General features: G+C 37.8%; 1 protein-coding gene across 2 annotated transcripts; it reads left to right on the forward strand.

Moving 5' to 3' along the window:
- The first annotated feature begins 24,652 nt into the window (after positions 1–24,652).
- cttnbp2nl (CTTNBP2 N-terminal like) lies at positions 24,653–87,648 on the forward strand. Of its 2 annotated transcripts, XM_004910727.4 has the most exons (6): positions 24,653–25,118; positions 51,716–51,828; positions 55,687–55,795; positions 80,168–80,398; positions 82,583–82,690; positions 85,423–87,648. In XM_004910727.4, the coding sequence occupies exons 3-6, from the start codon at positions 55,697–55,699 to the stop codon at positions 86,887–86,889; spliced, it is 1,905 nt and encodes a 634-aa protein (XP_004910784.1). In that variant the 5' UTR covers positions 24,653–25,118; positions 51,716–51,828; positions 55,687–55,696; the 3' UTR covers positions 86,890–87,648. The 2 variants fall into 2 exon arrangements, with proteins under 2 accessions (XP_004910784.1, XP_002932174.1); XM_002932128.5 differs by lacking the exon at positions 51,716–51,828.
- Positions 87,649–144,179: the final 56,531 nt, after the last annotated feature.

Below are 144,179 nucleotides of genomic sequence, written 5' to 3' on the forward strand. Positions count from 1 at the left end.
CATGTTACTATGTTACTAGTTAAGTAGCCACACATTCTATACACTTGATAAGTTTAATAAGCCCCAGAACAAGTAAATTACAATCCAGGTTACATATTATTAATATTAATGTTGTTTTTTTTCTTTATTTATATAGAGTGTGTTATTCTAAACTGCTTTACAGACAATTATACATCATTTACATCTGCCTTGTCCCAGTAGAGCTTACAGTCTAAAGGTGACCATACACCTTCAGATTTTAGTCTTGTTCTGAAGAACGTTCAGATATCGATCATACATTTAAATGCAATGATCTAAAACTAACATTCAGACTGAAATAGAAAAAAGCCCTAAAAATAACAAATCGTAGGATGTTCTGAACAAGTAAGTGACTTCTTGGGAATGCATTGTAGGTCCCCCACGGATATTGTCAGATATACAATACCAATACATGCGCAAATTTTATTGTTATCCCACTGAAATTTTGTAACCTTTCTGATTGACTAAACAGTCAATTGCCATGGTACAAAAATTATTGGGACGATAATTCGTAACCCACCCATGGCCCGAAAGTCATACGAATTGGGTCCTTGTTTCGCGAAACCTCAGTGGAATTTAGGTGCTAAAATTCATGGTTGCGTTAAAAAATACACATGTAAATGTTTCCAGTTTTGAGAATTTTTTGCCGAAGCGAAATGGACACACAGACAGATTTGTTTATCACTAGTCCCTACTAATATAAAAAACACACGTACAACAGTCAGTTTTGCCAGAAGGTGGTTAACCTGCCTGTTTTTAAAAAGTGAAAGGAAGACATGGGGGGCATACATTCTGTTCTTCTGGTGGCTTCTTCAGTTATTCTGAGCAAATATTCGCTCATCTCTAAGATGGCTATAGGGCTCATATACGTCTGCAAGTGCAGTTACAATCCCCACACTTTCCCTGCAGTCAGTTACACACAAAGCAATTTTATTAAAAAGTACGTGCTCCAAATTGCACTCCTTGCATTTCCCAAAGATGCGTTCAGCACAAGTCCTTCCTGCCTTGTATTTCAAATTGAGTGCTGCTGCCCCTGACACAGAGGAAGCCTGGAGGAACCACTCCAGACCGGACAGTAGCTCCTGGGTTCCCTCAACACCTTGTGTCAATAGTTGCATTATGCCTGCATTAATAGAAGAGGGTGTACAGGTCACTCGCACATTGCACACTGGAACTGAATATTTTCAAAGTCTGTCTGGGTAATTTCCAGTGTGCAATGTGCGAGTGACCTGTACAGTACACCCTCTTCTATCAATGCAGACGTGATGTGTCTATTGACACACGGCACCAAGGTAACCCTGGATCTACTGCGCATACACCTCACTGCAGAGGGGTAGAATTGTGTTGAATATTTTCAAAGTCTGTCTGATCCAGGGTTCTCTTGGTGCCGTGTGTCAATCACCGCAGTTCAGTTACACTGAATAAACAGGGTGCATACTGAACACCAGAAATGACACCAGTCAATAACACTGGAATTCCGGGAAAAATGCTGCATATTGGGAAGAAACATGGCAATAGCACTCAAAATTGCACTTTGCTCTCAGAACTTGCATAGTTATGTCTGCCCTTGTATTAACAGCTAATGGGCTTACTTTAAAGAAGCTGATAACAGAAAGTAATGACAATCCCTGATTTTTACAAAAAATCCTGTATTTTATATCTCAAAGTGAGAATCTTTCCTCTTGCTGATAATTTCTTGTCATTGCTTGAGCTACGGAAATTACATGGATTTCAAAAATGCTTAGCCTGGCTTATTTCAAAGGTATTTTCAAGGAGCAATTACCCCACAGCCCCTGGGCTACATTGAGTGATTTTTGTGTAAAACTATTCTGTGCCGGCTACTTGAAAAAAGTTCAGACCGAAACAAATGATATATAAATACACACAGTGGATGTCTGTGTGAAAGTACATGCCTGAGGGCATTGCAGAAATGCACTGGAAATGTTCTTTTAAGTGGTAACCTGTTTGCCAAAACGAAAAAAAAAAACATAATCACCCCTGAGCTGAGCATAAGTATACTGCTTGCCTCGTACAAATAATTAAATATTAACTGTAACCCTTTATATACCACAGCTCTGTGAGTGTGACTTAAAAGTACTTGAAGTGGCAGCAACCTACTTTAAGTTTCCCCCTCATCAGTGGCTCTGACTATGGTCATTTAAATTGTTTTAAGCCCCTCCACAATGAGACAGGGGCTGGGATTGTTGCCTTCTGTGACGATCATCACAGCAGCCAACAAGTAGATGAGTGTCATGTATCAGCAGTTTAGACATTTAACACTGCAAACTGCTTCTCCTAATCCTGTATTTTGGTCTGGTGCCACCCTAGGCACAAGACCTTAGCACCCCACCCTCTGCAGTCGGTGCATACACACAGGCCTGGATTTGTGGCGAGGCCACAAAGACCCGGGCCTAGGGCGGCAGAAATTGTGAAAATTGTGCCCGTATTCCGAGCAATGGGGAGAGGATGCGCAGAAACTTTAGTGCTTCCTCTCCCCAATGCTTCATCTAATGTTTAGTGACGTGCATGTGCGGGGGTGGGGGTTGAGGGTGCGCGCATGGGTGGTCGAGGTGGGTGGGTGGCCAAAGGGGCGCCCCAATGAGAAATCCGGCCCTGCATGCACAGAAGTAAGTGATGTGCTGTGAATGTACAAATTGCAGATGTCCAGGTCACCCCCAGCACTGCCAATGGATTTAGCTGGCTAGTATACAGCTGTGGTGGCAAAGATTTTTTTCATCCTACAAAACGTAATATACCATATAGGCACCCAGTGGTCACCCCCTAAAACTGCTTCCCTAAGCACAAATCTTTAAGTGCCTATATGGTAAATACTTTAAAGATCATTCCCAGTTTTTATTAAACAGTGTGACTAGTGGATCAGGCATCTTGACCAGTAATAGCAATGTCTAATTGTTTTTGTGTTTGATGTATGTGAAAATATGCTGCAGATAAAAATGCAGTGCAAGGTCAGAGTGAAGTGCTTGTGGCCTCAAGGCCAATGTCCTTAGTACCTGCCAAATAACAGGTGGTAAGTACAGTACTCAATTGTGAGCTTTGCCCTGAGTGATACACCTACATTCTGCCACCCCCTCCCAACTTGCTCCTGATAATTTTAGTGCTTCTAAATGTTTTGCAGCATACATACCTGTTGCAAATTCATGTCACAAAGTGCAGAGTGTAAGGGGATTGTTTCTGTTTTTTACATTTTAAACCCTGTGTCATATTTGAGCCCTGGTGTGCTTTCAGAAACTAAAGCAGCAGCTACGAAATCTTAAATGCACTATATACATTTCTACATATGCATATATGGTATCTAAGTATTTAGAAGACTTGATATGCACACTTATAATATTTAGTGTTATCAAAGAGAAATCACAGAATTATCTTATTTTGCAATATAAATTGTAATGCACTATTTTTATATTGGGGTTTCAATCCATTTTTCTTTTGTTCTCTATCATTTTATTGAATATTTTTTTCAGAAAAAGGCAGGCATTCATATTTGTAACTGTTTTTATGCACAACAATAATATTTCAGCTTTTAAGTTCTCAAAGTGTTGTTAAAAATGTTCTAAAACATTTACAGTTAGGAAAAAAAATCTGTTGCATCTTTGTATATTATTGTAGAATTATTATAGTAGTGTATAGAAACTGACAGAAGAAAATAGCATGTTTTCCACAGCAGCCTTCCTTCCTGCCTCCAGTAGAAATTCTATTATTGTATAATTCCCTAACAACAGGGGTTTCCAGATTTTTGGACAAAGGTTTGTTCTACACCCCCAAAGCAGTGTCATGCATGGCTTTCTATAGGTTAAACAGAATAAAAATCTTCTCAGTGTTCCAACCCACTGTTTTGGGACACCCCCCAAAGGATATGACACAGTTACAATATAGTGGCCAGGGGTATGGCATGGTGACACAGGAGGTGCAACCTTATATCAGTGCTGTATCCAGCCATAGAGTTAGCATCTCCCTAAATGTTCCCTATTTTAAGATAAACTCACCAGCAATTTTTTATATATATATATATATATATATATATATCAGTCCATAGAAAGCACTCACGGCATCTATAAAGCAAGTCCTTTATTCAGGCACAATATCAATATTGATATTGTGCCTGAATAAAGGACTTGCTTTATAGATACTCATGCCGTGAGTGCTTTCTATGGACTGGATGTAATTTGTGGGTTAGCAACCGGCCGTTGCTTTTGGACTGTTGAGTGCCAATGTTGGGAAATTATATATATATATATATATATAGAGAGAGAGAGAGAGAGAGAGAGAGAGAGAGTGCACTTTTCATGTTGCACTTGGGCTCGCAGCAAATGAGCTCTAATACTATCATAGCAGTAACAGTGGTACAGATAAACCTAGCAAAGAAATGATTTGAAATAGCAAAGTGTGGAACTTGTTTGCTGCAACCATCCTTATCTATTTTATCTACTCGCAAAGCCCCTGTGTCATTGGCATTTTAATTAAAGACTTCTAACAAGTGTTTTCACGCTAACATTTCCATTTTCTTTAGATTGATTTAAGGACTGAATCTGTGTGACAACTGCATTCCCAGATTCCTAGTGCAACATTCTGTTCTTTGCTTTAAATCAGTCCCTATGACAAAAGAATCTCATTTAAAGTGAGCAAAGAAAATTTATATATTTTTTAACCTTTGTTGCTTCTGACAGAAACATAGATTTATATTTTTTTCAATTACTCCCTTTATCACACTATATGATATAGCTATGGGATATATAATATATATATATATATATATATATATATACTGTCCCAAAATCGGCACTCACCAAAGCAGCATATTGAAACCGGGTGCTAACCATAAACTTGCATATTCTCCCTCTGAAAGCACTCATGGTATATAATAAAAAAAGAATTTTATTTACACAAAAATGTCCATGACATTTCTTTTTTTATTATATACCGTGAGTCCTTTCAGAGGGAGAATATATATATATATATATATATATATATATATATATATATATATATATATATATAAATATATTCCAACATTGCAAAGAAGATCCGTACTAATTTGGGAGACTAAGATTTCGAGTTCCCCAGCCTTTGTCACACTGGCAATCCAGACACACAAAATGTGCCAAAAATACTCATGGGTGGAAAAAGTAGCCTGGGTGACATCATTATGAAATCACTCATGAAACACCAAGAACCAAAATGTAAACAATGACTTTAGATGTATTTCCATCTTAGTATGGAAATACAGTATGATCACAATTAGGTTGTTTGGATATCCAGCAGAATGGCACAATTTGTAATCCACTGGAGTAAAGAGTTACATATACTGTTAGCAGTATTTCTCCATGGAATAGAGGTGGTCGGTATTCATATTAAAGCATCCTTTTCCATAAGTTTCTTAAATAACATTTAAATAACATTTGGCACTTCATATCCTATAACCGAACAGAAGTAATGCTTGCAAGGTAAATAATTAGATTACCAGTATAAAACCCCCTCACTTCACCCTTTGGAGTAGCTTCAGTTTCCCTGTTTGCCCTGTTTAACTTAAGAAATAATTAAAACCATAGACTTTTTCTGTGATTAATCCAATAGGCATTTGTTCACTGATGTTTTAAACTATAAACCTTATTTAACTTCATAAACATGTGCCTTTGAATATAATTCTGTGCACTTTTAGACAAAAAATCAGTCTTGTTTTCCACATAACGTATGGAGCCCTACCAGTTGTTTCCTGTATTCCACAATAGAATCTTTTATTTCTGTTAGGTGAAAGAATATATGCTATGTTGCAAGCTTTTATTTCATATAGACATCACACAATACATTAGTGAGGAAGTACAGACAATTCAAACTTTGTTCACATTGAAAATGAGAAACAGGATGACTGAAATATAAGGCAGAAATATAAAGCAGTTGTGCTGCTTTACATGAGAGGTTTACATTCTCATAATAAAATGTAGCAGCAAGTTAAAAAGGGCCTCAAACTGTATAATGTAAAAGGAACCTGGTCTGCACTGCAGACATTTTTCATTTCAAACACGTTAAGGTTTTGTCAAATACAGGAAAGAATATGATTTAAAAGAAGAGGAAATAGTGGTACAAGAAGTATATGTTAAAGAATGATAATCTTTTTCTGAGCTTGGAAGAGTATCTTCACAGGACTGGCCTCAGTATTGTATAGTACTTCAGTAGTACATGTAAGGAAAATGAGAAGACTAATGGCAAATATTTTTTTTCATACATAAAAAATGCATTTCTCCCATCTCAAATATGGTAATACATCTTGACATGAGCAACGTCGGATCTTGACCCGCCCTTCTCCCAACCAAAAACCCCCTTTTACCTCTTTTACTTACCATCCCCAATGAACACACGGACACCAATTCTTGGGATGAAAATGGCCGCAGAACATTTATTTAATAACAATCAAAGTTTTAATTTAAAACATATCATAGAGAACAAATAGGATACAAAACATCTCATAAACATAAACAAATGTTTGTATAACAAACAAACCAACTTTTAAAGAACCATACCGTAACAAGCCAATAACTGCGCAGCGCAACTGGCGCCGCCAGCTGCCCTTCTAGCCCGGAACCACCTACCCAACAAAACTCACCTCCTGATCCACTTTCTTACCCCTGAGGTTCCAGGCATGCCAGCCCCAATTAACTATTAAACTCCCTTCCTAACCTAACCATTGTTTTTCCAAAACTCAGTCACCCCGCCAACAACCCTTCAGTACCTCCACCTCTGTAGGAAGGGAGGGTGGGCGTTTTACTATACTGCCTAAAATGGATTGAGAAGCAGGAACGGTTTTACTGTACTTATACCCCTGCTTACGTTATCCCTGCATCTATGAATCCACCAATCTCCTTCAACTGGGAGTAGCTACGTCAGCCCTACAGCTCTGTCATGCCCCTGCTTCCCTAAGTTTTACTACGGGTCATTGGGCTACTTTCTTTCTTGATGATAGCAGATGTGCTTGTTTACTGGTGTGTAGTAGCACTAAAATATAAACATTATTTTATAAACGTGTATTTTTATACAGTAGTCTGGATTTCTTGATCATGTAATAAATACACATTCTCTACGTTTATATCATTTAGGAGTGGAACTCTGGCCATAAACTGGAATGATCAAAGCTAGATATCCTGAAAAGAATCTAAATGCAGAAGCAACAGTGGTTTAACCGCTATTAAAATGCTGGTCAATAGTATCGATTCCATAACAGACTCAAAAGGCTACTTTTCCACAGTGTTACCTGGGCACTTTTTCTTCATAGCAACTTGGTGCTCACCGGAAGGGGTATCACTGCCATCCCAATAGCAGTTGCTTAATAAAGGTAAAAATATTGAGTGTATTGCAAACAAGTCAAAAGACCATTTACATTTATCTTTACAATGTTTTATTTTATAATGTTTGGGGGATAAGATGCTGTAAAGTGCAAGCTTTAAATATTAAATAATTTTCTTTAATGGAAAAACATGACATTTAGGGGCACATTTACTAAATCATGAAAAACTTGTGCAATTTTAACAAACTTTTCACATACATTCCGAAATGATCTATAAGTTAGAAAAAAGTTAGAAAACATGTGAAATTATCTCAAAATTGTTTAGTAAATGGGCCCCTAGGTATTAGAGTCCTATATCTTCTTATAGAAATAGTTCTTTGCTAAAAATTCAGGCAAATTAAAATGGTTAGGTAGTTCTGAAAAAAAAAACAATCTATAGCTTTCCTAAGTAAATATGTTCAGTAGCTCCCCATCTTTTCTGCTGATTTACTGCACATGTTCTGTGCTGCTGTCACTTACCTGAGCTTAGGGACCAACAAACAATATACTGGATATATAGAATATAATTCCCACAATATCAGACTGATTAGTAATTAATTCACATTCTTATTACATGGCAGCTTTGAATCCAGTGCAATTGGCATCAGAATTTAATAAGCTTAGCTTCTTAAAAGCTACTTAGAGCACCCTGACTCTCCTAACAGAATCCAAGATGGCGAGCTCCTGTGACAATGTTGAAGGCCTGGATCATTACTACTAGAGGTGCTGAACCTTTACATTGCTGCAACAAGTTTAGTATATAAAATATTAGATCTCTAACCATATTCATTTTTAGGGTATAGTTTTCCTTTAAACTTAAGTAAGACTATTGCTGAGCTGGAGGAGCACATTCATTACCATAAAATTCCATATTGCATCAGATATTCTCTCTCTGCAGGATATTCTCTTTAGACCTGGGATGCCTGTTAGCCAGTAGCTTGAAAATACTGTTTCTCTTTTGATTACAAGAAAGAACACTTTATATTGACAATGACTTCCTGACTTCCATTCTTTTGCTTGCAACAATGGGCTGCAGTAGCACTATTCTGTTATGAGGAGTCCTCCCATGCCATTGAAGATATGGACCCAGACTGTTATATGAAAATATATTTTTTCTTTACTTAATTTTACTTTATAGTATATGTTTTATTTATTAATATTATATGGGACATTCTGGAAGTAAAACCCAGTGGAATTACTGAAATATCCTAGTTTGTGCATAGGCTACCATGTTTTGAAGTATGAATGAATGACTTTTGCAGGGCTCCTAACTGATGGAAGTTTTTGCACACGGATGTACCAGAGTTCCTCTGTTATTGCTGTTTTAGTTGCCCAAGCTGAGGGGTTAATTACCAAGAATCACTCCTATAATTACATTGTGTGCTATTGCCATTAAAAAGCCTTTCAGAACTGGCTGTTTGCCAGAATGAAAATAGAAATCACTGTATCATCCATACAAAGTTGAACAAATTAATATTTCCAGAAGTAAAAAAAACTTTACATAACATTCTTGAACTGGGGAATTGATATTACTTCCTTGGGTTACAGTATACTAAGGGCTGGTTTTTTTTTTATTTAAGATTGGGATTTTGCCGTAATTCACAAAAACCAGGGCTGGAAATCACAATCAAGACTTTTCTCAAAAAGTTGCACTGATAAAACTGCAACAAAAACACAATACCTTTTAAACCACAATTGTATAACAGCTAAAAAAAAACTCACCACCTGTCTAGATACTATAAAAGTCTTGAAGTATAGAAGTGTATTTTCAGCATTTATGAAGTTTTGTTTTAATTTTTCATTTGCCTTTTTTAAAATAACCCATCCAGAATATTATAACTCTGAAAAACATAACATGACATAATCAAGAAATATCAGTGTATTAATGCAGATGTAAACCTATGAGGCTTTATAGATAATTAAAAATTATATATATTTTTTCATGTACAGTACATACCAGCAGTGCGGGTATGGCCACATTTTAAGCTGTTGCATGATGTATGAATAAAGAAGTTCTTTTTAAATTAATTATTAAAGGAGAAGGAAACAAAGTCGGCTTTATCAGAAAGGTCTATGTAAATACAGCCAAAAGTTCTCTTTCAAAAGAAACAGGATGTTGTTTCTTTGTTTTCCTCTGCCAGAGACACGCAGCTCTCTCCTCTCCCTCAATCAGCAGGAAGCTTCCTCATAGTCTTATAAACTGAGCATGTACACTGGTTTTGGTCTTGGTGCAGGAAATTTCTTTACAGAGCTCAGCGTTTGTTTTTCCTATGAGGCTTCTGATCATCTGAACGGGAGAAATATGGGGAGACTTAAGGGCACTATTGAGAGAACTGAAGGTATGGCTGCAGCTTGAGATTAACTCTTTATTAGCCTTTCCTTCTCCTTTAAGTAGCCGAGTTATGAATTTTAATTACATTTATTTTCATTTAATTTTAAAATATTTTTATAAATAATAAAAATAATTAATGTGCTAATAAGTCACGATTCTAATTGGAGGGGTCAATGGAATTTATACCTAAAAAATTTAAGTGAGTTGTTGCATAAGTTATGTCATTTGTGTAGCGTAGGGGCTCAAAGATGTTTCTGTGGGGCCCAATAACCAGTCATTCCCTGCTGGAAAGTTCATGTAGGAGACAATGATATAATTTAGTAAATGGATCCCAATATAAACAGCTGATGTTACTCTATAATAAGCAGTATATATAAATAGTTAAAATGAATAATCAAGTGCTAATAAGCCAGTCAGTTCATTGGGGAATTTACCTTAAGTTTTTTATTTCATTGGGGGTCGGTGGAGTTACGTAAATTGCGTAACCTTTGCAACGCTACCGGGCCCCCCTAAGGAAGAAGATTTCACAGGGCCCGGTACAGTTGTACCCCCTCTACCCCCCTGATGGGGGCCTTGCCTACCCTAGCAAATGAAGATAATAATTTAAATATGTGAGCTGGCCTTGCCTGCTCTTGTGCTGTATACAGACACAGATAAGTCCAAGTAAAAATGAATAAAAGCAAGGGGGTTGTTTTAAGAAGTGCATAGGGGCACAATCTATATTTTTATTTTCCCTTTCTATGCCAAGGTTATTGCGCGTTATGGCAACCGGTGAGAGCAAGGGACCACGGGCTAGGGGTAGGCAGGAGAGGGTGCTCCCTGGCTCCCCCCCCCCCAATCATTGCGCCCTAGGCTGGTGCCTCTTCTGCCTACCCCTAGTTCCAACCCTGCCCAGCAGGCCCCAGGTCCCGAGCATTCTGGATAACAGATCCCATACCTGTACTTCCATAGTTCAGGTGTCATGCAGATACATTTTGTAATATATTGTGTAAATTCTTCTGGACCTGGGGCCTTATTAGAAGGCATGGAGTTGTAAATGGTTAATGAAGTCCTGTTTATGCTAACTAATAAATGAGGATCACATTTTATAAAATATAAAAATAAACATATCCTTTATACTTTGTTTGCACATCTCTCTTGATTAAAGATTGATATCATTTAGACTAGGAATTTTCATGATACAGCACATCACTGTCTGGATTTGACCTACTTAAAATGTGGGAATGTTTTCAAGGTTCTTTTTCAATATGAAGAGAAAACCAGATCTGACATTTTCCTTCTACCGACTTAAACTGCTGCCAGTGACTTGGTCCAAGCCATTTTTAGATGTCTTAACAAAGCAAATTCAGCAGCCTTAAAGGACAAAAATCAGAAACAGATTTCTCCTAAAGTGACATTTTGTCCTTAGACTCTTTTCACATCAAATTAAATAGATTGTCCTTACAATAAGACTCCTCTAAAAATGAGCAACCACACAATTCATATACCCATATAACGGTTAATATCAGTTTCAGTCTCAGCTGTGTTTCTTAATTTACAGTAACACATAGCTGAAGACTGTCAATTATTTTGCTTTTTTATTAAAAGTTTTATTTATTTAAATGTCTAAGGTATTTTGGTCCACAGAAATTAAAGGGAAAATGTGGTCAGATTATTGGCAATACATAAAGAATGCATCAGTACCTGATTAAACAGTGGGATGCCATAATCTCTATAACAGTGGGATATATATATAGCACCTTCCACACAAAATGTTAGGGACAACCAAAGCATTGCTAACAAATTCAGTAATTGTTAAAAATATAGGAAATTCTGCAGCCACTTGACTCCAGCTCTAAGGGCAGTGACACGGGGAGACTAGTCGCCGGGCAACAAATATTCATTGTCACGGGCGACTAATCTCCCTGCAATGCCATCCCACCAGCTAGAATGTAAATTGCCGGTGGGATGGCATACGCAGCGCCGCGATTTGCCAAAGAGTTGCCTTGAGAGGAAACTTCGGGCGACTTCGGCAAATCGCAGCGCCGCGTATGCCATCCCACCGGCGATTTACATTCTAGCTGGTGAGATGGCATTATGGGGAGATTAATCTCCCCGTGTGTCACTGCCCTTAAAGGAACCTTAAACCCATTGTGCAACCTGTACTCTGCTTCAACGCTCTAAATACTATTGAATACTATTGAAACTATATGTTTCAATGCAGAATGTATATCAGCACCTTGAAAAGTACAGTGTCATAATTTTAGTTATTGTGATAAAAGTTCAGTAAACCTACTCTAAGGTATGAAAATCCAAATTACAGAAAGATCCAATATTCGGAAAACCCCAGGTCCTGAGCATTCTAAATAACAGGTCCCAAACCTGTATATATTAGGTATATCATTTATACATACTGTATCACACTTCAAGGAAAATAAATTAACCCATGAAAAGTGTTCAGATATATAATTTTGTGAAAACCAGGCATAACTAGTAACAGTAACTGCTACGAGTTAATAAGAAGTGTATTTGAAATTAAACATTTAAGACATTTAACTGGATCATATGAAAATCCCACACAGAGACAATGAGAATGAGTTGTATTTGTTTGTCAAAGATCTGAGTATAGTGACCAAAATATGCTGCATTTGTTTATTTTTCAGGAGAGGTGAGCTACAGTTGCTTTCCTTATTAAAGTTGGAGCCATACCATACCATTCCATTACAAAGAATGGCCACCAGGTGGCACAATAAATTGTGCTAGATTCAGTTTGAGAAAGATTTAAATTGCAGATTTCCTTCCAAAGTACAATATAATTCCTTTATGTTATTTTTTTTCTTATGTAGTTGAATTTGGATGGCTATTTTTGAAAGCTGCCTGTCTGACAATCTGCTCCAACTGGGCTCAGATACACATGGTAGAAGCAAAGAATGAGCCCTCTATGTCTCATGTTTTTATTGACAACTGGAAAGTTTATGGTTTTTAGACTGACTTGTCTGCCAGCTTGAGCAACATGCAGTAATATTATCAGAATGCTACAATGTAACTCACACTGGTTCCATGTCCTTTTTTATACTGTTGTAAGCCAGTGTCCCAGGTCTTTTATACCCCTGCTAGATTTTAAATGGTAGAGTGAATTATTTGTTAAACAGTTTAATTTAGAAATAAAAAATATACCACAAAAATCATAACAGAATCTTTTTAAGTTTGACATAAAGGCAGGTCTGGACTGGGATTCAAAATGGGCCACATTGGCCCAAACAGCCCTCACTAGCCTAATAAATAGTGACTGTCCATGGCATCTTACAGCAGCCCCTCTGGCATTTGCCAGAATCCACAGACTGCCAGCCAAGGCTGCATAAAGGACTAGGTATTTATATAGGGCATTTTGCATCCTGTGGGAAATGCCTATGTGTTTTTGATCCTGTCTGGGTAATAGCGTGTTAACTCTTTGCCACCGTTCATTCTAATTACAAGGGTTATTTTCTAAGAAGGAATAGGGAATGATTTGATGAAATTTTAGGGTAGGGTCAGGTTCTCAAATTAAAGTTTAGGATTTAAAAGTCTGAACACGAGAAAATACAATAAACAATGAAACATCTTAAGATTGTATGCTGCAGAATTAGTCAGCGGCAGTCAAAATACATTATAGCCAATGATATTTTGTGAAGCACCAGGGTTTTACTTTGAGATCCTGGGAAGTTGTGCAAGAGTGACAGTGTAATGGGGGCTTTCGGTGTGGGGGAATTTCTGTTTAATTGTTGGTACAGTTGAAGATTTGATTGGCTAAAGTAAATGTGTTTTTTCACAACCTTTATAAAAGGAGAAAGGTAATTCTTATATTCTTTATATATTTATATTCTTTAACTAATTATAGAATATAGGCTGATTCTCTACAGAGGTGTAGGCACAATGCATCACTAAGTTTATTCAATTAGAATCTTGTTGGGAATACCGCAGGTGCTGTTTTTTAAGTAACATTCATTGAGAGGGTCTGCATTCCGCCTAGGAAAAATATGAAATGCTACCTTAGAATGGGGTTCCCCAACCTTTTTTTTACCTGTGAGCCACATTCAAATCTAAGAAGAGTTGGGGAGCAACACAAGCATGAAAAAAATCCTGGGGGTGCTAAAAATAGGGCTGTGATTGGTTATTCGGGATCTCAATGTATTGCCAGCTTAACTCAAGGCAGTGACAATCTTCATGGGTGCAGCCAGTGGTCCACTACAGAGAGTAAATGGGAGTCCCTTGATATACTGAGGTCATCAATATGGAAACTGAATTCATCCAAAAGCAGAGAGGGCCAGTTCAATGAGAGAAAGCACATGAACCAAAGTAAAAACCCAGTGAGAGAAAGCACATGAGCCAAAGTCAAAAAGGAAATTAGTTTATAAGAATGCGGGTGAGTTTTTACAGGATGTACTTTAAAGTAAATTATGAATTTAGAGGAGGTTAAAAAAGTAGAGAAAGGCCAGCTCCTACACTCCTATACTCAATGTTTAGAATGTGTGTGTAGAAGAAAGACCACCCATAAGGTATGGGAGCTTCTATCAAGTGCATAGTCAGATGGATATAGCCAGGTTTCTACAATAGCAAGCAGATTAATGGAGCAGAAGAGAAAGATAGCATAGTCAATAGTTATTTTATTAGTGAGTGGGCATTAGGAAGGGAGATGAGGGATTAATTTACTGAGGTGGACATGGAAGAAAACAGGGATAAATTGATCAGCCTATAAAAAAGGGCTTTGTCACCCAGAAACCACATTAAGACTGGTGAGCTTCTACTTTAATATACACTATGAAATTTGTTCTTGAATTCATAATTGAGATTGATATTCCCTGAAACTAGAAGCAGGAGTAAGGTGAGCTAATATAGGCAAAAATAATTTTTACAGCTGTTTTCAGTCTTGAGGTATTTGTTAGATATTGAGGCCAGAGACTGTAGATATGCAAGTCTGAGTTTTAGGACAGTAGGGATGGCGAGATTTAAGGCTAATGCCAGACGAGGCGTAGGGCGGAATAACGCTTGCTGAAAATTCCGCCCTACGCCTCCTACATGTGCCTGCACCCAAATGAATGAGATACGCTTGGGTGCAGGCACATGTTACCAAAATACCCATAAAAACGCAAGACTTTCAAACTAACATAGTAACACTCACGTTTTTATGCGTATTTCCGCTACATGTGCCTGCACCTGAGCATATTCCATTCATTTGGGTGCAGGCACATGTAGGAGGCATAGGGCGGAATTTTCGGTAAGCGTTTTTCCGCTTGCTGAAAATATCTGCCCTACGCCTCGTCTGACATCAACCTAACAGAGGAATCATGGTAAGGAAGGCTGCATAAGGTAGTAGTGATTCTGTCCATCCCAGTGATGCATATGGTTAGTGTGACGAATACATGAAAAAGAGATACAAACATAGTAGCTGGAAAAAAACAACATCATAACAGGGTAAAGTTGCAGAGCAGATAATTAAAGGTACAGTTGAAGTCTTATGTGTGCATGTTAGGTTTACTCTGAAGAAAAAGAAGTTCAAGCTGTGGGTTTCAGATTCCAACTCCAATTCCAACTTTACATTTAAGGTCAGTGGCACACGGGGAGATTAGTTGCCTGCGATAAATCTTTGCTATTGCGGGCGACTAATCTCCCTGACATGCAATTCCACTGGCAAGAATGTACCGTATTTTCCGGCGTACAAGACGACTGGGCGTATAAGACGACCCCCAACTTTTGCAGTTAAAATATCCTCAATCTCCCCCCCGCAGCGTCCTAAAGCTCGTCCTCCCCAACATCATCCAGCTCCCCCTAGCGTCCTCCCCAACATGCTCCAGCTCCCCCCAACATCCTCCCCCACATATTTCATCTCCCCCCAACATCCTCCCCCACATCCTCCCCCACAAACTCCGGCTCCCCCACATCCTCCCCCACATACTTCAGCTCCCCCACATACTTCAGCTCCCCCAAGTGTCCTCCACCACCCCTGCTTCATCCGACTTTGAAGGAACGGCTTTATCCACCACCCCTCACGCTCGTCTGGTGCTTCCTCCGGCTGCTTAGGTTGCGCCCCGTGTGCGCTGACGTGACGCGTATGCACAGGGCGCAACCAATAAAATTAACCGCTGACCCCTTTAAAGTGTTACAGGCTCATTGGTGGTCAGCGGTTAATTTTATTGGTTGCGCCCTGTGCATACGCGTCACGTCAGCGCGTACAGGGCGCAACCTAAGCAGCCGGAGGAAGCAGCAGGCGAGCGGGAGGGGTGGTGGATAAAGCCGCTCCTTTAAAGCCGGATGAATCAGGCGAGCGGGAGGGGTGGTGGAGGACGCTGGGGGGCCCTGCAAGCAAGTACCCGGCGTATAAGACGACCCCCGACTTTAACACAGATTTTTCTGGGTTAAAAAGTCGTCTTATACGCCGGAAAATACGGTAATCGCCGGTGGGATGGCATAAGCGTCGTTTCAGGTGTCTTCACCTTTAAGCCTTAGAATTTAATATGAAGCTTAGGTGGAAAGCTTAGGGTGAAGACACACAGAGCTACTTAGCAGCAGCTACTTGTCACAGCTACTAAAGTAGCCCAATGACCCGTAGTAAAACGTAGGGAAGCAGGGGCATGACAGATACGTTGGACAGACTTAGCCACTCCCAGTTGCAGGTGATTGGTTAATTCGTAAGGGGTATAAAATGCTGGTAACTGTTCCCGCTTCTCAATCCATTTTAGTCAGCATAGTAAAACGCCCACCCTCCCTCCCTATAGAAGTGGAGGTAGCGGAGTGTCGTTGGCGGGGTGATTAAGTTGGGGGAAAACAATGGTTGGGTTAGGAGGGGAGTTTTATAGTTAATTGGGGCTGGCATGCTTGGAACCTCAGGGGTAAGAAAGTGGATTAGGAGGTGAGTTTTGTTGGGTAGTTGGTTCCGGGCTAGAAGGGCAGCGCCAGTTGCGCTGCGCAGTTATTGGATTGTTACAGTGTTTGGTTATTTAAAAGTTGGTTTGTTTGTTATACAAACATTTGTGTTATGTTGAGATGTTGTTTCACATTTTTTAATTTATGTTATGTTTTAAATTAAAACTTTGATTGTTGTTAATAAATTTTCTGCGGCCATTTTTATCCCAAGAATTGGTGTCTGTGTGTTTATTGGGGATGGTAAGTAAAGAGGTAAAAGGGGGGTGTTGGTTGGGAGAAGGGCGGGTCAAGATCCGACGTTACTCATGTCAAGGCCAGAACATACCCTGCCATAGACAATACTGAAAGTTGCCTCTGCTAAAACACACATAGAGACAATTATCAGTAAATGATCAGTATTGTCTATTTTTGTAGACACTACTATTTTTGTACCTGCTACTAGTAGCTCCATTTGTCTCCACCCTAAGCTTTCCACCTTGCAAACCACCACCAGCATTTGTCTAGATTCAGCTAAATTTGGTAATTTTGTTAACACCCATCACCATCAATAGTATATACAGGAGGTGGTAATTAAAAGAAATACAAACTGAAAGGTACCAGTAAAAAGGGTGTGGGGGATGAAATGCATGAATGTAATGACCAAGAAATATTATGGAGATGGATTTAAATGGGGCTGCAGAAGATGGCACAGGAGAGCATCAGATGCATAAGCGGCAAGTAGAACAATGAAAGCAAACATCTGATTGGATGCCACGAGTTACTGCACAAGATTAAATTTGCCCAGTGTTTATAAATAACCCCCACTGTGAAATAACCCTGCTTGCATCTGTATGAAAGGATAGCATCTGCTTTCACTCCCCCTCCCTGTGACAAAGTAAGCTAAGCTACAATAGTAGAGGGAGGGGTTCTAACTCCTTCACTGAAAGAACAAGCAGCTGTAACTGATACACTAAGAAGAGCCAGAAGGCCAGATTTGTGCCTAGCAGGCAATATCAGAAGAAAGCTCTCAAATCTTAATTTGCTTCTTAAGGTCTGTCTTTGTCTGTATTTTATTTATTTATTTATTTATTTATATGGCTCTTTACACAATTTTATTAAGAGCCAATAATGTTTGTGAGAGAGGTTATGATTAAGTGTAAGAGAAAACCAGAGCACACAGAGCAAATCCATGCAAGCATGGGGAGAAAATACAAACACCTTACAGATGCCCTGGCTGGAATCAGACTTAGAACTCCAGATCTGCGTGGTTAGCAGTGCCTGCCACCAGGCTGCCAATCAAGTATAAATTACTCCTACTGACATTCATAAGTTGAGAAGTTACTGATGAGTCCTGCAAACAAATAACTTGTATGTACAATTTCTAACACCAGCTCCCACCTTGAGGGATAATAAGACCTTTTGCAATAAAATATCAACATTGTATATCTCTATCCCTCTTTCGTCATCTTAGACGTTGAGATGTATAGTCATAACAACAAGGAGAACAAAGGCTTATAAAATTTGAGAAAGGGACTTAAACAGAGCACAAAAAACTTTTTCTTGCCTGTTTCCAGGTATCCCCAGCACTTATTGAACCTGGGTGTGTCATGTTACAAAAACTGCCAGTAAAGTTTTCAAGAAAACTACAAGAAAAGGCTTTGAAAAGGGCAAGAATATGGCAGCCATGCACTTTGCAGAATACCCTGGGCTGCTTTTTTTTTTTTTTTTTTTTAAATAAATGGAACGCTGACTGGCGGTAGTAGGTTAGTAATTAGAATCACTAGGGGATGCCTAACAAGTTTTCAATTGAATTTCAAGTGAATTTCACTTGTCTTCCTGTAGTTGGAAGAATCCCCTTTCTGGTTATTTTTTCCCTACCACCAGTGCATGGCCTTCCCAGCCCTCTCTCCTTAATCAAAAGTTATTAAAGAAGGTCTTGCCCACCTTAGCTTTTGTTTTTGGCAAGTCCAGAACTGCATCTTTGGCTCCATTAGCTTTGCGAGCTGGCAGTGGAAGCTGACCCATGGTCTTGGTCCAATGTTCACGCTCCTGCTCATCAAAGACAAAAATGAAAGCACTGCACAGCTTGCAGTTCTGTACGAACAACAGAAAAACAGCTTGGTTGGGAAACTGACCATTTTGGGAAGGTGACCAGGGTTGTCAGTACTGATGCTAAAATAAAAAATTAGGCTGGGAGGGTTATTGTCACCTTTAACTGTTCTGAAACAGGAGATTATTATTGTCCCCAGCACTGCCAAAGGCTTCAATTACTTTTTGTATAAATCATGGTTTTTAAAGGTTGCACATCACATCACCTGGTATCGAGGGAAATTGACCTCCTACATAAGATAAATGGACTATGCGGTTCAGAAACATTGACACTAATTTGCACACTGGTTTCTTTAATAGCTTTAGATAAACATGAACCTGTAGTTAACATTTTCAACTATTTGCATGATGACAAAAGCAAGGGAGTTTTGATTTGTGATTTCTAGGAAAATTCTTCTAGTTCCCCTTTAATTAAGATACTATACAACAGATATCACAGCAAAAGGAGGAAATAAAGTATTTAGCCGAGTGTGCTGACAATTACACGCTAGCATGTATCCGCATTCCTTGGGCATTCTGCAGACAACACAGGGAGGAAGCAAATAAATTTCTCAAGCTAATAAGGAAACTTTCCCCAAATGTTGTCACACGTCTATGCAGAAGCCGCTGCCAAGGAGGTGAGGAGATGGTAGCTGCTAGTTTCTAGACATCACTCTCATGTGACATGCAATGTCATATATTTTACATTTAAACTATAAGCGGGAACAGAGTGGCTGAGTAGTAGGACACAGCTTGCATCAGTAGAAACAGTGACCTGCATATGTGATGCCCTATATATTTACTTTGTGAGCTGTGTGGTCCCTTAGATTTTTTTTTATTTGTTGTTTTTGTGAGACGGGGGCAGTTGGATTGTGTGTCAACCCTCAGATTTTTAGGCCATAGCTATGTGGGGCTGATTCTTGGCCTCTGGATAAAAGCAGACGGAGGATCAGCCCCACCACATGTGCATGCAGGCAGAGTCACTGTGTTGGCCCTGGTGCAGGCACATGAAGCAGATTGAAATGCATACTCACAAGTTGTGGTAGTGAAATCTGCTTCCAGGTAAGACTGGGCCCAGATCCGACCCTTGCCAGCACTCCCCCGGCCGACGGTGTTCCTCCTCTGATGCGTTAAACTTACACATGAAAAGGATGTGAAGCTTAAGCCTTTCCACTGGCGATTCACTTTCTTGCTGGTGGGAAGGCATTTCAGAGAAATTAGTCGACCGTGGTAGCCAAAATTAACCATGGGCATCTAATCTCCCTGTGGGCCATCACCCTAAATCTTGGTCTGCATTTATCTGCAGGCCTAAGTATGCAAATAGTTGTGGATGATTATGGCAGTGCGTGCTTATGAAAGTTAATGGCTATAAGTAGGTATGGAGCAGTTTATGGAGCTGCTAGGTATGTGTATGGTTGTGGAGGGGTGGGGGCAGGGACCTTATGTAGTGTCACCTTAGGGGTGTTTCGGGCAGTGTGTAGGGTCCCTTGTTATATGTATGATGATGGGGGGGGGTTGGGCAATGTGTAGGGGCCTATAGGTATGTGTATGGCTGTGTAGGGACCCATAGGAATTAAGCTCCCTATGGCTTTAGCCCTACACTATGTTATCTGCTGTTACTGAGCAGAATGTAATGTTGCTACTTTATCTATATGTCACTATGCACTTATTGGCCCTTAGTTAGGATGACCACTTCCTGCACACTGTAATATAGTGTTTTGCAGGGTGTGGGCACTTCTTCTTTGGCATTCCTATCATCCAGAGCAGGTTGCACATTGAGCCTGGGACCCAACTAGGCCCAGAAGTCTGTGCCCTAGAGGAAGCCAATCCATCTAGTGATTCTAAGTCGGGGATCAGGGACCCCGTGAATGAGGTGTAGTCATTTGCAGGTTAGACTGTTATAGCACGCTTTAGGAGTGTGACTTAGTTCAGGGCTATTTAGTATGAGCAGCTGTACGCTCCCACATAGGCGACTATAGAGGGTTTAGTACACCCAAGGCTCTGCTGCCTTACTGTAGGGACCACAGTGTCAGACATAGGTTTCAGGCTGTTATTAACCCCTGAACCACCGTTGCTGTAGGGATCCGGTCCAGAAAAGGCAGACACCCTTGGGACTCCTGGCTATCCCCTACATCCATCTCCACAGTGGTGTCAAACTGTTTCTGCTACCTGCAACTGCATTTGACATTTGTGCTATTCTTCCTCAATACTGTGAGTATTAACCCGGCATATGCTGTGTACCATCAATAAACCAAGTTCAAGTTCAATGCAAAAGAACCACTGGGTCCATAATTACTTATATACACGTTGTGGCAGTGGAGAGTTGTAGTTTCGCAACACCTCTCAAGTGTAATTCTTCCGTTTTGCGAAGGCCCAGCCTGTGTGTTGGAGTCACATGTGCCCATGCTCATACCTGCTAGCCGGTACTGGCAAAAACTAGCCAGAATAGGGTTACAGCTGGAAGGGAGGGTTGAAGCGAGCAGTGTGTAAGGAGACCATAGGAATGTGTATGCCCCAGGAGGGATTGTGGGAGAACTTGTAGCCTCTAGATACGTGTGCAGTTGGGGGTTTACAGCAGTGTGGGCCTATGTAATTTTATAGCCATGGGGGCTGGGGTAGTGTGTAGGAGCCCTTCTAGTTATGTGTATGAAGTAGAGGGAGTTGGGACAGTGAGCCATGATCATGCTAGTGTGTTGTGTTCCTTGGTATGTGTATGTCCATGGGGGGGGGCACTATATAGATTTATGGCCAGTGGGAGTTGGGGAACTATGTGTATTGCTGTGGGTGTTGGGGCAGTGTGTGAGGCTCAGCTGTATGTGTATGGCTGTGGGGTGGCTTAGGGCAGTGTTTGGGAGTTTCCTTAAGTATGTAAAAGGCTGTGAGGGGTTAGGGCAGTGTGTGAGGTCCCTAGATATATTTGTGTATATTACAGTGTGGGGGGGGTTGGGCAGTAGATGAGGACCCTATGCAGGCTCATGTCCATGGGGGGGAGATGTTGGGGCAGTGTAGGACCCCTAGGTAGTGTGTATGACCCCATTATGACCATAAAAATATCTCACACTGCCCAAACCTTCCCTATGGTCATACATACTATAGGCCCCACAGTTTTGCCCTAGCACTATTACAGTCAAACACATACTAGGGTCCCAGCACACTGGCTCAATCCTGCATTGCCACCATCCATAAAGATATCTGGGGTGCCCACATGGGCCCAACTTCCCATATGGTCATACATATATTTATTACCCTAAATACTGCCCTAAATACTGCCACCTACCTAGTGTTCCAGCACACAATTTCAACCCACGCCCATAAACATACCAAGGGGGCTCACACAGCCCAATGCTTCCCTATGGCAATACACCTACCTATTGTCCCTAAATACTGCACCACACCCTTGGCCAGAAACTTACATTGGGGCCCTTCACATTGCCAAAAAGCATGGGCATACACATGCCTATGGGTTTACACAGCCCCAACCACAAACTGGCTACAAACTTACATAGCAAATCCACAAACTACCCCCAAATCACCACACTGTCCTAACCCTCTATAGCCATGAAATTACATAAGGTTCACACACTGCCACAACCCCATAGGGTTCCCACAGGCCTGGACAAGTTGCCTTTGCACTTCAAGTTTGCAGAGGTAAATCCCCCAGAGACCCACTAAATAGTGACTGGCATCTCCCAACACAGCCACATACTATACCTAGTGGCCCCACAGTGAGACATAATGTGGCAAATTCTGTGGAGGTCACAGGCTTTTATTAATTGAAACCATAAAAATTATATATAGGTACACCCTGACCACAGCTGCGGCTCTTATTTCCAAACACAAAAACTATTGTGTCTCCAAAAAACCAACGTGGGCGCAATGCCTCAGTGATCTTCATGTGTTCCTTCAGCAAAACAATCTGTTGACATGCAACCCCTGTGTGCTCAGATGCCCAGAAAATAAAAGAATGCCCCAATATCAAAATGTTGCAAGCCGTTGCACCTCCTACTGCGACAAAAAACAAACAAAAAACTTTGGTTAAGACTTCTCACTTGTGTTATTTACAGGCCTTATATACTTCTTGTATACCCTCGACTTCCATCTACCCAATGCTTTTATCTTGTCACTTCTACCACCCCCCATTGCAGCTTCAGTTGCTGCGCAGATTCTAAAAGAGTGGGTTCCAAACTTCTTTGGGGCCCAACCATTATCGATCACCGCCTTCTTCAGAACTTGCCTAAACTGAAAGGCTGAAAGAGGGGAACCATCTTTATGCAACAACAATAGCTGCCCCCCCTCCGGACGCATCGCCATGTATTCCCTTAACAGCTTTACTGGGTATGATACTTCCCCTGTTCCCTGTATACTTACCCATTTTCCTTTACCCATTTGATCTGTCTTCAACCTACTAATATAAATCAACAATTTATTCTTTTGTAATGATACATTCTTGTATTGCAATCCTTTTTCTATTGCCTTCTCCCGATGTGGTCTGATCGCTACCCACATCCCTAACTCCACCCCTTGCGACCCTTTCGTGGTTTGCGTTGGTGACAGTGGCAGCCTTCTTCCGGCCTTTTCCCCAGCACCGGACGTTTGGAGTTCCTCTCCTCCTGCAAAAGATACCTCACCTTCCTCTTCCGCGTGGTTCCTAACAACAACTCCCCCTGCTCCCCTCCATCCCGGAACCTTTTTGGCCGAAGGATCTTCCTCCTGGGCAATTCCACTCCTGCACCAATGGCGTCCATTATCATACCTCCCAACATTTGAAAATCAGAAGGAGGGACAAAAATGTCTGCCACGGCAAAATTTTTTAGGTCATGCCCACTTTATGGCCACGCCCCCCCCCCCAAACAGGCCCATTTTACAAAACCACACCTGAAAAGCATAACATATACAAAGTGCACCAGAAGACAGACACGGTGGCCCCAATCATTTTATGACATATTGTGGCCCTAAGGATTTCATTATGCACTGTGGCACCTGTATTTAATGACAGACTCATGACAGACATTGGTAGCCAGGTGTTATGTTTTGCATTGGCGCTAGAGCAGGGACCCCCTAAAACATTGCTGGTCCTCCCCCAGTGTCCCCCTACTATGGGCTGCTCCCCACTGCAGAATCCACCCAACATCCTCCAGCTCCCCCCAGCATCCTCCCCAACATCCTTCAGCTCCCCCCAACATCCTTCAGCCCCCCCAACATCCTTCATTTCCCCCCAACATCCTTCAGCTCCCCCAACATCCTCCCCAACATCCTTCAGTTTCCCCCAACATCCTTCAGTTCCCCCCAACATCCTTCAGCTCCCCAACATCCTCCCCAACATACTTCAGCCCCCCCAACATCCTCCAGCTCCCCCCAACATCCTCCCCAATATCCTTCAGCTCCCCCCAACATCCTTCAGCCCCCCCAACATCCTCCCCAACATCCTCCAGCTGCCCCTTACCTTCCTCCAGTGTCCTCCCCAGCATCCCCCTGCTCCTACCACCAGCTTCCTCGGCTGCGCCCCAGGGCTCTTCTTCTCATCCTTGTGACGTCACACGCACGTCTCCCCTTAGCGCCGCAGCTTCTGCACTGTGAATGGCTTTTTGTTAAAACTGAAGTGAGCGGTGCAGAAGCTGCGGCGCTAAGGGGAGACATGCGTGTGACGTCACGGGAGCGGAGACCTTTAAAAAGCGGGACAGATCCGCGCCTATCCGGGACAGTGGGACAGGGTGGCAAAATCGGGACTGTCCCGCGTAAAACGGGACAGTTGGGAGGTCTGCATTATTCAAGCGAAAATCACTTCTGCTGACTGATGCCTGCTGCTGATCCAGACTCTGCCAAATCCTCCACGGGCACCGATCCTGAAACAAGAAACAAGTAAGAATGTGGCCTTAACAAACATACATCCCATTACATACCTTGCTCTGCCTAAGTCCCCTCCCCTAGCCCACCCCTCTCTTTCCCTCCACTGCTCATCCTTCTATTGTTCTACCTGGAGCTGGCCGGGGGAGGGAGCAGGCCCTGCCTGAATGACCATATGGCTAAAGGGGGAAGGGGTCCCAGCCTAACTTCATTTCAGCCCTATTTGGGCTTCATTCACACTATTAACCATAATACTATCTGCGGTATAGCGTAAACATTCGCTATTTTTCTTCCAACTAGTTCATCGACTTAAAAGGTATACAGTTCCTTTATACATTAGGAACTAGCTGCCGCAGGGAGGACACATTAGTTTTAGTCACACTGTTCCTCTCCCCTGCCAGTAGCCTCTTTCCAGCCCACAGTCTGGCAGAGACTGTACCGAGCAAGGCTTGGCTGAGTGCAATGAACGCAGCCTATCCCATCAGCAGCCCAATCCCTAAGGGTGACCAGGAGAACCAATCCGCTGCCTGTTTACATGGTGCTCTGAAAAGGAGAGGGCTGTCCTCAATGAATAGAGTTGGGAGGAAACCTTCCTTGCAGTCTGCCTGATTGTGTCCTGTTCTGCAACAAAGGAGGAGAAGTGTAAGTGACAAAATCTTATTTCCACGAGTGTCGGGACGCTTTTGAGTGGGGTTTGGGTGGGCCCGTGGAGTACTAACTGGTTGGAAGGCATCAGGCAGCGTTTTTGTTCCAAGGGGGCCTCTCAAGGCTGCTCTGTACAGCTGTGCTTCAATACCGTGCTGCTGGATGGTGGTGCTCAGACACTGCACATCCTTACACTCTGCATTGGAACTGCTGCTGCTACTTTGTCTTTGTGCTGCTTGTGAGCCTGACTGGGTAGATGAATTTAAAACCAAAACAAAGATGTATTGTTACAAAAATGCAAGTTGGTTTAATTCTTATTTTTCTGATTGGACCGCTGGTGCTTTAAAGCAGAGATTGCTGTTCTATATTGTCATGTTAGGTGCCTGTAACAACTAGCCAACCTGGCCCTCCAACTTGGACTACAGTTCCCAGCAGGCTCATTGAAATCATACTGCATACAATATAGGGCTGCAAACTGCTTTAATACTCAGATGTGTTTGTAAAAATTACTGGATTACATATTATTCTAATGCGTTCGTTCAGAATTATTATTATTTTATTTTACCAAATATTTCCACTGTTTAATGACTTTTCAGAAGTTTGGAGTAAATTACAATGACTTTAAAGTATAGCACCCTCTATAATACATTTTTCTGTCTTAATGTAAATATCAGAAAATGTATCTGCCTGGGCACTAGCTCAAGTTTGCATGCTCTCCCCATGTCTGAGTGAGTTTCTTTGGGTAATCAGATTTCCTGTTACGCTCCAAAATTATACAAGCAGGTTAATGTCAGTTGCATGAGGAGCCAATTAGACTACCTTTATGTATTTAAACTGAGAGAAATCCCACATAGACATGGGATGAACAAAAAGCCTTGAAATCGAATCCTGGACCCCAGCAGGGCAAATATGCAGTATTACCCACTGCAACACCACAGGGCTGATTCACTAAAGTGCGATAAATTTTATCGCACTTTTTTTGCGTTAAAATAGACGCGAAAATTAGCGCGCGATTTACTACAGTATTACCATGTGCGTTAAGTCGCGTATCGCATGCGTTATTTTTTGCGCAACCGCATGCGTTAAATAGCGCGCTGAAAAGAATACAAACGCATGATTCACAATCACTTAGGCGCGCTAAATATCGCATTAGGCTATGCGAAAAATAACACCTACTGGAGGCAGGCGATAATTATAGAAAAGTACAGTAAATGAGCTTTTGGCAATAAAATATGGACTTTGCAATGCTATTTATTCAAGTATGTGTTGGCCCTAGAGTGACGCAGCCTCCAGTTTGCAGGGAAATGGTCATTTTTAATACAGTAATTTTACGAAAGTATTGGCATGTATGGCTAACATGGCGTGCGTTTCTTCACGCGACTATTTATATGCGGCTACAATTGATGAAATGTTTCGCCAGGCGAATTTTTGGACGTGCGACAATTTTTTTCGCGGCAAATTTTTTCATGCGTTTTGCCATTGGCGGATTGTTTTGCGAAACGCATGAAAAAATTCCCCGTGGAAAAATTCGCCGCACGTCCAAAAATTCGCCACGAATCCATGCCTGGCGAAACATTTCATCAATTGTAGCCGCATATAAATAGTCGCGGGCAACAATTTTTTTGCCCGCACGACATTGCAAATTTTTCGCTAAAGATAAGCGGAACAGAGCAGTTACTATTTATAAGCAGCTACTAATTATATGCTACCATTTATATGTGGCGACAATTCATATGCGGCTACTATCTATTTGTGGCGACTATACGCGGGTGTTAATTAGCGCATGTACCGTCAAATACCGAACGAAATTAGTCTTTGCGAGTTAAATAACGCATGCAATATCGCGCGTAAATTAGCGCAAGTATGCTTATAGTGAATCGTGCGATAAGTCGCGAAAATTTAGACGTGATAAAATTTTTAACGCACGCTATAAATAGCGCACGTTTTATCGCACTTTAGTGAATCAGCCCTCATGTGTCAGATGTGATTTCAGAGTGTGCATTTGCATATTTTATGTGCATACTAAACCTTTTTTTATGTAATCTCACACCCAGAAATTGCAATGAACTTTAATAGAAGTCAGTGGCTGTGATTTCTGTTTATGTGTATGAAGTCAGATCTGATTTTCAAGTCTTGTGAAAAACAAAAGTTTTGCCTTTTCATTCATATATGTGAGGTTTCAAACAGCTTTGGACATATGTTAAACTAAATTTAACTGTTAAAGGGATATTGACACTTTTCCACATTTACTAGAAGTGTTCATTTATCCTTTTAATAAACTATCCAGCTGCCTCCCACAAACCCCTGTACCCTTCTTCCTCACTGCGCAACCCATTAGAGACATGTATTGGTCACTGACACAGCTTCTGTCCATGATGCCATAGCAATTGACACTGCACTTGGAGTGCATTGGAAAGCCCTGATAGGCTGAGGCATTGTTTATATTTATACATGTAATGAGGTTCAGTGTGGACAAGTGCAAAGTTATGCAATAGAAATAATATAAACGCAAGCTATCTACTAAATGGCAGTTTGTTGGGGGTATCCTTAATTCCAGCAGAGCTCCAAAAGAGCATTGACTCAAGGGATGAAAACATAATTTTGCCTCTTTATAGGTCCCTGGTAAGGCCTCACCTTGAGTATGCAGTGCAGTTTTGGGCTCAAGTTCTTAAAAAGAGAGTGCAGAGATGTGCAACTAAACTGGTAATGGGGATGGAAGATTTAAACTGTGAGGTTAGACTGTTAAGGTTGGGGTTGTTTCCTCTGGAAAAAAGGGGCACCAGAGGTCACCCATTTAGATTAGAGGAACGGAGCTTCCATTTGATGCAGCGTAGGTGGTTTTTCACGGTGAGGGCAGTGAGGTTGTGGAATGCCCTTCCTAGTGATGTTGTGATGGCAGATTCTGTTAATGCTTTTAAGAGGGGCCTGAATGAGTTCTTGAACAAGCATAGTATCCAAGGCTATTGTGATACTAATATGTACAGTTAGCATTGATGTTTGCATATATAGTTTATGTATGTGAGTGTATAGATAGGCTAGTGTGTGCTGGGTGTACTTAGAAGGGTTGAACTTGATGGACTCTCTTTTCAACCCTATGTAACTATTTATCCTCATCCTATCAAGAATTTGGCCGATCCTGCAAGCGCAACATTGTCTGCTGAGAAATAATGGGCAGAAGTTGAGTGCAAAATTGAATTAAAGAAAGCTTAATATGCACAAAATGAAATTACAAAGGCAGGTGTCCCTGGGTACTGGAGCTGCAGCATGGGTCCGTAATGGGGAACCAGAGGGGCACTAAAAAAAAGGATAAAGTTATATTGACACATTTAATACATGTTTTGTTTATGGGAAATGTATTCCACACAGTGATTAAACAGCCATTGCTGGCCGCAGCCACTTGAATGGCAAACATGTTGCTTATAATAGACACTGGTACTGAAGTGGCAGCACTAGAGCCTGCCATAGACAAGGTGTTTCTCCATGAAAGGACTATGGTAGTCAAAAAAAGTCCTTGTGTCATTAGCCTTACACCTTCACTATTAGGTGGTCAGCTTTGAACATTTTGTTGTGCTTATAAAAATACCCTGAATAATCTCTTCTAGACCTTGAGCCATTGTACAACCACTTTTATGCTGTCTTGTTGACTCTCAAGTATTTGTGTAGAACTGGCATGTGTGATACAGAGAGAATTTGTTGGGAACCTCTAAAATTTACAGTAGATGTACATGTAGTAATTCATGGATATTGTATGCAAAAGTAAACTATTTATTAACATTCTCTTCGCCTATCTTCCTGTAGTGAAGCCCAGAACAAGTGGCTTTTGATTGTCACATGCACCGAGAAAACACTAAAATTATGCCTCAGATTTTTGGAACTGTCTAACCACAAAATAAACATTTCGGAATAAATTTGTTGTATTTTACAGTTTTAGATTTTTGAATTTTTAGGGTGTTCATACATGCCCAGGTTACAACTGTGGTTTCACTGCACAGCGTTGGTGAGTGCATTGTGCATCCACAGATGAGGAAGTAAAGAGGAACAGCAGATCCTCTACACTTCCTGCAGTTCTGAACAATACAATGAGGCAATTCACATGTATGGCTAGTTGTAGGTTCGTGGTCAGCATGCCACGAAAGCATAGCCAGTGAATGGGCATTTACTACTCTTATTCCTTTCTTATAATTGCATGGTTTGTGCTGATATTGTCAAAGACCAAAAGATTATCGGCTACAAAATAGAATTAATGAGTTAAGTAAAATGCAGATTTCCAATCTGTTCAGAAACAGCATAGTTCAGAATCAAATCTTTTCTGATTGATTGATGCTGAGGCATTATGTAACTCATTTTCAAACTGCATGGCTGGCAGGATGTGGTGGTCTAGCATGGTCACATTAGAAAGAGATTTAGGCTGCTTTCTCGAAGGATTATGTGCACTTGTGCTTCCCCTTTTTTAATTTAGCTGCTCAGTGCTTCAAATGGACATTGGCCTAGTTAGCATGGCTTATCTCTATCTGTTCAGGTATCAAACTTGTGTGGCGCCCACGCTGTCTTCCTATTGCTTTAAAAATAAATCCTGTGGCACCTCAATGGCTACAGTGCCATGAGCAGCTAAATAATGTGGTGTGCCCACAATACACATAATAGTACCTTACCAGTAATTGTTGTGGTAGTGTTTGTATATATATATACAATACAACCTTGTGACCAAGGTGGTGGGGTGGCTGACCAAATGTTGAAATGTGAAGGAGAGGGTTTGTGTAGAAGCTAAAAAAAAATAGAGCAATGGGAGAGCAACAACACAAGGCATAGGGGCCCTGAGTGATCACAGAAACGCATATAGGAATGAAAAATAAATGGCAGGTCTGGTGTTTGTTAACACAAAACAAAGGAGGTTTTATGAAAACAGATGCAAAAAAATGCAAGCATTTTGTTGGTTACCATGATGTACTGCATGTGGGCAAACTTTATGCCTTTTATTTCATATTGAGGTAAGCATCTTGTTCCACTATGAGCCAGAACAAACAGCACTTTTCATGTAACAGACCCTCCAGCAAAGAACAGTTAGTGGGTATTTTATGAGCACTGGCAACTAAATTTATCACTTACTACTAGTTCAACATTCCATTTTTTTTTAAACTTATTGGATACTAACTAATTGTTTCCTTTATTGGGCACAAGGCTGTGTGACTGGTCTGAATGGGGAGAAATTTTATTTGCAGAGCACATTAACTCATTGGATCCCAATACTGACCTGGGGACTGATCATTAGCTACCATTTAATATGACAGGCAACTTTTGCTAGAGGGGTTTAACATTGCTTGCATTTTACAATAAAAAGAGGCTGCAAAGAAAATATATTAAATGGTTATCTTACTACAAGTAAGAAATAAGGAAGATGTCACAAATCCATCCACCAAATGCAGAAAATGTCACAAATCTGTTGCCAAATGCAGTCTTATAGGCGCATCCACCAATAGCAGAAGGTGTCACAAATTAATCTGCTAAATGCACAGTGTCACAATTACATTTTATTTGCCATTATTTTGAATAATTCCATTCTATTTTTTGTATGGTAATGTAGAGAATCTGCTAAAAATTAGTAAGAGTGAAGGAGAAAAAAACCCAGGTATAGTGACATTATTTCAGTAAAATCAAACTAAGTTGACTGTCTTTCAGCACTGGGGTCCTAGGTTCAATTCCAGCTAGGGCATTATCTACACAGTTTTATTTACATTTTTTCAGAGTCTGGGTTTTGTCCAGGTACTCCAGTTTCCTCTTATACTCCAGAAAAGCACAGTGACATAGATTGGCTCCTAATAAAATTGAATATAGCTGTATAAGAGAAAGGGGTTGATTGTGTATATTTGTCAGTGCTGTGAAAAAAAAGATAATATGTATTTATTCTAAAATAAATAATAATACAATGGAAAATATCCATGCAGCTAGAAGAGCCAGTTAGGCCTTGCTTGTGCTTTTAAATCACTCAGCACCATTAGCTACAAGTCATAATCTTTCAGGAATGACATGTATAAAATGATGACAGATCCCATAATGATCTCAGATGTTTACTCACATAAGAGCAACAACAGCAGCTAGAATAGCCAATTAGCTATAATCATTGCAGCAATCACTTCTCTATAAATACTGCATTCCATATGGATCGTAAAGGAGGCTTATATTTAAACACTGGGTACATTTAAATATGGGCAGTAATTAATGTGACCTAATCACATTGTTGCTTTTATTATGCTACCTGCAGGTGAAATAAAAAAGGTTCTTACTGACTAGTTGCTATGGTTATTTGCCCAGAGTCTATAAATGAGCTTAACAGTTAATATTCTCTGCATATTGAATCTGTCTAAAATATGTAATATTTGTTTTTTATGTGAAGGGGGGTATTATTATATAAATATTTAAATGCATTATCTATTACAAAACTTATCTATTATGAAGTATAATGTGCCCCTAACTAAATTTATGACTGGATTGCCTTATAGTCCTCCACAAGTTGCTAACTGCAATTACAATTATTCGGTGACATGCAAAGTTACAGTAGTTACATCACGTATTTATTAACAGTACCAAAAACTCCCAAGTAAAATGGCTAACCATATAAGGCAAGTGATCACCAAACTGGAGTCTGCAAGGTAGTAGCAAAATAAAACTCCTACCAAAATGTGGTTGTTAAATTTAGGAATACAATTTACTATAACTTGTGTCAAATAAAATATGTAACCCAACTAAAATGTGACAGGTACTCCAACCCATAATGCTCTTGCTATTCTTGGACTACATTCTTCAAAGAGTGGCATGGAATTCAAAGTTGTAGTTCAAGTATTGTTTTGGGCCCTGTGTGACCTCTGAATGCAGTGATTTGAAACTTCAAATTGGCTAGTTTTACTAATGATATATTCAGTTTCTTTATTTTAAGTTTCTGCACAAATGAAAATCTGAAGTCTGAAAGAGGAGCTTTATAAAGACAGAAGTAAATACACATACCGCACACATGGGCATTAAACTTTCTCAGTTAAGCCACAGAAAATGTGATATAAACAAAGAAGGTCTGCCAAAGGTCTGCATGAATACACACATAATAAATTACTAGAAAATATGCATAAACTAAAAGTCACAGCTAAACTCAAGAGTGCCTTAATCATAAGCAAAGTGACTACTAAAAGATTGTGTGCGGGTGCTAAAGTGCACTACTGCAGTTGCCTGTAATAACCAATAAGAGCTTTACTTTCATTAGCTTACTTGTAAGTGGATGAGAATTAATTGTTGATTGGTTGCTAATGGTTCTGGTGCAATTTAGCAGCTGTGTTACTATATTAGCCTCTTGATGTCCAAGCATGAGAAAACTGTAAAAATAAATCACAGCCCAAATTAAGTAAATTTTTAAAGAATGAATACAATTATGTAGATTCATTAATGTGAGTTAGTATATGTATAGACATATGTACACTTATATATATATATATATACACTTTATCGTGCTCTGTGCATATAGATGTACAGATGTTTCTCTGTAAACAAGGATGATTTCATCTACACCAAAAAAATTGCTGTCACCTGTGTCTCTGCCTTCTAAATATTTATAAAGGGGGGTGCAGAATCTGTCAGTATCATGAGATGTGGACACCTGGTGCTATTATTGCTGTGAAAGCCATGATGAACCTGTTATAGACAGGCGACATGAAGCTGTATCAACGGGAACAGTGTATTCTGAGTCACAGCTATTTTTAGCGGCCTGCTTACTGATGGTTTCAAATATTCCTATACATCACAGTGACACATACGAAGCAGTTGCAGTTTTCTTCTCCATTAGTACTCGCCTGGTTTTATTTATTTTTTTAATTTCTAACAATTGTTAACTGTTCAGTATTTCACCTTTCCACTATCTGTGAATGTGAGTACAGAAGAATAGGATAGTTCCCTCCTTGGCCACATACATAGATTACAATTCTAGAATGTTTTGATCCATTAAGCCCCAGAAGTAGACTTACCGCTATAAACTATTTAATGTGGTCCTGTTTTGGTTAGAGGATGAACCAATGATAAATGGACCAGTTGCCTACTAGTTTAATCAAATATTCCTAAACTCTGTGGCCTGATTTGCGTCACCATGCATGTCACCATCCTAAAACTGGCATTTAAAGAATTTATGAAAGAATGAACATTGCTGTTTAAAAAGGTGCCATAATATCCTATAATTGTATGCTATGTGATATGCTTTTTTACGTAATTTTGGCAACTATACATATTTCTGGATGCCATTTAATGAAAAAAATTAATCCAGCAATGCAATGTTCTGTACATTTTTATACATTGTTTTAAATGTAAAAGTGGCTCAAGGACATGCATGACATAAATACATGTGGCTGTCAGAGAAGTGGGGCATGTTTTTTTTCCACTAGCTTTTAGATAAGTTGAGCAGAAAGGTCTCACCTGTTGACACACCATCCACTCACTGTGCATGGTCATTTTAAATTTGGACCTCCCAGCCAAAGTCCAGTAGCACTGCAAAATACTGTTGAATTTTCCCACCCCAGAGTGATAAAATTACTCAAATGCTTGGGTAGTGTTATTGATGAGACTGTAATACGACACACAGTAATTACGTTAAGTGGCTGTTGCCTGGAAATATTAAAGTCAATATTGCCCATTTATCCAAATGGAATGGTGGCAACAGTAGGGAAGTACTTTTTAAACACCACAGTCCTCTCTGAGAGGACAGCAGAGATCACAGTTGTCATATAAGGCTTTAACGACAGAAGGTAAATCTCCAAGGGACTGTTTAGAGACATCATTTACATTTTTAACAAAATAATACTTGTCCTGGGGCCTTTTGCTTTTGTAGGTTATTCAGTGGCTTCTGTTATATTAATAAATCACAGGAGGTACTTTTTAACATAATTGTTTTTGTATTTAATATGGAATATTGTCCACCCTGTTGTAAAATATAAGGATATTAAGGTAAACATAAACCTTACAATTACCATCTTTTCTGCGACCATTGCAGGAAAGATTAATCCCACCCTTCACTGACATTCAGGGCTAAATCATCAGATATGGAGGTAGAAACAATAGGGATTCTACCTCTACCTGATGAATCATCCCTAAACATGGATTTGGTGCTTTTTGTCCCTCCCGATGGTCGAATGACCGATATCCAAAGCTTTTGTGATACCGGTCGTCTCGTCGATCTGACATACATGCACCGAATATCGTACGAAAATTTCGTACAATAATGTTGGTGCATGTATGGCCAACTTTAGAAGTGATTAAGGAGTTCCAACACTATAGTCCATGACTATAGCCATTTTCGGCACTGTATATAGGAATATAGGGGGCAGGGTTTACCCAAAAATAGGAGAGTCTTGGGTAGATTTGGTATGTAGTAGGCTTGCCACCTTTTTATAAAATCTATATATTGGCAGGGCAGAGTTGTCATGTCAAAGGCACCACAGAGCCAGACTGGCAATGAATTAAACAATAAAAAATTAGGTAAGTATAAGAGCAAAAAGGGGCAGATTGGATGCTTGCTGGGGGACAGATTGACAAGGTATTGACAAGTACATTGCCGGTAAATTTGTAAAACCAGCCCCTGCTAGGCCAGTAAAATACCATGCAGGTGTCAACCCTATATGTAAACATCATGGTGTTAACCTCTAAAATATTGGCAGCAATGGTTATTTGTGTATTATAATCAATTTATTGTGCAATGAAACTAAACTCTTGCTAGAATCATACTACTGTATATCACCTTTTCTAAGCAACAATGTGTCACTTAGAACAGGCTATATACCTGTATATTCTGTTACAGTTACTGGAGCTCCTGCTGAGAATCTTCTGCACAGTTTGCAACATGTCCATAAATTTGTCTGCCATGGCTAACAGGGATTATCATTCTGACATTAAAGGGCAAAGCTTGTTTATGATATACTATATAAAATTCATGCGGTTGACAAGTCTGTCCCCAGTCCTGGAAGTGCCTAAAAGTTTAAATAAGGTCAAAGGTCATAAACCATTTAGGACAATCACTAAGACGGATAAGCATGCCTTATCTTCTGTGAAATAATAGGATTGCTTGTTTAACTGCTTCTTTACCACAAATCCATAACTTTCCTGGATACCTAGTGGAATGTCCATAAATCCCTTCTCCATAGTCATGGTGTATGTTTCCAGTTCTAGTGAATTTGTGGACAGTTTTGGACATTTGATTGTAACCATATGTCTTCATGCTAAATATTGATCTGAATGGCTTTCTGAATGTTTATTTTTCTTGAATTCCTCAATGACCAAAAGTCTAGATTTTTCCATTATGTATACAAATCCTTCATGCAGTCTCTCATCAGGGGGAGTCTTTTCATCCCTGGATTCCTTATTTTATCATTCTGTAGAAGTGACATGCCAGGGACAGTTCTTTTTGAACCCATTTACCTAAATCTAAGTTATTTTTAGATGAAATTTACTGCATAAGCATGGTTAAATTGATATGAAAAATATTCCTAAAGGCAGATTTTTTTCTTACTCAATGAGAAACCATTCTACCATAGGTAAATAAAACCCAGAAAACAGTCAGTTGCTTGTAATGAAAATGTTATCATCAAACCCTAAATTCCATATTCTGTCAATAATCATTAATAAAGTAGCTAAATGTCCTATACAAGTATTTGAAAGAGATACTGTCATCACATAATTTCCCTCTTAAAGGGGAATGAAACCCTAAAAGTGAATATGGCTAGAAATGCAGTATTTTATATAGTGAACTTACAGCAACAACCTAAAAGTTCAGCATATTTATAACAGTAATGGTCCAGGCCTACAAAGTATGTACAGCAGCTTACCATATTGGATTTTGTTAAAGGGATTGTTCAAGTTAACATTTAGTATTTTATAGAATGGGGGGTGGGGGACGGCACTGGTACAGCAGGCCATGAACTATTGCTCTGTGAGGGTACAATTTTGTTGTTATTGTCATTTTTATCTTTCTATTTGGGCTCTCTCCTATCCATATTTTAGTATCACTTTCAAGCCACTGCCCTAGCAACCAAAGCTGCTAAAATGAAGTGAAGAGCTGCTGAAAAAAAACGAAATTATTAAAAAAACACAAATACTAAAAAAATATGCAGGCCTGTTGCAAATTGTTTCAGAATATCACCCTCTACATCATACTAAAAGTTAATTCAAAGGTGACAAACCCCTTTAAGAGTGTAATTGACAGTCATATGTTCAGTGTGATCTCTGCAGCTTTTTCAAGCAGAAAATAAGGTTTGCCTGTCACAGAAGCTGCAATGGTTCCTGAGCTGCCATTCAATGAGCATCTAAATGAATTACAGGTATAGGATCCATTATCCAGAATGCTCGGGACCAAGGGTATTCCACATAAGGGGTCTTTCCGTAATTTGGATTTCCATACCTTAAGTCTACTAAAAAAATCAATAAAACATTAATTAAACCCAGTAGGATTGTTTTGCATCCAATAAGGATTACTTATATTTTAGTTGGGATTAATCACAAGGTACTGTTTTATTTCTACAGAGAAAAAGGAAATCCGTTTCAAAATTCTGAATTATTTGATTAAAATGGAGTCTATGGGAGACAGGCTTTCCGTAATTCGGAGCTTTCTGGATAATGGATTTCCGGATAAGGGATCCTATACCTGTACTATGTACAGTATTTTGTGTTGACCCCTAAACTCAGGTAACTGAAAGCAGCACAGAGCATGTACAATAAAACAGCAGAAAAGATGTTAGGAAACTACTGGGGCCATCTTCAGAGGCATAGATCTTCACTACTTAAGGGTGAGAATGCAGCGGGACCGGGTAAATTACCTTGGGGGGCCGGATTTAAAAGTTTCGGATTTAAAAGTTGAAATCTCCAGCTCCTTTTCTCTTCCTGATAGTGTGAAGCCCCGCCCCCTCTTCCTGTTCCACTCTCCTCATCTCTTTGACTACAGGGTAGTCAAAGAGGAGAGCCTTCTGTGCATGCCTGACAGAGAAGAAGCTTTCTAGGAATGCAGAAGCCAGTGTGCAGCAGCTATTTTTCTGTGCCCTTTGCATTTACATGGTGAAGGAGAAGGAAGACAAAGAATAAAGGGGGGAGATAAATGGCACATTGTGGTAACCAGGGACTTTAATTATTTAAAAAAATGTAAATGATCCATGTTTAATACATTAATGTATTTAGGAAACTGCTTCTTTTGCAAAATCTTACCAAATGGTGGGGCATCCTCTTTAAAGGTAAAGTTTCTTTTTAAATAGGAACCATTTCAAAAATGATGTATGTATGTATTCAAATATTGGCTGCCTAGTAGAATGAATTTATTAAACATATTTTGTTCATATAAATTTATAGGGGTTTGGTTTTAAAGGTATATGTTGGACCCCTAAAATGCTGTAGTATTTTATTTGTATTACATGCTTTGCCATTGGGCACTGAGAAAATATTTAACCTTAAATACATAGAAAAACTGGTGCCACTGGGATTAAGTCCCACATTGCTGACCTACTAGATTCATTTTATGTGTGTTCATTCTCTGGGCTTGTTATGCATGAGTGGCTTATAGCTTGTAGAACATTTTTATTGTTTTCTGCGATGCAAGCCGCATGGTCTATAAATTGTATAAAGGAAACAATAGATTCATTGAGCCTACTAGAGTAGTAATTTACTGTAAAATACACAATAGACAGTTCACATTTGTACGTTCATTGTTTTTATGCACCTGTGTGGTATGCGGCTGAACTGCTCAGTCATACAGAGGTGTTATACTTTGAAATCAATTTGCAATTTTATTAATTTTCTATATTTATCGGTTTCTGGCATATTTTCAGCTTCTACAGCAAATAAAGTACTGTCTTGCATAAAGAGGGCATTAACTTATGGATAATAACATAATTTTGTCTATTTATTGGTCCCTGGTAAGGCCTCACCTTGAGTATGCAGTGCAATTTTGGGCTCTAGTTCTTAAGAAGGATATTAATGAGCTAGAAAGAGTGATGTGCAACCAAAATGGTAAAAGGGATGGAAGAATTAAACAATGAGGGTAGACTGTCAAGGTTGGGGTTGTTTTCTCTGGAAAAAAGAATCTTGCAAGGACATGTTTTCACATGATTACTTGTTAAAGTACATTAGAGGGGACAAATAGCATGTAATTTATCCCATAAAAATGATCAACATGCCAGAGGCCTCCCATTAAATTAGAGGAACAGAAATTTCATTTGAAGCAATGTAGGTAGTTCTTGGCGGTGAGGGGAGTGAGGTTGTGGTATGCCTTTCCAAATTATGTTGTCATGGCAGATTCTAGAAATGCCTGTAAGAGCCATTTGGTAATTGTGATTATGGTTGCCACCCAGCTGGGATTTAACCGGCCTAACTAGGGCCGGTGCCAGTATTCCTGCCAGTAAATTTGTAAGGCTGGAAATCCTACCAATAAATCCCTCCCTTTCCTGACTATGGCTGTGCGCATCTGCCCTGCCCATCTCCCTGCCCCATGATGGCATTACCCACCCACAAGAAGGCTGGTATTCTAAAGAAGAAATCCCTAAACCCTAAAATTTACAATTAATATAGACATTGGTCTATATAGTTTATGTATGCGAGGGTATAGAGATCTGTATAAGTATGTTTATATATGTGCATTGATGTTGATTTGGAGGGGTTGATTGATTTTGGTCTTTCATTTTAGGCTGCTAGTATCAGACTTTGGGCTCATCAGCTCTTAATTGGATCTGCGTTGTCTCTAACAGACAGTTCTCTTTTGTATATGCTTTATATTTTAAAGCGGTGCTGACACTGCTTTCTCTAACTCGGCACAGCTCTATAAATCAACAGTGGCAAAGCATCAGGTCCTGTCAATGATCTGACATGGAACCTTTGTGCTGACTCAAGAAGTTAATGCAGATACTGAGAAAACGGTCATCTGTTGGAGAGGATGCCTGTGGTGTCAGTTAACCTTATGGGCATTGGCACAACAGAGGTGAGTTAGGGGTATATTTATCATGCTGTGTAAAAAGTGGAGTGAATCATAACTGGTGATGTTGCCCAGGGCAACCATTCAGCAATTAGCAAAGCATTTGATTGGCTGCTATAAGCAACATCACTGATAATGTTATACTCCACTTTTTACACAACATGATAAATATATGATTAAAACTGCTAATATCTCAGAAACCACTGACTATTTACATTGATATTACTGGGAGTCCTAAATTACAAAAATCTAAGGAGTTTACATAGGGGGCTCTCTCTTCAAAAAAAGTTCTAAGCAACTTTCCAAAATATCCAATATACGTTGATTTTCAATGGTTTTAAAATTATTTATAAATGCAATTGCATTTCAAAGCAGTATTAGTGTATTAATTTCTTTTCACTTGTTCTGAGTCTTGAAATAATGTGGTATATGTTATTTCTCTTCTAGATTTGTTAATCTGCTGGCATATGCTACATTGTTTTAAAAGTCAAAACCAGTTTTGCAGAGAAACTACGACTTTGCCAACAAATGAAAACCCATTTCTTGGGTTCAGATGCCTTTTAATTTCTTGAACATATGCTGTGCTCCACTATTGCTCATAACCACCAGGGCTTAATACCATTTGAAAGGGTAGAAACTAGAGTAATGCAGAAGAGGCACGTGCCCAGGACGCAGGGGGGGCACTAGGAATGTGCTGCTTCTACTGTAGGGGAAAGACCATGCTCACTGCTGGCAGTTAAACAGGTAGCTAAAGAGGATTGGGTGCTGCCAGTACAAGTAGTGATCACCAACATTTTTGCACGCACAAAGGCAACATTAAATTAAGTGGGGGACTGATCAAGGGCAGCTTGCCTTGGGAACTCTGGCAGGTTGGCCAGGCACTGGTATCTGCGATGTCCAAAAATGTTTACAAGCATATAGAGGAGTAGCTGTAGAGGTTGGGCCGTAGTGGCCCACACAATTTTCCTGTGTTCAGATTCCACATGCAGATGTTGAGTTATATAAAAGTGGTTAGTTTAAATAATAGGTAAGCCTTTTATTTTAAAAACAGACTCCAGAATAATATACCTTTCTCTCTGCCTGCATTCAGTCTCATGTGGTTTCTAAATCAAAAGTGGCACAAGTGCAGCTCATTCATCTACTTCCTAGTAGGCATGATGCCTCGCCTCCTTTTTTTCTGAGCTTTCCTTCTCTCTTTGATTGTGATGATCAAAGAGGTGTCTACTGCGTGTGCTTGTCACTCCTGCTTCAATAGGAATCAATCAGGCATGCACAGTATGCATCTTTTTGACCATCTTCACAGTCAGAAGGAAAAGATGGGGGAAATCATACTAGATGAAGAAGTAGCTGTTGAGCTGCTTGTAATTTTGAAATGAAATGAGACTTAATGCGGGGAAAAAAGGTATGTTATTTTGGGCACTATTTAGAGTAATGTTTTTGAGAGGGAAAAAAAACAGGGGTGCTAAAGAGAGGGACACACCTGCACAGAATTCTACAAAGGAGCCCATAGGCTGTTGTTAGACCACTGTTGTATAGTTTATTTTTACAATAGTTTGTTCTGAACAGTGATGTTTATTTTCCCATAGGTACTTAATAGGTGTTACTTAAGTAAGCAACATCTAATAGGAAGGCTGTATGTAGAATGATATAATGCTTGCTTCGCTTTACCAAGCAGAACATTATATCTCTTTACAGAGATTGTATATCATTTACATTAGTCCCTTCTCCAGAAATATCTGGAGGTATTCTGGTTTTGCTGAAAGGCCAAATACCTTTCTGAATTTATAATTGTCTATTGTACAGTCTCTTTTAAGAGACACACTTTTTAAGACTGTCTAGCCTATTTTTGTATTAATTCCAAGCCTCAGTGGTGAGGCAGGTGTTACCTTAGTGATTCAGAACAGTGTGGGTGGAGGTGTGGAGAGTTGGCATTGCTTTCCTTGTAAAAGTCCTGACCAATGATGCAATCATATGTTTCTACCTCGGAACTGAAACTTCAGATCTGGAATGGAGCCAGGTCTGAGGGCGGATGTCAGTGACGAGAAACAGGGTGCGACACATATGGTTCATTGCTTCTCAATCTCTGTCACCATAGCAATAAACATATTTGTATTGTGAATGTATCCATACTAGCCGTGTGAAAAATGGGAAGTACAGCGTTTGTTATTTTGACTCATTTGTCTTTTTAGTGTGATAGCTTTAAAATCTGACAACCCCTTTAAAAAAGACCTTTGGGCTTTGTCAGATGCTGATCCGATTCCTTCTGTACCCAAAGTCTTAGAATCTTCCTGTTAGTGCACAGATAGGCAAGTTTTGGTGTGAAAACACATACATTCCATGTCACCAACAAAATTTACCTTATCTGTGCTCAGTGCCTTTGGGCACAGGAGGAAGCCAGTTGGCATTTTCTTTGCCAGCATTGTCTGTTATTACCCTTAAAGTTATTCTTTAATCTTTTCATTGGGCACCACCAATTTTGATGCTGGTATATAATTATATTAAGACTAAGAAAAACCTAAAACCAGAGCAGTTACAAGCCCATCCATTATCTCATTTGCTTTAGAGGTGGACAAATTCTTATTATTCTTTCCCATCCTGATGCTCACAGGCATTGCTTGCTACAACTCTAGGGTACTGCTACCATATGGCAAGGTGAGAACATTGCCTCAGGTGGCAAACACCAATACTAATGTGTGGGGGGCGGCATTGTGAAGGCAGCCTCAGAGTGGCCTGGGGCACAAAAATACCCCTGGTAACACAAGAGAGCATAAGTGGCTTGCTTATTTTTAAATCTCAGCAGCACATATACCAACATTGAATGTTTTCTGCCACTTAGCTGCCCAGATAGTAGTTTATACAGATTTTCTAATAAAGATGATACAACCTGAATGGATTAGTTGGCCTGCATAGTTTTGTGTCATTGGAAAACACAGATAAGTTACTTACCCTCCCCCTAATAATTACTGAACAGGTTACATTACATGATTAAGCAGAACTTATAACTGACGGTAGTACTAAGTACCCTTTATAATGATATCCTTGCTTTTTCAAAGGGTTGCCACATTTTGTAGAAAATAATACAGGTATGGGACTTGTTATCCAGAATGCACGGTACCTGTAATTTGGATCTCCATAACTTAAGTCTGCTAAAAATCATTTCAATATTGAATAAACCCAACAGGCTTGTTTTGCCTCCAATAAGGATTAATTATATCTTAGCTGGGATCAAGTACAAGCTACTGTTTTATTATTACAGAGAAAAAGGAAATTATTTTTAAAAATTAGAATTATTTGCTTATAATGGAGTCTATGGGAGATGGACTTTCCATAATTCGGAACTTTCTGGATAACGGGTTTCAGGATAAGACATCCCATACCTGTACTGCTTCCATATATCTTTTATCTTTCATATCTATTAATAATATTGCTAACAGAAATAATTTTCACCATCTCGGTGGCAACCAAAATTAATTTTTGGATTTGTGTGTATATGGGTATAATCACTTATGATTCTGTTTCCCTTTAGATAGACAATCCTGACATCCATAGACCCAACGTAACCCTTGCAAGGTCATTTATAATAGCTTTTTTTTCAGCCAGCTGCAGGTAGAACAAGGAAAGTAAAAATGTGATTGTTCAATACAAATAACCTGGAGAGTACACATGTTCTTCAGTGCAACAGTGTAATTTATTGAGATATCACTGCAAGTAAAAATGATTGTTGCCATAGGTTACCAGCAAGGCACACATTTACCTAGTATTGATAATTGAGCCCCAGTGTAAAAGAAAGTTGCAAAAAGTGCAACAGTTTAGTCTTTGTTTAGTGAACACATAAGATAGTTATGTGAGATTTTTATAATAGTTATAATGTGTTTTTTTTTTTTTTTTTTTTTTTTTAAACTATGTAGCAGTTAGGACATTACCTATGTTTGATAAGAAATTATGTATCCTAAATAAAAGTTGTGATGACCATAAATGATGATGGAGCGGATAGCGGCATGAAAATGCATACATTTGGGGTTCTTGTAGCTCCACACAGGCCAACACTGAGCCTTTCAACGAAGCTACAGGGGTGTGTGAAGATGTGGATGTGCTTTCCTTTGTGTCTATAAAAAACACCTGCAAAGGAAAGCAGTCAGTCTGCTTAGTGTGCCTGTTATTCTTGAAAGCTCTGAATTACAGGAAGGCCATCTCCTGTAGCCATTTTAAAATTTGAGAGTAACTAAGCTCCATGAATCATTGTGGCAAAACAATCCTGTTGGGTTTTTTCAATGACTTTTTGCAGACTTGAGGTGTGGTGGTCTAAATTATGGAAATCTGCCATGTCCTGAAAACCACAGGTCTTAAACATTCTGTGCAATAGATTCCATACCTGTAAAATAATTAATTTCAGTAAAGATTATCATGTTAGACAGTGATAGGTCTGGTAGTGGTAGTTAAGCCACTGCTACATCTGCATTTCCCAGCTTATTTGCACAACAAGGGTTGGAAAGATAAACTTTCTTTTGTGCTTTCATGAGGTGAACTTTTTATGCATTCCACCACACTGGAGCACAAGTACAAATGCCCATTTATCAAAACTCCTTTCTCCTGTAGAACTTCTCTGAGACCTCTGTTATACAGGTACTTAAAATTCATCTTTAAAGGAGACATATTGGATAAATGGAAAAAACCCTAATTTTGTAGGCAGATATGAATAATATATGGTGCTGGTTTCAGTTTGGGCTAAATATTAATCCTATGTGTAAAATTGGCCCCTTTATTGGAAGTCCCTATATATCCTATCAGTTCTCTGTCCGTGTTTCAAATGAAGGGTTGGGCGTGTCCTAACAGTCTTTGCCAGAAGCACAGCAGGAGGTGGATAGCCAATCACAGCCTTGCACTCACACAAGCAAAGATAGGCTTCAGTTCTCTCTCAGGTCAGCCTAGCTGCTGATTTATTCCTATCCTGCAGTGCCTGTACTGAGAGCCGCCAGCTCTCCTGCACATCCAGAGAATTCAGCCAGCAGGAAGTGGAACAGATAGGCAGGACTAGTGGGGTTTTGGTGGAATTTCTCAATAAATCAGTCTGAAACGCAACTTTTTAAGCACAATCCTTCTATATTTAGAGGAGTATAATTCACTGGTACATACTAACTACAGGCATAACCTTATTTATAACTCTTAGTGGCCTACACTAGTTTAGGCTTTTAAAATTCCCTGTAGTAAGCCCATATAATACATGTTGATAGAGATTAGTTAAGCTAGTTAAACTAGTTAAGCAGGGTTAGAGGATTAATGGGCTACACTGAAGTGAAATTATAGTATGCATGGACAGGTTCAAAATAGAATAGCAAGCTATAATGAATGCATCATTCAAGTGAGCTATTAATATGGCTTAGGAAACACTATACAAAAAGTACCTAATCTTCTCACGGAAATACCTTTCATACCTATTGCTTAAAGAATGGCTTTAAATGAATAGATGTTAGAATAGTTGTTTTTTTACATGCCACACAATAGGGATCATGTTTAGTATGTGGATTTCCCCTCATTTTTCATGAGGTGATGATGAGGAGTGGTAGACCTGTACAACAAAGCAACCCTTGCACATCAGTTTGCAGCAAGCGGGCATTTGATAACACCCAAATCTTGTCTCACTATCTTGTTATAATACATGTTTGGCTGAGAAACTGTCATATGAAATATTCTTCTTTACAGTATTACCCCATAGATATCTAAATCATTAATATGATGCCTTTGGATTGATGGGTGGGGGAGCCGGGAACCTTATCAGATGTTTGATGAAGTTGAAGTAAAGTTCCTTATTATGTTTCCCATTTGAAAACCAAAATACTCTTTCTTAATCAAAGCTAGAGCTGTCATTAGGAGATGGGGTTTTTTTTGTTCTTGTTTGCGCTTCAAAAAGATCTGATGTCCAACTGGAGGTCTCTGAATTCCAACTGGCTAAATGATTCCCAGCAGGTCAAATTTTAGCATAGTTACAAAACACTTTCCTGATGCAAATTGCAGTTGTTCCAACATGTAAAAGAAATTGCTTGGTTTGAAACTATCAGTTTTTAAAAACAAAATTGCAAAATCTTTATAATATGGCCCCATATCTTCTCCCCACTCAGATTTGGCTCGCTCAGAAATGTTTATATGCACACACATGATGAAAAATAAGTCATATTGCTGCAGTTGATTAAAACACAGCACAATGTTGCTATGCACTCTTTCTGAAGAGTTGCACCCAATACAATGTGGATTTTTTAATTTTATTAAAAAGGAAATCCACCCTGACTCCACTGCAGAATGAAACATTCTAAAATAAAACATAATTCTAATTTAATAATTATATTCCCACTGACAAATAATAGCCAGGTTTAACACTGCTTGCTTCACTGCATAAGCAAACTATTACCGGCCTGGTATTTGGACTATCACTGATAACCAGTCCCATAGTTTGTTTTGCACAGAGGCTGTTTAATTTGGCTGGAAGAGAGAGATGCTTGTCATAGTTTACATTTTTTATTGAGATTGTGTATACAACTCTTCCTTCTGGAGCTGCACAATATTATCCCTTTCTCACTTTTGTCATGTTTGTATTTTAGGGGTGTTGCCATCAATGGTCAAATTTAATTGTATCTCAAAGCAGTATGTAAAGTTTTGTGTTTTGGGGAAAATGGTTGTAAAGGTATGGGACCTCTTATCAGGACCTGGGGTTTTCCATAAAAGGAGTCTTTCTTTAATTTGGATCTCCATACTTTGTCTACTAAAAATCATTGAATCATGAAATAAACCCAACAGACTTGTTTAATAAGGATTCATTATATTTGATTTAAAAAAAAGTCTATGAGAGATGGCCTTCCTATAAATCAGAGCTTTCTGGAAAATGGGTTTCCAGATAACTGATCCCATATCTGTAATTCCTATTTGAGAGTGTTAGTCGCATTTGTCAAAAGCGGCATTGTGTTTTATTCTAGTGTCCATGATTGCTTTTACCTTCTAAATACAGCAGCAATATCTGAAATTTTAGAGATAGGTTTGGAATCAGAGCACCGATTTCACATCAATAATAAGTTCATCATTAGGTTTAAAGCTAGACTGTAATTTCTAAGGCACCAGCTGGATTTATTGAACATGGTTGAATAAGAACATAATAAACGTGAACTGTGCAGTTTCTTTCATAAAATACAAAACAAACACTTGCTAACTGTACTGTCCTTTCTGTCCTGTGTGGGGATTATATCATATGCATTGTGTTTATTGTTTCTACTATTTAGTGTGCTTCTCTAGTCTATTAAACATTAAACCTTCCTGAACTGAATAGTGGTTGTGAAAACACAGCTACATTACGTTTTGTAGCCTCAGGCCATGTACTCAGTTTACAAAAGATCTTGGTGTGTGTGCTCTGAGCTTTTAGTAAGCTGACTGGAAAAGGGCCCCAGGAGATCAAAATAACATAGAAAGAGGTGGAAAAGCAGAGCAGGAAGGCTATGTGCGCTGCTAGCTATAGAAGCTTATGTGAAGGCTAATATTTCAGGCGTAGGAGGGCCTTCCACTGCATGGAGGAATGAGTGGAAAGCAGAGTAATTAGTTATAAATGAGAATTGTGTTTATTTGAAGGCAAAATACTAAACTTCCTGTAGATTTTGTATTTTGAAACTTTAAAATAACAGCACAACTTCTGTATTCTTTAAAGATCACCTAATTCCCAAGAATAAGATATCCCTCTTCCACTAGATAAAATAATCTTTTACCCAAACTTGGCAATTAGACAGAATAATGTTATTATATGAGACAGAGTGTCTTTTATTAGAAGCCCCACTGACTATCTTGACAAAGTAAAAAGCAATATTAGGGCTGATCTTTTAATAATGATACATGGATTTTAGCCACAGCTGTGCTGTCACAGCTCTGTGCCTGGTATAGATCAGAATCCAATCAAATACTGTAAAATTCTGTAGCATGTTTTGTTGGTGTCTGATTTTCATGTTGAAATCAATTATGATAACAGACAGGCTAAATGGCTATTGCACATTTCTACTAATGGAAATCTGAAGTTGCTAGAAACATCTGTTTACATCCGTAGAATGCTTAGGAACGAATTCCAGATACATTTTTTGCTTTTCTAACCTTATTCATTGGGTTATGCAAACAAACGCTGGCAGATGAGCACTGCAGTCCATTTCATTCCTGTTATTCCTTACATTTTTATTGTAAGTGTCACAAAATGGCTGATTAAACCTGCAGGTGTCTGCTGGTGTTTTTGTGTTTTCATTTAAAAAGGGTGCTTGATCCACCTTGTTATACAAGTTACAAGAAATTGTTCAGAGAGGCCAGGGTGTTACAACTTGGATGTTTTTCTTTCTCTTTCTTAAGTTTGTGTCATTTGTGGTCTTACAGCTAATAGAACACAAAGCTTATGCACTCCCATCCACTCCTTTTTCTTGGCGAACGGACAAGAACATCATTTTGTGAGTGCACACACAGCGCAGAATTCAGAACTAAAATGTGTTTTGAAACAAATCTGCTCTGTGCACTCATATGCTTCTCCTGCATAGAAAACATGGGAGAAAGGACATTCACCAACCCTGTGTGTCATAAGCCTAAAGGGGCAATATACACCCGCTAGTGATATGCAGGTCAAAACTCAACCTGCACCCAACTCTAAACCTCAAAACCTTAACCTGCAATATGTTGCCATTGTAGGACCCTCACCCAACCCAAACACGTGGCTTTCCATTCTGTACGCTACTTTTGCACATGCCTTAGGTTCTAAGACAGGGAATCTTCAGGAACAGTGTATTTTTTTCACTTTGGCCCATACCCAACCAAAATTCGCAATGGTTGCCCAAATTTCAACCCTAACCTACCCAACCTACGTGTAAACCTGTGGGTCTTGTGGGTCAACCCCCACATCACTAACACCCAAGTTTAACATGAGCAAAATTAATAGGATTTGTGTAAAAACTGTATTTTTATCATAAAGCACTTGATTAATGTTATTGATACTGGATAGTTTTTACATAAAGCATTGGAAAATTGTTTTACCGTATATACTCGAGTATAAGCCGAGTTTTTCAGCACCAAAAATGTGCTGAAAAATTAACCCTTGACTTATACTCGAGTTGGAAGAAATACACGCTGTTTTTTTTAAAAAAAAGCCTGACCTGCACAAGCACCAGCTTCACCAGCATTAGCTTCACTAGCTTTAATGTGCTGCAAAACCTGTCTGGTATAGGAAAGGGTATCTTCTCTCATGCCTGAAAACATCCGTGCTGCTGCTTTCCTCTGTTAATTTCAAGTCCCGGTATAGCTGAAATCTGATTGGCTGGAGAGTGAACTTTGACCCTCCCTCCAGTCAATCAAACTTCGGGGGCTAAATCAGCAGCGTGGAAAATGAATGTTAGAGAGTTCTGGAGTATTGCATGTTATTTCTGTAAGTTTAATAGACAGACTGCTGCTGCTGCTGCTCACCCAAGAGATAATACCCCCACCCCTAAAACTCTACCTACTCACTACTTTTATCTAGATTCACCTACAGCTCTTGTTTAGTGGCTTTGCAGTTTCACAAGTAATAGCATTATTAACCCTTCTCTTGCCCCAAGCTGTTATGTTATATATTTAAGTATATGCATATGATTGGGGTGTAAGCATGAAAATGATTAATAACTGAGTTTTTGTGTGTGTGACAATTAGACAGCTGAATTATTATTACTAGATAGGCTTAAAGTTACTGAGTCTCAATTAATGTCATTTTATTGGTATTTATTTATTAGGTATATATTTATATATTTATTAGGTATTTTTATTGGTATTTATTTTGATTATTGAAACTTAGCGGTAGCTGCTGCATTTCCCACCCTAAGCTTATACTCGAGTCAATAAGTTTTTCCAGTTTTCTAAGGTAAAATTAGGTACCTCGCTTATATTCGGATCGTCTTATACTCGAGTATATACAGTAATTTTATCCTGTTATTAGGAGAGGGATAATGTAGTAAGCACATCAATGGAAAAAATATTTACAGTTTGAGTCATTTTTCTGTTGTCTCATTAATGTTAATGTAAGTTTTTAAAACTCTATTAGGTATTAGCAACTCATCTATATGAGAATTGGATTGCTGACATAGGAGTGTGAGAACTTGCCCAAATGGACGCCAGTGGAATGAAATGGAACACTGACTGTGAACCAGACTAGATATACCAACATTAGTGCCCAGCCTCATTATTGATGTTGTGGCTAAATGAAATCCTACCAGCAATGTTGAAAGCTTTACTAGAAGAGAAGAGCTTTTTATATAAGGAAATAGATATCCAACTTTGCATTAGTAAGCTGGGTTTAATTATGAGATGTTAGACAGTCAGGCGTGTAGTTACTTTTGATAGTATATTGCATCTTTCAACTGCACCAGCAGGTTCAGACTGAGATTCAAAATAGGCCTTGGTGTTTTAATTGCACAGAGTCCCAAACAGCCCCCCATATGCCCAATAAATAGTGGCTATCATGGCTATCTATGGCATTTGCCAGGATCCACAGATTACCAGGTCTGTGCACCCGGTAATTTAGATTATGACTAAAAATACCAAATAAATTGCGCTAGACCCTTCTAGTTCATCTAGGATAGGCACTATATAGTCTTGGGAAAAAGTCTGGGAGGTAAATATAAATCTCCTCTCATCCTGTTGACCTGAGTTTGTTCTAGCAATACAGAATACATTTATCACCCTATTACGAGGCAGTATGATTGCACACAGCCTTGCCAGTCAGTTTCTACTATAAACTCTGTCAGGCCTCATTAAGTTTAATAGAGCCAGACTTTCTCAGGTACCTATGTGTAACTCTGTGTTATAAGCTTTCGGAGCTTGTGGCATCCTGACAGTTTTTGTAATGAACACTGATATGGAGTGTTAAAGCAGAAACCACAATGTTGTTGAAAAAAAGAACTCATCAGACAATATTTATTCTGTGACAAAAAAAATATTTGTTTAGGCAGAATGTGTTATAACTACTAGGTGAATGTGTCTCATTCATAGAAAATGATAGCAGTGTTGATTGGCTCCAAGGGCAACATAGAAGGACCATTGTTGTTTGTAAAATTAAATGAAAATAAGCTATTTATTAGGAATGCACCAAATTCAGCATTCTCTTTAGCTGAATCCTGAATGTTAACCTTAACAGAATCCGAACCCATAAAGTATTGTGACTTTAAAGCTCTAGACAACTGTAAATTCAATTTTATTGGAATTTGTTTAGACTCCAGGATGAAAATATGTAATAATACTATAGCCATAATATATGGTTATGCATGCCTTAATAACTCTTCAAAAAATCTTCAAGAGCAGCTCCTTAATATTCTGGTGTCTATGGAAAATTCCTCAGACGAGGCTAAAAATGTAGTTGTGCCATTGGGTAAGCTCTTTAGGATTAAATATAGCCAAAACTCAGGGTGTAATTCCTGCCTCCCACCCATAGTAATTATTCATTTCCTTCTCCTCCTCCTTTTTAGCATGATCTACGCAATTGTATCCTAAGACATTTTGTTATGAAACCATTATTTTATTTTGGGGGGTTTTTGGATTCTTAAACTTTATTTTTTATTCTGCTGTTTGTAATTATACCTGCTACTTGGTTGCTTGGTTCCCAGTTACTCTAGCAAATAGATATAATAATGGATGAACATTCCCTCAATGGAATTTTTTATTGTTGTTGCTGTTGCTTTATTTCAGGTTTCCAGTAGTAGGCCTTAATTATCATTGTGAATTTATATTACTCCAGTGTAATATATTACACAATGTTTTTTATTAACATTATAACAAACAGTGAATTTAAATTAACAAACACAGGTTACATGAAAAAGTAGAATTTAAATAAAAAATTTCCCTGCTCAAACAGTACACCTTGTCCAACTAATTGTTGCCTCCAATAAGGATTAATTATATCTTGGTTGGGATCAAGTACAAAGGCCTGTTTTATTATTACAGAGAAAAAGGAATTATGATTTAACAATAAATGGAGTCTGTGGGAGAAGACCTTTCTGTAATTCTGAGCTTTATGGATAAAAGGTTTCCGGATAATTGATCCTATATCTCTTACCAGTAAACAACTCCCTTTGCCCCTTTGTGATTACTGTTTTGTTAGCAGGTGTCCATTATTCAGGGGGTTTATCTGTGCACTGGTAATGTATCTGCCTTGCAAGGACAAATCATATATAGCTTCCCTGAAAAATAAACTTAGATTTTTTGTGATTAAAATAATAGCCAAAAAAACGTATGCTTGGCACAAGCATTAAGACTTATGTTATACAACACGAATCAGAATTGTTGATATGCATAGCAACTGATGTTCATAGCACTTGCTGTTGATAATAGCAACACAAATATATGAGCATAGCACCAAGGGGCCTATTTATCATGCTGTGTAAAAAGATGGCAACAAAATACACCGATTATCACCTGGCATCACTCTGTAAAAAACGGTGTACTTATCAAGCTGTATATATAATGCCTTTAATCAGTTTAAATGTTTTTGCGCTCTAGTCTGTTTTTAACTAATAAAACATTGATATGTTGTTAGGTATTTTATTAGCTGGCTTTAAATAGGTGCTCCCTGTAGCTAAACTATTTTGTTTGTTTTTAGGAAGTGGTTGTTGAAGAGAATATGATCGTTCTAACATAGCTAGGGAGCCTGTATACGAAGACACTTTATACTCGTAATTCAGCTCATCACAAGCAAAGGGGACACAATATAAGGTACCAGTGGGTGATATATAGTTTGTGGGTGCTATTTGTTAATTGACACACTTATTATGTATTATAAATACTATTGTATGTATAATATATGTAATACATATAGGGAATAATGCATCAGTTACAACTGATGACATCCCTAAGCATCATTTATAATACAGGATATTCGTGGTTCTTGTTTTCTAAAATATATACACACACACATATACAGATTCTGCCACTTTATTTTTAAAGGAGAAGGAAAGGCTAGTAAAGAGTTAATCTCAAGCTGCAGGCATACTTTCAGTTGTCTCAATAGTGCCCTTAAGTCTCCCATATTTCACCTGTTCAGATGATAAGAAGCGAAACAGGAAGAAAAAACGCTGAGCTGTGTAAAGAAAGTTCCCATAATGCCTCACTCCTGCACCGAGACCAAGTGAATATGCTCAGTTAGTTAGACTATGAGTCAGTTTCCTGCTGATTGGCTCAGATCCACATTCCTAAGGGGGGGGGAGGGAGTTCTTAGCATTCTTGAGGGAGGGGAGAGCTGCGTGTCTCTGGCACATGAATTACAGACACAAGAAATCTTTTGACAGAGTAGTCCGTGCAGCATTTCTGTGAGTGCTTATGGCTGTATTTACATAGACCTTTCTGATAAAGCTTACTTAGTTTTTACCTTTCTTTCTCCTTTAACAAGTTAGGGTAAAGGAATACTGGGTAAACTTATAAATAATAAATAAGAGCAAACAGATTTTTTTATATTTAATTTTTCAATTTTACATGGGGCTAGCCATGTTCTTCATTTGCCAGGGTGTCACAGACTTGTGCTCTGATAAACTTCAATAGTAAAAAAGCACTGGCACTCAGAGCTACAAAGCATGCTTGATAAAGGTGTTATTTTGCCCCGAAACGTTGCACCTCCGCAAAACTATATATATATATATATATATATATATATATATATATATATATATTTTTTTTTTTATGTAAATAGTTTTTGTTGGTTTTTAAACAGGATAAGAAAGATATTCTGTTACATACATTTCCCAGGCTTTTTCTCTCAAAAAATGTTACAAGATGCATTGTATGTAGTCTAAATTATACAGTTCTTAATTTGATGAACTTTAAACACTAGTACATGTTTACAAATGAGTAAGATATTAAAATAAAGAACCAATGGTGGGATCACAGTTTGTTACTTCTTTACTGCTTGACTTGATTAACCAAATAAGTGTGTGGTGTCTATTTATTACGTTAGAGTCATAGTTTCGCAATAATATTTTTAAGGGCTTGCCCTATTTTGTAGTTCTGAGTGCCAGTGCTTTTTTACTATTGAAATTTTTTGGGAGGGTTCCGATCCCTCCAGCATTGTGCACCAAGCTTTTCAATTTTGAAGAGCTAGGGTGTACGAGGAAGGTCTCCAGTTTGCCTTAGTCACTCTTTACTGCTGCCATGCAAGTTGGAGTGATATCACCCCCTTCCTTTCCCCTCAGCAGAGATCCTCCAGTTAAATAGACTAGGATAAACAGTAGCTTATCAGAAAGCAGTTCCATTGTGCAGCACTGGCTCATTCTGAAAGGTCAGAATCAAGCAAAATGCACTGAGATGGCTGCCTACACATCAATATTACAACTAAAAAAATACATTTGTTGGTTCAAGAATAACATTTTAAATGATAAAGTGATTTATTTGGCAATGAAACAGTTTAATTTAGAAATAAAAGTGCACCATAAAAATGACAGAATCCCTTTAAATATGGCTAGTTTAATTAGATTCCTGTGCGGAATCCAGCAGCATGTGTTTTTTCATTTATTTTACTGTTGGTATCGGTGTGCAGATGACATATTGCTGCTGATTCGGCCCCTTCAGACTGACTTCAGCAGCTTATCTGCCTGTGTATGTGACCCTCTGATGGGCCTACCTGGCTAAATGTCGATCAAGCAGGTTTGATTTTCCTGTTGGCTTGGGGATTGAATAGGCTCATTGATGTGTTCCTTGCCTCAACAGCCTGCACCCTTTGTCACTGTAATTTGATCATTTTGGTACTAGTGCCAAACAGTTGGATTAGCCCGATATCGTCTATATTTTGTAACCGAATGTAACTGTGTATCTTAGGTAGGAAATGATCTTTTCATTTGGCAACCTTGCCAAAGGTGCTTATCTTATGATGTATGACCTGCTTTATATATATGATGCTACGTGTATTGTCTGAAGTATTGCTGGATAGCATTTATTTAGCAGGTTCATAAACCCAACCAGATTTATTAATGATCACTTCATGTCAATGTTGTGGGGATAAGTGCAAATTTCTTTATTGTAAAAACCAAGACATTTTCTCAAGATCTTGATAAAGTTCTCTGGGACACAAAATATGTTGATTTGGCTTCTTATTTCTATCTCATTCCAAAATAGACTAAGATTAGTCCCCCATATGTAATAAAAGGCACTAGGTTTACCCAGAAGCAGTAGGCCATAGCAACCAATAGGAAGTTTACTTGGGTGACAAGTAAATTCTACCTGCTGGTTGGTTGCTGTGGGTTACTGCTCCTGGGCAGTCTTTCTACCTTTTATTACATAACGCCCAATATCTTAAAATCAAGGTTTTCCTATCAAATGTATCCTATAGAGAAGAGGTGCAAATTACATTGCTCCTTCTCTGTATCCCAAGTTGGGACATTGGGTAGACCCAAAGTGCTGATGTGTAGAAGATTTGCAGTGCCATATTTTTAATTCTGAATATGTTGCTCTTTTGGCAGTGCTGTAATTTCCATGAGGCAAGTTGCTTAAGGTGGGATTTTAACAAAGCTTCCCCTGTTAACTTTAAAGGGATACTGTCATGATTATTATGGTATACTTTTTTTATTTCTAAATTACGCTGTTTACAAAAAAATCAGGCAGCCATCTCAGTGTATTGTGCCTGAGTCTGAACTTTCAGAAAGGGCCAGCACTACATATTAGAACTGCTTTCAGTTCTAGCCTGTTGTTTCTTCTACTCCCATGTAACAGGAGGAGTCGCAAGCTGGACTTGGATGTCTTACTATTGAGTGCTATTCTGATATCTAGTGGGAGCTGCAATCTTGCTATCTTCCCGTTGTTCGGCTGCTAGGATGGGGTTGATGTCACTCCAACTTGCAGCTCAGCAGTAAAGTGTGACTAAATTTTATCAGAGCACAGGTCACATGTCTGTGGCACCCTAGAAAATAAAGAATATGGCTAGCCCCATGTGAAATTTCAAAATGAAATATAAAAAAAATCTGTTGCAGGGTTCTGCTGGAGCAGCTCTATTAGCCGATTTTTAGCGTTTTGAGAAAAACATGACCGTGACAGTATTCCTTTAAGCATTGGGTATGGACCCCACCTTGGTCCATAGGCTATGCAATTCACTGACTAGAAACACTTGTGCCATTAAGTACAAATGTACTGGATTGGATCTTAGTATCAATATTTTAATCTATAAAAGTTCACCAGTCACTCTCTTAGGGCTCTGGCACACGGGGAGATTAGTCGCCCGCGACAAATCTCCTGTGTCTCGGGCGACTAATCTCCCCAAAATGCCATCCCACCGGCGAAAATGTAAATCGCCAGTGGGATGGCATACGCAGTTTCCTCTCGAGGCAACTTGCGCGATTTCACTGAAATCGTACCGCCGCGTTTGCCATCCCACCGGCGATTTACATTTTCGTCGGTGGGATGGCAATCTGGGGAGATTAGTCGCCCGCGAACAGGGAGTTTTGTCGCGGGCGACTAATCTCTCTGTGTGCCAGAGCCCTTAAACATGTAATTGTTTTATACGAACCTCTACAATTTGAAGCAATTCAAAAATGTTTATCTTGATTAATCCTTTGGCTAATGCACTTTCTAATCTTTGCTCTCTTTATTTAGTGGGGACACAATGAACCTAGAAAAGCTAAGCAAACCAGAACTACTGACCCTGCTGAGCATCCTGGAAGGGGAGCTGGAGGCAAGAGATCTTGTCATTGAGGCAATAAAGGTATATCTTGACTTTCTGCCCATGTAGTGGTGTTAAAATCAGAACATTTTATACTATTTTGTACTATTGTTTAAAATCTATATCTTTGTTTGGTTTCTTAAAGGGAAAATGCACCCTTGTTATAATTAAAGTTTATGTTTAATTTATTTGCCCTTGCATAGGCTATAATGTATGTGCTAATTTCCTTGTGATTCCTAATTTTCCTTCCTAGTACTTAAAATACACAGTCAGTGATGTTAGATTGATGTGCTGACAGAATGTCATATTCATTGTAATCTTTGTGTCTGATCTCATGTGGATTTATTAACTGAATTTAATAGATAATGGTGTTGTGGACACAAAAAAGTTATATGATGCTTTGTGGGCTTAATGAAAATTGACAGACATTTTTCTAAACACACATAATTGGACATGTAGCAAGTAGGTTTATAAGTAGGTTTCTCTCACTTCCATGTTATAAGTACTATACTGAAATTTTCCTGCAACCATTGCTAGTTGGAACTTAGATTCTGTTTAGCTAGCTATGTTGGCACCCACACTTCACCAACAAACTAGTGATGTCGGTAGTAAGCCTAGTTTTTGTAGTCCCGATACTGTAGGAAAGCCCTCCACTTAAACCCATACCCTTATTCTTAAAATATAAAGTATGTAGTCTTTTGCAGGGTTTCAAACCTTGTCAGCCAGACTGGCCAATACTTATCCAGTTGTTTAACAGTTTCCTTATGGAGTGTGTTTACCATTCAGCTGCTGTTTATTCCAGTTAGGGCTCTGGCACATGGGGAGATTAGTCGCCCGAGACACAGGAGATTTGTCGCGGGCGACTAATCTCCCCGTGTGCCAGAGCCCTTAGTGGTGAAATGCTGTATGCATATGTCCAATCTAAGTATGATTGTGATAAGAAATTACGCCATTTTGATGTAACCAAACTGGCAGATAGTCTTTACATTGTAGACAATGATAGTTGACTTCAGGGTTGGAGAAGTTCCATAAACTAGGATCTGTAGTATAATTGTAATTGTACAAGGTGCTGCGCCATTCAGCTAAGGCTTTATAAACACTGATGGTTGATTCCATATTAACTGACTTTAGATTGTAAGCTCTTTTGAGAAGGGCCCTATGTACCTCTATTTTTGTGTGTAATTTGTATGTTTAATACATACACCAAATCATTGAATAGTGCTATGCAATGATAAATGTGTTCAAATAAGAATATTATCAATAATATATAGCTGCATTTTCTGTATAAGAATGATTCAATCCAATTAAGCAGTGGAGGAAAGTCGTACTTACCAGTAATATCGGTTTAAGATGACATGACTAGAATTTGTTTATAATTGTGAATGTGCATGAAGCCTAAAGTCTTATTTGGTTAATCATAACCCAACAACTGGAGGTTATAATTAGGGGCCTATTTATAATGCTGTGTAAAACTAAATTAGCAGAAAAGATGGTATAAAAAGCTGTGTAAAATAAATAACTAATTTTATCAAGGTGTGTTTTATTTTACCCCAATCGAACTTAATAAATCTGCCCCTTAGTTCCCAGGTTCTGACTTTGCACTATGGGAATAAAGTTAGATGTGTGAGGAGATATACAGTAGCTATGTCATGTAGTTATATCTCTTTGCATATCTGACTTTATTTCTACATTTGTAGATTATGTGACCTTTAAACCACCAGTGCAATCTACAGACATGAAGGCAGCTGAAAACAAGGAATAACAGTACTGATGTACTGGCATGTGGGAAGCATATCAATAATTCCATAAAAATTTTTTTTTGTTTTTATTGCCATAAAAACATAAAAAGTACTTGTTTTGCTTCAATCCTGGTGTATTTACCTGTGTGTGCTGACGCAAGTATGCCTTTAGCATTCCAGTTCTGCAGAACTTTGTACTGTACACCTCACCCATGTTTACTTCCAGTAGGCGACAATGACTAGGTGGAATGTGACATTCTTTTGCTAAATTCGTTTATCATTACTCTTCTTCTTTGTTTATGAAGGGAAACTTGTAAATATGTTCCTATCCTGTGCAAGGGCTCATACACATGGGCAGATTTATGTGTATTTGATGAGTTTTTAGTGTTGTTTTGAATGCACTGTAAATGCATAAAAATGTGCAATCTAATTGAAACTGAGCAATATTCACAAGCTTTTAAGTGCCCTTTCAATCTATTGCATTTTAAATCAAATTTTTAAAATCAGCATGTGCACTTTTCTGGATTTGCCAGGTTCTGTTTAATATTGGGCCTGTAAAAACATGAAAGAATTGCATTATAGATAGAAATAGAGAGGGGTGCAAGCCCATAGTTTGCACCATTTAACATTTATTCATATATGAATAAAATTGCGCCTTCAAGGTGTCAAGAATAAGGTGGCTTATTGCAATACTTCTCAGATCACAGTGGTGCTATTCCCCAAGTAGATGCATATAAAGTTTGGCGTGCTCTCACTGATACTCTGGAACACAATGCGCCAGAGCTATCTTATTTTGAGCATGAGCATTGAATTATGCATTCAATGATGGAGCACAAGTCTCTAGAACGGGAATAAAAAAAGATTTCAAATGTGCTAGTAGAGTGTGGAAAATCAATAACGTAAGTTGCAGCATAGTTCTGCTCCTCTGCTTCCTCCTTTTATTCTTCTATTGTTTTGCTACTATCGTACTGGGACAGAAGCTCGGGGGTAAAGCCTTAGAGGATCCATATCCACATCTGCTAGAACTGAAAACCATTATACAGGTACGGGATCCCTTATGCGGAAACCCGAATTACGGAAAGCCTGTCTCCCATAGACTCCATTTTAATAAAATAATTCAGAATTTTAAAACTGATTTCCTTTTTCTCTGTAGTAATTAAACAGTACCTTGTAATTGATCCCAACTAAGATATAAATAATCCTTATTGGATGCAAAACAATCCATTGGGTTAATGTTTTATTGATTTTTTAGTAGGTGCCCATACACCTTCAGATCCGCTCGTTTGGCAATGTCGCCAAGCGAGCGGATCTTCTCCCGATATCCCACACCTATGGGTGGGCGATATCGAGAGAATCCAGGTCCTGGGGCCAAACGATCAAATTATAACGACGGGTATAGGCAAAGTCGGTCTGGGGGCCACATCAACGAGCTGTTGCGGTCCCCGATCCGGCTAGATATTTTAACCTGCCCGATCGATATCTGGCCGATCTCAGGCCAGATATCGGTCAGGCAGGGCCGTCGATAGTGCGCATACACGGGCCGATTAGCTGCCGAAACGGTCTAAGGGACTGATATCGGCACCTAGAATCGGCCGTGTATGGAGATCGCAGTTACGGAAAGACCCCTTATCTGGAATAACCTTGGTCCTCAGGATTCTGGATAACTGGTCCTATACCTGTATTGCGATTAAAGTATGTTAGTGGAGTGGTGGTCTGCTACATAAGTTGCTTGCTTATTTTAGTTGAAAGGGGCCTTTTGTATTTACCCAATGTATATAAAAGTATATTAAAGGGACCACCTGCCCATATGTAGTGGAACTGTAACTCTCATTATAGTAAATAGGAATATGGAGAAGGGGGGGGAGGCTGGCCAACCATACATAGATCTTTTAAAAGAATAGTACTTCTCAAACATAGATAAAATGTATAGTCTTCAATCATTCTAAAATATCTGGACAAATTAAAATATATGCATATATAAAAGAATAAAAAATATTTTTTAAATATACCTTTAGTGATCCTCTTCACATCATGTGCACCCTATATTTATGTGTTTATGTGTTTACGTTTATTTTGTATCTGTATGTATTATATATAGAAACTGCACATATATGCAGCTTTTTATAGACAGTGTACATCATTCCCCAGTGCAGATGAGGGTAAAACATTTCAGATAGTGCCCCATCTGAACTCAGGAACGCAGCATATTTATATATGCATGTATAGGTTCTGTCTTTACATAGCCTAATGAATTGATCTAAAGCACAAACATTTTACTTGTTTCTTTTCATCTTTTGCTTAGCTGTTGCTTTTGGCTTATGGATGTTCAATACAATACAGCAACATCTGGAGAGCTGCTGATAGTGTATGCAATTTTTTCATGAAGTTACTACTGTTTATTTAAACAGCTGCGTTTGCTCCATTTTTAACCCCCAGTGTGTTACTTTTGCAGTGAACTATTCTTCATTTAATTTTTGGACTACAGTGCACAGCATTTCCTCAAAACTGAGACATAGCAGGAAGATACTGGGAGTTATATTTTAACAACAGCTGGAGCTCCAGTCATTTTAAATATTCAGAGTTGTCAGCATGACAAGCAAAGTCAGACCAGCTTTCATTGCACAAACAGCATCATCAGCACATTGATGAAGTACAAATCTGCATAACTGGCCCTTGTAGGAAATGATATAAAGTGATCAGCAGTGACATGCACATGATCATAGAGAATCTCATGCCTGTCATTGATCCCATAATTTAGCACATAGGCATTTAGAAAAACTTGTTTTTTTCTGGTGCCTTTTTCACTTTAAGGAATTCTCATCCTAGTATAAGTGATTTTGTAAAACCTCAGCGCTGGATGCAGATGAGCTTCTGTGCCAAGATAAAACCTCAGAGCTGATTTAAATGCCTTAATAAGGGCTCAGAGCAGTAAATATTTAAATCTATTTGTTAGAAACGGAGTACAGTTCCATAGCTGCAATGTGTAACTAATGTTTTTTCCTCAGGCTCCTTAAGATTAAGTAGGGATTTCCAAATGCTGCAGCTACCCCTGCTATACTGTCACCCCTGTGATTAAGTGACTGTTAACAAAATTATATTTGCTGTTTTACTTTATTCCGCTAAGTCATTGTAGCACTTTTGCAAATTTCCAGTCACCTGCAGGTTTGGGTTTACACATATTGGCATGAGGAATCTGTAGAAGATGTTGCCTTATCATTACAGATACAAAACAAGTCAGGCAAAAATAAAATAGTTTTCCGAAATTTAGTTTTCATGATCTCACAGTGCAGTCTGTATATTTTACAGACATAATAAGGTCTAAAAATATTTATACAGTTTGTAGTTGACTTTCTTCTGAATATAAGATATACTACCAAGTCACACCTAAATAATACACATATTGTGCTTTTCCTTGCCACTGTTACTTCAAGCATGTGTGAAGTTTGAAGTCTTACGGCTGGTCACTTCTTTGGACTATTTACTTTTTACTCTCATCAAGGTGTTTAAAGGGGTTTTTAAGGACACTAAGCCCAAGTGGCAGTGCTTTAAATTATGTAGACTTTAGCTACCTTACAAATAGTAGATAAGGAAGTTTTTTATGTAGTATTGCAAGGAAGAAAAAAATCCATGGTGAGACCAAATTTACACAGTTTTCTTTGCTGTATCTGAGCCCAAAAAGTTCTAACCAAAACGATTTATTCTTTTTGATTATTAATATTATGAATAATACTTCAGTGAGGATGGGAATAGCACACTGTTACTCAGGCAAAGGAAGGTGTAATTATATGCACAACCAGGCAACCTTTATAATTTATAGCTGAAGTTGGTTTGCTGATCGATTAAGCCATTTGTCATCCCAACACTACAGGTCTCCCTAATGTCACCGTAAATCTCTTTAACATTAAATACTAACTAATCGTTTTTCTCCAAACGCAGCATTGCTCACAATGCCTAAGAATTATTCTGCCATGCAATGAATTAATCACGGTAAGATCCCCTGGTAATGTAGCAACTTGTAAACTTTCTGTTTAAACTATAGTGACACCTATTACAATATATATAACTATGTATAAACACACACACACACAGCAGCACCATTTATTATGACAACCAGAGAAGTTTTTCTACAAACTAAGATCCCACGTAAATGCAAAAAGGCTAAGAAGGAGTGTTCTGTGGACACATTTAGCGTGGCCATTTATGGTATGTCCAGTATTTGGCCCCCTGGCTGTTGCAAATTAAAATTTCCAGCATCCCAAACAACCAAAGTTTATTAAGGTAAAAGCTAAAAGGCTTTAGGTTGGATGTGACTGATGCCATTAGAAAAAAAAAACCTGTGAGACTTTGTTGTATGTTTATGATTTACAGCAGATTTAATTACTTTACTACTGTACTTGTTATAATCTCTCAAAGTAACTTTTGATAATTCACCCTTTTTATTCCACTAGTAGCAAAGCAGTTTATATCTACATTTAAAGCTTCCCTAACCAGATTAGAAAAGCCTTACAAAGCTTTATCCAGCCACAGAATAGGAATTGCTTAGTGTGCTGGGCAGCGACTGTCAGCATCTGGAGCTGGTTCTGTTAAAAGTGACTACCAAGTAACGCAACAAAGGTCAGTTCAGCAAAACTGAGCAATATTAGTTTTGCTTTAATGTGCACTTCATTGTCAAAAGGGTAAATTATAACCTAAGGATCTTATTTTGTAGGCCTGGTTATCAACGCTGAGATTTTTGCACTGCACACTGTGTGTTAAAAAATAAATAAATAAATATATATATATATATAATATATTAACTGCAAAGGGACAAACTTTACCTTTATTAGCTTCCCACTCACACCCTTGAATAAGGGGAGTTTGTTTTCCTAACAGCGATTTACATTCTCGCCAGTAGGAAAGCATTCAAGGAGATTAATCACCACCGCTAGAGGAGATTAATTGTGGGGATACTAATCTCCTCTTGTGTCATCGCCCTTATATTGGAGGGAGGGAACTACAGGGAAAGATAATACGGTTAACTGCCTTCCCCCTTCTGCCATAGTTGTGACTACAGATATCAACTGTCTCCTCTTGTGTCATCGCCCTTATATTGGAGGGAGGGAACAGCAGGGAAAGATAATACAGTTAACTGCCTTCCACTTCTACCATAGTTGTGACTGCAGATATAAAGTGTGTAGAAAAAAACTACCAATGCTATTTAGTTAAAATAGCATGCAGTATGCAGTTCCAGCATATTTTTATTAAAGGAGAAGGAAAGTCATTTTGGCATTTCACTGCCAATAGGTTTGCCACAATAGTGTCACCTAGAACAATATATTTATTCTGCAGAAACCATTACTATACCTGAGTAAACAGCTTTAGAAGCTTTCTCCGTTTGCTTAAGATAGCAGCTGCCATTTTAGGTAGCTTCCCTCCTAAGGGAGGGGTGGGAGTTCTTAGCATTCTGGTGGGAGGGAGAGCAGGAGAGAGGGGAGAATTGCGCAGACTCTGGACATGGGAATTAAGGATGTTTTTGAGAGAGGAAGTCAGACACTGGAACATCATGTTTACAAAAAAAAAGAGACAAGAAATCCAGTGTTTCTTTTGATAGAGGACTCAGTGCAGCATTACTGTAAGTGGCTGTATTTACATAGACCATTCTGATAAAGCTTACTTAGTTTACCTTTCCTTCTCCTTTAAAATGTATTTATTTTGCAGTTATTCTTATCCAGTACTTTTGAAAGTTCTAATTTTAGCTAAAGGTCTCATGTAGTTTGAGGAAGTTTATTGCTTATTCATGTGGTCTAGCTGCAGACAGACAGTAGCAGTGCTATTGCTTTTGTACAAGCTTTATCTAAAACTATGTGTGAAAGTTTTTAGAAGACCTCTAAAAAAGCATCTAATAGCTCTCCATCTTCTATTTTGCCAGTGCATAACTCATGCTCTGTGCTGCTATAAGTTTAGGGGCCAACTCATATTATAAAGTATAAATACAATATAAAATTCATTAAACAAGGCTCAGAACAATTTATCTTTTCTGATCATCTACTGATTATTGATGAACACTGGGCAAATTTGCACCTGGGCGATAACATATGGCATATGGTAACATATGGCAACCAACCAGATGTTTGCTTTGATTGTTCTGCCTGCAGCTAAAAAATACTAACCACTGATTGGTAGCTATGGGTTACTGCCCAGGTGCAGATTTGCCCAATATTTATAAACGAGACCAACTGACTGACTGAGTATGGTCTAACAAGATCAAAGATGGTGATGTGCCAGGGACAAATTTGAGGGCATGGATAATTACAATTATAGGGCTGCTGATCCTCTGGGCTGGTACAGTAATTTAATTATTTAAAAATGCAGCATATCTGCAATAATGCTGAAGGCTTTACTTCTGTAAAATGTAAATGTTTTACAGAAAACAGCTGCTGGGCATATACTGCCAAAAAGTGTTTTAGAAAAGTTTTATTTCCATCATGTTAATAAGACCACCTTTTGTAAACAGAAGTGCTAAATAACAGATACAAACAAAACAAAATTCTGTTTATCTGTCTATCTTGCTGTCACACAGGACATTACTGGTCCTACAACTTGTTCTTTTTGTATTACTATTGCCTACTTCCAGCTCCTTAGGCCACTGACTCACTGAACTCTCCCAGGCCCCCTTTTTCAGCCTCTCTTCCTGTTTACTATGTCTTGTATCATAATGGCCTCTCTTGTACCGGCTGAGATGACATTTACAGGCACAGAACGCCTTTCACACAGAACTGGCTGCCAGCCCACGACAAATACAGTAAGGGGAGGCTCATTTTCTCACTGCTTTGCTGATGTAGTAGACACTTTACCCTTTAACTTCCAGAGACACACTAAGCAATTCACCTCAGATTTGGGCAGTGCCATTTTCAAATGATGTTTGTAGTTCCATACAGTCTCCTTAAAAATATTCTTGTTAAATAAAAAAATTTGTGTTAGGTAAAATCTCAAGCAAATGTATTTAGCCACACATAAACATCACCATTCTGCAAACATGTTGCATGTTCTGCTAACCCTACTGCTGAGGGACCAGCTCACCCCTTTATCCACACAGAGCAATTGCACCCCTCCCTCGCCTTGTTCCATTGTGAAGGGATGGATTCTGGGCTTAGAAGACCCTCTGCTTTCCAGAGAATATTTCTACCACCCACTATGGAAGTCTGTATTTACCCTTTAAAGAATGTGTATTGCAAAATATTACTGAAATGTATAAGCCACAGAATGAGTGGCTTTGGCCAAACATTTATTACTATTATACAGTCCAAATGTATAAAAGTATTAATGACTGGGAGAATAATACGTCTTATATGACCACTAATCAAACACTATTCCCCTATTCCCCTTAACTATACTTATCTTTGTAAAATCTCATAATTTTCATTGAGGTTTTGCTACAAATGTAATTTTCCCTCAAAGTGTCCACACAGGCCTTGTTTTTGGAAAAGTTCATAGCAAATAGAAGGCTGATGGTTAGGGGTAGTTTATAACCAATCAAAGATCATGGCTGCCAAATGCCAGAAAACATGATTGAGTTAACAAAATCAATTATGTTTTGTGCATCCGATTTCTTGTTTGAACAAAAATAAGTGTAATTTTTTCATGAACTGGTTTTTACAGAAAATATATAGCTTGCCAGGATTCAGATGGCCTGATCTTCATATAACTTCCCCTTGGGGTTGTCTCCTTTGCAGTAATACCAGCCAGTACACAAGGAGGTAACACAATTGAGAACAGGACAGTGATGTCACAGGGAGAGACTCAGGGCAACTCGTGTGGGTTTTAGTGGTTCAGGGGGGCTCGCTGTAGTGGTAGCCTGGCTTCCTTCCCCCAGCTGAAACCTTAGTTAGCCTCTAAGTTAAGGAGGGCATTTCAGCTGGCTACTCATTTGTTTTTATCTGATCATAAGAACAGGGATAGAGTGTGACTTAACTTTCGGTTTCAGGTTTTTCTCGGAAATGCAATGAAACAACACAAACCATGCATATTTCTTTATTAAAACAATAGGCAAAAGTAGGGTCAGAACAAGCTCTGGACAGGGTGTGTGGAAGGCAGAGTATTTACAGTTTACCAGTAAGAGACAGTGCCTGTCTTACCTAATGATTGACTGGCTAGATTGTTCAAATACTAACTGAGTGGCAATCCTATTGAAGTTACCCTTATGAAAAAAATAGTGGTAGACAGTTTTTAAAATTTAAAGAAAGTTTTGGATGCTTCCTGGCTCAGCTTTAATGTTCTAAAATTAACAACCTGCCTACTCCTATCCTCCAGTAAGATCTTGTGTCTTTTAGTGATTTTTAGTGAAAAAAATGTTTTCAATATAGTTAATTCGGCAAAAATGTAATGTAGAAGGGCTGGAGTGAGCAACATAATGGCCAAAACACTACTTGCACAGTCTATCCATTTTACCCAGTTTCATTTTTATACTGAACTGTTCCTTTAAAGGCGAGTATGCATGTTATGTATTTTTTGCTTATATTAATCACATTTAAATCTTGATATAATATTGTTCTTGAGTTTATGGTATTATTCTTTCCCTGCATCTCTTCTTTTTTGTAAGCAGTTTCCTGTAATTCTCTGCAGTCTTTACTTTTAGTAACACAGCCAGTACTTCCTTCCCTGTTCTTACTTGTGGAACAAAAGTATCTTCACAGTACTGCACAGTTTAAATTAGATGATAAGATAACATTTGCCAGAAGAAAGTTTGGCCCGCATCTTGCATAAAATGTGCTTGCTTGCCCTATTTGTTTCTGTAATCAATCCTCACATCATAAAAGCATAACATTAAGCAAATAATTGATCGCCAGCTGTGCTTGGTTACTAACCACTAAAATTAAGCACGTATTTAAAATCCAGCCCTATCTCTTCATATGATTCTGTAAAAAAAATTGTAAGCACCCGGAATTGCTTATTATTTTGTGAGTGCTAGTATTAGGTTTGTGTGTGTGTGTATATCAGACTATATATTATATATATATATATATATATATATATATATATATATATATATATATATATATATATATATATATTATAATTTACACATACCATGCATACTCTATGGCCAAAAGAATGTGGACATGCCTTTTAATTATTGGAATTGGCTTTTTAAGCCACACCCATCATTAAAAAAGTATGTCCTACTTTGTGGCAAAAGTTTTCCAATTGGATAATAATTCCTTGCATAAATTACAGTCCATACAGAATTGGTTTGCAAAATTGGAGGAGAACACCTGCAATATAGGTCTGATCAGTATCCATCCTCTTACATGAATGGAAACATAAAAGAGAGTACCAGCTTTATATTAATACCTTTGTTTTCAGAAAGATGTTGGACAGACGTGTTTAGATGCTTTTGGGTATCTAGGGAAAATTGTCAAAATATATAAAAACAAAGTATACATGGACAAAAACATTTGCAGCTGAATAGTTAGATTAGTTTTAATTAAAAGTATTTGCTATCTATTTATTGTACATACCTGCATGCACTTCCAACCTCACTAGGAGGAAAAAGTGTCAATTTAGTCATATTAATTGTAGAGTTAAGAACTACAGAGGTATTTTGTATAATGAAGTGGACATGTCTATGTATGCATAATGTTTTAAAGGGTGGTTTAACTTTTAGTATGTTGCAAAATGCCCTATTCCTAGTAACTCTGCATTTGGACTATTATTTATTTTTTTCCTAGCTTTATGTTTTAGAATCTAATTTAAAGAGAGACTATCATCAAGATTTTTTATCCCCAGTATGGCATCATTGTTGAGGCACTGCTGGTTCAGGTTTTTAGAAACACAGGCGTGTCTGCTGAGACACAAATGTGACATCATAGGGACTATGCCTCACTAGTGGCTTTTATTGCTTACCATACTATAAATTTATGTTGATACATTTATTAAAATCAGCACTTTAGATTCAGCATATTTAGTATATCTGTTTTAGTGATCTGTTTCATAAGGCTTTCTGGTGAGCAGACAACCGGTTATAACCATGATATAGAGTGGAGTGATATATAAATGCCTTACCACATTTCCATTAAAATGGCACACATGTATATTTTGTCCTTTGTCCCCACAGTATTTAAATATTTTACAGATATACCTCTGAATGTTGTTACAGTTGCTTCAGTGTACAAGCGGTTTATTCTAGAAGATTATAGACCCTATAGAATCAACCGTTAAATAAACAGGACTGTATTTTGGAACATTCTGAGATGTATATTAAGGCAGTTCTCTCCATCTGGAAATCATCTAGGGTCCCATGATCTCAGCAGATTAGCCAGTTCCCATGATAAGAATGTTTATTGTAGCCATCTGCAATTTTTAAAGATTACACTCAGTCTTGCAGGCCATGAATATAAAGTTTTAGTGTTGCATTGGTTCTCACTCTGTTAAAGAATTATCCATCCTCTGTAGCCAGGGGTCATTTTGAAAGGGGCAATAGGCAGCATATAAAAATGACGTATTCAGGTTGGGGGGAGGATACTTGCAAAGACAAATTGAATATACCACATATGTGATATGAATTATAACAGTGATCCCCTAAGACACTGACCATATATAACATTTCATCTAGCCTATCACAGTGTTGAGCTTATCCACACGTTTGTATTTGTCTTGACTATTATTTCTGCAAAGGGAACAACCATTTTTTTAATGACATTTTCCTTAGAATAACTTGCTTCTGGAGTGAATATCACACAGCTTGCAATTATTGAAGAAAATAGTTTAGTGTGTACGTTGCATTCTACTCGCAACAATTCCGGCTAGAAGTAAAGAAATCTGTACAAAAGTGTGTTAATGCCACAAAGGACAAATTGTTCTAACAAGAAACAAAATATAGCGCCAACTACTATATTGCTATGTACTCTATTTATCATTCTTGTTTACTTTTACTTTTCTACCAACAAAAACAGCCTATTGGTTGTGCAATAGAAAGTTTTATATGAAGGACTTAAGAAAGTATATTAATTAGTCTTATATTCTTATTAAGAATATAAGAATTTATCAGCAGTTTAGCAACTGTGACTGAGCTGTTTTTGTTAATGGTATACAGAATATCTTTAATTGCCTTGAACTGGTGTGTAATATGTCTGTCTTGGATTCAGCAACATATTTGCACTTCTATAATTTTTACATTTCACTAAAAATGTAGATTTTAAAAAAGTATTTCCTTTTTCCCTGTAATAATAAAACAGTACCTTCTACTTGATCCCAACTAAGATATCTCATTTATCCTTATTGGAGGCAAAACAATCCTATTGGGTTAATTCAATATTTAAATGATTTTTAGCAGTTATGGAGAAGGAGATCCAAATTATGGAAAGATCCCTTATCCAAAATACCCCAGGTCCCGAGTATTCTGGATAACAGGTCCCATACCTGTACCAGTATTTATATTCATTTATCAACACGAATGGTCCATGTTACATAGTTACATAGTTATATAGGGTTGAAAAAAGACCAGTGTCCATCAAGTTCAACCCATCCAAGTAAACCCAGCACACCTAACCCACACCTACCAATCTATACACTCACATACATAAACTATAAATACAACCACTAGTACTAACTGTAGATATTAGTATCACAATAGCCTTTGATATTCTGATTGATCAACAACTCATCCAGGCCCCTCTTAAAGGCATTAACAGAATCTGCCATTACCACATCACTAGGAAGGGCATTCCACAACCTCACTGCCCTCACCGTGAAAAACCACCTACGCTGCTTCAAATGGAAGCTCCTTTCCTCTAATCTAAAGGGGTGACCTCTGGTGCGTTGATTGTTTTTATGGGAAAAAAGAACATCCCCCAACTGCCTATAATCCCCTCTAATGTACTTGTACAGAGTAATCATGTCCCCTCTCAAGCGCCTCTTTTCCAGAGAAAACAACCCCAACCTCGACAGTCTCACCTCATAGTTTAAATCTTCCATCCCCTTTACCAGTTTAGTTGCACATCTCTGCACTTTCTCCAGCTCATTAATATCCTTCTTAAGGACTGGAGCCCAAAACTGCACTGCATACTCAAGGTGAGGCCTTACCAGGGACCTATAAAGGGGCAAAATTATGTTCTCATCCCTTGAGTCAATGCCCTTTTTTATACAAGACAGCACTTTATTTGCTTTAGTAGCCACAGAATGACACTGCCTGGAATTAGACAACTTGTGATCTACAAAAACCCCCAGATCCTTCTCCATTAAGGAAACCCCCAACACACTACCATTCAGTAGATAGTTTGCGTTTATATTATTTCTACCAAAGTGCATAACTTTGCACTTATCAACATTGAACCTCATTTTCCAGTTTGCTGCCCAGTTATCTAATTTTGTCAAATCGCTCTGCAAAGCGGCAGCATCCTGCATGGAACTTATAGTTTTGCACAATTTAGTATCATCAGCAAAAATAGACACAGTACTGTCTATGCCCACCTCCAGGTCATTAATAAACAAGTTAAAAAGCAAAGGCCCAAGGACTGACCCCTGCGGTACTCCACTAACCACACTGGTCCAATTAGAAAATGTTCCATTTACAACCACTCTTTGTACTCTATCCTTCAGCCAGTTCTCTATCCAATTACAAATATTATGTTCTAGGCCAATATTCCTTAATTTGATCATTAACCTTCTGTAGTAGATGACATCAACTGCCATTCCAGCATCAAGGTTCCTGCTCACCTCCTCATAAAAGGCGACTAAATTAGTCTGGCAAGATCTGTTACGCATAAAACCATGCTGGCACAAACTAATAGTATTGTGAACTGCAATGTATTCAAGTACCCTATCCCTTATTACCCCTTCCAAAAGTTTTCCTACTACTGATGTCAGACTAACAGGCCTATAGTTTTCAGGCTGAGAACGGGATCCCTTTTTAAATAACGGCACCACATTAGCAATCCGCCAGTCTCTTGGCACCATGCCAGACCTCAATGAATCCTGAAAAATTAAGTGAAGAGGTTTGGCAATCACAGCGCTCAGCTCATTTAATACCCTGGGATGAATCCCATCCGGCCCTGGACCTTTGTTTACCTTTACATGTTCAAGTCTCTTTTGAATTTCCTCCTGAGTGACCCACGCGTCCGTAGCTAAATTACTAGAACTGGGCATATTACAAGGGAAGCCTTCATTATCTGGCTCCTCAGATGTATAGACAGATGAAAAATAAGAGTTCAAAATTTCAGCTTTTTCCCCGTTTTCATCAACCAACGTACCCCCCCCGTGATAATAAAGTTCCCACCCCTTCTTGCTTCATTTTTTTACTATTCACATAATTAAAAAATAATTTTGGATTCTTTTTACTCCTAGCTGCAATATCCCTTTCCATCTCTATTTTAGCTTGCCTGATAGCTTTTTTGCATGCTTTATTTGCTTCCTTGTACCTGATGAAAGTTTCCGCTGTCCCAGCTAACTTGAGTGCCCTAAAAGCACGTTTTTTCTTACCAACCTCGACAATAACACTTTTATTCAGCCATAAAGGTTTTGCTTTGCGATGCCTCTCCTTGCTTACAAGGGGGATATACTGTTGTGTATACCTACAAAGCAATGTTTTAAAGATGTTCCATTTTCCTTCTGTGTCTAACCCCATAAAAAGCCTTTCCCAGTTGACACATTGCAGAGATGCCCTTATACTGGCAAAGTCTGCACGTCTAAAATTGAGCGTTTTAGTTACTCCCTTATAGCGCTGTCTCTGCAGCATTATCTCAAAGGAGACCATGTTGTGATCACTGTTCCCCAAATGCTCACCCACACAAATGTTAGAGATAAGTTCAGCATTATTAGAAATCACCAGGTCCAAAATAGAGTCATTCCTAGTGGGTTCTTGAACCGCCTGAAATAAAAAGTTGTCATTTAGCATATTTACAAACCTACTAGCTCTTTCTGACTTAGCCACCCCATTACTCCAGTCAATGTCCGGATAATTAAAGTCCCCCATAACAACAACTTGACCCAGTTTTGAAGCCTCCTCCATTTGCAACAATAGCTGGGCCTCATCCCCCTCATCTATACGGGGTGGTTTATAGCATACACCAATGATCATTTTCTTTGTGACCTTCAGCCCTACTGAAATTTCTACCCAAAGAGATTCCACGTTTTCATTGGTAATGTCTTTATTACATGGCTTTAAGTCTGACTTTACGTAAAGACAAACCCCTCCACCCTTTTTAATCTCTCTGTCCCTCCTAAAAAGCGTATACCCATTTAAATTCGCAGCCCAGTCGCATTTATCATCCCACCAGGTCTCAGTGATACCTATTAAATCATAATTTTCAATACATGCAATAGCTTGCAGCTCCCCTAATTTACCCGACAAGCTACGCGCATTAGCCAGCATGCAGCGGAGATTATTACTTCTCCCTCTGATGTTTACATTAGCTAAGGGAGAATTAGAGCTAAGGCAATTATGAGACTGCTTTCCTTGTAACGGAAGCTCCTTATCTGATAAACTATATGCCCCCCTCACTCCTCCCCCACAACCCTTTGCTAGTCCCCCTACCCCTTCTACACTAATTTTCCCATGGAATTCTAGCTCACCCACCCCCCCCTTGTCTAGTTTAAACACTCCTCCAACCTCTTAACCATTCTCTCCCCTAGCACAGCAGACCCCCTTCCATTGAGGTGCAATCCGTCAGGGCTGTATAGATTGTACCCCAAGGAAAAGTCAGCCCAGTGCTCTAGGAACCCAAACCCTTCCTTCCTACACCAAGACTTTAGCCACGCATTTAGCTCCCTAAGCTCCCGCTGTCTCCCTAAACTTGCACGTGGCACCGGCAAAATTTCCGAAAAAATGACATTGGAGGACCTTTGCCTAATCTTAGAGCCTAGATCCCTGAACTCACTCTTTAAAGTCCCCCACCTACCGTTCATTTTGTCGTTAGTACCGATATGTACCAAGACAGCCGGGTCATGCCCAGCCCCTCCCAATAATGTGTCAACCCGATCAACCACATGCCGAACCCTGGCACCAGGAAGACAGCAAACTGTCCGGTTGAAGCGATCCGCTTGACAGATTACCCTATCCACTTTCCTAATGATCGAATCCCCTATAACCACCATCTGTTTAGGCCTAGCTCTGCTCTCCTCCCCACCACTACTAGTGAAACTGGTCTCCCGGCTGTTAGAGAGATCAGCCTTACCTAGAACCGCCAATCCAGAGTTCACACTCCCATCTTCTTCACACAATCTGGCAAATCTGTTGGGATGCGCAAACCCTGGAGCAGCCTCCCTTTTCCTTTTCCCCACACTAGATTTTCTAACTGTCACCCAGCTTACTGCCCTATCATCCTTTTGCTGCTCCCCTCCCCCCCTACTATCTGACCCCACTAGTTCTTGTTCAGTTAACAAGAGACCCCTCTCAAGATTGTTGATAAAATAAAGTGTGGTTCACCCAGTTTAGAATAGCAATAACATTTTAATTCACTCATATAATTAGTAGGTATTATTGAGTTCTTATAATGAATGTTCATTTTAACTATTGTTTTCCATTTAAACTGCTGCAGGTTGAAAATTAAAGTGGAGGGGGAAAATGACTAACAACTATACAATCTAGAGCAGCAAGTCCTGATGTATATTATTAAAGAAACTGTTAAAGCGAAGTAAAGTATTTGTTAAAGTTAGCATTGGATAAGTTATTAGTCATTCATAGGCTGGATTTCTCTGGCACAGCCCTAGTCCTATTCATCCAGAGAGAAATATATATGCATTGTTCAGGGTAGCAGAGCATATAAGCTTCAAATGCTCTTCTGCCAACACTGAAACACTGTGCTTGTTTCTACCACTGTTGATAACAGGTACTTAGGAGTAAGCCATCTGATGCATGTGTAAATACTGCCCTGGACCCTGAATAAACAATATAGTAATACAAGTAGAAGGCAGTATTACACATTAAGCATTCCTTTTAGGAGGGAGGTACCATGGAACACTGAGGTACTTCTGTCCTTTTAGATTTGGTTGAATTTTAATTTTCTTTTTGTTAAATGCATGATTATTTTGTGCACCAAATGAACCTTTCATGTGTGATACTGCCTAATACTTGTACTACTTGTCACTTGTCTACTTGTTAATGTGTTTTTTGTTTTTTTTCTTAGTTTGTTTGTTAAAGGTGTTTGGGAAACAATTTCAGTTCATTGTGCATGGTCCCATGTTTTGCAGAAACAACCAGAACAGCATCATTTCTTCCAGACAGCTACCTTCTCAGCTATTAAGTTCTTATGTTCCTGTCGTTTGCAACAGAACTGTTCCTCCTAATTCTCCTGCTGGGCGCTATTCTCACATCTGTCACTAGGCATAATAAAATGAGTTATTAATATATACAAAAGCAATTAGTAAACTGTCAAATATAAACGGTACCTAGTTGTGTTACTTGTGTCATTGAAACCTGTTTATAATTAGAAAAAAAATAACCCCCTATTTTAAACTATAAGGCTATTAAAAGCCACCTGGCAGTTCCATGACCTGTGTAAAAGCACTTAACTTGTGGCCTCCTACCTTTATATGGTCACGGAACTAGATAACTTCTAATATCCCTATATTTTACACTTTGTACACTATTTCCTGCCACATCAGAGCACAACAAAGCTATTACAATGCAAGTTGCATAATTAAAACTCTTATCCCTTATGAAAAGGTTTTAGGGCCGCTGTTTTAAAAAAGAAACATAGAATAAACATGAAATTACATGATAATCCAATAGCAGTTGGGAATTGTTAAAACAGAATTCTGAGTGGAAGGTCTCCAGTAGCTGCTGTATTATGTGTCCCAGCCAGAATCCTACAATAGCCAGGGGCTCTTTAACTAATTGTTTTATATTTAGAATTTTAGAGTTCCTTCCTTGCCTGTGGCAACACAAAGGAAACTGCATAATGTGACTAAATGAAGGTCTAGGGAAGCACATAAATCGGAATGTTAAAGGTGGCATGTTCTACCATTTCTCACTCATTTTTGGTCACAAGGCTATCCTGCACAGCAAATGACAACAGGAAATAGTGAGTGTAAAGGAAGTAGCTTCTCTTATCTTTGGAAAAGTGCATCCTACAGATTCTTTTTTATTCCAGTTTTTTTTTCTTCAGACTAAAAAAGGAATATTCTCACACAAATCTGTATGCAACATTTAGTACTCCTTTCTAATTATATGTTTATGTTGTTCATTGGACAGTTACCCAGAATTCGTGACTGAAATGTAATTGCAATGCATTTAGCATAGCATTTATTAAAATTGATTAGCTGTGAGTCTGAGGGTTATTAACTAGACATATGGGAACATAAAGCAGCTGTAATTCCTAATGCTATTCATAGGGCCTCTGTGTTCCAGTTATAGAAACCATACACTCCAATTACGCTCTATACATTACATTAAATGTTGGGTCATCTTGTAATTTAACCTCTACATACACTACACTAGGTTATACACTAGGTTGTATAAGTAGAGGTTAAACTCAAATAACTGTTTAATTCCTGACACTAAAATGGAAGTAAAACAAGTCTTAATAAAAAATGGCAGCAGACCCACTTGTATCTGCTAGCTTCAGTGGGGGCATCACGGCTAATCCATAAATATATCAATATATCTTTTGTTACTCTTATCAAAAAGCAATAATAGTTGGGTCAGGGATAATAACTGTCAGCACACAATGTAATTGGAAGTTTTTGGCAAAACTATTGCAACTGCAGATATTTAAAGAGCACACAAAGGGGCAGATTCATTATCAAGTACGAGTTCGAATCCTGAAATGGGTAAAATGATAATTTCTGATGATCATGAATATGCTAACGGAAAATCGTAATAGTCACAATAATATTGTATTGGCGATCTGAAAGTAACAAAATTTTCGTATCCAAACGATTATAAACGGCGGGAAAACCTTTTTGACTTTGATCCTTCTGTGCATGTTTTTGGAAGCCTCCCATAGAACTCAGTGGCGCTCTGCAGCTTCAACCTGGCCCAAGGAAAGTCACGATAATGAAGCTTTAATGAAACTTTTGTACTCGGTGCGACAAGTACGATTTTGATGTACAAACTGTCGCAAAAGTACAAAAAAGTCACAAAAAAATACGCACAGTACGAAAACGACATTTTTCTTGACCCACACATCACTAATGTGTGAGCAGCAATTCTTTGGGTAACCAGTTGTAGAGTTGCTTTTACCATCAATAAATCCCAGTAATACTCTACTGCAGGGGTAGGGAACCTATGGCTCGGGAGCCAGATGTGGCTCTTTTGATGGCTGCATCTGGCTCGCTTCAGCAGGTAGAAGATATGTTCTAAGTCTTAAAACACGTCTTCTATCCACTGAGCGCAGGCCACGCCCTCCTCCGCATCCGGCATCCTTGGGACCCACCCTACCTTGCCCCGCAGCATCCGCAGCTAAACATATTGTATGGCTCTCACGGAATTACATTTTAAAATATGTGGTGTTTATTGCTCTCTCAGCCAAAAAGGTTCCCGGCCCCTGCTCTACTGAGACTCAACACAGAGGATCTGGATATTGCAGGTTATCCTTCACAGAGACTGCAACTTCACCGAGCTACTAAAGAGGCACCGTATTACATGTTGTAATTTGCATGTTAGATGTGGGGTCATTTTGGACAGAGCCTTTTTGATATGTTTCATTTATTTCATGATGCATAAATGCATTTCAGATCCATGTAAGGGTGAACAGAGCCACTAAAAAATTCCATTGTTGGGGGTTCCATTCTCCAAAGAAAACATACTTGCATCCTTTGCAGTGGTAATTCATCTGTTTGCTGTTTTATGTGTTGCTATGTAATGTTATTGCCTTTGTAAATAAATGTAATGTGGTAGAATAATTACACATTTAAATTGGAAGAACAAGAGAGGTTAGGCCGAGGCAGGCCAAAAAGACCACACTACACATTAAATACAGTGAAAACCTTTTAAAAACTTAAGGAATTCACATGACTCATGCTTTACAAATCCCATCACCTTAAAAGCAAAATATAATAAAGCCTTACAATTAAGAGCCAAGAAATCACACTGTTACATTAAAATAAAATGATAAGAAAATATTTTTCAGCATGGAATATCAAATTTGTAAACATTACTTTAGCTGGTTCATATCTAGTTTTCATTAAATACTGTTATATTATGCTTGTAATTGTTGGTAACATTTGGTTATAGCTTATTCTTTTTTTGTTGGTTATCTCCATCCTGAAGCAAAAACAAAAGGCAGAAAGACATTTTATCTTAAAATGAAATCACTTATTAATGATGTACATGTATGTATGGGGTCTCTTATATGTTCAAGATAAGAATGTAAAGCAATGTCAGTGAAAGCTTCAGCCTGCTGTTTTTTTCCCAAAGAATGAATAATATACAGGAAACAGCAACCTCCTGTACTAGGCATTATGAGGCAGCACTTTTACCGTACAGCTGCGGCACACCCATTGACAATATTGTGCCAAAGGTAGTTATACATGATTGCAATATTTAAGAAGGGTGTGTATCACATACAATAAATATGTTTGTTATTGTGCATAATATATGTTGTGAATGAGTATTCCCTTGATGTAGTGTCTTTTATTAGGTTCAGGAAGTGTTAAGGGTCTCAATTTGTTTGGATTTAAGAAGTTAATTAGCAGATTACTTTTAAAGATTAATTTTTACTTCCTTACTGCTTGCTAATGTGAACATTAATAGTATTAAAGTCCTACTGTGCACAGGAATTATTTTTGATCGCTAAGGTTAAAGCAAGATTCCTTATATTAAGTTCCAAAGTATTCCTTTGTACTAGTTCAATAGTAGAGCATATGGTACATATATTGCATATCTGATTAAAAGACGAGGTCCCTTGATGTGTGATGTAAACAGACAAGGTAAAAAAGGTAGCCCTTGTGAGAAAATGTTACTAAATCATAAATAAAAATGGGATGTGATGTCAGATGCTCTTTAATACAAAGGCCACACAATATTTGTTTATTAACCTTTTTTCCAGACTAAACATCATTCAGTAGAATTTTAAAATTCAGCACAGGTTTGGTGATCTTTAGATGCCAAGTAGGTCCACATAATAAGGCTTCAAAACATTTGTGGTTGCAATATTTATACTGGTTTTGTACACTTCTAGCAGTTTTTTTCGTGCATTTGGATTGGTAATCTAAAGAGTTAAAAATAGGGAAAGTCTGAAAGAACATGGAGATGGACTTTAGCCTCATTTAGTTTGGACCACAGAAGCCAACCCCTGAACAAATTTTGATATGGTAGAGATACACCAAATCAGTTTTTTTTTCCCATTCATCTGAATACAAAACTCCACAAGCCAAAAATGTAATCTATAAAGGCTTGATTGAGTGAATGTCTAACATAATAGCAGATATAATAGCTGATAGCGACTTTAGGGGGGCCACATGGGACATAACTTTTAAATTAGTTTGCTCTTAATCCTAAGCACGCAGATTAGTCAGACAGTTCGCATGTCACATGTGCCCCCGCTTCACGTCACTTATTTGTTACTGACTGGTAAATTAAAGTGCTGCAAATAAGGAAGTATTGTTCTGACTATTATGTTAGGCACCCGCCCACTCCATCCTTTATAGATTACATTTTTGGCTAACTAACTATAGTGAAAACATTTTTGATTTTGCACAGTCTATTTACCCAGTTTCATTTTTACGCTGAACTGTTCCTTTAAGCTGAATCTAGAGTCAAGTTCAAACCCAATTGAACAAACTGGATTCTGTGCATTCCTAGCATTACTTTTTGCCAAGAAAATGGTTGCAGCCAAACTAAGCTTTCAGAATTGCTGCTGTTTTCGTTCCCTTCTGTATAGTTCTTCATTCATGTATCATACCAATCATGTTTTATGTAATCTATCTTAATATATGATACTAATATGTGGTACTTAAAAGGATAACCGAATGTATTTATTTGTAATATATATGTTTCACTTTTTTGGGGCCTTTGCATTGGGCAACCACAGCCATGCATACTATGCTCCTTTTTTTGTGCAAAGATAATCCCTTATTTATTAAAGTCATTATTTCATTTGTATCAATGACAACAACTGAGGTAAAGGAAGCTTTTCTATATCATACTTTGTGTGCTTTGCATAACCATGGAGAACTGTTTTTAGAAAGCTGTAAAACAAGCTCAGTGAGTCTCATAAAAAAAGTACTTTTGCTGTATTTCTTGGGAGTGATTATACTGCCCCTTCTCTTTTAAAAATACCAGTACTGTGTGTGTGTTTCAGGTTACAGCATTAGTAAATGGGTTGAGTATTGCCCTGCAGATATTAGGCATTACATGCTTGAGAGCATTCTATTTCTGAACTGGTCTTGCTGATATAGTGTGATAAAGTGCACTTCCTGTTGTCTTGTTAAAAAAAAACCCACTATTGTTTCCACCAACCAGAGTGCAAGCTCTATTAGCAGGAGGAAAGAATTTCAGGATGAAAGGTGCCCTTTAAAGTGGAGTTCTTAAACTATACAAATTTGGTAATCATTTCAGATATCCTTATTTTGTCCTGTGCTGTTTTTGCATTCACGCATTGGAGTTTATGCATTGCAAAATGTAGTATAGTACATATATATATAGTATATGCAAGTTAGAAAATATATAAAGACATTGCCACACTGTTTTGGTGGGAAAAGGGTTTTTTGGGGTGAAGCATTTTTAGCAACCTATATGAGATTTTATTCAGAGTAACTTTCTGCTTTCTAGAATATTTTGCTACTTACTTAATCACCAGACTGTAGCTGGAAAGGTACAACATGGAGCTGTCTATTGCTCCTGTATAAACTATAGCAAAAAAGGGAAAGTTGTGCTCAACCACTCAACTGGGATTCCATTGGAGCCAAGAAAAGGCCAACCATTTGAAGCTATTTTACCATTTTAACCATGAAAGCAAGTAAGCTGCAGGTAAAACTCAGTCCCTTTAAATGTATATTGAATCAGTGGAATTCTTAATGAATCAGAGAAGTGTAGGGCTAGCCAGACTGGGGATGACTTTGATGTAGTTGGCCAGCTTGAATTATATTGCAATATATTGACAAACAATCCCTGTTTTGCTTACGCTAATGTCAGACCAGGCATATGGCATATATTTTTGGCAAGCTGAAAAATGTTTGCCGAAAATACCGCCATACGCCCCCTAAGTGTGCCTGCATCATTTGGGTGCAAGCACAGGTAGGAGGCATATGGCGGTATTTTCGGCAAGCTGAAAAACGATATACGCCTGGACTGACAGCCTTAAAGGTGAGGGCATTAATGCACAGAATGTCCTATATATATATATATATTTTGGTTTGTCCCTGAGGAAGAGCACAGTTGGTGCTCGAAACGTTGGATCGTTTTCATTAAAGAAATTTTTTGTTTTCTAAAAAAGTCCCTGCGTGTGCGGCTCATTGTCTTGCTATATATATATATATATATGGGTGCTGCATATAGTTGTATTAGATATCTCTCACCAAAAGTACTGCGCACTCAATTTATTGCATTATAAAAATACATCACATCGATGTTTCGGTCCTGGTCTGGGACCTTAATCAAGAGGTGAGTGCAGAGGATTTCTTGTTGTTATATATATATATATATATATATAATATTCAAATATGCAGAAAACGAACAATGTGTAGTTTACTTACTGTTTAGAGAAGATACAAAAATGAAACAGTATGACTAAGGATTTTGTTTGTTTATTTTTTCCAGGCAAAACATAAAGATCGATTTATTGCAGACCGATATGGAAAGTATAATATCAGTGATCCTTTGCTTGCACTGCAGCGGGATTATGAGACGCTTAAGGAGGAAAATCATGGGCAAAGACCTCCTGTGTGTTCCAATCCACTATACATCTTAAAAGAAGTGATGAAGCAATGTAAAACCATGCAAGAGCGGATGCTCGCTCAGCTGGCCGCTGCAGAAAACCGGCACAGAAAGGTAAGTGGTTTTTTTGGCAGTCCTAGCTTGTGGGTGCTCATCAGAGCTAGTTCAACTATAATGAAAATGATAATATCCAAAAGTACTTCAAAACAAGAAAACAAAGAATGATAAATATACATTACAATTTTTTTCATAATGTTTTTTTTATCATAAAGATGGTAAGCAACCATACCCCATCTCACCATAGACATCATATGATGGTCCTAACTATTTACCTTTGGACATATTTAGTTGCATTTTCATGGGAAGAGTGTCCCCAGACCAGTCCATTGTTCCTACAGCTTGGTCCAGGTAATACCCAAGGGAAATGGTCCTTGTAATTCCCAAAGAAGTGCTATCTATTTATCTGTTGTGTACAGATCTGTCCATATGCACAAAGAACCTCGTATTTGGCATGATTGCCAAGGAGGATTTTTGCCTAATTTGGCCACCCAACAACAATTTGGACTGCATTCATAGATTGATGCAGCCTTGGCCGTAACAATGTTTTTTCCACACAGCTGTTTTAGTTGTTTTCATGAAGTGTCTCTCATTTTTTTTACATTGTCTTGAAACCTTAATGTCAGCCAACAAAGATACAGTTGGAAATTCCCAAACTATTTAAATGTGTAAGGGTTTTATCATTTGCGTTGCTGTAATTTTTTCCAGTTTCTGCAGCATAGTAATTATTACTTAGCAGTTACGGTTGCAGCATAACTGTCATGGAAGGATTATATTACTGTTGCATACCCTTTGTTCCTGATGTTTTCTAAAAGATTAAGGGGCATATTTATTATGCTGTGTAAAAAACGGCGAGAAAATTCGCCACACATCGCCAGGCTTCGCTACGCCAGGCGTAATTTTTTTATGCGTTTTTTCTTCCACCGGAACTTATGGAAAATAACGGCATAATATCCAGCATTCAGATGGCAATCTTTTCCATTTATTTTACACAGCTTTTTACTCTGTTTTTTTGGCGAATTAGTTTTACACAGCATAATAAATACGCCCCTTAGTGCATTCTTTCATCTCCCTCCAGTGGCATTTAGTTGTATTGCATGCAGTGGTACAACTGGAGAAATGCTGCTAAAGCACAGAATGCCAATTTACAACAGAACTGCAGAGAGCTACAAATAGATCTCACCATTTGTTGATTTTACATTGCAAGTATCTGTAATCCCCCAGTTATTAGTGTGTTTCTATGGTTGTTTGACTAGATCAATTATTCCACACCTTATAAAATGATCTGCAGAAAAAAGATTTGTTTTTGTGCAATTTCTCTGTAGTGACAATTGATGCATTCAAAGGCTCATTTGCAACTAAAGCTGTTTACTTCTATTCAAACTCCCTTGCAACTTGCAGCAATAAACGGTGTTCCTGAATATGCTCTGATGAATTGCATGAATGAACACAAGGAAAACCTTGTATTGCTTGCAGTCTGGACATTGCGGTAATTCCAGGGTTCCCTTAGAGTGCTGCATGCATTGCTTTAACTGACTTGGTTCATATTTGTATTATTATTATTTTTGCTGATCACTGTTTTAGGATATTACCAACACATAGGCAATGGAAGGAAAAAATGTAGATCTTGTGTAGGCTAGCCTGGATATCCCAATAACATGCTGTAAGGTCCAAGTGAGGGGGTGGTTAAAACAGACACTTTAATCCAAGCGTGCTTTTAAAAGGACAGGACAAACCAATAACAGTAGTGTAGTTTGGAATAGCTACTTATTTAGCTGACAGGAGCTGATTTGTTAAGTAAAATCACTGATTGCAAGAACTGCAGTTTTAAACAAGATGCAATAACTAAAAACTGAAAAATACAGGACAGGCAAAGCAAGTCCAAAAACAGGCAAAGTTCTGGGCAAGCAGCAAAAAAATCAAAGTCCATGAAACAGGTCTAAGGTCAAACTGGAAAGTCACATCAGAGGGAATAAGGGCAGGGCAGACAGGTACATATTACTGGTATGCCAATTTGAAGGAATCATTTTTGTTTGGTGGAACTTGGCCAACTGTTGTTTTCTGCTTATAGTTAGTATGAGATACACCTAATAAACAGTGTTGTTACAATTTCCATGCAGGTAGCTCCTGTCATGCTTTTACCTATATAATTACATATTGGCCATGTGTGCCAAATTGCATTATAATCGCTACATACTCTTCCAAACTGTATTTTTTTTACTGTGTCTACTGTATATGTAGGTGATACTGGACTTAGAAGAAGAGAGGAGGAGGCATGCTCAGGATGCAGCTGATGGAGATGATGTGACATACATGCTAGAGAAGGAAAGAGAGAGGCTGGCACAGCAGGTAACACTGAATACACTGCTTGGTAAATTAAACAAAAGAACAAAACCTTTCATGGCATGGCATTTCATTCTCTTCTAGGGGGTAGGTTGGCTCTGAAGATATTTGAAAACAATAGTGCAGCATTTCTTTCAATAATGCTAACATTAGTTCTGTCATTTGTAGGAGATATTCAGAGAAATGTTATTTAGATATTGCATGAGGTAGCTGAGCTAGTCTGTGACTTTATAAACAGTTAGAAATAAAATAAACCATAGAAAATTAATTTTATACAAAGGGTAGGGTTGTCAGTGATTATTTATTTCTAACTTTTATGTCATGGGACAGTTATGACAAAGCCATGATTAAATCTTTTCACCTTTATATTGGTGTAGCATAATGTTGCGTAACATTTTAGCTTCTGAAAGAAGATAAGAGTTAGGGCAAGCTGTATGATCAGAATAAAGATAATGAGGGGAATTCACAAAAGTGGTGATATTGTGACAGAATAAAAGTGGAGATAGATTTGTGAGATTTTCTACCTTATTCACAAACCTCTATCTCCACTTTTGTGAATTTGTCTTTTAAACAGACAGTGGTCGGATTTTGTCTTTTGAATGAAATTTTACCAACATTTTTTTATGAATTTGTCTTTAGCTCTTAGTAAATCTCTCATCTACATGAGGCCTGTAATAATGATTTTGACAGAAGGATTTTGCATTTCATTTGCTGTCATTTCACTTTAGGGGCATTTCCTGAAGGGGTATTTTAGTCGACAAGGAAATCTATACATAATTTTTTGGGCTTTTTAATGTTTTCTATATTTCTGTGTAATTTCATTTCTCTAACAAGATTTAAGGGTCTAAATACCCTCTTCATGCACTACTTCTATAGTCCTCACTGATTACTAGTCGACAGCAATATAGTCCACCCCCCAACATACCCGATAAAAAGGGGCCCAACAGAATCAGGGTGCACTAGGTTTTTTCCCAGTGCCCTGTTGGGCCATTCCAACCTTGAATTCACAGTGCCCCAATATTCCAGTTTGGGTGCCATTGTGCACGTGCTGTTTGCTAATTACCAAGATTAGTTTAGCTGTGAACCGAAGGTACACAGCTAAACGTGGGGGACAATGCTGCCAATCATCTCTATAGTTTTGCTATGGGGGCACAGATAAGTTGTGGCATATGTCAGTGAAGTGATTAAAGAGGGGACACTGCTGCTAAAACTAAAGATTTGTCAGGGCGGCTTTACTTTTCCTTTAAATAAAAAATGTGTACAATATATTCGCTCAAAATGTTATTATTGACTCATTCAAGTCAATAATGTTATTATTGACTTGATTCATTGAGCTAAAAGTAGGATAATAATGCAAATGTGAGGTAAAAACTTTGTATATGTAACATTGTATAAATTGCACTTTTTGTTTAGTCAGTGTTTTACTTGTTTATAAAAATGTTAATGGGCTTGTTGCACCTATTGCTCTAGGGTTAGACACAAACTTGTCCTCTGACAATAGCCTGGTAACCACCATTAATATGCTGGTGACCCCCCCTCCCCAATGATGCCTCTACCAGAGGTGTGAAATGGAGACTGGGTGAAATAAAGCAAAACAGAAGAGCTTAGAAGTGATCTGAGTTACACAGCGCTTTACTCCATTGTGAAAATGTTGGAAAAAATGTTGTTAAAATGTAATATAAACGTCGTTTAAAAGACAAATTCCCAAAAGTGCCTTTAAACTGTCTTTCTTTCACCTAAAACTAAAAAGAGTCATAATATAGGCGGATTTCTGTTTGTGAATATGGAGAAAGTGTTTTACACCAGTTTTACCATCACTCTTGCTCCAAAAAAAGGCTATATCCATTTTTGTGAATTCCCCCCGATTTATATTAAAAGTTTAGAAATGTTAAAGTACATATGTAACCTAAGCATCATAGGGGTTGGGATTCATATTGATTATCCATGTCAACTATACACACACATTGCTACAGGTTTTGTAAATTTGCATAGAGCTTTGTATAATCAATACAACAGCAAACAGCATCCCAGAGTATCAATTCCACTCCACCCTTCCCTTGTTTCAACTTAAAGTGATGGATTTTGGAACTTAAAAGTCCATGACCTCTGCTTTACATGGTGGCCAGTTCACATATTCTCTAGGAAGCAGAGAGACTTCAAGTCCCAGAATCTACTAAGGAGGTCCCTGCCCATGGATCTTACAAGTTCAACTATTATTATATAACATAATACTACTTTTGTTTAACCCACTTCAGCAGTAAAATAGCTTCCTTTTAAGCAAACATGGAAATGACAAAGGAGCAGTATAAATAATGACTAAAGTACGCATGAACAGCTTGAATAATAACCATTAATGACAGGTCTGCCGAAAGCATGTCAGTTACTTCAGCTGACTTCAGCTGTGTTTTATTGACTATTGTAAATTTAAATAGGTGAAATTAGAAATAGGCAACAACTTCAATGAGATTTAATCAGTTAGGCTTTTTTTGATTCCAACCCTAAAATTAATCATGGTAATTTTAGTAGGTAAATGTGGAAATCAGAATTATCCAACCTAGAGAAAGATTGGATGAATGCAGTGTTTGATGCTGTACGTATATATGCTAATACAATGAAAAAGTATAGTATTCCTAGCCTAATCATATGTAGCCTTAGTTGTTCTTTAGAAAACTGTTATATTCCCACATATATTATATTCATACATTTATACATGTATTTTTATGCCTCTATATTTTCAGCTGGAATTTGAGAAGTCCCAAGTTAAGAAATTAGAAAAAGAACAGAAACGACTTTCCAGTCAGCTGGAGGAAGAGAAAGCCCGCCACAAGCAGCTGTCATCTGTGCTGATGAAAGAGTGTACAAAAGCCAACAACAGGGCAGTGGAAGAAGGACAGAGAGTAGATGATGTTAACCTAAAGCTGGAAAAGGTTAGGAGCAGAGTAAGTCAGCTAGAAGAAGAGCTATCTCTTGAAAAGAAACGAGGCTTGCAGATAGAAGCACAGGTGGAAAAGCAACTTTCAGAGTTTGATATTGAGAGAGAGCAACTGAAAGCCAAGTTAAATAGGGAAGAAAATCGCACAAAAACTTTGAAAGAAGAATTGGAGTCCTTAAAAAAGACATTGAAAGAGCTAAACACCACCCACCAAGTTTCAGTGCCTTCATGCAAGGTAACAAGTGAGCTGGTGTCTATTTGTGTATCAACAGAGAATGCTGACGTAGTATCTGTGTCATGCCAAACCGATCCCTTCCAACATGAAAAAAGTTACACAGATAATTCTGCAAAATCCAATGTCTCATTTACTGCTCCATCTAAGATTCCTCAGCCATATTCCAAAATAAATGGACACTGTAATACATCAGCACACAGCAATGAGCACATTTTAAAATTAAATGTGGGAGACAACCAGAAAGAAAAGTGCAATGTATCAGATAGCCTTTCTGACAGTGGGAACTCTCCAGTCAGAGTAGAGTCTCCTCTGCATATGACAGGATATCTTCCCTCAAGTGGTGCTTCTTCCTCACCCATCAGTACAGCAGCTTCTTCCTTAACTTCTTCTCCATGTTCTTCTCCAGTGCTTTCACGTCGTCTGATTGGAGCAACAGCCAACAGTCCTGGTTATCAATCTTCCTACCAAGTTGGTATCAACCAGCGCTTCCATGCTGCCCGTCACAAGTTCCAGTCTCAGGCTGAGCACGATCAACATGTTACTGGTCTACAGAGCCCCCCTTCTAGGGACCTATCCCCAACCTTGGCAGATAATTCAGCAGCCAAGCAACTTGCACGAAATACTGTGACTCAGGTGTTATCCCGCTTCACTAGCCAACAGACCTCCAGCAAACCTGTACCTCCCAACAGCTCACCTTTTGGTACAGATTATAGAACTCTTGCAAATGCTGCCTCCAACCAAAAAAGTGATGGAAGCCATTCCCCAAACCCTCTAAAAGTTTCTAGCCCTCTCAGTCCTGTATCGCCTGGAATCAAATCACCCACCATATCTCGGGTTGAACGAGGAAACCCCCCACCAATTCCTCCAAAGAAACCAGGGTTAGCTCAGTCTCCAGCTTCTCCCATACCTTCATCCAAATCACCAAACCAAACATCTGCTCTGACATCCTCAGCAGATGGATCAAATACCCACTGCTCCAATAATGGCGTCATTACAAATGGAAATGAAATTGAAATAATGCTTCCATCTGGTAGCTAGTTTTACCCTGTTTGGGGGGTGAGGACATTGTTACATGACTTAATAACACTGTCAGACTAAACTATTCGAGTCTGAATGTGCTATACAATTAAGATGATCAAAAGTATGTTATTTATTTTAATAGTCAACAAACATTTTCTATAGCCCATATTTCCTATTTCCTTCTTTCCTTTGTGGAAGTATTATTCTTTTTAATTAGGAAACAAATTCCTGGGACTTTCTGATAGAATAGGGCATAAAATGCAGTCTTAAAAGTGGACAAGAGTGTCTGAAAAATGTGGTTGCTGATAATTAAGAAAACCAAGTAATGTCTGGCAATTATAAAGTTATCGATACCAGCAGCTTTTGATCATGATTTCCGGATATCTGTGATTAATTGCCTGCAGTAATGTCTGTTAGTTACAATTAAGGAGTAAGGAAACATTGGCTTGGGAATCCATACCAGCTTTGCCAGTAAATTAGTCTTTTATCCTGTTTTGCGATATATACTGAATTATATATATATATATATATATATATATATATGTAGAGAGAGAAAAAATATGTTGTATTAGATGTATTTTAACTTTTAATTAACATCCCTATTACTGAATCCTGCCAGCGTTTTAACACTGTATGTACAGAGACTATAGCAGCAGTGAAGACGTGTGAGACAACTATCCAGTGGTCATGTTGGCTTGGGGCAAACCAAATTTATGTAGTTGTCCGATAAAAAAAAAAACAGCTTGCCAAATGTCTCCTTATGTATATTTTAGCCTTTGACTATTTTTACCTACTATTTCCAGTTGGGCAAGCAGGTTTAAAAAGGGTTGATGTTTCTAACAATACATACTAGCTGTGAACAAAAATGGGCTGATCTTACTTAAAGTTGAGCAGCCTGCTTTAAAATTATTGCCATTTTCAGTCAAACATTTTTCATGCTTCTTTTACTGGTAAGTGAAAGAATATTAACAGTGGCCACTGGGTGCTGCTGTTTACCTACCATATATATATATATATATATATATATATATGTGTGTGTGTGTGTGTGTATACAGTATATATATATATATATATATATATATATTATATATATTTTATTTATATATATATATATATATATATATATATATATATATATATATATATATATATATATATATATATATATATATATATATATATATATAAAATTTCTGAACCACAAAGTGAAGGTTTAACTGCTGAGGGCACAAAGCACAGTAATATCTTCAGAAAGATATTTCAAGAAACCTTTATAATGAGCTAAAATATTATTGGTGGTGTCAGAAGAAGATGTATTAAAAAGACTTTGTAATATAAATAAGTAAAGAGTCAAAAAGCAAACATGGCATAATACAAACAAAATAATTTATTGTAAATGCCTGCAATCCTGGCATTTTGTTTCTTTAACGTACAGGTGATCACTGTATGTAGTAAAGCATATTAAATCTGCAGTAAAATAAGCACACTAATGCACTGAGTTAATAATTAAATATGAATGCTTAATTATTTTTTTAACAATTATATTTACTAAATTGTATGTATGTGCAGTTGCTGTACAATTGGTAGGTCAGCAATTCACTGATTTGTCCTCATAAATTATATACCTAAAGAGATGATTTGCAAAGTGTAAAAAGCAGTAAATCATAGCTACAAAAATATAGTCAGGAAGAATCAGAGAACCACGAGGCTGGACTGAGTAGTCTCTCTTTTGTTCTCTGGAGTACATTTTCCAGTTTTGCTCTACATGTCATACAGGGCAGAATTTTAATTACAACCTAAATTGCAACCTAAACATGCATTTCCTAAAAGTTCTCCAAAAACCATGAAAATGTTATTTGCCTCCAACTGCTGTGATTTCACTTGAATGGGTGTCACTCACCACCCTCAGTTAGTATTCAAAAGTACTCCATGTAAATGGGAAGCATATAGTACTAGTACCAGCATAACAATGCTGTGTGCCATAGCCCTGATACTGGGTCCATCGTAGGTCTTGTTCTTGGTGTGAAGTGAAAAGATGCACTGGAGCCCTGACAATTAGAAACTGCATATTTATTCACCATTTACACCTCTCCAATGAATGTCCTAGTTGGCATACACCCATATATTGGATATGTATAAGAGATGCCAGCATTTTTGCTATGTGTACATGTTCAGGCAGGGCTGACACATCCAAGATTCCTGATATATGCCATCATTATAAAATTTGTAACATATTGGCACTGCCATTCAGCTTGACCACTGTCGTAATCTCTCTAGTGTTATTCTTTCCCAAAAAGTGCCTTTAAATGTGTTAACAATCATGTAAGCAACTCTGAGCTGTGAAACCAGTTGGATATCTACAACCTGGAAGTGCAGATATGTATTAAAAAAAATACCATGGCTGTTTTCTGTTGTAAGCATTATTTTAAAGGCAAGGGGCTCAAGATTCAACATTTAAATTTTAGCAGTATTTATTAAAGCAAATGTGGCTTCTTTATAAAAAGGTGTGATGTGGAATTGTTTCATTGGTTTTTATCTTAAATTACTAAGGTGATTCTAAAGGCCTTATTCAGTGTATTTGGATGAAAGATTACGCCTTCAAATTATTTAAGAATCTAGCGGATCACATAATGGAGGTCTGTTGCAACATCAGTTGCATGTAGAAACAACAATCCCAGCCCATGTATATGACCATTACTTATGTAAAACATCTGACCAAATAATCATGTGACAGCTATCTGGATACAGTTTTCAGGCCAGCTTGTAACGGACAAATATGTTACTGATTCCTACTGGGACATTGAAAGAGAAAATAGAACTGTGCATTCCGTTTGATTAATACAGCCTGATGTCTATAGTTTAAACTCTTACGTTTTCTTTTATTTGCAATGGTAAAATGATTGCAGCTTTGTTTTTGTAGAGGATTGATGCATTCTGAAATTATGAATTATAAATTAAAAATAGAGCTGTACTGGTAAAACACCCTGTAAAGGTCTCTTGATAAATGTTTTTTTGTTCAGTGCTACAGGCCATTGATGAAATACGGTTAGTAATTTAAAGGGGCTGTTCAAGTTAGCATGAACTTTTTGTATGAATTATTATGTTTATCAGACTTTGCAGAATTTGCAACTGGCCTGTATTTTTTTGGTTTGTTTGTTTTGAAATGTTTAGCTTTCTGTTAAGACATCTGGTTACCATCCTAAGTATCATTGAAGTTTATAAAAGCAAACATTTAACCTCTCACACCTAGAATTTCTCTAGTAGCTGGTCTTAGAAGCAATTACCATTGGAATGGCTAAAATAACATATAGGCAGTGTTTGTACACATTTAAGTAGTTGGAATTTTATAATTTTTAAATTTCAGAGCTGCAAAACAAAAAAAGTTAATTTAGAAACCCCACTGATCAACTTAAACTGAAACTTGCATTAGTTTACCACTGTCTGCATCATTCTTCTTAGCAATTGTGAGGTGAAAGTGAAGCAAAAATTTATTTGGCTAACTTTTATGATGTTTAATTCATTTTGTATGCCATAAATCAATGTTCAGAGCCATCCTAGCTATACCATTTATAGCTAGGATATAGATTAAAAGTTTGCTGTAGTTTTCAATAGCGTCTTTATACCGTTTTTCTTTACAGTAGTAGCTGATGTTTCAGAACTCATGTTGCAAATGATAGTTTAAGGAATACTGTCATGGGAAAGCAAAATTTTTTTATAAAAATGCAAGTTAATAGAACTTATCCAGCAGAATCCTTCATTGAAATCTGTTTTTCAAAAACACAGATTTTTTTTATAATTAATTTTGAAATTTCACATAGGGCTAGCCATATTCTTCATTTCCCAGGGTGCCACAGCCATGGTGCTCTGATAAATTCAGTCACACTTTACTGCTGAGCTGCAGAACAATGGGAAGGTAGCAAGATAGCAGATCCCAGTAGATATCAGAATAGCACTTAATAGTAAGAAATCCAAGTCCAGCTTGCAACTTTTCCAGTTACATGGGAGTAGGAGAAACAATAGTTACCTGAAAGCAGTTCTAATGTGTAGCGCTGGCTCCTTCTAAAAGCTCAGACTCGGGCACAATGCACTGAGATGGCTGCCTACATACCAATATTACAACTAAAAAATAAATTTGTTGGTTTAAGAATAACATTTTAAATGGTAGAGTGAATAATTTGCTAGGTAAACAGTGTAATTTAGAAATAAAAAGTATACCATAAAAATCATGGCAGTATCCCTTTAAGCATGGTTGGTACTATGGCTGCAGGTAGTATAAAGGTTCCCCAGTAAGATTTGGTTCCTTCTCTGCCTTTGACAGCAAGTTGCACTGCCGAATGTGCTTCTCATTGGAGGTGTTGCATACAAATTCAGTTTTCCCTGGGCCACTGACTCCGCCTCCCTCTGACACAGCTGCCTGCCAAACCACCAAAACACTGCTCAAAATCTTAACTAAATATAGACTTAAAAAATAAATTGGAAAATAATGAGTACTTTAGTAAGGGTTTACTGCACATTGTGAAACAAAAGATCATAAGAAAAAGTATGTTTACTTCAGTCATAGAAACAATATATAAAATGCTGATAATTTAATACATTTGCATATTTCCTGTTTTAATTGGCAGCAAGTCATTCGGTTCTCTTAAAAAAAAATATCAGTCTGGGCATGATCACAGTCTATCAATATAGACCATTAAAAACTATATATATAGGGATAGTCTTTCTCAAAACCGTTTCTACCTTTGGACAGTTACTTGATGCTCTGTATCTATAACGCTTGATCAGGGATCCACAAACCTTTTTTATCTGTGAGCCATATTCGAATGTAAAAAGAGTTTGGGAGCAACACAAGAATAAAATAGTTCCTGGGGGTGCTAAATTAGGGCTGTTATTGGCTATTTTGTAGCCCCTTTATACACTGTTTGTTAGTACACCTGATTTTTATGCATCCAAAACTTGCCTCCAAGCCAGGAATTCAAAAATAAGCTCCTGCTTTGAGGCCACTTGGAGGGGGTTGGGGAGTAACATGTTGTTCATGAGCCACTGGTTGGGGATTACTGTTGTAGATAGCCCTTTCCATTATTTCCAGTATGCCAGTATTGCATACAGCACTCATAGCAGAAAGTAGCTACCTACACATTGACGATCTGAATTCCAAGTAAATAGCATAAAACTTATTTCTTGTCACTTCTCTAGGTGAGTAAACCTTTTTCTAAGATTATGTCACACAGGACGATTAGTAACTACTAAGGTAATGAAATTTGTTTCTTACCAGCTAGAAATAGCAGCTGTTAACCAACCTGTGTGGCATCAGCTCATCGATTACCAATATAATTTCTTTGGTTTTAGGTTTATCATCAGTTACACAAATCTTTTTTAAAGGACTCATATACCTTCACATTTTGTATTATAATGGTGCTTGCTTCATGGAAAAACTTTTCCTAGAATAGTCATATGGAAAGTCTCTGTACATGCTATACAAAAACCCAGGGATTGAAGTAACAGTGAACCTTTAATTTAAGAGCATGACAAGGTTGTCCTTTATAAATATCTCCCTTCTTGAGAAGCTCTAATCTCTTATATTTAGTAATTGGTCAAATATTCCTTGGATAATCAGCAACTTCTCTTATACCTAGGAGGTTCTGACACGCACAAGTTTCCATGACGTTCTTAAAATTTCTATGGTTCATAAATGTTAACGTGCAACAGTTTTTGGTGTGCAGCCAGAAAAGTCATACGTTCAACTTAAAAATAATTGTCCATATGTTACTGTCGTTATTCAAGTTATCTGATATCTTGGAATCAAAACTGTTTTAATTTTGTATTCCTCAAATGCACACACTTATTTTAGATAAGGAGAAGATGGTGGTGTATTAGAAAAAGACAGATATTTAGTGAAATTTAGCAATGTAGCTAAAAACAGTGGGGCTCGTTTATCATCACTGGGCAAATTTGCCCATGGGCATTAACCCATAGCAACCAATCAGTGATTGGCCAGCTCCAGGTAGAGCAATTTGATTGGTAGCCATAGGTTACTGCCCATGGCCAAATTTGCCCAGTGCTGATAAATGACCCCCAGTGACTTTTTAATTGGGTCTGCTACAATATTTAAACATTAAATTAATCCAATAGAATTGTATTCAGTATGAATTCATGCAGCTTAGTTACCATCAAAGTACATATTCTTTAGAAAAAAATATTAGATTATGAGTGAGTATAATATATCAAGGATACCCAACCTTTTATACCTAAGAGCCATGTTTAAATAGAAAAAGTGCTGGGAAGCAACACAAACATGAACATGGTTCCTGGAGGTAGCAATAAGAGCTATATCAGAAGACCTCTTCCTTTCTTTGTCACTTGTTCTAAGCCAAGTTATCAGCAGCCAGAGACCTTTGAGTATGGTTATGTGTGCTCTTCTGGGAACAATAAGACATAATTAATACTGCATATCATGCCTGCAGTAGATTCATGCAAATATTTAATTATATCTTTTAACTAAAAATGCCACTTACCAGCACAATATCAATTATTATGTCATTTTGACTTCATGATCTTACCCTGTAATCAGACACAGGGGTAAAGGACATACTTGTTCAGTGCTGGGATAACTGTCCTAAATGCTTCCAGTTCCAGCTGTGAACACAAAAAACATGGAGCCAGATTTACACAGAGGAGGTGGGATATTTATTGGAGTTTACTTTGCATTTTAATTCAGCCACTTTCTCTGCTAGAAAAATGTTTATTGTGCAATGTTTCTTTGATAATCTAGCCCTAATGTTGCTGTACCTTATATCCCTTGGGGGCCATTGTCTTGTGGGGCAGTCACTCTGATGCTGAGGTGATATTTCCCCAGGAAAATATTACATTATGGAATATTATACTTTGTTTATAGGCAAAAGTGAATTTTGATTACAGTATCCCTTTAACTTCTGTAGACGGCTTTTGTAGAAGAAAAAAGCACACACAGCAGTACAAACAATAAGAGGTTATCTAAAATAATAATTTGCCGGTGTCACCAGGAGAATACTCCTCAATATGAAGAAACTTCAGTAGGTAAAAAAAACGTCAACATTTGCTTTGATTATGTAAACAACGGGAGAAAAATGTAGAAATAATAGTATAACAAGCGACAAACCGCGTTTTGTGGCCTCTACATTCCACTTCCTCAGGGAGCCCTGTTTACAAAAATTATGCAAATTTTGAAGTTCTTGGAACCTACTAAAGTGTCTCAAATTGAGTCTATTGAGGTTTAAACTCCTGTGAGTATACACCCAAAAGGGGGTTTCACTTTGGCATTAAAATCCACACTTCCATGCTATTTTATCATAAATTGGGTGGTGTTGGTTAATATCCTTTTCTTTCTATTAGATCTGGTGACACCAACAGATTACCTCTCTTACTTTCGATTACTTCTTATTGTCAGAATTTCCCTATGTGTGCACTTTCGTCTCCTATACATATTGTCTATTAGAATTTCAGCTGTGGTGCTGGCTATATACAGACTGTGAGGTGGCGCAGTATCGATACAAGTGACTATTGTTTTAATATTATAATTCTGTAGGCGTTTTTTCCTGTTTATTATGCAATTATTTTTAAGTCATGTTTTATATGAATTTTATTTGTGAGTGGATTATATTTGCTTCATACTTCGATTTGAAATTGTATAATGAACGAAGGTGCATACATTTGCACAGAGGTGCAACATCTCCTTTAGATTTTTGTACACAATAATACTGTATGTGCTGCCTTAAAAATCGATATAGTTTCTGACTTTATAAATTTTTGCAGGGTGGTTAAATTTAACCTAGTCCTTTGTAGATTTTAGAAAAAAAATCCATCTTCTAACATTTTTCTGCATTACATGTCACTGCTGATTAGTGTTAAAAGACTCACCAGGCACCCACATTTCCCAACAACCTTTGTCAAACACAAAAGTATAACTCAAGGTGGCCATTCAAAGACCTTAGCATTATTTAGGAGGTAGGCCAGTTGGTTGACTATCCAGGTAGATGACCTAATAGTATTGTTCATAGTTTGGGCCTGTAGCTTGAACTGGGTATCTGAGCACAAGTGAGTGATACTTATGCCTGGGGAGGTTACTAGTCGAGGGGTTTCTATTGGAGACGTTAAAATAATATACTCATAGATATTAGTTTGTCCCCTTCTGTGGCTTACTTCCACATATAGTGATGTTCATTATGCCAGGAGGAGTTAGCAAATGAAACTTTCATTTTGGGCAGACCAATTTTAGGTTGATAAGACTATAGCATGGTGTGCTGAAACTGGCCACAGTATGCCATAACTGCCCAGATGGTCAGATAGTATACTTGGAATTTGCCAGACTGTGTTATGGAATACAAACATTGCTTTACTGACCAATATATCATTTGTTCAGTACTTTAAAATATGGTGAACCGGATCACCATATTTTAGTCTACTAAAAAGTGTTTTGTGCTATGCACTCCAAAGATAAACTACTTTGTTTAGTTTTACTTTTTTTTTTTTTTACTTTTTCCTGTAGTAAAGAGGATGCTTAAAAATATTATATAGTGCAGAGCGGTCATTTTATTTTTAGGGGGGAGCTTGGTTAATTCATTTAGTGCTAAGTGAAATACTAAAAACAGAGCTGCTTTTTACGGCATCACCCTGACAGGTTCTATTTACAAACCAAATTGTTGTATATAAATAAATTTGTATATATGTGTATATCTATATATGAATATAGGACTATCATGTATATTTGATAGGAAACACACTGTCGTGCTAAATAAAAAGCTTGTTTTTCAGGAATGGTTTCATTCTGATGCTGGTGTTTTTGCTTTTTTTGGATTTTTGTGCATCTGCTTTTGGTAGAAAGCCTCCTAGCTCCTTTGTTACAACTCAGATTCTGTTTTGATGTTGTCCTACTAATCTTGCCTTATGTTTCACAGAAATTTAACTCCATGGTGCTACTGACCTATTCTTAAAGAACTATTATGTGCTTCCTTGTGAGCTTCTCATGAGAATAGACTCTTTCTGACATGCCTGTGGAGTATAATTTAGAATTTTCCTGGTAAGCACAGGATTTAAATCTATTTTTACATATATGGTACTTAATGGGATCATCTAAACAAACATAATAGGCTTTGCCAAGGCAACATTACTAATGTACATTTCTGCACTGGTATAGGATAAATTTCAGCTAAGCAGTGAACACCATTATTTTAAATTTCATTCAAGTTAAAAAAAAAAAAAAATCTTTATATTAAAGTGGATTCCTAAAAACATATTTTTCTGAAAATTAGAGAACAATTCTGGCTTCCACAACATGGGAAAACTGAAACTATATCTTTCTGCATTACATTTTCAATGAAAGTTTAAACAAACTATAAACAAATAACTATAAATATAATTTGCAATTAATTTGCTCATGTCTTTATATTTACCTGTAGAAACAAATAGCTATAGGCAATTCAAAATCACTTTCCATGTCTGATTTTTATTGTCTGATCTGTTTTGTTTAGTATAAGGCATTAAAAATCAAAATTACAAGAATAATTTTTCCCATCCAAAAGAAAGAAGTTCCAAGTAAACATATCCTAAAAAAAGGTGATGTAAAGTACTTCTCTCTTCATTGGAATAAGTTATAATATATGTTTTCTTAGTAGGAACAATAAGAAATCAAAGAAAAATATTACAAAAAGTAAACAAAGCATAAAGGTAATTCTGCAGCTCAGTATTAGGCTGATGCATTGCACATTCATTGCGTTGTAGCCTGAAGTTGCCTTACAAGGTAACTTTGATCTTCCAGGGGGTGCAGTGTTTTAGTACTGGTGAATTCCAGTAATCCCAGTCAGAATGTAACATCTGACATTTTGTCGCTCACACTGGAAGAGATTATGTATGGGCAACAAAACATCCCATCTGCCATAGCCCATAGGGCTAACCATTAGGGTTAGATCGGGGGTACGGTCCGCTTCTCTAGGCCAGTGTTTTGTATGCAAGCTGGAGAGAAGCAGATCCACTCTCATCTGCAGCTCCTTTTAGCTGCACTGACACACATAACTTTGGCCTGAATCCAGCTACACAGAGTGGAGATTGGCCCCAAAAATGGGAAATCAGGCATTTTCAGCCTGATCTCTGCTTTACTATGTGTAGCTGCACTCAGATGGAAGCTGTGCTTGTCAATGCAGCTACACTGAGCTGCGAATAAGAGCAGATTTGTTTCTCTCTGCCTGCCTATAAAGAGCAGGCAGAGAGAAGCGGATCATATGCTAGGTCTGACTTTGCCTTTACGGTTCCAAGAGTTGCCTCTTCTTTTCCCACAGATTAGAAGTATTTCACAATCACATCGTTATGAGAGAACTACTAAACACAAAAGAGGCAGATTTGTTTTAAGTAGTATACAAGCGAAATTGACATTTGTCCCATTTGTTTTTCATTTATAAATCAGTTATTCAGGGTTTCAATGCAACCACAACAATACAGTACATATAGTTTTTTTTATGTTTATGTTTGTATTTTTTCCACCACATTTTTTTCTCAAATAGAAAAAAAAACACAAGCACAAATTTTGATAAACCTGCCGCAGAGTCTAAGATCATGCAGATTTCGGAAAAATAACACCAAGACTTTTCTGTTATAAGCAAAATAAATTTGTTTTAGAAACATAGTTATAGGTTAAACAATGTGTTAGACCCAATTTTCTTTTTTGCATCATAAAAGAATATGTAGTAAAAACTGCTTTCCAATATACATTATCAATGTTTTTAAAGCTATTTGTAAATGTAATTTCTAGTGATAAACAAATCTGTCCCGTTTTGCTTTGCTGAAGAATTTGTGAAACTGCTGAAAATTTTTTCGTGCCTTTTTTTACATGTAAACTTTTTTTTCTCACTCCAAATACTTTCAAATAAAAGGTCCTCTTTTTTATCAAGTTTTTTCTCAATTGAAATGCATTAAAGTCAAAGGACGTTTTTTTCTCACTCCTACCACACCACTTCTTTTTTTTTTTACATGTGCACAACTTTTTTCTACACACACAACTTTTTTCTCAACTTTTTTCAAATCCATGCCTGCTAAAAAAAATTACTCATCACTACTAAAAGCAATATGTCTGCCTTTTACTATTATCTTCACTGTTTGTTCTGACTACAGATATGTAACTTTCCTTCAGCCAACACTCCAAGTTCCAAAATGTCGTACATGTTCTGTATTTAAAAAAACCTGAAGAGAAGGAGGACAAAGGCAGCAGTAAGGTATTGTGGCAGTCAGTCTTGGCTGGACATGATCTGATTTCTGTTATATTATTTCTGTGGTCAGATAAGCAGTTAGATAATACAAAAGTCAGATACAGGTATAGGATCCCTTATCCGGAAACCCATTAACTAGAAAGCTCTGAATTACGGAGAGCCTGTCTCCCATAGACTCCATTTTAATCAAATCATTCAGAATTTTAAAACTGATTTCCTTTTTCTCTGTAGAAATAAAACAGTACCTTGTAACTGATCTCAACTAAGATATAAATAATCCTTATTGGATGTAAAAGAATCCTATTGGGTTTAATTAATGTTTTATAGCTTTTTTAGTAGAATTAAGGTATGGAAATCCAAATTACGGAAAGATAATGGATAATGGGTCCTGTACCTGTACTGCTTACAAAAGCAATTACATTTATTAACTTTTAATTGCTTAAAATTGCATTTCCATTTATTATCAAAAAGAAAATATGCCAGTGGCCTGCTTTGACTCTACAAGTAAATTGTTCGACCTTCACAAGTGGCTTAGGGTGAAGACACATGGAGCTATTACTAGCAGCTACTTCTTCACCCTTAGCTCTCTCTGCTGCAGGGTGCTACCAACTGTAGTATGACATAACTTTGCTTCATTAAGTGACATTTAGAAAACTTTATCATTAAAAACTGATTTGGGTGTTTAGTAGCACTTAATTATAATGAAATACAGGGTGTTTTTTTAGGTTTCTGTTACAGAATCATGTTGATTTATGCAAGACTGAGTAATTCTGTTGTAAATATATCTGTATTAACAATATCCCTGGATCTTGAGGTGGATCTTGAATGAATTTAAAGCAATTGCTAATATGAATGTTGAAATTGGTTATATTGTGGTGGATTCTGTCGCTTTTTAATAAGTGCCTTTTGTAACGGCCAAGATGTAAATATAACACTATTAGAGAAATGCAAAATGTTCTCAGCAATATGTCCTACGATATCAATAAAAAAAATCTTCTCCGTCTCTTCTGTGTTTTATATTTATCATGTACTATTCATATATATTTTGCTACAGTGAATAATGTACCCCCTATTGTAGAATAAATATGAGGCTTATTATTAAATCTCTGAGGACTTCAGTGACCATGTAAAGCCGGGTGGAGTGCTTTTATAAAGGTGACTTCTAATATCCCTATACTTTACAACAGAACCTACATTATTTATTGTACTACACAATTTTCAGTGATTCGTGACAAATTACACCACTAAACTCTGATTATAACTGATGACATGACTATGCACTATTTATAAGGGTATAATGTACATACATATAAAATACACAACATGGAAAACTATTTTACGCCCAAAAACTGGAGTACAAGTTGGTGTAAAACACATGGCTTATTTATAAAGCTATGTTGGACTCCTTAAATTATTTAATGTAGTGGCTTGGGCATCCATTTAGATTAGAAAAGAGGAGCTTAAGATGCAAAATGTTGCAAAAATTGATGTAGTTGTTATAGTTGTCAAGTTAAGGAATTCTCTCCCTTAGATTAGTTTTAAGAAGAGGTTGGATGTCTTTTTAGAAAGTGAAAAAGTATATAATAACTGAAATTAACTCTTAGTTATCTTACTGGTGACCGATATGCCATTCCCCTCCCACCCTAATGACTACAGCACTGCTAAATGCAGTGTTGTACTTATGGGATGAACACAAGGGGGCGCATTTACAAAGGCATGAACGCTCCGAGCGTATTTTTGCCGATTTTTTCGGGCGTCCGCACGACTTTTCCGTACGGCGCACGACTTTTTTGGATGTTTGCACAAAAAAATTGGAAAGGTTTTACCGCTGTTTACAATTGTTCGTTACGAAACTTTCGTGACTTTCGGATCGCCAATATGATATTATGACTAATACGATTTTTTCGTAAGCATTTTCGTGATATTTGCGATCTTCCGAAATTTTTGTTTCCAATACGATTTTTTCCCATTCGTGATTCGGATTCGTGGATTAGTAAATGTGCCCCAAGGTCTCTGTGCTCCAAAACAGAATGGAGACTTACAACAATTTGTTTAGGCAGATTGCAAGTTTTTCTACTCATTGCCTTACATTTCAGCAATGACCAAAATATATATTTTTTATTAATTAAATTCAATTTATTTGAGTATTGTACCCAGATGTATAAAAGGGCAATTGTGTACTGATAATATATGCAGTTTGGGGGTATTTTGCTATATCATAAAAAAAAAGGAAACAAACAAAAATACTGTAGGTCAAGTGTAACGTAAAAAGTAATGTAAAATCCAGCAGGGCTCATTTATCAACACTGGGCAATTTTGTACCAGGAAAGTAACTAATAGCAAGTCATTCTTTTCAGCCACCTTCAGGAAGAACAACAAAGTCAAACATTTGATTGGTTTCTATGGGTTACTGCCCAGGTGCATATTTTTTTTTTGCAGAAGTCAAACCATCATTCATGAAAAAACAAAGCACAATTCAGTTTTTGGGGTCTCTATATGCCATATATTTAGGTAAACCAATATACATCCAAAAAAAGCAAAATTTAAATCAGAACCATAACATGTTTTTCCCCACAAGTGCAGCAAAGATTGACTAAAGCAAATGGTAAAAATAATCCTTGCAAAATACTCAGAGGTATCATAGAAATTGACTACGTCTATGCTCATTTATTACAAGATTTATTTACAATATAACATGGAATATATCAGATGATTATACAGCTTTTATAACATTTTGTATAGAAAAAGACCATATAGAACTCTATCTATACACCCAAACCTGTGATGATGAATAGTGCTACTTAAAGATTATGACACAGTTTGTATTCATCTGACTCTAAATAAAGTGTTGGATCTGCCCAAATGGCAACATGTTTATTGAGTGCCACTGAAAGTGGGCACTAGTCCCTCAGGTCTCATTAAAATCCCATTTACTTTAGCCACTTTCCTATAAATATCTTGGTATGACCGCTCTCACTAAATGTTATGCAAATCTAAGAAAAAGAATGCTAGGAAATTGTCATTTTTTAGTATTACTTTTTATTTCTGGTTGCACTGATAATAATACCTCAGGTACCCCCCGTATATCTAAATGTTGATAAAAACCTGATTCCAAAACGATTTATCCCTGCACAAGACCACCAGATGTGGGGCGCCTTTTTTCTTTGCCACATCTCCAGCAAACATCTGAGGTATTTGGATAAATCCTCGTTAATATAGATGGGTGGAGATATCACCACATTAAATCTTAAAATGTGTCTATTGTTGGGTTGGAACAAAAGCTTTCAGCCAATCTGCATCTGTACAGTTCCTTCCTAAAGGTGGCCATATATACAGGCAGATTTTAAGATGCTGATTCTGGCCCTTCAGACCAATTCGGCATCTTATCTGCTCATGTATGGGCCTACCCAACCAATATCTGGCTAAAAATCAGCCAGACGTCAATCTGGCCGGTTTGATTTTCTCGTTCGATTGAGGATCACAGCAGCTTATTGATGTGGCCCTCGGTCTGCCGGTTCATATTCCTGTAGTTGTAATTAGCCCAATATTTACAACCTTAGGAGAACATTATAGTGTATGGCCAACTTAACCCTGTTTCCCCAGTTGATTTCGTAATTGGGTTTAGATTGGAACCTTAAGTTGCTAATAATTTGCACTCCCATTGAAATTGTGTGTTTAGGAGGACTAGGTGCCATCAGCAAACATTCATAAGGAGTGAACGGCTTTGTTGGGATTTTTCCTTTAAGTGACTTTTATACCAATAGTGCAGTAGACCATGTTGAAACTGGTGTATGAACTTTAATACCTCCAACACTATGAAAGAATTGTAGACCCTGACCATTTACGATTTCATATGCCCATTAACGCTTCCCCTCCTGTATGTTCAGATATCCCCAACTGCACAGCCCCAGCTGAAATGCTGACTTTCCCTGTGGTTGGTAGCAGTAGGCCATAAACTTTAGCTATGAGTCCATTGTATAAGCATTGTTCTAACTACTTGCAGGATTGCCTTTTTTCTTCAGTGATAGCAATGATATTGATGTTGCCAGTCTATTGTTCTTGAGATTGTTTTTAAGTATCTGTATAAAAAAATAGTTCGGCATACAGAAGAATAGCAAGAACATTCCATTCTGTTATGCTGGCTCTTATGAACCAGTAGACTGATTCCATTCATTAAGATGTTTAATAACCTGATGTAACAGCCTTTTGTGATTGTGTGACTTAAATCTGGGAATATTTATCCATAGATACCTAAAATAACCATGTTTCCAAGCAAATGAAAAATTCTGCTGGAGAAGCTGCAATGTATCCGGATTCATTTTTACACCCATGGCCTTTGATTTATGAAAATTGACTTTGAAATGACTATTTGCCAAACCTCTCTAATACATGTAAAACTGAAGTGAGAGATATACAAGGTTGCAAAAGATACAGCAATTAATCATCCGCATAGCTCTTATATAAAAAAAAACCTGGTGCCCCATTCCTATCTGCTGCAACATGGGCTCAACAAAAGGCTGGGACACTCTGTCAAATGCTTTTTCAGTGTCTGATTACAGAACCATGAACTCCCCTGGGGTGTTTAACATCCCTTAAGTCAATGAAAATATTTTTAAAACATTATCCATTCCTCCTCCCCCATATATAAATCCCAGCCGGTTCTTAAGTATAATTCTGGGAAGTATCCCTTAAAGACTTAGTAGAGCTAAGATCTTGGTGTATAATTTCATGTCAACGTTTGGCAGAGGGATAGATCTGTAGCTAGTGCAGGTCATGGGATCTTTATCTGATTTTGGGAGGACTGTATTTATGAGCTTCTAAAATGTGGAGAAGGTGGTGGTAATGGTGTTTCTCTATGCTATAGAAAGCTTGGATCAGGAATGGTCTGTTTCAGTGATAGTTTAATAAAGAAAGGTTCTTGGAGCCTTTTCCAGATGGCTATGATTTTTTAAGTTGTATAAAGATGTATAATATTTGTGAAATACCTGAGCTATCTCTGATTAGAAATGGTGCATTTTGCCAGAGTCATCTTTTATACAAGGAATATGTCAGTGCCTAATGCATCTTAAGAGCTTTGGCAAGTGGTTTTCCACTCTTTTTGCTAAATCTGTAAAACTGTCTTTTGCATAGAACAAGTTTATATTGATACATATAGTTCTTGCAAGAGCATTTGTCTCTGGACAGTCAGTTCTGCTTACACATTCTTGGCTAGGGAGAGTTTATGCTGTTGCTCAAAGTTAAAAACCTTAGCAGCAGATGCATAATTTTAAAAATCCTTTCCTTAAACCTAGCATCGTTCTTAATGACAATGCCCTGGATAAGGGATTTTGTGCCTTATAATTTGATTGAGGAAGGTGTACTATGTGCTGCATGCCTTAAACCAAACTCTCGAATGACATGCTCCTGCATGCTGGTTACATCTGATAGAAAAGAGTCATTAAATATCCACAACCATGACCTATGATGTAAATTGGGTAAATCTGTAACACAAGAAAAATAGGGGCATAATCTGATTTTAGGATACGGATTAGATGGATGTGCCAGGGATAGCTGCCCACTGGTGTGAGTAGCAACCATCAGGTCCGCATTGGGGGAAACAGGTAGGTGTGCAGATCCTTACCCAGGGCTGCAGTATTTGGCATGGAGTCCCAAGATGGCCACCCATCATGATATACACTCTGTGCTACCTTCTCCTGCTGCAATGTGGTAAACAATGAGTTGTTGTTTTTTTCTCTTGCTTGGCATAAGTCCCTCTCAGGCTGCACTTTAGGTTTACCTTACCATTACTGCACATCTGTATAGGCAGAATTCACCCACAGTTAAGTGGTTGTTATGTATTGTTATTTGTCCTTGTGTGCTCTGAAGATATATCTGTAGGCTCTCCCCTTGTAATATTTGTTACTTCTTTTCGAAATGTTCTATTGCCAAGTAACTTTTTTCCTCCCATTGCTTAATGTTTCCATGTAAAAGACTATATAAATCCTGTGGTCTCTTGGTTCAGGGTGGTCAGGCCCGGGCCTAGGGCCGAATTTTGCTCCCATACGGAGTAATGGGGACTTCTCCCCACTGCTCCGTATGAGTTTAAATGTGCGCCTGCTTGGGGGGGGGGTGTTATCGCAAACACGCATGCACGGGGAGGGGGCACAGAATGGGGGTGACCTCGGGGTGCCTGAATCACAAATCCGGCGCTGAGGGTGGCCTTTCTTTGGAGCAGGCCTTTGCAGTGGAACTCAAAAATCACATCCTTCTGCTGCCATCACCAATCCACTCTCCTGTTTTTAGCTTTTATATCAGTAGGCAAGTGGTTTCTGAGAGGAGACAGGAACACAAAAATTCTATAAATAGGACTTTGCCTTCACTCTGTTCCACATAAAAAACACGGTCAGGGTGCTTTTTTTAAAATGCAGGAAAAAATTATTACATTGCAGTTAAATATCAAGGAGATCACCTTCTCTCGGTCTCTCTCAGTAAACCAAGCCACACAGTCAGACTCTAATAGTCCTCAAAGACTATCATCTTTTCTTGACCTAACAGATAGGAATTCCAATCAGTTTGTTACAGACTGTAAATGTTGCCTCATTGCCCCACAGCACTTAGCCCCTCCCATTCATACATGCCTGCAGAGGCGTTTCAGCCCAAAGTGCCGCCCTGAGGCAACCTAGAAGATGCTGCCCCTCCATGCTTAGGTTTTTTGTATAGGTGGGGGTCGAGGGGGGCCACATTGCTAGTGTAGAGAGCACTCTTTGCACTACAAGAGCTGAAACTATAATTTAAATTAGAAATTAATTGGAATTACAACTCTTGAAGTTACCAGAAGTGGCTTTTTGCCGCCCCTTGTAACTTCAGGAGCACTGCTGCCTGAGGCAATTATCTCAACCTCATGGCCTGAAAAGAGCCCTGCACTTGTTGAAAACTACTAAAATAAGTCTCACACCCTTAAGCTTTCACACTCTTAAGCTGGTCATATATTTATTTATATATTTTTTAAGATCCCCTCATTTAGCGAAGATGGTCCAATTTTGCCACCCCTTTCAGGGCCAAATTGGGCTAATCATACTATGGGTCTATAGGGACCAATCTGCAAGGGGAACATGAATATGCTAATGTGATTCCTTGCCCAATGAGATTTTCAAACCTGCTTGATAGATATCTGCCCACTTTTCAGCCAGTTATTGGTTGGTTAGGCAGCCCTGAATGTGCTGGTAGGCTGCCATCTGGAAGTCAGCAGTTATTATTAACCTGTGTATTGCCAGCTTTTCTGATGTGTTTTGCTCACAATATTTTCACCATGCTACCAATAGGAATCTTTAAAAATATCCAGTACCAGGATTTTCAACCATGTGCCTCGAGCATGAAGGGAAGGCAATTTTGGATAACATGCAAAGGGAAAAAGGCCAAAACCCACTATGTGTACCACAGGATATACCAGCCAACAAGTAAATCCTAGCTTTGTTGCTTTTTATATTGCCATTTTTAAATATAGTTTACAGGGTGCACCAAAAATAGAAATATCTAGTTTACGTGTACTTCATATGGGTTACAAATATTTTTTTTTTTTAGCATACTGGATTATCACCACTGGAGGGCAATATTTTCAAAGTGAACTTGCAAAATGACTGAATTCTTAAGTAATCTGGTCTTCCTGAAATTTTGCAAAGGCCAAATTTTTTACACAAGAAAATACTGCACCCAGAAACAAACAATGCGCTGTAAAAATGTCAAACTTTATTTTAATCAATTTCCACCTCCAAAAAAGACAAATCATACCTAAAGTGCATCTTTGGTTCTATGCTAAAGCAGCATACAGGTACGGGACCTGTTATCTAGAATGCTTGGGACCTGGGGTTTTCCAGAGAAGGGGTCTTTCTGTAATTTGGATCTCCATACCTTAAGTCTGCTAAAAAATAATTTAAACATAAAATAATCCCAATAAGATTGGTCTGCCACCAATAAGGATTAATTATATCTTAGTTGGGAACAAGTACAAAGTATTGTTTTATTATTACAGAGAAAAAAAATGGTGCAACCAGGACCTTATGAATTTTAGGCAAACTCTAGAGCACCGGTGTGACCGTATTTTTCACAATCAGAAATTACCTTAATTTATCTGTGATTATCCCAACATCATATACATTATTCAACAATGCTTTGTATACCATTTGTTACATAATTTCAAGTGAACAGTGAGACTATAGAAAAAATGTTACTGAAACACTGGTGCATTTTACGCAATGCATATCCTACAATACAGGAATCTCAAATGCCACCCCTGATATCTTATTGGAGAGGAAGGACTTTTGGAGCCCGGGTGACTTTGTATTGTATGAAAACTATGGTTAAGGAGACGGGCACTTTTTGGGGCGGTAGGTCCAAGGGTATGTTTCCCTGCTTGGGATGTGTTCAGTGTCCTGTTCATGTGTTAAAGGCTAAAGGAGTTCATCTATCCACAAACTGGACAGAAAATACAGCTACAAGGGCACTATACATGTATTTCTAAACATGTGTTGACCTGTCTTTGTGGTCTCATCTATATAGGTAATAGATAGATTTGGATCTCCATACCTTAAGTCTGCTAAAAATCATTTAAATATTGAATAAACCCAATAGGCGTGTTTTACCTGCAGTAAGGATTAATTATATCTTAGTTGGGATGAAGTACAAGGTACTGTTTTATTATTACAGAGAAAAAGGAAATCATTTTTAAAAATTAGAATTATTTGCTTATAATAGAGTCTATGGGTGATGACCTTTCTGTGATTTGGAACTTTTCTGGATAACGGGTATTCTGACTCCAATTGCTGTGATAATGGCTGAGTTTCTCCTGAGACCCCTCTCCCTGGGCATGTATGGAGCTGGGCACAACCACTGTGGGCAATCTTTGCCAGATAGCAGAACTCAGCAGACACTTGGAATCCACAAAGGTTCTTTATTTGTCATGGGTGAACAAATGTTGGATTGGATAAACAAATGCTGGAGGTCAAAAGGAATATTGCTTTCCTAATCCTTGGAGTAGCTCCTCACACATGGAAAGCAGGAACGTGAATGGCATGATGGGAGGAACTGACGTCACATATGAGGAAGGGAATGGGAGGGTATACAGACTTGGAAATAAACAACTTGCAATATGACTTTGGTCACTAGGTGGCAGTGTAACAATGGATATGCATACAGGTATAGGACCCATTATCCAGAATGCTCGGCACTAAGGTTATTACGGATAAGGGGTCTTTCTGTAATTTCGTTCTCCACACCTCAAGTCTATATATATATGTATATATTGGGCATTAAACTGTTTAGAAGACCCTGGCATTCAAATTTATAATGTAATGTACCTGAGAACAAATGGTGGATAAGATGCTAAAAAATGCAAGCCATCCATAATTTATTTTATCAGTATACACCCTTTGTACATACACTTTGTATAATTTTCTCAACTTTGATGCAACTAGGGAGTGTGGGTCGTACATGCCAAATATCCAACATATTTGACTACAGCACCCAAGAAATTTCTAGTCTGAGTGCACATTTGTTTTTTCTTTTTTTTATCTGTCTATCATATATATATATAAACATATATATTGGGAGGGGCCATAGAGGCCACATGTACCTATAAATGAGTATGTTTATTTAGAAGATGCCAAACATTTTTCATTAGAACATTTTGTCGTTAGAAAATTGCAACTTTTGAGTTGACTAGATTTTGTGAATGACGCACGTTTAGCAAGAATTTAGGATTTGCTCAATTGTGTGAAATTGCATATATACCTTTTTTATTTTCATTCTCTCTGCTTTTCAAATATATATATTTGTATGTCACATAAAGGACATGAGTGTAATGTGCATTGATTACAGCATTTGTCAAGATGTTAGAAAGGAGACCACATACCTACAGTTAATCTTTTTGGGTCTCCAGGAGTTACTTTGGAGTCACAAAAAAATGCCTTGCCATAGACAATACTGAGAATTGCCTCTGCTAAAACACACATAGAAACATTTATCAGTAAATGATCAGCATTGGCTATTTTAGTAACAATGACAGTAAAGGTGGCCATACATGAGCCGATTTCACTAGTTCTGTGATGAATGATCTAATCGGCACACGATCGTTTGATGATTGGTTTGCCATACGATTATTTCAAAAGATATCATCGTATTGTTGACGTAAAATACAGAAAGATCATACATCTACTTACAATCCGATATCGCACAGAAGCAGTATTTATCCCTGTCTGCGCTAAGCTCTGTGTGTGCCATACTCCTGCCTGCCCCATGCCCCTGTGTGTGCCATATCCTACTCTATCAGTAGTTCTGGGGAGTTTTGCCAGAATTTTGGAAATGGTTGCAACTTGCTGCACTATCCAAAAAACATGTTTTAATAAAAGTTATGTAATATGTAGCGTTCAGATACGAGCAAACTCTGCAATAAGCAAATTAAGGTTCCACAAAGAACGTTTGTGTACTTCAATATATGCTTGTTGACTTACGCTGGCAATCATGACATGTGCAGGGAACAATTGTTCAACAACAAATGTCTGGCACTCACACCAACTGGCAGATTTTATCACTTAATGACAAACATTTTTAAACCCAGCCAATCAATTTTTTGGGCAATAATGTTGGGCTGATTAGTGGCCCCATGACGTACACCATCAACTATATGATAATTTAGCAATATTATCAGATTGTTCTGAAATTGTCGTTTTAAAGTAAAAAAAATGGTTTGTGTATGGCCACCTTAACTGCTGTAACCTGCTTGGACCCAGACAACACCTTTGCCACTTGCTATCTCATGATATGATATCATATTAATGAATAGAACCATTCTGATTGACCTGTAGTACTTGAAATGTTTTGTCAAATATTTTTATAATCTTGATCAAACTTTCTTCTGCCACATATATTTCTTGTTTACAAACCACTGAAATGTGTCCAGTTTCCAAACGTACCGAAGCTTCACATTAATCTAGACTGATGCAAAGATTTAGGCAGAAATGGTAAGAAGTACAAATGTACAGTGCAGACCTTATCTAATAATAACAGCAGCATGTTTTTGTACACTTGGATGGAGCCTCTGTGGGAGCTGTCATTTCCTTTGTTATTTTCCCATTATTAACTGAAAAATGAATATAAGGGGTAGAATTGTAAACTGTGTTGAGTTGTGACATGCATTTTTCATAGGTTTTTTTTTTCAATATGAAGTATTGCCCCATTTCTAAGTAATGAACTACAGCTGATATAACTTGACTTGGATCTCAGCACAAGTGGTTTTCATTCCTAAAGGAAAACTTTACCCCTGAATATTGTTTTCGTAAAAATATAACATTTAAAACAGCCCATATGTAAAACACTGCTTCATCTAATTAACTATTTTGATAAAATGTATTTTTCTAGGTGTATGTGCCATTGGATAAGCTGCGTCTTTTACTTTCATACTTCAACACAAAAGTCAATACAAAAACAAAATTCTAAGCAACTTTGCAATATACATTCATTAAAAATTTGCAATGTTTTCTGAGTTATTTGTATATATTACTGCTATTAAAAGCAGTGTCTGCCTGTCCTTTGCTATTCTCTGCCTTAGTGGCTTGAAACAATGTAACACAAGCCAGCAGATTGACAGACCTGTCTTGCTGGAGGAAACTGACCTTTGCAACATTGTTAAAAAGTACCAACCAAGAATTCAGCAAATGCTACTTTCAATAGCAATTTAAAATAACCTTTAAAGCACTCGAAATTTTAAATAAATTCATGTTGGGAAGTTGCTTAGAATTATGTTTTCATTTATTAGGCAAAAAATTTTTTTGGGGGTTGACATGTCCTTTAATGTTGAAGGTATAGTTTTCCTTTAAGGTTTTCTAAATGGCAATCATGGTACAGGTATGGACACCATTAACCTGAAACCCATTATCCAGAAAGCTCTAAATTACGGGAAGGCTATCTCCCATCAACTCCTTTTTCTCTGTAATAATAAAACAGTACCTTGTACTTGATCCCAACTAAGATATAGGTTGAGGCAAAACGATCCTATTGGGTTTACTTAATGTTCAAATGATTAATTTGGATAACAGGTCCTATACCTGTATACAGGTTTCTGAGCTTAGGACTAGAAATGAGAACCTATAAAATATATCTTCTGGGTTGCTAAATGGTCTAATTGTGTATCACATGACTGCATACAAATAGATGCCCAACACCTTGGAACTGTTTGCTTTATAGGTTATTGAGCCTGCTAGGTCATGTTTTATGGTCATGATTTAGCAGCCTCGCTAATATATCTACACAGGATTGTACCACAGTTAAGAAGGGTTCAAACATTCTTCTACTAATATTACGGTAGTTGCTTTTAACAACACTTCAAAACATCTCATTAGCTGGCTATATAGCTAATTGTCCAAAGTTCACACACATACCATTCTTGAAGACTTGATATTCTAAAGTATATAGAAAGATATGGAAAGAAAAACACTAAAATCTGAGTAGGAATCCTCTTTTAAATATTTTTATTTTAGTTTAAAATATGTGCAGATATTAGTTGAGATAACTGTAAGCCAATTTGTTTGTTTAAAAAAACCTGTAATAAATTAAAACTGATCTAAGAAAAGCTAACTGAAGAACCTCAAGTTCAACGAGGTACCCCAGAATAAGTAAAACTGCTCATACACAGCCGGATCTCCTTGTTTGGTGAGGTCATCAAATGTGCAGAACTAGGCCCCATTTGGCCACCAATGTGCAGGGCCAAATCAGTGAGGCTTATGCATGCTTTGCCAATGCATTACTCAATGAGTTTCAAATCTGCCTGACAGATGTCTGGATGATTTTCAACCTGATCTCTTTTGGGGAGAGCCCATACATGTGTTTATAAGCTGCTTACTCAATATGAAGTGGCTGAAATCTGCCCATGTGTGGCCTGATTTATACAGTAACATGCATGGGTTATTATACTCTCTGGGGTGGCATAATCTGGTTGCCTTATGCTTCAAGCCAAAGCCTGTTTTCTAAGGACCGTCTTTTGATATCTCTCTTGGTGCCAGTTCTTCCACTGTAGAGATTTTGTCAAATTTTTCCAACGGATTAGGCATTGCTTCCTCTGCAAGAGTGCCACTTAAGGTGCAATGCTTACCTCACCTTATAGCTAAAGGATCCCTAGATATTTGACATTGCTTTAATCAGTAATTCGGGCTGGTAGGTACAGTAAAAGATGCTTGGAACTCCACGACGACACATTTTCATTTAGTGAGAATGCAGTTTTGAAATCAATAAATTTTCATATTTAAAAAGTTGCTTAATATGGCATTGTGCCTGGATCTTTTCCACTCTATGTTACTGATACTTGAAGGATTTTAGGTGTGAATATGTTGCAAAGATGTTGCAGATGCTTGTGTGGGACCACACATAAATGATCATAAAACTTACTCTGGAACAAAGGGATGAGAAGTCCTTTGAACTAGACACTGTAATGCATGTTCCTGGAGCATGTACACTTTGGTACAGGTGGACTCCAGATGCAAATATGACTGCAGGGCTTCATGCAGTGCACCTTTACGTATGGATAGATCACATTTTTGTAGTTTACAGTACACATAACTACTTTCTATAATTTGAATAATAAATGTGTAAAAATAATATCTACACCAATTATATATTATGAATAATAATTCTTCGGACAAATATAAAATTTGCTATCCAACCAGCAATAATATAATCCATGTATCTGTTTATATAAAAACACTAATCACATTTTTCTTGTCCCTAAGGCATGCTATCATCTCAGACAGCAAATTAATCAATGCCATGAACCATCCTCCATCTCTCCATTAAGGTCTACATGTAAACCATCATCCTCAGCTTGTTTAGTCTGAGGCTTAAGAGTTCCTTAAAGGGAAGTAATGATTTCTCTATGAAGGTAACATTTTTTTGTCAGGGAGGATATCATGGGGAGTTTGTGTGTGTCATTTCCGAGCAAGAGATGAGTGAATGATTGAGTGTTACATAGTTATAGATACAGATAAGTGTGAATAACCCTTACAGGTACAAGATGGCTGATCAGTGAAGGAGAGATAAGAAGAAGAGAATAACTTCTTGTATATATTAAGCATTCCTTAATGGGTGTTGTGCAGTGCACATGATTTCATTTTATTTTCCCTAAAGAGATACTCTATCCAAAATAACAACAAAAATATATAATTTTTTACAGATTGTTTCATGAAGGGATGCTGATACATATGGTAAAGTCACCAACGGGGGGGGTGTGATTTGTTTTCTTTAGTGGTCCAGTTCTTACCTCAATGTTTTTTCATGTGCATATGTGTGATTATTAACACTGCTTTTGATTCACAAAAATGATTTACATAGGTACTTGGTATGAACCACTAAAACTTTAAAAACTTAAAGTTAAGTATTATTCTCCTAGATTTAGGGTATAAGGGAGATGTCAATAAACAATGGGTTAATCAACTTTACATTTATAGAGGGTTTTCGTGAGCATAGTGAAGCAACTTTATTTGTGGATAAAGGCATATATTTAGCAAATGTTGTGTAGGACCTCCCTCTGATACTATGGGGTCACATAAATATCTTTATGCACTTACCTAAAATATCTTCATACCATTTATATGGAATAATAACTCTTCTGGAATGGTTTGGGGAAAACTGTGGGTGTGATTTGATAGCAGAGGCTTGGTATATACAAATCTCTGCTATTATTAGTTGTCAGTACAACTTTAGTATATACATTGAGGATTCGACCTGGAGCCCCAAAATATTAGGTTCATATGTAATAAAAGACACGTACGTTTGCCCAGTAGTTGTAATCCTTAGCAACTAATAAGATGTTTGCTTTTAAACAGACAACTATAATATGCATTCTTCTGATTGATTCCTAAAGGTTATTACACCTGTGCAATATTGGTGTCTTCTCCAGACGTCCGACATGGGCCAATTCCTAAAACACAACTCAGACACCTCCAGGATTTAATATTGTGGCCCCATCAGGGTATTAAATATATGTGACTGCATCTAGGCCCAGCCACCCATGGGTAAGGTAGCAGTACGAGTGCGCAATAAACAAGCATGTGCTGAGTTCCGGGAGGGGGTGTGCCGATGGAGCATTTGCACTGGGGCCTATAGGTGTCTAATTACACCTTTTCAAGTCTTCAAAGTCTTGTTTTCCACTCTGAATCCACAACTCCAATATCCCAACTACATCAAAACAGTTTTCAAGATTATATCAAACTCTGTTGGCCACTGGTCCCAGGCAATTTGATGGCAAGAAATCCATGACCAAGAATTATCTCAAGAGGACTGGGAGAAAGCTACCTTTCCTGACTTCCTTAGGCTCATCCAATGCAAAAGTATGAGTTATATATAACTCTAGCAAGGCTTCATTCCATGGGAAAAAAAGAAATGATTAAATACTTTTTCCATGTGCTTTTGGCCTTCCTCCTAATAACCACACACTAGTCTGACATTACATATTTTCTGGCTGATAACCTAGGAGTTCTTTTAGTTCTTTCACCAATAACTTCTATACTGGGTTTCCTGGGTCAAATTACCCTACAAGGCCTGCGAGAATCAATTTTTTTTCTCTGCTATTTTATGTTAAGTAAAATATTGCTATGCATATGATGGGGCTTTCCCCATCCACTATGGACATCTGGTCTCCATGGCTAAAAGAAGAGATGTAGCCTTAATTTCCATTTCCCTCTTTAAGTAACCTTATTCTATGTCCTGGGGTAGAATAAAAGACTTTGTACAGAACAAATTGATAAAACCTTAATACAACTGCCACTTTTTCCCTTAAGCAGGGAATTCATATCAAAAAAGTTTTCCCACCAAAGCCCTCAGTGAATGTTTAAGACTGATGATTGTTTAAAAAGAGTGGCGATGACATGTTACATTTAATGTCTTCCGTTCACAGTAAACACTTCTGGCTTGTGAAATATGTAAACCCAGAGTGTTGTTGTGAAAAGTCTTCATGCAGTGGGCTTAGTGTGAGCAAACAAACTCCTATCCCCTGTCTCTTTTTCCCAATGTGACTCTTCTTTTGTCAGGACTGATAACCCTTGCAGGGGACAGCACAGAGGCAGAGAAACTGATGGCAGACAAAGACCATTTGGTTGACACAATGGTTTATACATGTACTGGCTAGAAGCACTATGTTCTTAGTGAAAATATAATCTGAATCCCTTCTCAAAAATAAAATGCAATATAATTTATTCAAATCATTTAGGTTTTTTTCTAATTGTCTAATAATTATGTTTGGGCAGTGTTATCATCCTCTTAGCTGACAGTGGTATATTCAACAGTCATAAAGATAGGATCATTATTTATTCAAATACTTGTACATTTGTACAATATGTCTGTTTTTGTACAGGTATGTGATTCATTATCCAGAAACCCATTCTCTGTAATAATTAAACAGTACCGTGTACTTGATCCAAGCTAAGATAGAATAAATCCTTAGTTAAGCTGAGTTTAAAAAAGACCAAAGTCTGTCAAGTTTAACCCTTCCATGCACATATAAAGACTTATACCGACCTATCTAAATACGCATATATATAAACTATATATCCATATCAATACTAATTGTAGATTTTAGTATCACAAAATCCTTGAATATTATGCTTGTTCAAGAAATCATCCAAGCCCCTCTTAAAGACATTAACAGAATCTGCCATTACCACATCTCTAGGAAGGGCATTCCACAACCTCACTGCCCTCACCGTGAAAAACCACCTACGCTGGTTCAAATGGAAGCTCCGATCCTCTGATCTAAAGGGGTGACCTCTGGTGCCCTGATTATTACCCTCTAATGTACTTGTACAGAGTGATCTTGTCCCCCTAGCAAGCGTCTTTATTCCAGGGGAAACAACCTTGACAGTCTAATCTCATAGTTTAAATCTTCCATTCTTCCATCTATATCGTCACTTTAGGCTTTGCTTGTTGTATTTTTCTCACTTTGAAATAGGTTAGATTGCTAGCCAAAACATTAGTCCACTTTTGCATAAAAACATTTGTTTGCAGTTCCAGTTTAATATTCAACCTTGATACTGCACCCAGGTAACAAGTTTTCATTTGATTTGTGCTTGCTGATCCAAGATTATTATATATATATATAAATTTGGATCAGCAAGCACTTACATCAAATGAAAACTTGTTACCTGGGTGCAGTTTCAAGGTTGGATATTAATCTGGAACTGCAAACAAATGTTTTTACGCAAAAGTATATACACTACATGATTTGGCAATAATAATTGCCTGAATCTGACCATGTACTTTAGTATAGAGGTTTATACTAAACTTTCTGCATGTGCACCATGCATTTGCAGGGAATATTGCTGCTAATTATGGCTGATAAGATATCAGCATTGAGAAGCAGAGCTGTGCCCTTCTGTACTCTGTGACCCACACTACATCTGGTAATGGTCATTTAAAAGACAGCATTGACTGTGGAAGTTGTGGATTACGGCTCTGTAACTCACTGAATTCCTATCAACAGATATTGGTTGTTGGCAAGAGCTGCAGTTAAACAACAGCCAAAGTGCCACAGAGCAAACACCGCTGATTTATGCCACCCTCAATATAACCTTCTATTAAAGTGAAGTATGCTTAGAAAGTTATCTACCCCAGGGCAGATATGATTTGATAATGTCACCTTGATGCCACAGTTTATCTTGATTGCCAAACGACCTCCTTTAACTATGTTATGCCATTTGAATATATATCCTGTGCTATTTCATTCAAGATGAGTTGAAGGTTAATTACAAAGTGCCATGTGCTTCCAATAATACTTATAAGAGATTAACTGTAGAAGCTTGCCAAATGCTAAAGATCCATGGCAAGAAAAGTTCCCTTGATGCAGAGAACGGTAAAATGATCACACTGTAAAATATAGCATATACAGAGCCGTCTTCACTAGACTATCAGAACAGAAACTTTCCACATTAAAATGCTGTATATTAGTTCTGCCCCCTATATCACAAGTCAGAAAGATTTCTGAAGCTCCCATGAGATATTTACAAAACTGACATCTCAGCGCCTTAAAGCAAAAGCAATACTTAAAACAAAAATGAATGCATAGATTTAGTTACATTTAGAGAGATTTCACAGTCACTGTCATTAGCAAGAGATAAAGGTTTATTAGTAGGAAGATTAGTGCTCACTGTGGCTCTACCCTCTCCTACACTGAATTGCCGCATTTTGCTCCTCGCTTCTCCGGAGTTTCTTGGCTGGTATAGTTGTCCTTACCTTAGGTCCGATTTATTAATGGGGGCATTTCAAAAAGAAGATAAGAGTAGATCAGGGCGCAGTGCCATCTTATTTGAATGATTTTTTCCAATTTGGTCTGATATTTCTTTCAAGAGTCTGCTCAAATAGAAACTAATGGGTCTGGCCAGTTAAACTCTGTACTTAGTTTAGAGGTGGTCCCTGAACAAACTTCATACTTAGTATGAATTAACTGGCACCCGTACATCATGTTGCAAATGTAAAAAAGACAAAAATCAGTTACCTCTGCATCTCCTTAACATGCCACAAATATACCATAAGTCTGATTGTATGCACTTGAGATGTAGTTGTGCATATAATTTATTAAACATATTAATAGATATGGGTCATAAACAAGCTTCACCTTTCTTGCTGCACTTGTCATCAGGAATAGCACAAGCCCTATTAAGTGAACTCATGTTGATTAAGGGGGTACATTTTCAAAACTTAATTTAATCTCAATGTGATTATGTTACAAAGTTTTTCCTGTGACTTAACTTTCTGTTTTTCCAATTCAAGTTACCAGTCTAAGGAAACAAAATAATATTGGAAAAAAATAAAAGTAGAATTTTTTTTCCGCATGAAAATGTATTCTTTGCATCTAAATTAGCAAGAATTAAACTAAAATGGTTGATTTTAAATAAACCTTAAGGAAATGGAAAAGAAGAATAAGGTACAAATAAAACAAAAAATGGAACAATGTCAATCAGGTTAATAGTAACAATGTTCCCCAAGTACAGTTGTTTTAACCTTGCTTTTCTCCCAGTGTACAAAATCCCAGTGAAAGAGTTAATTCACTAGTAATATATGATACTTCTCTTCAAACTCATGTGAAATATGGCTACCTGCTAGTAAAGGGTGGCTTAGAGACTCTCACATAACACAAAGTCTACTGACCTGGTGTGTACTTGGCTTACTGTGTAGTTAGCAGCTGTTTTAAATTTATAAACCGTGGTAGGTAAGGCCCTTGTGAGTGCACCCAATCAATCATTTGTGTTTTGTGAAAAGAAATCAGAAGGGTAAAAGTATGGATAATAAGCAGGTCCCTTCTACGTGAAAAATATCTCAGCTTTGATTAACGTCCACCATTCTAATGAAATCTATTTTTTGCCAAGTTTCTCAATCCCTTAGCTCTCTATGGAAGCAATGTTATGTCATTCTGTGGTGCATGTGTTATGTGTTAGAGTAGTGTTTATTATTACCAGCCAGAAAATGCTTTTCTGCTCCCTTTAAACTATAACTTCTCCCATCCACTACCAGTCTGATAAAAAAGATGCAATCTGTGGGTTAACAGGTGCTTACTCCTGGTTTAGAAGTGGTAACACATGACACATGAGTAAAGTAAAGGGCCTAGTAGATTTTTCTTCATGACACATCTGAAGAGCTATGTCATATGAATGGTGCCTCTATTTATTAGTTGCCAGATTTTTCATTCATATTTTCTAGATTTTTTTCATTTGATGAATTTCAAAAATTAGAACTTTAGTTTAGAAGAAGAATTTAAGTTTACAACTCTTGTCACGACTTTATCACAGCACAGCAATAACTTAATACATTTGCTATTATCAAGTCAAGATGCTGTTTTATTATTACAGAAAAAAAAGTTCCAAACAGTTTTCTGTCTACTGTGCTCAGGTTCAGCACCTCATTGATCAGATGGACTGCTGAGTGCAACAGGATATGACACAGCTGTCTTGGTACATATTGGTACCAAGGACAAAGTCAAAGGTAGCTGGAGTTGAGTTGAGTTCATTGATCTGTGACCTAAGCCAAAGGAAATATTAGGAATGCAGATAGAACTTAATGTATAGCTAAAGTCTTGAAGCAGGAATTCAATGATCAGATCATAATTGGGGACTATGCAGGCCTGCAGAAATTGTAATTTTTGGGAAGCACCACAGTTGTAGGTTTTAATGTTTTAAAGTGAATTACGCCATAACAAAGTGCTACAATTTGCATAATACATATGTTGTTCTCTAGTATTAAAGGCTGTGGAATACCTAGATGTTATAGAATAATTATGGTTTGCTTGCTTGATTAATATATGATACGTGTACATTCAGCTTTACCTGTCAGCTCATTCACAGTGTTTTGTGTTAAAATAGATCTGGACAAAAAGTGTGTGAATAACATCTGTTGGGAAAATTCCAGTTGCTCTTACATAAAACAGTGGTCTTTCTTTTGGCCAGTGGTTCAAATCAATTCCAGATCTTTCCAGGCTGAGTCATTAGCATCCTATTTAGTTGAAGCTCTGTTGGATTGCTAATTGATAGTCTCGGTCTTACAGTGCTGAATGTAGCTTTTTTTCAGAGCCTCTGGAGCAAGAGCCAAACTAGATGAAGAATATATCTCTTTGCAGATCCATTAATATAAACTCTGATATTCAAACAACCACAAAGTAAAATACAATCAATTATATAGACTTCCACCATCAGTTATAATGACCTTAAGCGCAGTTCAGAAGGAATAAATGTTTTACTTGCTAATTTTCTCCTTTTAGAACTAATAACTAAACATACAACTCTATAGGCACACATCTGCTTCCTACTTATTAATCTCTGAATTCTCTGAGAAATGCCTCTCCCTCAAATGCTCTCCATCCCTCTGCCCTTTATTAGATTCCAACATTTAAAAGACATTGATATTGAAAAATGAGTTGCTCCTTGAAGTAAGGGGAAGGATTAATCATTAATAGTTTGAAGTAAGAAATAACCTTAAAAACCCAATGCTGCATACATGAAATTTAAATGCATAATCTCTCTCAGTACAGGTAATCAGTATTTAAATCAGCATTGTCATTAAAGTAAATGTGTTTTATTATACCGTAGTTCTGGAAAACATTTCTTTCCTTTAAATATTAAAAAAAAGCTTTCTGTTCTTGAAGAGAGGTTTATTTTTTTTTGCTTAAAGACTGTTGAAAGACTGTCTATAAATACTTTCTACCAAAACTGCGGCAGTCTTAACTTGCTTTTTGGCTGAAATTCTGCCAAGATCAGAGAACTTGTCTCAAAAGACCGAAAACAGCATTAAAGTGAGAATAATTACCCCTTATCTGAAAGGCTAGGTTATATTCCAAAACTATTTCCTTATAACAGGTTTCCGGCTAATGGATCCCATACCGGTAGTAGTAACAGAAACATATGCAACACGATTATCATTACACTTCTTTTCAAAAGATACTGGAGACAGTCTTCTCTGCTTTACAAAGAAATATGATGTTGTCCTAATAGTAATGCTTATCCTCTCTTCAATTTAATTGGCACTTTACATAGCTATTTTAGCCTTTTAAGGTTTTTTCCTTTTAGAATGGCAAAAAATGTTGACCAGCTTATCTATTTGCATGTCCCGCTGGGGAACACTCCATTTCCGTGGGGGTCGAAACCTGTCATTGTTTCATTAAAAAAAATGTATAATACAGTGTCCTGCTTCTATGTATTTTCCTGCTTTTAAAAAAAATCAAAAAAGAGAGAAAGCTGTTGTTGAGAGCTATGCCATGCTTATTTCCTTGTTATTTTGCTTGGTTACCTCTAATTGGGGTAAGGTACGACAACACTTTTATAGCTTTTTCATTTGTATTTTACTTAACGTGCCAATCAAAACACTAGGGGGCTGATTTACTAAGACACGAATTCGAATCCGAATTGGAAAAATTCAGATTGGAAAACGAACATTTTGCGACTTTTTCGTATTTTTTGCGATTTTTTCGGCGTCTTTACGACTTTTCGGAAATTATCGCGACTTTTTCGTTACCAATACGATTTGCGCGAAAAAACGCGAGTTTTTCATAGCCATTACGACTTGCGCGAAAAAACACGAGTTTTTCGTAGCCATTGCGAAAGTTGCGCAAAATCTGTCGATTTTTTCGTAGCGTTAAAACTTGCGCGAAAACTCGCGCCTTTTTCGTAGCGTTAAAACTTAAAAGGCGCGACGTTTCGCGCAAGTTTTAACGCTACGAAAAAATCGCCCGATTTTGCGCAACTTGCGAAATGGCTACGAAAAACTCGCGCTTTTTCGCAAAAATCGCATTGGTAACGAAAAAGTTGCGATAATTTCCGAAAAAATCGCAAAATACCGATCATTACGAAAAAAACGCAATTGGACGCATTCGGCCCGTTCGTGGGTTAGTAAATGTGCCCCTAGCCCTTCTCAGCATTTAGAGTGGTAGGAATTTCACCTCAGCATGCAAACAATGTTTCCAGATTGATATCTGCAGAAAAGATTATTGGAAAACACTCTGTGTATTCAACTTTATCAGATATGATGTCTCAAGAGGCTGCAAAGAAAAAAGACTACAGTTTCTATGCATTACATAATATTTGTAAATCAGGTGCACTGTTCAAAGTAGATCATTTGGTCATACAGACAGGTCTTGCTAACTAATGAATGTGTAATACATATGCTCTGGGATATTTTACAGAGCAGTTATTTTTAAGAAAAAAACAGAACCTATAATAATAATTTATTTACCGGAGCAACCACACTACAATGTATCTCTTAGTTCCCAGTCACAGGCAACACATTTTTTATAGGTCTTAACTAGGCCTCATAGCAACCCCAAATATGAACTATCTTTACATGGAAGAGATCACTGGTGGACCCAATCTGGAATCCCATGGAGTCCATTAGCTACAACCTAACTAAATCAACTGCAATACATATGAAGTATAATAACGTCATACAGGTGGGACATAGGATGACTTCCCCACAGTTGCATAATGCTATCTTCATAGGATGCAGAGGGTTGAGGATAACTCTTAAAATAGTGTGTAAAGTACTGATGTTCTACCATTTAAGACAGTGTCATTTTTTTCCAAGTACCAATTTTTAAGACATGGCGGTTTGGCTGAATTCTTCATCCTGTATTAAATTTAGCTGAAAAAAGAAAAGTTTGTTCCATATAACTTATGTATGAAAAAATGCAAAAAGAAAAATACATATTCCATTCCAAACCTCACTCACTTGGGTCATTAACAACACATACCGATTATATTGTTTGCTTTTGGAATGCATATATTATCGCAAATACTTACTGTAAGCCAGGTTTTCTAACATTGTTTAGCCAGGCATGGAAAAACTTGAAACATCTCCCTGTTAACACTTGCTCTTTATGAGCTGTGAATGTAAGTGTTCTGACTAGTTAGACAGAAGTCCTGTTGTTATTGTATCACTCTGCTTAAAATGAAAGTGATGTTCCATAAAAAAACAGTCCAGACAGCATAGCATTAAATGTCCTGGGCAACCCAGCTGACCTGTCAGCTAGTGGAACGCTAGTAATCTATGGGAAAAAGAGGGCAAGTGTTGTCACTGTTCAGGCTCCAGGTGGCCTTGCTAAATGGAGGGGAGATCAGTGCATGACAAGTTTGGACTACAAGACAAGTTGATTAGCTGAGAGCTGAAAGCGTGCAGCTTCTTTGCTGATAGTGTTAGCTGACAGAGAACTGTTTACATGAAGTCCCATGAGAGCCAAGTAAGGAAAAGACCTGATTAACCACTCAGCCTTCAAGAAATGTAATGCAATGAGATGGCAACCTCCCTGCCTTTGGCAGTTTACAGGCATAAAGGTAAAAAAAACCTTTACAATGTTAGCTGAAATCCTCTCAATGTTTTTCCCGTGTCCTCATTCTAACTGTAAACAGTATCTCATAAAAGTAAAAAAGCAAAAAACACTATTTATACACATTTATAAACTATGCTAAAGCTCCTGTGTATTCTCACAGTGCAAGGGTCTTTCATTGTAAAAGAATGTTATACTTACCTATTGACCACTAGTATCATACATGCACTAACAGAACCATTGACCATTGAAGTAACCACAAATGCAGAATTCGCTAAAATGGTAAATTGCATTAGGATGATGTTTTTATTACATTTTTTATTTACTTTTTGGTTAATGGCCCTTTTCCCACATCCCCTTATCACCTGGCTGCTCTATATGTAATCTCATTTGTATGAGATATAATCTGATCAAAAATATTGTATTACAATTCCACCAGCTACAAAATACATATCCTTTCTGTTTCTTCAAGAAATATCTCACCAAAGGTTCTCATCCTCCCCCATATGTCCTTTTTCTTATTCAACCTGTTTTTTTCTGTCTGTTGTCTCTCTCTCCAACTTATTAACTAATTATTAACTAATTATCCATTCTTTACTCTTACTCACTGTAATTTATTACATACGGGGGTTAAATGTTTGGAAAACTTGGTTGCTATGTATTATGACATCTGAAAGGTCATTTACTAAAGTACCAGATGCAAGTTCCAAAGCACAAAAGCATACGCATTGGTGCTCATTCTAAAAGCACTTTGGACCTTTGGATTTCCAATTACCACCTGCCACAGGGCTAAATAACACGAAAGTCAGTGGGCAGGAAGAAGGCGGGTGGGTTGATACTTCCCCCCTGCCAAACATTAGTAGAACTGTATTCATGAGGGGAATACAGGTGAAAATTCAGAGAAGTGCACGGTAGGGTACAAATGACAAAAAACAAGGTGAATATGTAGTGGTATTATGGCTACCTCTAAATCAGAGTAAAAATTTTTAAAATAACCCGCCAGCCCAGCTGTGCTGGTCAGTTTTTCAGAGCCGTATTTGGGGGTCTGCAGTTGGGAGGCATGGATGGGAGCCTCCTAGCTTTTTAAAAAGGGGTTCATTCTCTTTTTAAGGGTGTGTGCTGCTGCAGTGGTGTAATCAGTGGAATTTGATCAATTTAAATTTGCATTGGTGAACATTCACATTCTCCAGGTGAAATTACTCCATTATTAAACAGTTTACCAAGAGCGCAAAGATGAATTATCACCAATATCCCACATCTCATTTCTTTGTGGAATACATTTTCTAGCAAATTGTCCCCACTAAAAGTAATATACTGAAATATGCTGGTGAATTTTCAATGAGAATGTAGGCGATTTTGTGTTTTCAAGTAAAACAAAAGCTGTTAAAATACCAGCCAAGCCTGTAAAAAAACAGAGAAGGCCAGGACCAGTAATAAAGTTTACCTGCAATAGTCCTCTGATCCACCAATCTACCTTCTGTCCACCTCATATCCATTCTCTTAGCTCCAAAGGCTGCTCCTCTACCCCACCATACTCACTAAGTTTTCTTTGATGTGGCCTCAATGACTGACTCCTGACTCCTCTCCAATTGCATCTGTACATTGTAACTTGTTAGTCCTAAGTAAGGACAGAAGCTGTTTAAGAAATAAGATAATTTAATTGTCATCTTTATGATAACAATACAGTGGTCAGTGTTGCTTTTCTGCTGAGCTGGGGTCTTAGGTTTAATTACAACCAAGGCACTGTCTGCAAGGTATTTGTATGTTCTGCCTGTTATTGTGTGGATTTTTTGATACCTAAAAATATAAAAGAAGATTAATTGGCTCTTGATAAAATTGAACATAGAGTTTTTGGTACAGGAACCTTAGATCTGAAGCTCCCCTGATGAGTGTATAATCTCTGTAATGCCAGTGCCAATTAAATAAAATGATCATCATGAATTTCACTACTTTTTATTTATTTGTTCAGTGTTCGCAATGGACATAGAAAAATTATATGCTGATGCTTAGTGACAAAAATACATTCTGCAAGTGACCATTTTTGTATAAACATATATATTTGTGTGCTAACATTTCTATTTTCCCAAATTTCACAAAATCTTAAACCCTATGCAAAATGATCTGAACATTCATTCTAAATTAAACACATGATCTAATTAGTTATTTTCATACTAAAGTCATTCGGTTCATTCTGAAGTGCTTATCTTCCTATTTACTACACTCTCAGTTCTACTTTCTATTGGAGAACTTACACCTTTTTCTTCAGTCTGAAAAGAACTTTTCTCCATCTCTCTCCACTCAGCATGTTGGCCAAGGGCCCAAGTACATTGTCTAAGCCTTGGGACCCAGGAAAAATGTTTTATGTCAACATTTCTTTAAAACAATATAATATACTACAGAGATGAAAAGACAAAAATGAACTAGACTAAGAAAATAAAGACTATTTTAAACTTGTTGAGGATCACTTTATATCAAATGCTTGACATTCACCCAGTGAGTAATACATGGATTTCTCCAAACACTTTCTGTCTCCATCAGCTCAGGACACAGGCCATTTAAAATAACATTGTATGTGAACTTGAAAAATTTAAGTCAAGTAGTGCATTATGGTCTATGGGGAGATCATTTTCAGAATTAATAACCTAAGAATTCCAACTGCATAATTAGACATTTAATTATGTTCATGTTTAACCCTTTTATGTCAGAAGGTTCTCTGGGATGAACTAATTTAATGAATGGGTTGAACGGCCTAAATGCTAGCAGCTGCAAGCAAAACCAACTGCTACATTAACTTCTCTAATGTCCTTTAAAAACAAGGCAACAATTGCGTCCCCTGGAATGCTTTGATCTTATCTGAGTGGGAAATATTATGTTAATGGGTATAACAAGACATTGAAGAAACAATGAGCTTCTTTATGACAGTGTGATTGTCAATGAAAATGAGAAGTGCTTGGGATTTTTTAGGAGACGTAGATTAATTGAAATATTGTAATAATGATCATGGGAACATATTATGACAGGGTGAAGGTAGGAATTATTCTGTGGAGTTAATAACTGCATGAGAAGTTAAGGCAGGAGAAGACATAGGGGCAGATTTACCAAAATATAAGTAGAACTCACCACAGAAAAACTCACCCACTATCGATTTATTCCTATGGGATGTTTAGAAGTGTATTTATTAATGGGTGAAAGTTAGAGTTCACTATTTGATAAATATGCTTCTAAAAATACCATAGGAATAAATAGATAGTGGGTGAGTTTTTCTGTGGTGAGTTCTACTTATATTTTGGTAAATCTGCCCCATAAGGTTGGTTAATTAATAGCTAAGCAAGAGTTTAGATGGGATGTTATTGGTAGAATTTAATTACAGTGGAACACAAAGAGATTTCAGGCATTTTGTGGCCCAAATTTGCAGGATCAAAATGCACAACACCCTTCATAGTTTTCTATGAAAATAACCTGAAAGCACAAACACTTGATAAATGTTTTTTTAATCAATTCCCATTTTTCACTTGACGTAAACAGCACATATACTGTATATATACATTAATATTCCTTGAAGCAGAAAGAACAGAACATTTTAATACCAACTTGAGAACTTCCACATGCCCTAGGTAAAGAGAGATATGATGAAAGTTAGCACTGGTGCTTTTCTATGTATGATAATCCAAGCTGAATCATAATGATCTGATCTGAGCATGCAATATGCTCTCTGCAAAAGAACAAGCACCCTGGTACAGGTACTTAGCACCAGTGCCCCACCATGATGATCCACAGGAGGAGATTCTTGCACTTCAGAATGGTGCAAAAGGACCCACACATTCTTTGTTCATTAAGGGAGGGCTTTGGGAGGGACATAAACATCCTTCATCCTTTACTTCTTCACCCCCTGCATTGCACATAATTTACTGCAGAGCTGTTTTGTGCCCACCAGCTCTGTGCTTTGCACTTTGTGCCAGAATTTTAACCTGGTGGTGCTGTACTTTTAATCTGTTACTAGTGCTGGGTGTATGAGCACTAAGGGCATTGTGGCCTTTGTAAATGGCCTGTACTGTGTTGTCTGTGATAGATATTAGTTCATAAAGAGAAAAATAACTGGAGGCCACTTTTCATTTTTCAACAAATTGCCTTTTACTAATCTATGACCCTACATAATTAGGCTCCCCCTGGTGCTTTTGTTAGTAATGAAGCAGGATTTTTTGCCAGGTATGGATTTGCTGCAACATTCCCCATTTTGCCATTGGGGATTTTTTTTGCAAAACAAAAATTCACTGAATGGGGAAAAAGTTGTGCACGTCAAAAAAGTCAATTGGTAGCCACATTTTGCAAATTTTTTTGATGTTTCGTTAAATTTTCCACACTTTCGCAAAATCTTGGGCAAAGCTAAATGCAACAGATTTGCTCATCACTAACTTTTGGACCTGAAATATGCAGAGCTGAAGTTTCATAATGAAATAAATAACAGTGCTCTCTGGGTATTTTCCCTTTATAAACTGATATCTATTACACTACAGGTGTCTGTTACCTATAGCAGAGGTTTATTTTATTCCTGTTACATATAAATAAGTGACCTATTTTTTTGAGACTACAATGCAAGAAGCGTGTCAGCAGGACCCAGAGACATAACTACTTCTGTTCCAGGCTTTGATGCATCAGTCAGTTTTTTTTTGTTTTTTTTTAAATGATAAAACAATAGGAACCATTATAATTGCTGTCAGTCCCATCCTGAAATAACAATATGCCTGTAAATGTAACTTCATTTTGCTTTTTCTTGTATCTGATCCTTGTATTAGTATTATATGGCTTATACTTTCTCCACAGATCTCATTATCCGTTGAAGTCTGTTGTAGGTGCTATTTTAAAAACACTAGTTCTAAATTGCACCAGTGCAGTTACTCATAGCAACCAGTCAGTGCTTTCATTTTCTAACTTGTAGTAGACTAATGTAGTTACTAATTGCAGATAAGTTTCTATTAGCATCTGCACATGTGCAATTCAGCATCAGAGTCCTATAGTCTGATAACTAATGGTTCATCGACTTGTTATTTATCTCTTTTACTACATTATTTTTGCTCATGGAATATAACATAAATAAATTGTGTCAACAGAAAGTGAAAATATTTAGGAATTAACCATAATCCTATTGGAATTACATACCTCAGTTATGAAGCATTTTTTATTTTAATTTTAAAAACTTGGAAATGTTGCGGTCTTTAATCAAGATCAGATTTTTCTGCTTTTTTTTTTTCTCAATTTAAATACCTATGACCATTTTGATTTATTTCCCATGTCTCCTGTGCTGTGAACATATTTCTGATGACAATTTGAGCTCTTGCAAGGTAAGACTAGGGCCAGCATGAATAAAGAAAAGCAATGCGTAGAACAGTTCTGCCAAAGAGGTAAAAATAACTCTCCTAATCTTGTTCCTGCTACATGAGTGATTTAAAAGGAGACATATATGCATTTTAGCTTAATACCTACAATGTTTCTCCTTTCTGTCGTTTTGTAAGTAAGATGCCCCTAGGAACGAGCATTTTTAAATATTTTAAGAACGTTTCTTATTGTACATTTTTCTAGTGTGCAGAATAAACATAAGTTTGGAATTTTTAGAAACACAGAGACAGGTTGTTTAGATACAGGTTGCCATCTAAGGCTAAGGTCATGCAAGGCAACTTTCCCAACACAGCTCAACCCAGGAAACAAAAATACACTATGGTGCCCCCATATTTGTGACAAGCTGCTCTGTATAAAGCAAGGGAGTTATCCTTGACACCCACTTCATCCAGCCTCATGTGACTAAATTTTAATATTTTTTTTGTCGCCCGCATCTATTTTTTTGTCCCCTGCGTTTTTTTGATGACCCGCGCCCAATTTGACGCGACTGCGCCCTTTTTTTTGACGTGTGACAAAAAAATTCAGCGCAACGAATTTTCCCCCAGAAGTTTTGCAAAACAATTCGCCAATGGCGAAATGCGGAAATTTGCTATTGCTATGATAGACTAAGGTACTGCTGTGAATCTTATTGGAGAATCTACATTTTAGCTGTTGAAACCACAGCCCCAACTGTTAGAAAGCAGTCTTAAAATATATGCATATGGTGCAGAAAGACTGCTTGATCTATGTGGTAAATTCACCACTACATATAAATTCAGAGACAAAAACATAAAAACATGATTTTATATGACCACTCACTTTTGAGTTTTGAAACATCATCTTGCCTGGGTCTTAACTACTTCATGCTCTGTCGCAAATAACTTTGTGAGGGAATTGGAAAGTTTAAAGACTTTCAGGTGCAACTTCACATTAATCCTGCTATGAAACAATAATACAGCCACACAGGAGAATTCCATTCCACAACAGCAAAAAAAGTCAAAACCTTGAAAAACAGGGTATTATTAAATGTTTTTATGGGCCCTCCTTGGGTATCAACAATAGTAACAGCACCAAAACCCAAGGTGAACCATGGCACTGGGGAGAAGCTGAGGAGAATGCCTTCCAAACACCTAATCTGCTCACTTGTTGGGCTTTGTTTATGTCATATTTCAATCTTCGCAGACAAAATAGTTGATGCCAGTCCACTTGGAAACAAAATTTGTTTTATTTCCTCAGAGACTACAGGTCCACCCCACACTGCACAACAGACAAATCACCTGCAGAGCTCCTATATAGCTATACTCAGGATCAAAATTCCAGACATTAGTGGCAGCAAAACTGAGACTCTGGATCAAGATTTATTTAAAAAAAGATTCTAGTGCTAAATCCATCATGCCAGGCCCTCTGGGTTGGCAGTGGGAGTCCTTTGTCAGAAACAGAGAAGGCACAAACGGGTTCCTTTGTATGATACACAACCATATACAATTACAAGCGTCAAGGGCTCTATGGTGACTGCAGGAAATTATCAGCATAGTATTGATATTAATGATAATGATGATGTATCTTTGCAAAGACTATTTCAAGAGAACACTGAAACAAACAATGATGGCTCTACAGAGAGGAGCTCAGTAGAAGAAAACACATCAGGACAGCAGGTACCTGTGTCCTCTAACACAGTGTTTTTCAACCTTTTTTGGGCAAAGGCACACTTGTTTCATGAAAAAAATCACGAGGCACACCACCATTAGAAAATGTTAAAAAATTTAACTCTGTGCCCAGCAGCAGTGCCCCCCTAGTACACTGGTGCCCAGCAGCAGTGCCCCCCTAGTACATTGGTGCCAAGAGCAGTGCCCCCCTAGTACATTGGTGCCCAGCAGCAGTGCCCCCCAGTACATTGGTGCCAAGAGCCAGCCCCCCTAGTAAATTGGTGCCCAGCAGCAGTGCCCCCATAAGTCAGTGTGCCCCGTGGCCCCCCCTAATACATTGGTGCCCAGCAGCATTTTACTTTTCGGCGGCTTCAGCAGCATCTTCCCCTCACGCGCGCCGCCTCTGCACTTCTGCCTACACGCGACCGCACACAGGCCCTTTTATAACGTTGCGCCCCGTGCGTACTGACGTCACCCGTACACACGGGGAGCAACCAATGACAGGGCCCGGATTTTTTTTTTTAAAGTAAAAATTGCGGCCCTGCCTACGGCACACCAGGCAACATCTCGCGGCACACTAGTGTGCCGCGGAACAGCGGTTGAAAAACGCTGCTCTAACAGATCTCCAGTGAGAACTAGCAGAAAGCCACTTGCATATGTTAAAGTCTATGAGACTATGAGATCTAAATATATTTGATCACATTGTGAAAGTCATTGCTATTATTTGTTTTGTCCAATGTATTTTATGATGTTTCAAATTTGAATTAAGGAAGGGATGTAGTGTTGAACAGCAACCCTGTTATGAGATGTTTGTTAGGAAGCCCAATGACCCGAGTGAAGCAAAAGGGAAGAAGGGCATGACTAAGCTAGGAGGCAGACCCCCCCTTTTTTCTCCCCCCCCCCTTCCCTTTCTGGATATCCCAGTGTTACAGGCCAGGGCAAGGAAATAAGAAGGTCCCTCCCCGGATGTTAGCTCACCAGATCTTTTCGGCGGGCAAGAGGAGCAGGAGCTGACAGCATCCCGCCCTCCCTCCCCAATGGGTTAGTGTCAGTAGTCGCAGTGTGGGGGGTGGGGTCGACGTTAAGCCCCAGAGGATATTAAAAAGGTGCAGTGAGCGGGTAACCAGGTAGGCCTGGGGTCACCAGGGAGGTGGATAATCCCAGAATGGGACTTGGGTAGTAGGCAGGACACAGGCTCCGGGCCTGGGCTCAGGGTCAGACCTCTTTGGAGGATATAAGTACTGCTGTTTAATGTTTTAATTTACAAACGGTTTAATACTAGTTATGGTTGTTGATATATAGAATTGCTGATTTATATTAAATGATTTGCAATAAACAACTGCGGCCTTCTCTCCCCAATTAAGTGTCCATTGTTTTATTGGGAGCAAGGGGGTAAAAGGGTGGGGGGCAACAGGCTGCATTAGTCATGTTTTTTAGAGAAGCAGAAAAGCTGTCCTTTACTTATGCTTTGTTACTGTTCTCCAGCAAGCCAGATAGTATCATAGTCACTATGGTTTTGATAAAGCCATGTGAGCAGAGCTGGCAGCCTTACAGCTTGTAAAATAAAGTCTACAGCCAAAGCCTTCTGTGTTTGGGGGTCAAGACTTTACAGTTGCTATTCAGTGCATTTTTCTACCTACAGTTCCCATGTATCAGAAACTGGACATATATTTCTCTTATCTCTGGATATCTCACAGAATAGCTTAGAGGATTTTAGGCTGTTACAGTTAAACCCTATCTGCAATAGCAAGTTAGCAGTAATATGTTTGTTCCCTGAGTACCTGAGAACTTTGACCAGGTAAGCATAGAGTGCACAGGTCCCTGTGCATATTGTGTTCATTAGAGGTGCAGTGCAGTGCAGATATGCACATGAAGGACTGGTTTATAGACATATACAGTTAACTGCTTTCGGTGCTCAGGTTAAAGGAGTGTTTCTGGCATGAAGCGGACATATACTAACTGTACTATGATTTTAATGCCTGCTGAGCGATAACACTGACATGTGGAGTTGCTGTAGAGTTTAAATAAATCGAATTGTTTAAAAAATTCAATAGAGGTGATCAAGGCTAGTAATCACTGTGGATCCCTTCCTAGAATGAGAAGCAAGCATCACTTGGACCACAATCATTTGGCATCAGTTTGTGTATTCTGTTTACTAGTAATTTAAATACAGCCCTTAGAGTACAAAGGAGGCTGTTTTACAGTGCACAGAATCTTTGGTTTATGAATGAATACATTTACAATACTATGTGACCTGTTATCCAGAATGCTCAGGACCTGGGGTCCTCCAGATAACGGATGTTTTCGTAATTTGGGCCTCCATACTTATAGTGGCCTATCAAAATGTGCCGATCAGTCCTTCCTGCCATTCTTTCCAAACCAGGACCTCTGGACCAGGTGGTAGTGTCAGGGTTCCCTTTGGGCCCTGTGTCAATCCCAGCAGTTCAGATGCACTAAAAGAATACTGTGCACATGTCACTCACATGCCAAACACCAGAGATGATGTTAGGCTTTGTAATTATTTGGCACAACTGCACTCTATTTGCAACAAAGCAAACACATACATGTATTTGTTTTGGTGAACTGCCCCTTTGTGACCGAAGTGACTCGGTAAATTCGGTGAAAAATGCTGCATTCTGGAAAATGAAACGTGGCGGTTGTGCTCAAAATTGCACTTTGCTCACAGGATGTACATGTGCCCTATCATGTGCCAAATTTATGCACTGCTACAGAAGCATGTAAAGCACAAAATGATAATGCCTTAAAAGGCAAGGCATACTGCTATTTGTTTCCCTTTAGTGTTATCAGCAAGGCATCTTTTCTGTGATTCTATAAGGGTGCATGTGAATACAAGTACAGTATATTTTCAGACTTTTGCAATGTCCAAATCCCTCTCTGCCTTTAAAAGAATGTCTGTTTACTTCTGTAACATGCCACACTCCTCCTTTCCAGAAAGAAGACTTATTTTGCTGTTTTGCTTTTGGCAGACTATCTTTAGTGTGTCTACTGTATGTCAGTTGAAATATGATTGCCTCTTATTATTAATAAATCCATATATATGTTTGTATAGATGTATTTGTTAAACACATAAGGGTCAGTTTTATTAGGGGCCAATTAACTTCCCTGTATGTTATGGGAGTGTGGGAGGAAAACTGAGTCCCCAGATAAAAATCCACCAAAACACTTGGAAAACATACAGACTCCTTGGAAATGATCCTAAGACTGCACTCCATCATCTTACTGCCCACTGTGAGCATTAGACAACAGCAGCTCTATGGATATGCAAGAGAAATGTAAAAGATATATAATGTTGCCAATGGCAATTGCTGGTATCAACAGAATGATTTCAAATGGTACAGTATATCAAGGTGCATGTACTTTGCTTGGGACCACTGCATTATCATTGGTATTAGTATAGACTGCTTATCACTAAACAATCACCACAAATACCACTAATTGTGCTAAGACTGACTGATGCCTCTCTGAATCTTTCTCACTTCATTTAACTGTGGTTTGATCATGCTAATACCAACTATACAAATCAAAGAGTGATACAAAATTACCCAAAATGAGCCAAGACTCTGAATACCTTATTGAATCTTTAAATCAAGCAAACACGTATCGACTGATTCAATCCCAGTAATTTGTAAACATCTGTTTGTTGTAATCATCAGATTTTGTTTGGTTTTCAAACATTTCTTGGCTCTGACATGAGGCACACGACGAGAGAAGAAAACATGTGTTCCCGACATGTGATTTACAGACTGCAATCTAGGGTTGCAAAAAAAGTTTGGTGTCTAGAATATGAAGAACAGATTGTTCCCAGGCTTTTCATTGGTTGCATAGGAATCTGTAAAAAGCAATAAGTGTGAGCAAATAGCCCAATCATGGCTGTTTCCTGACATAATTGCTCAAAATCTGCTTCAAGCTCAGAAATCATTTTATTAAACTGAAGTTTATGCAGTATAACCAGGGAACAATCAGGGCAGTCATTTGTAATGCTACAAACAGAGACAAAAAAACTTACTCAGAACAATGTTCAATTCTGATTTATTTTTCTCTAAAACCACAGGCTCGTTTGGGACAGTATAATAAAAATAGCAAACAGAACAATCAGGAAATGGTAACACAGATGCAAATAACTCATAACAAAGTAACACTAAAGGAGAATGTAAACTCCAGGCAAGATTCTATATTTAATTAGGTAACTGTGATCATGTACTGTATGTTATCTAATTACAAAGGTTATATAGCTAATAACAGCTCTGTAGAATATAATGTTGTTTTGCAGAGCTTATTTGTTATGTGCTATGTAACCTGTGCCATTTAGCCCTATTTAAGCTGGCCCGTGGCTACACAGTAGCTTAATTGTATAAACTATAGTAGGATTTCTGAAGCAAATACACAGCTTTTACCAGTGCAGGGCAACAGTACATAATATTTTAATTATTTTGGTAAACTTTAATTTTTTTGTGTTACTGTTACTGTTCCTTTTTTGTTGTGCTGCGAATTTTTCTATGGCAAATTTTTGCGCCCATTTCATGAATAAATCCACCAATGGCAAAATGCAAATCCATACCTGCAAATAATTTTGCTCATCACTACAGCTGATATGTTATGTATGTAAAACACAAAACTGTTTTAACAAAAATAATTTTATTTAAAAAAATTGCTTGTACAGGTATGGGATCCCTTATCAGGAAACCCATTATCCAGAAAGTTCAGAATTACGGAAAGACCATCTCCCATAGACTCTCCCATAGACTCTCCCATAGACATCCTTATTGGAGTCAAAACAATCCTATTGGTTTATTCAATATTTAAATGATTTTTAACAAACTTTAGATTTAAATTATGGAAAGATCCCGGAACTTTCCAGAAAACCCCAGGTCCCAAGCATTCTGAATAACAGGTCCCATTCCGGTAGTAGATTGTTATACTGTGTTAGCCATAGTTCAGAAAAATAAAAAAATCTTAACGTGATACCGTTTATTAGCTAACTGTTATACTGTATGTAAAAATGCAAGCTTTCGAGAAAAAATTACATCTCTTCATCAGGCATAATGTTACAATTTCTAAAACAGTACCTTAAGATATATATACATATATACACATTAGGATGCAGTTACATCAAAGTAGGACTCTGACATGTCAAATTTTTCCATACATTTATATTCCCCCACGCAGGGGTGGTGCTGCCATAAGGCGAATTGAAAAACTCACCTCAGGTTGTAGCACCCCCGGAGTTACCAGGGGTGGCAAAAAGTGGCTCCTGGTAACTTTAAGAGCAGAATTTCTGGTATTTAAAACGGATATTTGGCTTTGCTAGTGCAGAGGGCACAATTGCACTCTCTACACTAGTAATTCAGCCCCCTAGGACCCCCTATGGTGCTGTAAAGGTAAGTGCAGGCCAAGGAGGTGGCATCACAGGAACTGCCTTAGACAGCCTCAGGGGCCAGAAACACCTCTGCCTCCACTTTTCTGTCCCTCTGTGATTTAAAGTTCCCCATTAGTAGTGACCCCAACGTCATTAATATTGTGGTTGGAACTGTTAAAATATGCCCCGGCTGGACATTCTGTCTTCTTGTTCTTAATAGTGAATCTTTGCCCTCTCATTCTGTCTCAGAGCATCTGTCGTGTTTCCCCCAACATACAGTCCCATAGACATTGCAGGCACATAATCAAGTAGACTACATTCGATCAGTGGCAAGAGAATAAGCCAAGGTGTAATTCCAATTCTGCAACAAGATATAGGCTTCTAAATGTCTAAAAAAATTTTAAAAAATCACATTTTCCATAATATAAACACACCTACCAGAAACAAAAATTATTTTATGCACAAAAATACTGATTTGGAAAGTCCTATGTCTCCTGAAAGTGCCAATACCAAATATATATAGTTTTATGAAGATTTCTCACTTGTATAGGTTAAAAACTCCCAGCAGTACACTACCAAATTTCCAAAGCACTACTTCACAAAGCTGCATACTTTAGATTTCAAGGACAAAAAATCCACTAACAGAAGGTTTATCCCAGAAAATCACACATTTCTGGAAAGAACAGATTCTGGGGAATCCAGAATAGGCAAAACTGTCTGTCTACTCCAAACTATCAAGTTGCAATGCTTTCTTAAAGTTATTGGTTTTTATTATATAATTATATAATATATTAAAATTTGTGAAATTTTTAAAAAAAATCACTTCAAAGCTTCCAGTCTATAGTATCTGATCTCCTATAGGTCATAAAGTAACCAAATAAAACACCCTAAATATGAACGCCAGGGGTCCACTGAATAGTTTAATGCCCAATATGTATAGGTTTGCCCAAGTATGTGGCATGTAGGGGCCCCAATGTGAACATACCCCCATATGATCTATCATTTCTGTCCAGCAAAAGCAACATATTTACATCATTACATGTGGGATAAAGCTAGTAAAAAGTACATTCACCACAGAAAGTCATATATTTTTGGAAAGTACACATTCCCCCCCGAATCTAAAATGGGTACCCTTGTCTTTCTACTCCAAAGTACCAAGCAGCAAAGCTTTTCTAAATGTAGCAATTTTGATGACATTTCCAAAAATCCCCTCAAAGCTTCCACTTTGCAGCATCTTATCTCCCACATAGCATTAGGTACCAAGATAAAACATCACAAACATCAAGATAGGCAGGCACTCCAGGATTTCAAATAGAAAAAATGGCAGAGCCTATGTCAGCCTATGATTAAGTACCGCAGGGTACAAAACGGGTAAGGCTTGCTGTATCATGTGTTAGCTTAAATAAATATACTGTGATTTTACTTCACTTTTTCGTGTCTGCCTTTTGAGTGCCTGCCTATTTTGATGTTAGCCTATCTAGCTGAAGGTCTGGGGCATGAGCACCTGGGCCCAACTATACCATGGGTGAGATCTGATGATAAAATTTTCCTCCTTATGAGCATATGTACTTCTTTATCTGTGTCATACCAAGATAAAACACCCTAAATTTGAACGCCAGGGGTCTACTGAACAGTTTAATGCCCAATATGTATAGGTTTACCCAAGTATGTGGCATGTAGGGGCCCCAAAGTGAACATACCCCCATATAATCTATCATTTCTGTAATTTCAGCTCCTGCAAAATCAACACATTTACATCTTTATACTGTATGTGGGATAAAGCTAGTAAAAAGTACGCTCACCACAGAAAGTCATATATTTTTGGAAAGTACACATTCCCCCGAATATGAAATGGGTACCCATGTCTTTCTACTCCAAAGTACCAAGCCACAAAGCTTTTCTAAATGTAGCAATTTTGATGACATTTCCAAAAATCCCCTCAAAGCTTCCCCTTTGCAGCATCTTATCTCCCACATAGCATTAGGTACCAAGATAAAACACCCTAAATTTGAATGCCAGGGGTCCACTGAACAGTTTGATACCCAATATGTATAGGTTTACCCAAATATGTGGCATGTAGGGGCCCCAATGGGAACATACCCCCATATGATCTGTCATTTCAGCTCCTGCAAAATCAACACATTTACATCCTTCATGTGGGATATTGGTACAAAAAAAGTACACTCACCCCAGAAAGCCATATATTTTTGGAAAGTACACATTCCCCCGAATCTATAATGGGTACACATTTCTTTTTACTCCCAAGTACCTAGCCGTAAAGCTTTCCTGTTTGCCGATTTTTATGACTTTTCAGAAAATTGCCTAAAAATTTTGAAGTTTGTCGCATTTATCTCACACAATTTCTTGCATACAGAGGCAAATAGGAACACCTAAGGTCTACTGAACAGTTTGATGCCCAATATGCATAGATATACCAAAGTCTGTGGTATGTACTGACCCCGAAATGAAAATAGCGCATAAGGATTTCTTGCCGGCCAACTCAGCTTTTGCACACAGAGCCCCCTGACAGCATATTATGTGCCGTAAAAGAAACCCCTAACTATACAGAAAAACCCAGAAAACCATATAGTTTTGGAAAGTACACATTCTGACAAATCCAACATCGGTAAAGAATCCTTTGTACACCAAAGTACCAATCTGCAAAGCTTTCCTAAATTTAGTGGTTTTTATGACATTTCAGAAAATCGCCTAAAAATTTTGCAATTTGCTGCATTTATCTCACACAATTGCTTGTGTACAAAGGCAAATCACCCCAAATAGGAACACCAGAGGTCTACTGAACAGTTTGATGCCCAATATGCATAGATATACCAAAGTCTGCGGTATGTACTGACCCCAAAATGAAAATAGCGCATATGGATTTCTCGCCTGCCAACTCAGCTTTTGCACACAGAGCCCCCTGACAGCGTATTATGTGTTACACATGGCAAAGCTATGCTAAAAACATCAGAAATACTAATACAGGGATAAAAATGCAATAAAACCACAAAAATTGTGCGAATTAGTGAAATGACAAAATAAGTCACACGACAGTGTAATTAGTGGTCAGAATATCTGATCCAATAGTCACGCTGTCAAAATATACAGTTTTTAGGGAAAAGAAACTAAAAACAAAGTGGTAAAAAAAAATTTTTTTTTTAAAAGTGTTTGTGTATACATGTGTGTACATGTGTAAAAGTTGTGTGACAGTGTGTAAGTGTGTATATTAGTGTATATAAGTGTGCAAAATGAAAAAAAAACAACCAAAAACTGCTAAATGTAAATGTATGAAAGTGTGTGCAAGTGAGTGTAAGTGAGTGTGTGTACACTAAGTGCAAAAAAAACCCCACCTTACCTGTCCTGAAGCAGGGATCGCAGTCCTGGTCCTCCTGCTGCAGTCTTCATCCGGGCCGGTGCTTGGGGGCGAACAGGAAGCAGGAAGTGAAGACTAAACTAGCGATCGCGTCTGCTGCTTGGAGGTCGGCCCTGCAACGATCACGTCGCAGGGCCGTCATGACTGGCTTGTTGCCCAGGGGGCCGTCATCGCTTCTGCAGAGAGTACCTTTATCTGCCAAATAACGTACGGTGCACCTTGTTGGCAGATAAAGCCTTTTACTGCCGTACGTTGTAGGGTTAATAAGGATTAATTATATCTTAGGAACAAGTACAAGCTACTGTTTTATTACAGAGAAAAAAGGTAATCAGTTTTTAAAATCTTAATTTTTATGTAATTATTAATTTTGGGTTTTCCGTATTTTGGAGCTTTTTTGATAACAGGTTTTCAGATAATGGATCCTATACCTGTACCTGTAAACTAGCTGCTTTAGATGCACAATGAATTGATTATGCATATGAAAAACAAGGTAGGATCCTACGAGGCAGAGATGACATACAGTAAGTTTCCAGTAGATTTGTCAGTAGATCTGCATGTACGAATACATCAGAGTGCTGTACTCTACCATGCCTTACCGTGAAATATAAAAATAATAGCAACCTCACAAAAATACAATAAATGTTTACATTTGATAAGCAAATTGTCAATTTTTATTGCTAAGGAAGACATAGCATATATATATATATATATATATATATATATATATATATATATATATATATATATATAATCTCCCAATATCGGCACTCACCACAACAAAAAGCAATAGCCGGGTGCTAACCTCTAAAACTCATATCAATTCTTAGAAAGCACTCACGGCATGAGGCACATTCATTAAAACACGAGTTCGAATCCCGAATGGGAAAAATTCGGATTGGATACGATAAAATCTGAAGATCGCAAATATCATGAAAATGCTTACAAAAAAATCGGATTCCGAGTATTCGTGTCTTAATAAATCTCCCCATAGGTGTCATAAAAATAAATAAGATAGAGTTAGTGACATAATAAATTGTGAAGAGCTCCACAAGTTATAACATTTAAAACATCATATCAAAAAGAGGGAAAAAAGGAAACCAGTATTTGTGGGACCCAAAGTATCATACTGAAAAAAATAAACATTTGAATCATTTTTGTGCACAAGTCAATCTATTTGTATATACACCATAATTATCATCTCTGTTGTATAGAGATAGCAGCCTATTATCTACCATTAGGCGCCATATTAATCCAGTTAGTTCATATAGGGCAAAAAATGTACATCCCGTTAGATATATTCTCCAACAATTCATAGTTATTCAAGACCCACTAATAAGTTAGATAAAACATTTAGATTTACCCCAGGTAACACAATGGTCACAATAACTAGCATCACAGAAGGGACATTCATTAATGGGGACCAACACCGTCTATTTAGGATGTTAGAGCGCAAAAGTAAAAATATTGTCAAATATTTCAATACCACTAAAGTACCAAGTCTCCAGATATCACCAGATATCATCAATGGGAACCATACCCAACTATATATAAATTATAGCAAGAGAGTGAAAACATCTCATTTAATCCCCGGGGAGCGATGGTATCAAGTCTCTGGATCCATTGAGCCTCTCTTTGTAAAAGAAGTTTAGATCTATCTCCACCACGTACCAAAGGGGGAATATGATCAATTAAAATTGCTCTCAACATAGGTAGTGAATGTTCATGTTGTACAAAATGTCTCGCCAGTGGAATATCAGAGCTTCCAAACATCAAAGCCGAACGGATCACTGATCTATGATTGTTCATCCATGAACATAGTGATGCATTTTCCTATATAATAAAGGCCACAAGGACACATAATGCAATATATAACGTATTCTGATGTGCAAGAAAGCCTGTATCGGATCGAGAATCTTTTGCCAGTATGTGGGTGGGCAAAAGTAGCTCCTGTAATCAAACATCTGCAGGTCTTACAGTTGCCATATCTAAAGCATCCAGGTTTACCAGTCCTCAACCATGTTCCTGACGGCTCAGATTTCAAGTCAATTACCATCAACATGTCCCTTAAGGAACGCCCCCATCGGTATGCACACACGGGGGGTGACATTTGGGCAAAAGGTAGGCCAGAATCTAATTGTAAGATTGGCCAATGTTTTTTGATTGTCACGTTAACATCATGGCTTACAGGCGTAAAATCACTCACAAATACGATCCAGTCTGTTTGAGTACCTGTACGTGTAGCCTTCGAACATCCACCACAAATATTCTTCTCTGCTTTCTCCAACTCAGTGTTCAGGAACTCCAGGGAATAACCCCTTTCAATAAAGCAATCACACATTTCATTGACTTGCTGTAATGCAGTTGCAAAGTCAGTATTAATCCTGAACACTCTTAAAAATTGACCTAATCACAGCGGGTGGGTGGAAGCTGTGAGCATGAAGGACAGTATTTCGATCCGTATTTTTACGATACAATGTAGTCCCCACTCCCATATATAATGCTAATGAAGACATAAAACAGAAATAAATCTTGAAAAATTCCAATGAGAATTAAATTGAAACTTGTTGATAGATCAGATTACTCTAATAGTAAATCATTGTTTTTAAAATGCAATGGCTTGCTGAACAGAACATTCTCACTCATGTCAGAAATCAAAAATCAGATATTTCTATTCAAAGGTTGAAAAAAAGATTTTGGATTAATTCTTCCATGAGGAACATGTGAAAGTAAACAAAGATTCAGGACCTGATGGAATTCGCCAAACAATTCTAATTGAGTTGCACTCTAGATTGCCAAAACAATAATAAGATTAGCAAATTGCTAAAGTGGTGCTATTATTCAAAAAGGATCCCACTGTCAGCATGAAAATTATAGGCCTGTTAAATTGACATTGGTGGTAGGAATGAACGGAGGGGGTAATAAAGCATAAGATACAGAAATACATTTCAAATCAGAATACTATGATTTTTTGTTAACATGGCTAGACAAATGTAATTGTCTTCTATGAAGAGGTGAATAAAGTAAAAATGTCTTTTTGTCGGATAAATTAATTCAGAGTTCTCTGAACTTGTGCAGGTGGTAAAGAGGATTGGGATAGGGGTATACCATTAAATTCCATGCACTGTATAAATCAAAAGGCATTGTAACTTGATTCTGTGTTTTAGAAAACCAATCATGTGACAGAGGTGTTCTGTCTTTGAAAGTTTGTGAGTGTTACCTGTATGTAAGGGCTTAATAAATGGAGAGGAGTTTCCAGAAACCTTGCCTGTTAACACATGCTTTTTTAACTATTTCTTTTGCTGCTACATTTATGGCTTTTCTTTCATAATATTTAGGGGCAGAGGTGGATTCCATTATGTGTTTTCCAACCCAAAAAAAAAGATTTTTTTCTGACAAAGTGAGTATAAGAGAAGGTATTTTTTCAGATTCTGCATGGACAACGACAGGTATTAGACCTGTTATTTAGAATGCTCAGGACCTGTGGTTAATTAAACTTATTAGAATTGTTTTGCCTCCAAGAAGGATTCATTATATCTTAGTTGTGATCAAGTACAAGGTACTGTTTTATTACTACTGAGAAAAATATGTTTTAAAATGTTTAATTATTTTATTAAAATGGAGTATATAGAACATGGCCTTCCCATAATTTGGAGGTTTCTGGATACCAGACCCCATACCTGTACTAGCTTTTTCTCACACTACTACGTGCCTTTGTCCAACCATAAACTGTAGATTCTCCAGGGAAAACTATAATAATATGGTCCAACAACATTTTAGTAGTTTCACATGTGAAACAATAAGGAGGCAAAATGAGACTATAGTTACTGCAAGAACATCTCCCATACAATGAACTCTTATAGCTTCCAATTTTGAGCAGTTAATGATATATTTCCTTTTGACCATTAACATTAAAATTTGCTGCTAGTTATCATCACTATTGTGCTTTCCATTTTACCCGCCACTTAATTCAGATATTTTAGATATCCAAAGAACAGACTATTTGCTATACCAACTGGATGCCAAAACAGTCAGCTTTAAAGATAATCAGTTGATTGGTAACATAAGCAATCTAAAGAACCGATAACAGCAGGTGAAGCAAGTGCCAAGAATCAAGGCACATTTGACATGAGAAATAAATGTATCTTGGGCAACTGAGACCTATTTTTCCTTCAGAAATTATCTGTGCTGGTACACAGTCTTCAACAATATTGAAATTCTTTTAAGAGTGTACTGTTATTTCTGGTAGAGTTGAGATTTCCATAGTCCACACAGTGCTTTTCAGTTTTTTTCTGTATCCTAATGGGTAATATTACAAACTCCTGAATTAGATGGGTGTGGGACTCCACCTTAAATTTCTTACTTACTCCCCTGAGGGATGCCTTTTTTAAAAGAAATTAATTTTACCAACCTTATCTCATGTGGGTGGTAAAGGGAAGTCAAGTATATCTATATCTGTGGGGCAAACTATTTTCTGGAAAATAAGAAGCATACTTTACATAAATTAGATGTTTTGCTAATAAATAGGCTAGTACACATGCCATAACAGCAAATCTTACAGGAACTTAATAAATAATGTCATACTTTGAATTAAAAGTTTCACATAAAAAAGTACCGGTATTATAAGTTCTGTATTTATAAATGTAATGTTTTACAATTTATTTGAGACAAAATGAAAGTAGGAGGGGCAAAAATGCCCTGTAGTATAAAGCGCTGCAAAGTTAAACCTTGGAAACTATTTGAGAACAACAGACGTTTTCAGTTAAAAAGATAGGCTCCCGATATTTTTCATGCTCTATGAATCCCCCCAAAGACAAAGAAGATATGATGAATTATAAACATGATAAAATAAGTGTCATCTATTTATCATAGGGTGCAGAGAAAACATATCCACCACAGCAGGGCTAACACCAGAATAAACCACAGGCAGAAAAAGGGTTTTCATAAGATCAAAGATAATATAAATGTACAAAGAAATCTTAACAAAACCATAAACCCCAAAGGAGCTATTCCAAAACTGCCAACATCAAAAGTAGGATAACTTTAACAATAAACAGCAACCATTAGATATGAACATACATCCATTTCATCATAGTATTTTTATATGTGAGATTTCCTATATCTACAGAAACATTACCCGTAACATTCAAAGCACAAGTCCCTGTAACTGCATTAATCTGTGAATGAATGAGTTTAAATTTATTTCCATTCTCTGCCTCAGCAAATAATGAAATGCAACTGATAACAGAGTGGGCTCTTGCCAAAATTCCAGGCATGAGGCTTACAGATGTTGCTAGAAATCATAAGGAGGGGATGGGGGAAAAGGTTACCTTAAATTTAATGCAGATGCCATTTCAAAAAAAGAATAAAATAACCCAAAAGCATATTTCTAGCACTTTACTCATATAAAACTAACAAACCTCTACAGCGGGGATCCCCAACCTTTTATACACGTGAGCTACATTTAAATGGAAAAAGTGTTGGGGAGCAACACAAGCATGGGTAAAGTTCCTGGGGGTGCAAATAAGAACTACAATTGACTATTTGGTAGCCCCTATGTGGACTGGCAACCTACAGGAGGCTCTGTTTGGCTTTACACTGGATTTAATGCAACTAAAACTTGTGCCAAGCCAATTCAAAATTCAAAAATGAGCACGTACTTTGAGGCCACTGGGAGCAACATCCTAGGGGTTGGGGAGCAACATGTTGCTCACAAACCACTGGTTGGGGATCACTGCTCTACAGCATGGCAAACCCTGACCAGAAATTATAGCACAGTGATGCAATTGCAATTCAGATTAATGCAAGTAACAACTGCCTAATACAGCACCGATTGGACATTACATGTTGCACTTATATTGCTTTAAATGTCCCTTGCATAAAAGGGTGCAATTTTACTTTAAGTCTAAACACAAAAATAAAAAAATTGTTGGTGAACTTTGTATAAAAAAAGCTTTAGTTCCTAGTTGTTGCTCTGTGCTGCAACCAAATACAATTGTAGAAATCCAAAAAATAGGAAAAAAGCTTCAGCAGGTTTGCTGCAAAACATTTATTGTGGGTAGTGGTAACACAACATGTTTCGGGTCAATACCCTTTATCAAGTGAAACATGTTGCGTTACCACTACCCACAATAAATGTTTTGCAGCAAACCTGCTGAAGCTTTTTTCCTATTTTTTGGATTTCTTTAAGTCTAAACACCTTTATGTAACAAAAAGCACTAAGTTTGCCCAGGTGCAGTAACCCATAGCAACCAATACGAAGTTTTGCTGTTAGACAGGTGTCCAGTAAATATTTTGGTTGCTTTAACAAAGGGTGCCATGTGAACCCTGGCGCTACCACCTGATCAAGAGGAGGCACCCGAGTCGGAAAGGGAAGACAGGAAAGATTGAGCAGCACCAACCACATCTATACAGAATTGCAAGGAGTGCGTTTTGACGCTGAAGTGGTTTTAGGTGCAACTGACTGTGGGAAAAATCACAAGTTGCCGACTGT

The sequence above is a fragment of the Xenopus tropicalis genome, chromosome 2 (genome assembly GCF_000004195.4).
Source record: "Xenopus tropicalis strain Nigerian chromosome 2, UCB_Xtro_10.0, whole genome shotgun sequence".
Classification (NCBI taxonomy): domain Eukaryota; kingdom Metazoa; phylum Chordata; class Amphibia; order Anura; family Pipidae; genus Xenopus; species Xenopus tropicalis.

Coding starts and splice junctions, on each gene's coding strand:
- cttnbp2nl (XM_004910727.4), top strand. CDS start 55,697: ATGAACCTAGAAAAGCTAAGCAAACCAGAACTACTGACCCTGCTGAGC. Junction 55,796..80,167: donor TTGTCATTGAGGCAATAAAG/GTATATCTTGAC, acceptor TATTTTTTCCAG/GCAAAACATAAAGATCGATT. Junction 80,399..82,582: donor CAGAAAACCGGCACAGAAAG/GTAAGTGGTTTT, acceptor CTGTATATGTAG/GTGATACTGGACTTAGAAGA.